Source organism: Hyaena hyaena, unplaced genomic scaffold (genome assembly GCF_003009895.1).
Source record: "Hyaena hyaena isolate Hyena2069 unplaced genomic scaffold, ASM300989v1 scaffold_698, whole genome shotgun sequence".
Lineage (NCBI taxonomy): Eukaryota > Metazoa > Chordata > Mammalia > Carnivora > Hyaenidae > Hyaena > Hyaena hyaena.
The window spans coordinates 521497-665675 of NW_024081330.1; the positions used below are offsets into that span (position 1 = coordinate 521497).

Genomic DNA, 144179 nt, shown 5'->3' on the forward strand with positions numbered 1-144179 from the left:
AGAAATTCTTTGTAAATATAGATGAGACCTTTTATCAGATAAAACTAATGTGGATATATTTTTCTAGACTTGCTGTTTCACCTACTTGTATTTTTTGAGAAGGAGAAGAAATGGAATTTTGATAGATTCTATTGAATAATTTTTTTCTTTTGTGGTTAGTACTTTTTGTGTCTTGTCTAAAAAATCTTTTCCAACCTCAGGATTCAGTGATACTCTTCTGTTTTCTCCTAGAAACCTGACATTTTAGCCATTATATTAGGTCTAGAAGCCATTTAAAATCAGTTTTGTGTATAGTGAGAGGTAGAGGTCACAGTTTTGTTTTGCTTTGTTTTTTACCAATAAGGATATCCAGCACCACTTACTGAAAAGATTTCCTTTCCCCATTGAACTGCTCTCACTCCTTTGTTGAAAATCAGTTGACTTAGTATGTGTCTATTTCTGGACCTGTTATATTCTCGTGACCCATTTGTCTGTCTTGACACCAATCCCACACTATTGATTACTGTTCTTCCAAAGTAAGTTTTTAAAACGGGTAATACAATGACTCCCATTATCAAAATTATTTTGGCTATTCTGAACCTTTACATTTTCCCTATATATATATTTTAAATGATCCTGTCAATTTTCACAAATAAAAGTCAATTGAGATTTTGATTGAGAATGTGTAGAATCTTTAGATCTGTTTGGAGAGAATTAATATCTTAACAATGATAAATTTTCCAAACCACAAACTTGATACAATTCTCTAGCTTGAGGGTTTTTTATTTATTTTCTCATAGATGTAGATCTTGCATATCTTTTATTAGATTTATTCTTAGCAATTCGACTTTTTGATGTTATTTTAAATATTTTAAAATTTCATTTGTCAATTGTTTGTTGGTAGTATATAGAAATACACTTAACATATTTTACATAGATAATCATGTGAATATGTGAATAAACTTCATTTTACTTTTTCTTTTCCAGTCTTTAAGCTCTTTATTTCTTTTTCTTGCCTTAAGACTTCCCGTGCAATCTGAATGGAAGTGGTGGAATTTGTATGCTCCCAATGATGGACTAGGTCCATTGATTCACCTTTGAACATGATCTTAGCTTTAGGCTTTTATAGGTGAAGATATAGATCAGGTTAAGAGGAGTTCACTTATATTTTCAGTTTATATGAAAGTTTTTTATCACAAGTAAGTGTTGAATTATTATGTTCTGCCTCTATTAAAATGATCATATAGTTACTCTTTTTATTGCCCGTTAATATGGTGAATTATACTGAATGATTTTAAATCTTAAACCAGCCTTGCTGTTCACTTGGTCATAATGTATTATTCTTTTTATATTTCACTTAATTCAATTTTCTAATAGTTTATTTAGGATCTCTGCATTCATGCTCACAAGAGATCCTGGTCTGTAATTGTCCTTACCTGTTATGTATTTTTCAGGTTTTCACATCGGGAATGGCATTAAATATACTGGCATTAAAAAATGAGTTGAGGGGTCATTTATTCCTCTCCAGTGCTCTCCATTGCCTTAAAAAAACACATCTTTATGGTTTGCTTTTTGTTTTTCTGAGGCAGTGATTCTCAAACCACCTACAGGTTGAAGCAAAACAAAAATCGATGGCCCCCTTTCAGAGTTCCTGATTGACTAAGTCTGCATAGAGACTAATAATTTGCATTTTTAACAAATTCCTGGGCACATGGGCGGTTCAGTCCTTAAGCATCTGACTTCGGTTCAGGTCATGATTTCACCATTTGGGAGTTTGAGTCCCACATCAGGTGAGCCCCACTTCTCTCTCTCTCTCTCTCTCTCTGTCTCTCTCTTTCTCTGCCCTTCCTGGGATTTCTCTTTCTCTGCCCCTTGCTTACTTGTGCCCTCTGTAAATAGATAGATAGATAGATAGATAGATAGATAGATAGATAGATAGATGATAGATAGATAGATAACTATTTTTCTAGGCATTGCTGACATGGTTAGTCTGCAAACCAAACTTTGAGGACCACTTTTCTAGGGTTAAAATATGCATCTTTAATTTACTATAATTTATTTACCATTAATATTACACTACTTCACATAAAATGTATGAGTTTCAACAATAAAATTCTATTTAATCACTATCTTTTGTGCTATTGTGGTCATATGTTTTATATGTACCTAAGTAATAAAGCAAAATACATTTTTATCATTTTTGATTTAAAGAGTGATTTCCCACATAGACCTCCACAACACCATCTTCCGGAGTTACCTTCTTTCTGGTACTCTATCCTGAAACTTCCAGATATTTCTGCATTCTGGAATTCTGATCCCTGCCTTTTCAACTCAGCTAGGTGGCCATTCTATTTTAGCTCAAATTTTCCACATTGTGACAAGAAAATGCCTCCCAGAAGAAAGCAATGGAGGTTCCCCTTATGTAAGTCTCTTCTTTCAAGGATTGCTTGAAGCACTGTCTGTTGCTTAAGGCTTAAAAATAGATACATCATATCCTTTGATCATCTTTATACTTGTTTATGGTGGTAGGGCAAATCTGGTACCAGTTAGTCCTGCATGGTTGGGCAAAACTTTGAAAGCTGTAATCTTAAGATTCTATGACTAAGTACAAATGTGTTTGGTGAAAACAATACAGTAGAAACTGAAATTTCTGACTGCCATCCCTTCACCCAATCCCCCCCGCAACAAACACACACACACACACACACACACACACAAACACACACACACCAATTATCTGCAAATTCTGAACTTTGATTACTGTTGGGTGTTACAATGGGCTAAGACTATATGGCTAGGACTTTGACTCCAATGGTGTTTTACATTTTATTTTATGAGTTGCCATCAGTTAAGGATTTGGAAACTTTGATGTAGAAGTCCAGAGTTTCTGGGGTACCTGGATGGCTCAGTCAGTTAAGCGTCTGACTTCAGCTCAGGTCATGATCTCATGGTTCATAGGTTTGAGCCCTGTGTTGGATTCTGTGCTGACAGCTCAGAGCCTGGAACCTACTTCAGATTCTGCGTCTCCCTCTGTCTCTACCCCTCCCCCATTTGTGCTCTGTCTCTCTCTCAAGTGAATAAACATTAAAAAAAATTTTTTTTAATAAAAAAATTTAAAAAAGAAGTCCAGAGGCTCTACTTCTTTAAAATGGAAATATGTGGTGGCATTCAATGAACATGACAACAGCAAGCTGGAGTAGAGTAGTGGTTGCCTTCTTTAGAGAGGATATGTGTTTTCTGATTTTCCTCAGTCCCAAGCCAGTCCATTTTGGAAAGTTATGTTGTCTCTCTGATCCCTGTAGTGTTTGTACATGTCCCCCCAGCATGAGGGCAGATTATCTTACACATAAATAGCATGCCCACCATATTCAGCGTCATCCACCCCATCAGTGCCACGTTCCGCATGATAGTTTTATCCTGTGAATGCACCTAGTTTTTCCACACTCCTTATGGGGATATTCTCACTAAGGAAAAGAAATAAAGGAGCAGGGAGCAAAGACATAGAATAGAGTTAAACTTGGCTGGCATAGCCCTGGTCTTCATGCAGGTGGAAGTTTATCAATAAGTAGTCGGGGGCCAGCCACACTGTCTGCTCCCGTTCTGATTCTAAGGTTAAGATGTGTTTATGCCTTTCAGCCAACAAACCTCTCTTGTTAAAAGCTTCTCAGATATTACTTTCCTGGAAAGTCAATCTGGCCCTGCTCTGAATTTTATACCCATAGTTTTACTTGAAAACTCAAAGAAATGAAAAGTCATATTGCTTTGCTTATACAATAGAGATATGGTCTTTGTAAACACAAATATAATCAAAATTCAGCTTTTTGTTGAATTTGGTGTGTGTGTGTGTGCGTGCATGTGTTTTGAGTGATAATAATATTAACTAAGATGCTTTGACTACTTGCTATGTACTAGGCACTCTGCAAGCATTTTATGTGAAAGGTGAAATTTTATCTTCAACAATAATCTGTGAAGTAGGAATAAATGCTCTCTTAGTATAGATGACAAATGAGGCACAGAGAACATAAATATCTTGCCAGAGACCTAGTGGCAAGTAAGTGGTGAAGCTGGAATTTGAAATCTCTGAATTGAAAATGAAATATCTGAACCATGTACTGGCCAGTGTGTGCCCTTTGACTCCCTGTAATGGTTATGAGCAAGCATATCAAAGTCACACGCAGACACCCCACTTACCCCACGCTAGCAAGTCCCTGGGTTGCACAATCCAGAGGGATCTTTCATACCTAGAGTTATGTTCCAAGTTGGCCCTGAGGACTCAATCATTCACTGTTGTAAAGAACCCACCCATTAAGTTTATGGTTCTTTAGAGTACCAGTCAACAAAACATGTGAAACAAACCACAAAATGTCGCAATAAAATAACATAGAAAGGGAGCATCACTCTCTATGCTCTACATGGATGTTGCAGCTTGTCCCTATGTATTGACTTGAGAAAGCATGAAAGACAGAGGCTTGAAGAAAATCCTGTTTAGTGTTCCCAGAGCTAAAAGCCCTGGAAAGACTTAGCTGAGGAGACCAGGTAAACCTTGAGGAGTGTTCTCTTTTCTTAGTCAGAGTCATGGAACATGAAAGTTGGAAGAAGCTCAGGAAGATATCTTTCTCCAGCCACCTTGCTTTACATAGATGAGGCAACTGAAGGCCAGAGGTGGGGTCTCACTCCCCAGGTGCTAGGTCAATGAAGGCAGAGTTGAGTGCAGAACCCAGGTCTCATTGCTCTCTGATACCATGCTTTTTTGTGCACAGTGCATTATGGTGCTTCTTCTGGGCAGGACGTAAGGCCCCCCCTCCATGTTCAGGTGACAGGAGCAGAGGAAGAGCAGCAGTGATGGCAGAGTTGACAGTGGCATAACAGTGATGATTCAGTCAGTAGCCAAAATATCAAGTTTTTAAAATAAAAGTATCTCCCATCCATTGCCACCAAAACTTTTTCACTGAAATTTTCAAGCTGTCTTCTAGGACATTCGAAGCAAAGGGAAACAGAAGCTACTCTTTTTACTTTATTGGTTAATTCTCTGATAATTCTCAGGAAGCAGAAAAATTAGAATTGTGAGGGCCCCGAGGACACACTGACTGGTCTACAGAACTCCTAGTTTGTTTCCGTCCTTTGACATGGTGCCTGCAGCTTGAGTTCTTTCATGGGTGAGGCCCCAATGTCGTAAATAAAGAAAACGGGCTTGCAGAGCTGAACTGAATTTCCTAAGGCTACATATTTTCTCAGTTCAGAGGACCTAGAACCCCTGCATTTTCAGTCATTCCTTCTGGGGATGTGTAGCCATCAACTCAAATATATCTAAACTTAAGGGAGACATCAGTATGGGGAGGCAAATTTTGAGTAGTATTTTGAATGGGAATAGTCTATCCACAGACAAATATAGCTCTTTAGCCTATGACCATGGCCAGCCACTCAATTTCCCTAAGCTTTAGTCTTTCCCATCTACGATATAACAACAATAAAGCTGCTTTGTATGACTAATATAAGGACGACATGGCTATCCTTACATTACATAAAATGGTTTTCATGTAGTAAACATTCAAGGAATGTTAGAGCTTGTTCTTTCCAATATCCTCTGTCAATAGTCAAAATGTTCAAAGGGACAAGAACAAAAAATCTATAACTGGTTAGATATAATCAAGATATTAACAGAAATACTTACCTATGACTTCAACAAAGCTTCTGATCAGACTTCTCCATGGCAGAGTCATTTTTCCCCAGGTATGGAGTCCACACGTGTGGAGTTTTTAAAAGTTTTTATTGTAATTCAATTTAGTTAACACACAGTGTTATATTAGTTTCAGGTGTACAATACAGTGATTCAACAATTCCACACATCACCCATAGCTCATCATGACAAGTGCATTCCTTAATCTCCATGACCTATTTCACTCATCTCCCCACTCGCCTCCCCTCTGGTAGCTATCCATTTGTTCTCTATAGTTAAGAGTCCATTTCTTGGTTTCAATCTACCCCCCCCCCCCATTTATTCCCTTTGCTTGTTTGCTTTGTTTCTTAAATTTCACATAGGAGTGAAATCATACTGTATTTGTCTTTTACTGACTTGTTTCTCTTAGCATTATACTCTCTAGCTCCATCCATTCATTACAAATGACAATATTTCATTTTTATGGCTCAGTAATATTCCATTATGGGTGTGTGTGTGTGTGTGTGTGTGTGTGTGTGTATCACTTCTTCTTTATCCACTCATCAATCAGTTGATGGACATTTGGGCTGCTTTCAGATCTTGGCTATTGTAAATAGTGCTGCCATAAACATACAGCTGTATGTGTCCCTTTGAATTAGTGTTTTGTATTCTTTGGGTAAAGACCCAGTAGTACACTTGCTATATCATAGGGTAGTTCTATTTTGAACTTTTTGAGGACCCTGTATACTATTTTCCACAGTGGCTGCACCAGATTGCAACCCTACTGACAGTTCACAAATGTTCTTTTTTGTCCACATCCTCACCAACACCTGGTTTCTTATGTTTTTTATTTTAGCACTCTGACAGGTTTGAGGGGATATCTCATTATAGTTTTGATGTGCATTTCCCTAATGATAAGTGATGATAAGCAGCTTTTCATGTCTTTGTTGGCAATTTGTGCATGGGTTTAAAAGGGAGACTAGCTGAATAAAGACCATGGATGGGTCCCTCTTCAAAGGCGATAAATCTGATACATCCAGATGACATTCCTGTTCTCAGGTATTGGAAAAGGCAAAGAGAGTTCTAGGAGGTTGAAGTACATATGTCAATGATAAGTCATAAACTCAAGCTAACATAAAGATTTCTTTTATGGGCTTATAAACACAGAACTGACCACATGTGAAAGTACTTAGTAAACTGCCAGGAATTAATATAATAAACTATCACCAGATTTGTGTCTTCCCACTCTCCATTTCACTTTCCTAAGAACTATCTGTCCATCCAAATGGGTGGCCTTTTGTAGCTATATTTGTATTGACTGACATGTCTTTCACTGACCATAGCTGATTGGATTAGAGATAAACAGTATGATGTTCACCACGTGCAAAAGGAGCTGATGGGAAGAGAGGAAAAAAATTAAGTGGGTGCTGAGAGAAAAGTGGAGGCAAATGACACCACAGTCATAGGAAGGTTGGAAACAGCCCCTTGGTGCTACAGATTGTCCAGTCCCTATTTCCTTTTCTCCTGAATCCCAAGGTTGTTGAGTTCTCTGAGACAAACATGCATTTTTCTAACAAATTCTCATTTTCACATACTTGAGTTAGTTTGTTACTTGTACTAAAAATCTCTTTATGGAGGCAGTGTCTATGATGATTAACTGGTGAAGGTTATTCAGCCTCCTTGTACTGGAAGTGTGTTGTTGGGAAGGATGAGTTTCTCATGAGGTGATCCAAGGGAGGAGGGCCTCTGTCAGGACACAGCTATAGCAATCTACCCCCCATCTCATTTATTCTACCCCCCCCTCCCGTGTTCAAGTTCACCTGCCATGTCATTCTATTTCCCCTTTCATGTACCTATATTCTCCCCAACTCAACTGAAAGCTTCTTTAGGGAGATGCCTCTCCTTATTCAGCTTTTCATCCTCTGTGGCACCTGAACTGTAATGCTATTGAATTTGCTGATGGTATTTATGTAAAAAGGAAAGAAAAAAAATAATAAAGAAACTTTCTACTTCAATAATTTTGCATTTGGGCAAAACTTCTTTTGCCTCGATTTAGGAAATAATCACATTTCTTTCCTTTTTTGTTGTTGTAACCAATCTCTCTCCTCAGCTTTGTGTCAATGAGGAGATAGGTTTATTTAGCCAGTAATTTCCACTGCAGAAAATCTTGGGCCCAGATTGCCCTGCAAAAGCAATATGTTCTGTTTTATTTTTATATTACATTATATTTATTTTAATTGCATTCTCCATCTGGTCAAAGATAGCATTAGGCACCATAGATGGAGAAAAGAAACAAAGAGATATCTAACCATGATAATAACTGGGATTATTTTTTTTAAAAATCATCCAGGGGGTACTATAACCTGCAGACAATAGCCCTCATGTTAAAGCGCTCTAGGAAGATTCTGGAGAGAAAGAGCAATGAAGAGAAATGGACCAGATCAGGACTCCTGGTGTACCTTGGATGGCCCAGAGTGGACTCTTGCACCCACCCCACATCTGGACCTAGTTCTAGGACAGTGTGGGCCCCAGTGAGAAATGATGCATATACCCCCTGAGCTATCTTGAGCATTCCTACTATTTCCAAAGTAGTTTCAGCAGTTCATTAATGCACAGTTCTAGTCACATGTTTTATTAATAAACTTTAGAAGAGACTTCCATGAGAGAGGTCATTTTTTTCTCATTTCTGGGGATGTTTCTATAAAATTCTGCTAGCACTTGGAGGTCCTCCAAATGAAGCTGATGTTATGTTAATGGTTTAGCATGTCAGAAACCAAATCCTAAAATTGGATGCCTGCAGTGGACAGCCAGGCACTTGGCTTCCAGGTTAAGATGCTTTATGAGAGGTTGTCAGAGATACTGAATCAATGGTTCCTGCTTTTAAATCTGAACAAATGAGGGGGCTTAAGGGAAGGGTTTACACGTGAACATTTGCCAAAAACGAGTAGGTGGTGACATTCCCAACTATGATCCATCTCTCCTCCCACCCTCTGCAGTCTATCACTTAGGATCATTTATGTTTCAAAAAACAAAAATCTGCTTGAAACTGGCATCAGCAACTAATGGAATTTGTTGGTTCACATACTGATGGATTTAGGGGTATATGGCTTCAGACGCAGAGGTTCACCATATCATCAGGGCTCTGTTGACTTGAAAGCCTTTTGTCCACTTTTCATGTCAGATCTTTTCTTCAGGTTGGTCCCAGGCTCAAATTCCAGAAATGTTTTCACAGCTTCGAACATCACATCCTTTTCCCATGTCAGTCAGAAGACAAGACTACATCTTTGCCAGACTTTAATAAGACAAAAGAAGCATTTTCACCCAGAACTCCAAGAAAAAGTCTCCTTGCATTTTATTGGCCCAAACTAGGTCATGTGCTCACTGCTAAGGCAATTTTTGTGCTTGGGAAAGGATGAGTTGGCTCTGCAGATTGGCTTAAGTTTGTCAGAGCTCATCTCTGGAACAGAATAAGGTCATTCCCATTGAAAGTGGGGCTTTTCACCGCAGGAAATCTGGGATGCTATCATTATGAAAGGGGGGAAATGGTTACAGGCAGCAAAATCACAGGTACCTACTACAATGTTCAGAGCCATGACAAGTACCACTGTCCAAACCTTTTCCTAGCTGGGTCCCTTTCAGTTACAGTTACTACTCTGATGCTAATTTCCGCCTATTTTGCAGAATAATTAAAGAATCAGTATAACAAAAGGCAGAAAAGGACAGCCATTATTCATCAGGTGAGGGAACTTTGTGTCCTGAGAGGTCTAATAGGAAATGTCCTCAAAACAGCAAGCACGAACAGGAAGCTGGATTTAATCATTAGAATCCAAGAAGACTGTCCTAGACACAACTGGTGCCCCACCTATATCCCTTTCATCAGGTTACAGGCACCTTTCCCCAGCAGCTAAGAATGTGGGCCGCTAACAACTTAAAGTTGCCCAATTCTTTGGGAATCAACTGTGATTGGCTGATGGTTGTTAACCCTACCTTCCTCCCTGACCCCCAGCCAATCACCGACTGATGAGATACAAAGCCCCACCCTCTTTCCTCAAGCTGACACCCATCTGTGGTGTGTTTTATCTCCTGAATGCCCTGTGCTTCAGGGTGAAGTTAGACTCTATTATTCTTGCTCAGCTCTTTCTCCTTCCTTTGATTCCCTTACAACTTCTTCCTGAAGAGGAGCCTCTGCATAAATACACTACCTGAATTTCTACCTCAGACTCTGGTTCTAGAGAACCTGACTTAAAACAGAGGCCACTTGGTATAGAGGAGGAAAAATCAAAATACAAACTAACAAATGAGAGCCAGGAGCCTTCGTTCAAGATAGGTTCCAAGAGCTAATGCATTACAAGAATTAGAAGGTATGCAAACGAATTAGGACTTTACTGTTTTCCAAGGAACAGGAGCCCCCACTCCCAAAGTGACTTAAATGTAAAAGGCAGGGGGTATTAGAAAGGACTGGGTGCCACAGAGGACCTAAGGGCTGCAGGGAAGCCTCAGTAAAAGGTTGTTCACAGAATGGGCAGCCTCAGCTGTTGCTTCTTTCCTGCTCTCTCTCACTCTATACTGGCTTCATTGCTTTCTTCTCTACTCCCCGGGACATGGAGGTGGAGGCGGGGACAGAGTCATATCAGAGCTGTGAATAGTTCTCTTATATGCAGGAGATTGGACTGGACTCCATTGTTTCAATGTTTGGTTCCAAGAGACGGAAGTTTGGCTGACTTATATCAAGGAAATCCCAGACCAATCAGTCGTAGACGGGGAGCAAAGTTATTTAGCAAAGACGACCGCTTACTAGTCATTGACACTACAAACAGAGAGACTTTTTTTAAGTTTACTTATTTATTTTGAGAAAGAGAGAGAAGAGGAGAGGAGAGGAGAGGAGAGGAGAGGAGAGGAGAGGAGAGGAGAGGAGAGGAGAGGAGAAAGAGAAGAGAAGAGAAGAGAAGAGAAGAGAAGAGAAGAGAAGAGAAGAGAAGAGAAGAGAAGAGAAGAAAATCCCAAGCAAACTCAGCACTATCAGCACAGAACCCGCTTTGGGGCTTGAACTCAAAAACTGAGATCATGACCTGAGCCAAACCAAGAGTGAGATGCTTACTCAACTGAGCTGCCTGGGCACCCCAGTCAGAGAGATTTTAAAACCCAGTTCCCAGGTTAGATGGGTTATCTGGAAATACAATCTTATGAAAAAAGGAACCAAGAATGATTTGACCAGAGGAGAGAAGACCTGTAGACGTACCAAGATAACTGTATTCAGATACTCAATAGGTTGTCATGCAGAAAAAGAAATAAAGCTGGTCTCAGCTGCTCAAGAGCATAAAAAAAAGTACATGAAGTGTCAAATAGAGAGAGGCAGAGGCAGATTTATGCAGAATAAAAAGGAGCTTGCTAACAATTAAGGATATCCCATATGAGGGGAATGGGCTTTATTTCCAAGTCTACATAGTCCCTGCAAGTGTCCAGGAAAAGACTGAAGGTTAACAGTGATAATACTAACTGCCATTTATTGAATACCCCCTACATGCCAGGCTCCATGGTAAGTGTTTTGTATACACTATCTCAAATCTTCACAATAATCCTGCAAGGCAGAAAATCTATGACTCCGTTTTAGAAATGAAGAACCTGAGGTCTAGAGGGTTAAGTGACTTGTTGAAGATTGTATTGCTTCTAAGGGGCAGAACCCAGGTCTGTTTAATTCCAAAGTAGAGATGTTGCAGAGTAGATTCCTGCCTGAGAGGGTGGTTAGATTAGACAACTATTAAGGATTAGCACAGTAATTTTGCAAATGTACAGGACCTCAGTTTCTGCCCAGTAAAGTCCATGACCCCTGAAGTCTTTACCAAAGAAAGCATATCATGATTCTAAGTACGACCTTTTTTGGGAGAAGAGACCAGATATTCTACCTCAGTGAGGTCAGAATAAAAGAAAATCGATCTATCAGTAAGAATAGGCTGCAATAATACACAATTCCAAAACCTCAGTGGCTTATCCCAAAACCTCCAGCAGAGATGAGGTGGGGAACTCTCCCCACGACAGTCAGGGACCCAGGCTGAAGGCCCATGCTTGCATTAGCCAGCAGCAGCAGCAGGCAAAAAGCACAACAAGTTGTACACGGGCTCTTGAAGCTTCTGCCTAGAAGTGACACACATCCTTTCCAGCGACATATCTTTGGCCAACTCCTGGTCACAGGTAACTTCAAAAGAGGTGACGAAGTATAATCATATCATGGGGCCAGTGATGGAAAGACATAGACTTGGGATTGAATTAATGAGTTCCACAAAAGGAGTTTGACAACAACAAGTAGTTAGAGTTCATATTACGTAATCATGAAAATTGAGAATTCCAAGAGGAAATTGTAAAGATATTGTGTGAAATTCATTCTCTGAAAATTGGGGGGACCATAAATTGGCTCACCATACCAAATTGCCAAAAGATGAACCTAGCTGGGTCATTTTCCTTCTGTGCCACGGAATGCCTCAGACACCAAAGAGGTTTGGGATGAGGTTCTGGGTTCCCCTCCTTTTCTCCACAACTATTTTCATCTGTTTCATTTGGGGTGTGTGTGTGTGTGTGTGTGTGTGTGTGTGTGTGTGTGTGTATTTATGTGTTTGATGGATTTGATGGATTTTGCTTCTCAACATCCATTCCTTCTTTCAACCAACATCTCAATTTTCATTTGAAGAATTACTTTTTCCATATTGAATGCAACCTTAAGATGTCCTATCCACCAGCCAGAGACTACTGGCTCCTTTTTCTTACAGCTCTCATCATCCAGGTACAGTCAAGCATGTGATCAAAGCGTAATCAGATTCTCCTCAGATTTTGACCAATAGACCCTTTGACTACAATGGTAAAAGAAAAGGTCAAAATTCATTCAAGACCACTTTAGTTCCTGCTACCTTGTATATTCCCAGTCTTACGCTTCCATCCTTCCTTCAGTCATATGAAAACACAAATATATTTCCAGTAAATTCCCTTATGCTTAAGTTAGCTCTACAACCAAATAATCCTAAGTGGATAAAGTTTCATTAAGATTGCTTTTTATTTTTTGCTTGTTTGTTTTTTACACAGAGTTCCACTGCTAAAATATTAGAATTTGTACCAGATGATTTTCGATGTTGTTCCTAGTCCTATGTGTTTAAGTTTAAAAAACAATAACAGAAGAAAACGCTTGTTGTAGATCAGGCAGCTGACTCAATACAAACATTACCACCAACGGGGAACCACAAAGAAACCTCGGTCGGTAATATGCTTGCATAAAAAATGTCTCAATATCTTTCCCACCAATCTTCCTGCGCTTGCTTGTGAAATGTAGTTCTTTCTAATGTCCAAACATTCAAAAGCTGCAGGCTTGCACATTCTGGAGCTGTGTGATCTGAGTTTCCTTTGTGAACCTCACCCTATACTTTGCTCTGTAATGGAGGAGAAATATCATTGTCCCATGCACTTGCTGACTTTGAATGAAGCACTTTTTAGGTTTACACCATTTCTGTACAACGGAGACACCATTTTGGTGAATAATTTGTGATCCTGGCACTACCTCCTCAATCTTCCTGGCTGATATTTACGAGTTTAAATATGGCTAATGATATAACAATCCTGCCAGATGGCCAATAGGAACGACATGGATTTAGATATCTGAGCATCAGGCGAAAGCTTGATTCTTTTGACTGAGACTCAAACATAAAGCAACTTCTGGAAAATAATTTAATTGTGAGGAGTCATAAACCCTGTAAGAAGTAAACAGAAGTAACCAACTCAGATGAATGAAAAAAGGATGAGTTTAGCATAGACCACACATTCTTGTCAGCAGGATTGGTAATCGGTGTCTCTTCAGGGCCGGCCTCTGTTTTAGGACTCTTGTGCTCTGTCTGGACTACCAGTTATCATAGGGGCTGCAGAGAGGTAACGCGTCTCCTCTGTGATCTTCCCAATATTCACTTATTTTAGTTGGAGGACCTGCCTGCCTCACTGTAATTGTGCATAGATTTTCCTGATCATTTTCATCACCTTCATGGTCTCCGCTGCATTTCTCTTGTGAAGTATTCTTTTATGGTAGTCTGAACATCCATTCTGTCCTGCGCTGTCTAGCGGGGTCTTCAGACTCCTGTTCTCTGCTAAGTCTCTATGCTGAATGCCTGCCCATTTTGTAGTCCCCTCGGCCTCCCTCTGCCTCCCTCGCTTGATTATTGATCACGTCCTTTGAATGGCAAACACTCATGCTGAACAGCCCAGTTCTGAACTCGGAATTTTTTCTTACTCTGTGTAAAATGGATACTTCGTCCTACTTGCCCAGAAAACAGCTTGGCTGCTGAGGAAAGGCTGGCCTCTTGAATGAACACCATCCCAGCACTCAAACCTGAATTTTATCTGTGAATTTCCATTTGTTTGTTTGCTTCGTTTTCTAACTTTTAAAGTATCACTTGGCTGTAGCAAAGGCAGGCCTATAACAAGTGCTGTCAGCAAAGCATGGAAACACTACTTCCGAGCATTTATTGTCTACACTTTAAACACTCTGAATGAGGATTAGAATTAGGTAAGAGGGTGGATAAAGAAAGAGTCTCAATGGAAGAAAGGATTTGTGGAGAATATAGAACAGAGTTCCACTGGAAGAGGGTTAAGGAAGACAGAAAACCACTAGTTCTCTACAAAATATGGAAAGGAAATTACATACAGACCGTGGAAGAGTTCAAAGACATGTAAAAGTCTGGCTGCCACTTCTTTAAATATCATTTTCCTACAGATTTCCTACAGATTTCCCAAGCAATCCACCTGGCTGACCTTACTGCTCATCCATATGGAGGTCTCTGGCCAAGTCCAAGGAGCTGTAAACAACCACAAAAAATACAAATAAGAGCCCTGGAAATAGAGATTCAGGTCCCAAGCTATGAACACAGCTCGTAAATTATGACATTACTGAAGAGTCACTGCAGTCCTCCTGACCCTGACCTTATAGGGCTCCTTCATTCCTATAAATGCGCCTGTGTAAACCAGCACCTCAGCCAACAGCCTCTTTCAGGAGAGAGATATTTGCCTATCCTCTACGCCATCCTCCACCCTGAGGTCTGTCCTGAGATGTCGTTGTCAGGGCTCAGGGATGACAGCATCAGTCTGCCTCACCAGTAATGCAGTCGGCATGGACACATTTCTTCCGTGTGCATCACACGCGGTGATTCCGTCCATGGCCGCTCTTCTCCGTTCTCCCCACTCATCCCCATCGCCCCCACATCGGCGTTCCCCTAGCCATGTGGAACGTGGCGCCAGCCTTGAGAACAGCTCTGCCTCTCGGGGGAGAGACTGATTGGCTATGCTCTTCACCCTGAACAAGGAGACCTTTCATTTAAAAAGGAAAGATGTTTTACTTCCCTCTGAATTAGAATAATGAAATATTTCTTGTAAACCTGGAAATTAAAATGCAGACAATACGTGTCCTTCAGTTTCCTTTTACTGGTCTTCAGAGGTGAACCCAGGAAGAGCTGTAAATATGTATCAGGGTTGCGCCTGGCCTGGAGGTATTGAAGCACCGCTGACAGCCATGCCAATTGTTGCTGTCTGGTGTCTCCAAGAGCCCCCTCCCCCTTCCCCCTCCCCTCCGTCTCACTTCCATCTCTCTACCCTGTTTACAGTGACTTTGAGACTGGTAAGAAGCATTTTGAGGTGACACTCCAGCAGCTGTGTGGTCTGGAATGCATTATAATGCTATGTCTCAATTACAATGTTCTTTGGTTGATGCAGAAGGCAGGAGCCAGGAGCCAGCCTTAGAGCGCACTGCCATCTCCTGGAAAACTTTCTTTACATGAGGCCTGCTGTCATTGCTCCTCTAACGCCAGGAATCGGAAAACAGGCCTTGGTCATGGCCCGCTGTCTTTAGCACCAAAGATCTGGGTGCACAGGGCCTTCTTCTACCCCTTCAAATGGGAACACACCAATTCCTGAAGGAAATGAAAAGGTGTTGTATTGTCATCTTAATTAAAAACAAGTAACTAGGTTGGGGAGGCCACTGGTGCCGAGACTGTGATTACTGCGCCTGCCTTCTGCTCCCGATGCTGGTAACAGACGCTGCTTCCTGTAAATGAGTGCCTGGCACGGGTACAATCCTGCCCTCAGGATCCTGAGACAAAGCAGCAACCTTATTGACACTATTAAGGACGGTACTGAGGACTCTGCGAAGAAGTCACCTGCCCAGGCCAAGAGTCAGAGAGGAGAAAGCCCTGAGTTCTTCAGCCATTGGCTCTGTGGCAATTGTTTATTGAGATTCTACCTTATAGACATATTGGGATAACTAATGAGATATTTTCAGAAAGCACCAAAGACTCAGAAAAGCACCTCTAAGTTTCCATTTACGCTCACAGCATATGAAGACCACGCAACAGGGTGTAGAGGTGCGGTGGGTTTCCTTAGACACAGCTCTAGTGATTAGAGCTGGTTAGTTGTCAGATTTGGGTTAGAACAAAATGCATTTGGGAAGATATCAGACTTTTCATCATGAATAAGAATAGGGTAACGGATTTCTCTGCTAACAGCTTTCTTTTGAAATAAATGATTATCTGCATAAAGACAAATACAAAATATTCTCATTAGCTAAATTAATTGATTTCAGTTAATTAGCTGAATTGCTTAAATTTAACTAGCCACCCTCTGAATGAGTAGTTCTTATCTTTTGGAAGACCCTTTGAAAAATCTGAAAATGTGTGTATCCTTTCTGCAGGAAAAATGCATCATGTTCTGCATATGATTTAATCAAGTTCATCACCATCCTCATCAAAGCCGATTAAAATGCAGCTAGAGTTCTTCTGCAAGCCTGGTTTTAAGGTTTGGGTCTCCTGGGGGAAAAGAAGGGCCACAGGACTTCCTTTCCATTCCCTGGCCTCATATTGAAAGTAGGGTTGAATGCTCATCCTTGGAGGATCCTGGATTTGCAGACACACATGCCTGATAACACCTTGCTTTAGACTGCCTCCAGGAACACGAAGTGGAAGCAAGTGCTCGACTATTCACCTGGTTGGACTCATCCTTTGTTTTAACCCCTAGAGAGCAACCCTAATGCATGTAATTTGAGAACACAGGCTTCCACGTGACAGGAAGATGAGACGCCACCTCTTCTGACAAGGTCATGATAGTAACCCCACAACCCTTTCAGGGGACTCTAGCATATGAAAAAAAAGGAGCAAATCTCATGACATAAAGGATGAGATGGAGTGTAAAGCCTACATTAAAATAGTGATAAAACATTGACATACAGGGTTTATCCCAAGGTTTGGGCTTCTAACCAAAGACTCGTGTCTTTGGATCTGTGTTTTCATCTTTGTCATCAGTTCATAGCAGGGAGCCTTTTGTCTTCCCTTCCTAATCTGTTGGCAGAGGCTATATGGTCACATGAGTTCATTCTAATTTGAGCCTTCGAAGAAGTTTCTACCCTCTGTGTTGGCTTCTTCCTGGACCACTTCAGCAGGTTACTGGAAGCTCACTCTTGTCTCTCCATCTGAAGGTGATGGAAATGGTGGAGTTTCACATTATATGGTACTTTTAACTTTTTGAAATTTCTCCTACTTAAGCCCCATTTCTTTCCACTTAGCAGATGGGAAAACTGAAGCACACGTAGTTGGAGAGAAGGAACATAAACTCCCGGCACAAGAAAGCACTAATTGGTTCCTGTGTGTCAGGCAGTGTGTTTAGCACATCACATGTATTGTCTCGTTTATTCTCCCCAACAGCCCTATAAAAAGCTACAATTGTGATCCCTTCTTTTCAAGTTAGGAAACTGAGAGGAGATTCAGTTAGCTGTTGTCACAATAATGCTGTGTAACAAACAGCTACATGTTACCAGTAGCATGCGGCAGTAAGCAGCTACTGATGTCCTGGGGCTTTGGGGTGTGGGCTGCGCTAAGCAGGGTTCAGCTGGGATGGTTCTGCTCCCTGTGTCTTTCCTCCTCTTGGGTGAAAGTCAGTGGACCAGCTGGGGCATAGTCCTCCTGCGGTGCTGGTAGAGATGAAAGTCACAAAGTGGAAACACATGAGGCTAGGAAGCCGTAGGCTCAGGACTAGTGTGGGGCTAATTTCTCTTAACATAAAATTAACCAAAGCGAGTCACATGTATGAACCCAAACTCAGAGAATGGGGAAGTACACTCTGCCCAAGATGAAACCATGGCAAAAGTAGACATAGGGAAACATGAAGAAGTGGAACCCAAGCTAACTAAGGTGCAGGGTTAGAATTTGAACAAGACTTTAAACCCAAGTTCTAACTACTATGTTACATCACAGGGACTTAACAAAAGGCCACAACTGTTATTTTAAAAATGCAATTTGTCCCTTTATAGATGGAATGGATTACTATAAACAAACAAATGAGAGTAGGAGAGAAAAGCTATTAGTAAGAAGCAATAGTGGAAGAATAAGAGATGAGACAGAGAAAGAATTTGTAACAATAAATCAATTACCCAGTGTTCACTATTTACAGAATACTCCTATTTTACATCACTATTTCATAATAAATGAGGAGAACATCTCATTTTGTCTTCTGTCTATAATGGCACGGATCAAATGTTTTGAGATTCAAAGTCGCTTTTAAGTAGTGATTTGGGATATGTGCCCCATTGTAGTGGCATGCTTAACTTTAGATAAGTCAGGGACACTGTACTCTCCTGGAAAGGGTGCAGGGCCAGAAACATCAGGCTCTGACCTCAAGAGGAGCAGCAGAAAAGCAAGCCAACATCAATGAACCAGATGAAGACCAATAGAAAAGAATGGGACAATGGCTTAAAATGACCTATGATGACTAATGAGACTTTATTGGACTAAAATAAAGGCCTGCATAAAGAGTAGATGAATGACACATAAGAAACCTCTGCCTCCCAGGAAACTAAGAGGGCCTAGTTTCTGTAACTTTGTAACCTCAATTTGGAGGTAGATTGCTGGTGTCAACCACAGATAATCTCATGGGAGATCAACCCTTCTCACAGCCAGTCATCGAAATGTCACCCTCCAGCAAGAAGCCAGTGAAGGCTGGAGAAAAGGTCATTACAAAGAGAGCTGACAGACCCCTCAGCCATCTAGTACCTTCTCACTGGATTTCCTCTCTTTTTTTTTTTTTTTTTTTTTTTGGAGGTGATCTGTTTGGATTACATCAGACAACAATTCTACTTTCCATCTCCTATTCCCCTAATCCAAAAAGATATTTAAGAAACTACTGATAACCTGCTCTTTGCTGGACATGTATATGCCTCATTGCTGTGATACAGAAACTTGTCTTCTAGAAGGAACAGGGAAGAGAGCCCACAGAGGACCAGAAACAGCTCTGGGGTCAGCCAAGGAAAAGGCAATAAGAGGAAGAGGGATTTACAGAGAAGGAAGACAAGCTCCTCCTTCCTGGTGACATCAGTGAGGTGTGAGTCTCAGAGCTGATGCTGAGGCCCAGCAGGCAGCCAAGATGTGGGGGACCCCTGTGGTGCATTCTGGGGCCATTCACTTAATACTTTGCCTCCCTTCTTCACCCCATCCCTCCACCCCATCCTTCCATGCCAGGTGTCCTTGAAGGGCAAAATCCTCTTCAGCGATGCCACTGAGACATCTTACTGAGTCCAGAATAACAGAACGCTGGCAAACCAGGAGACAAAAGAGAGAATATTGGGAATATTTCGTCTTGAAAATCACATCAGACATATCCTAGGCAAAGCAGGTCATCAGGGGGGAGGACAGTTAACACTTCAATATACCCCAAAATGCTTTCCTTTTTATTGTTACTTTATGGTCAGAGTTCTCTTCCTGTACCTTGGAATTTCCCATGAGAGCTGGGAATTGGGGTAGTAGAAATCATAGTTAGTCTCAACACTTTATGTTTAGTGAGCACTTACTCTATGACTAGTGAAGTGGCCTAGGGTGGACAAGTGACTGTTGTGGAAAATCAGCACCTTTCCAAGTGTTTTACAAATATTATCTTACTGAATCTTCTCAACAACTGTTTAAGGTAGATTGTCTTACTATTCCCGTCTTATCAATAAGGCAGTTGAAACATAGGTTTTAGTAACTTCCCCCAGATATACAGCCATGAAGTAACTGAGCTCAACTTTTCACCTGGGTGACAAGGCTTCAGAATTTTTGCCATTAAAACTGTCCTGTATTTTCTCCTATACACAAAACCTGGGACTAGTCCATGAAGGCAGTTACCTGTAGAACTTGTTTGGAGGCCTAGAGACATGTTATGATTAGAATGGACTTTGGCTTTGGTTTGGGGGAACTTGAACCTAGTTTTTTTTTTTTTATTCATATTGAAATATACTTTATTAGTAGATCCTTGAACCTAGTTTTGAATGTATGCCCAGCACATAGTTCAAGAAATAGTTTGACTTGCTTCTTGGGAATATAATATTCTGAATCTATTGGGACAAATTCTGAGATGGTACAAAGCCCTGCCCTCTCCCTGGTAGCATGGTCAGCTTTGATTTTTGACTGATCAGTGTCTACCCATTCTTCTTCCTCTACAAGTGCCTGACTTCACTCCTTGTCTCTGTCTACATGTTTTGGGAGAGCTGATTTATGAGTAGACATGTGGCCCAGGCCTAGACATCAGTATATTCCCATTTCTTGACCCAAGGAAGCCCATTCTTGGGTCTTACTGGAACTATTGGGGAAAAAAAGCACTTTTCCTAGTGGCAGAGAGGCTAGGATACACTCCCAGAGCTGTTAGGGGCCTCTTACCCCCAAATGGGAAGAGTCTGCTTCAGTAAAACCAACAGAAAAAAAGCTGATGCAAAATTAAAATATGAAAAATCACCAACCCTGAAAACATATTTGGAATTCCCAGATCCTTCTGTTCATGAACTCCCCAGTCTAGACATTTCTGTTGCACAAACCAATAGATTCCCTTTTTAAAGTTTAAAGCCAGATTGTTTGAGGCTCCAGTCCCTTGTGTTAAAAAAAAAAAAAATGGCTAGGACACCTGTGGACCCTTGGAAGAAGGCACACCCTTAGTCCTAGGGCTTAAGAACTTCATTCCTTTAGATGCAGGGTCCTGGGAATTTCCTTCTGTTATCAGGGCCAGCAGCTGACATCAGAAGCTTGAGGCAAAGATCCAGAAACAACCAGATGTTTCTTGACTGAGAGTTAATTCCAGCCTCTTCGTCCCTGCTTGGGAAAGGGTTTGTTCAGGCTTATCCCCACGGCCACTGCTCCCTGCGAGCTTCCGGGCGCCCCGTCCTACTCCTCCACCCCATCCCATCCAACCCCATTCTGCCTCATAAAAGACTTTGAGAATATTTTTAATTACAAAAGCATAATTGAATGGAAAATCCATAGCTGTTATCAGAATCTCAAATTAAAGAATGTGTCTTGCATGGACTACAGGTCATTTAAACAAACTGACCATTTCCAAGTTCTGCTCGAGATTTACGGCAACCAGGTGAGGGGCACCTTGGTGACTCAGTCAGTTAAGTGTCTGACTCTTGATTTGAGCTCAGGTCATGATCTCGCAGGTTTGGGGGATCGAGCCCCGGGTCTGGCTCCACATTGATAAGGTGGAGACTGCTAGGGATTCTCTGCCTCCCTCTGTCTCTGCCTTTCCCTCACTCATGCACACACATTCTCTCTCTCTCTCTCTCTCAAAATAAATAAATAAATAAATAAATAAATAAATAAATAAATAAATAAATAAAGTTAAAAAAAAAAAAAAAGATAATCAGGTGAAATCTTCCCTGGCCCTCACCCAACCCACACAGAGGCTGAGTTAATGGCTCTTTTATTCTTAGCTAGTTCCATGTATATGGTCTCTATTTCAGTTCCTTAAGTGAGTGTTTACTTTTCTGTATTCTGAACTAGATTCAAAGATCTTTGAGGGAAGAGACTTGTCTTTCACATTTTACTTCCTGTCACTCAAAAAATAAATCAAGGTACTCTCTGCTTATCTAGTGGCAGTTTTATCCTGATTATCAGCCCACGGCTCTAATTAAGTGTTTCCCAAAGGGTGTTCCCTGGAGCAGCAGTATCAACATCACCAGGGAATCTTTCAAAAATGCAAATTCTCAGGCCCCGCTTGCAGAGTCAGAACCTGAGATAGGGCCCTCAGTCCATGTTTAACAAGCCTTCCAGATGATTCTGATACATGCTAATGTTGGAGAACTGCTGCCCTAGCCTCTGGCTTCTCAATGTGTAGTAAAGTACCAGTAACGTCAGCATCACTGGAGAGCCTGTTACACATGAACATTTTACCCACTGCCAAAGATCTTTTGGACCGCACTTGGGGTAGTAAGGGCCTAGAGTGAAAACAGGAGGCGTTTCGGGACTTTGGGGAAATTGGGGGAGGGGGCTGAGGGGTGTCTGCACACCCACTACTATCCTTCTCCCTAGATCAACAGAGCAATTCTGTTTTTGTCTGACGGATACATCATGCTTTAAGGTACATTTTTATTTGAAATAAGAATTCTGCAAAACAAATCTTTGAAGCAACTGCGTTAGAGAAAATAGTCAACCTTTAAAGTGATAGACTTGCAAACCTAATTATAAAATAAATGTCATAGGGTACATTAGCGTATGTGCAGGAAGAAGCTGGTGGATATTACGGTTTTTTTTAACTTTTTAAAAAAGCTTTTACCAAGTTTCTGTATTGAAGGAAATTTTGAAACATGAGATTGAAATGAAGATTGCCTGTGTCTAGAGACCTGATTTAAAGTTGGAAAATAAACCTAAGTTTCAGCTGACACATCACCATGATAATTTCGTATTTCCTACTTCCTGTCTGAAACTCAGAGGTTTCCTCATTTTTCAACACTGCTTCCCTTTTGGCTTCCATAAACTTGTAAGTCCATTTTCAGCATTGGCCTATTGTACCTTTCTAGGTAGGAATGGAGGAAACAAATTTGACTTCAGACAAGTTCTCATGATCTTATAGTTCCACAATTATTCTAATCATCCACTCACAATGATTGCAATGCTCCTTTTTCACATTTCCGTGTTTGAATAGACCCCACATTGAATCTTTCTGAATAGCACCTCTGATTTCTGTCCCTTGTTTCCATTTTTACAGCCACCAACTCACTTGAGTCTTATTTAGTTTATATGTGCATGGTATATTTTCTGAACTGTTTGCCTCAGACTTCTCCACTCCAACTGTCTCCTAATTCATCCTCTCAGACTTATTTTGACACAGCACATGTTAATTTATGCCCCTGTGTGGAAGCATTGGTTTTCCCAGCAGCCTAGAGGGGTACTATCTGAACCGTTTGACATTCAGGATCTTCAACCCCTGATTCCACCTTGACTCTCTACCTCACTTTCTCTGAATCCTCTATCTAGTTAACTGGGTTTTTAGGGAGTTCATACCTATGAATACATATCCCTTTGCCTCCTCTGTGTTTCTGTGGTTGCTTTTGCATCATCTGTATAAAAAGAAAAGGCTGTTTGCCTTTATTTGCACAATTATTTTCAAGCTGACTTTCTCAATTCTTTTCTTTTTTTTTCTTTAAAGAACAAATTCTTAGGAAAAAAAACCTAATAAGGGCTCCATGAGAAAGGCACGTGCAGCTTGAAAAGGAGTTAATACACTCACCATATAAACTCTTTGGAGCTTTACTTTTTATTATTATTATTTTAAATGAATGACTCCTTAGAAAGAAATAAAATTCCTTTTTCGGGGTAGCTAAGAAAAGACTATGCAGTCTTGATTACAGCAGAGTGGAAAACTGTTGTAAGTGGCCATTATTTTCTCATAAAGTTTTATCATAACGCCAAATACTTCAAAATTTACAAGTCCATAAAGGCTAATCTTTTTTTTACTTTGCTTTCAATGAAGACAAAGCTGGAAATGCATTTGCTTTCCTGAAATAAAAGCCTTATCTGAAACAAGATTCCTCACATTCTAGAATGCTAACATCTTCAAATTAAGAATATTTCTGTTCATGCAACATTGATAATCCCCAGGAATATTCTGATTATTAAATCCTAGTACTACTTTTAATAAAGGTCATTTTAGGAAATTAAGAATATATTGTGTTTGGATAATAATTCCCCGGGGCGGGGGGTGTCTTATGCTAGGTTCCCTAGATGTAGACCTCCCACTGAGGGTTCACGTACAAATGGTTTACTCAGGAAGTGCTCCCAAGAGAAGCTGGTAAGGGAGTGGGAGAGCAGGACAGGACAGGGGACGAAGCCATGCACTGTTGTAACTTCAGAGAAAGTTCTTTGGAGGGTAACTTCAACCTCATCCCACAAAATCTCTGCAACATGAGTTACACTTTGGAGTTTTTCCCCCAACCCACTGCAGGGGGACAGAACTTTATACTCAGGAATTTAACAGTTCCCATCCAGGCAGCTGCTGGGGGTTTCTGGTGGTAGGTACAAATCCCATACATGTTTCGTTCTCTGTGGCTTCAGGAAACCTATGTGCAGTAGCCAAAGGGTGGTCATCAGAAGAAGCGTCACACACACGTATGAGCTGTCGGAGGCAAAAAAAAATACCTCCCGGGCAGAGAGAGATATAGGAGAAGGGACCTGAATGGATATGCATGAAGTCCTGGTGGTGGCCATGAGATTGTGCTCCTGATATCCTGGAGCCAGAAAGTTCCTACGAATATGGAATTCTCAATAATTATTTGATCAATCAACACTCACTGAGAACAGTGTGACCACAGTCATGCTACTTCTCTTTGTCTCGATTTCTTCATCAAATAAATAAAAGTACCTAACTCAGGAATCTTAGGAGTATTGCACAAGGTAATATACATCAGGTATTTCAATCACTTCATAGTGAAACAGAAATGTATAATTATTCATTTTAATGTTTTAACTTCTTTATAATTAGTATTGTAATTTCCTATATTTAGGCAGTGGTCTTCTCTTAGTGTCATGATACATTTATGCCAGATTAAAATACAGGCATGAGGTAAGAATAACACTGGGGTGATACGAAGGATACATTTTCAGCAGCATATCAAAAGATGCTTAAACTGCGTAAGAAAAGAAAGGGAAACGGGAGCTTGGTCAAACATAGCGAAAACAAAAATATAACTCATTTTGACACTGATGTAGAAAAAAATAGGAGCTGGAGGCTTGGCCACCATCTGAATTTATCATTTTGCATCATTTTAAACTCTAAATTTACCTATAAGTCAAGAAGATTTAGGTCCTTTGTAGGAACAGTTATGGAAAAAAAAAAAAACACCAACAGAGTTTGGTGGAAGGAAAGAAATAGTAACAGAAAATGTAGTACATTCAAACTTTCTTAAAAATTAAAGAAAAGGCACCATGGAGACACCTTTATTAGCACGGAGAGATTATGTTGGACCACATAAAATCAACAATATGTGGACTTTTTGACCTATGAAAACAGCAATTTCCCACGATTCAACCTAATATAATACCTGTTGGGAGACAGTCATCTATGGGCTTCTCTTGCTCCTACACACCTTGCTGGCTATGTCAAGGATGCAAGGCTCTGACCACTTTTCACCTGGCCCATTTCTCAGACTTGTGTTTGCAGCAAGCAAGCAACTGTGAGTAATAAGGAAGTGTCTCTTTCTGGGATAAAGAGCAGGCTCGCTTACTGCTTGCTATAAAAGCAGTAAAGTCCTCAAGCTCAGAGTTTCTCTCCTATAGCATCACTCACTACAATAGAAGGTGTCATCTGGGCTCTTTTGAAACTCAAGAACAAGAGGAACCAATGTAAGTATGTTGATGCTCAAGCTGCTTATTGTGCTATGAGTAATGTCGTCCTTTGTCTCTGATTCAGGAGTCTCATGTCTTTCGACATGCGTGAAATGGTAACAAGCTAACTTCTTAGCTTTAAAGTAGGGTAATATCAAATCCCAGACCCAACAACATCACAGTACAAAATAGTCTCAAGATTGCATTAATTACATCAGTTGTGAAGTTTTCCCAACCTATTGCCATTTAAGATGAGGAAGTTAAAAGCTTCGTTAAGAAAGATCTATCTGTGGGGTGCCTGGGTGGCTCAGTAGGGTGAACATCTGACTTTGGCTCAGGTCATGATTTTGAAGTTGGTGAGTTCAAGCCCCACATCATGCTTGATGCTTTCAGTGCCTTAACTGTCAACTCAGAGCCCACTTGGGGTCCTTTGTCCCCCTCTCTCTGACCCTCCCCCCCTTGCGTGCATGCACTCTCTCTCTTTCTCTCTCTAATAAATAAAACTTTTGGGGTTTTTTGTTTTTGCTTTTTAAAGAAAGACCTATATGGTTGTTTGTCACCTTTCCATCATTGCTCTTAGGATCCTCTCATAAGAAGTAAAAAACTTCCAGAAAAAGTAAAATACATGTCTTGGCCCTCAAATCTCCCCATGCTCTCAAAGCCATGGGAAGCCCCTGAGGAAAGCTGATTGTGTCCTAGACTCTTGGGAGAATCCATGTAGGAGGTTTCAGGCGAGCTAATAGCTTGCATTTCCATCTGCTCCTTTCTAATTTTATTTGTCCATAGACTCAATCTTTAGACATAAATTAAGCTTTCTAGGTCATAGTTTCTATAGTACTTAGAGGTTCAAATTGTTAAAAGACAGCCCTAGAAACTAAAACATAGGCTAGATTAAAGCTGATACCCTGTGTCCCAAGGCACAGCTCCTTCTCTTTCATCTTGAACATGGCATTGGTGGTCACACTAGGTTTCTTCCCTCCTGGGCTGACTACTGAGGAGACCCTACCATTTTCTCCTGACAATGCCACAATTGTGGAGTTGGCATTTTCATGTAAACAGCTGCTCTCTGATTCATTAAGCCCTATTGCCCTTGACATTTTTCTTTCTGACCCTTATTAGCCACTCACTGGCAAAACAGAAAGAAAGAAAGAGGGCAAAGACAGGCAATAAAAGGATTACAACCAAAAAGTGTATTGTGACTGTGACCAACAAGGAAATTTGGCAATGGGTGGCTGAACACCCAAGGATGCTCTGTCAGCTGGTTACAGCTACAACATCTGTTCAAAGCCTGACAAGTGCTTAGCACCATTTCAAGGTGTCATGTAGAGATACATAAGAAATGACAGTCATAGACACTACCTTACAAGCACTTACCATTTAATAGACAAGATAGTACAATCAAATGCCTGTACTCCCATATATGTGCAATCTCACTCTTGCTTACCTTCTACTTATTCTTTATTTCTCTCATAGTATCTGTCACAAGCTGCAATACTCAGTTTATTTATTTGTGTTCTTAATTATTACGGCTCCCCTGAGCTGAGATTTGCCTTGTATGCAACAGTGTGTCCGTTCCAATTATTTATGGCTACCATCCTCAGTCTCACCCGCCGAAATGGAAATTCCCAGAGGACAGGGACCATGTCTACCTTATTAACCACTGTAACCCCAGAGCTTAACAAAATGTACCTAGCAGATTCTCAAAAATGTTTTTAAATAAATAAAATATTAAATAAATAAAACCAGTCACAGCTATATAGAGAGATTATGTAACATCTTCTGAGTGCTGCTAGTAATTTGATAATACAAAATTAAGTATGAACCTGGTTCAAAACCACAAGCAAATTTCTGAAAATATTTAGATGAGAAAAAAAAAAAAAAACATCTCTAGGCCCCGGGGTTGCTGCCCTGAAACTGACCACAGATGCATAAGTGAGCATGGCCAAGATCAGCAGAACTTCCTAGCTAACCTATAGATTTTTGAGCCACTGAACTTTGGTTTGGTTGTACCATTATTACGGCAACAACTAATATTATACTCTTTTAAAGTAGTAAAAGTTAATTACCAGCAAAATACACATTAAAATGCAAACATGATTCATTTTTATTGAAATGGAAAGTATCTTTGGTTAAATTATCTGATTCCTCCTTAACTCCTGCCAAACACCTTCCCTGCAACTACATTCTCGTCACTGGGGCTGAGCTGGTCTGGGTAGGATGTACTCAGAGACTAGACAGGAAGGAGACTAGCAGGCCCAGCACCACAGCGGAAGAGGCTGCCTTTCCAGCACTGTCCAGATCCCAGTATTTCTCATATACGTCATCCAGGACTGAGAGCACAGCCTCCATGCTCTCCTCGCAGGTGGCCTGAATCTGATTTTCTGGCAGAACAAATCCATATGTACCATTGTCCCTCAGCTCAAACGTGTATGAGAAGGGGATCCCAATGTCCCGAGCCCAGTCTCTTGAAGACCCTGATGTGGCATCTGCAAACAAAAGCATGAAGGCGGAGGTAGAAGTTATACTATGAAAGCACACATCTCCATGGCAGAGAAGGAAGGTTCAAAGCAGCAAAATGAGTAAACTTTTTCATATTAAGGATTCATGGATAGTCGTCGTCTCCCTCTCGTTGATATGAAGCCCCTGTAGGGTAGGAGTTAGCTCTCGTTTAACTTTTCTGTTTCCTCTTGCCCATTCCCCAGAGTACGTAGCATCATGTCTGGCACATAGCAGAGGATTAGTTAAAGTTTCTCAGCGGTATCAAAAACTAGGTGACCTAGTATTACACGCAAGTTAACTGAGATGTAAAGGGACTGAAGCAAAATGAGCAACAGGGAAAATATTATGCCAGTACTATCCAGGTGGTCCTCGGGTGGGTGGAGCATGTGGTGGCTGAGGATGGGGGAAAGCAGTGCACTGTCCTTTTAACTAAATTCTTTTGTGTGTTGGATCCTTTCTCTGAGCCCCACCTGCTCTGCTTTCTCAGCCTGATAGGCCCCCTGAGAACTGAATCGACTGACCAAGGGTCACTGGAAAACGTCCTTCCTGTTAACTCCTGTACCTCCTCCCTTGCCAGCTCTTTTTAACCGAAGCCAGAGCGAGTTCTGGTGTGAGCCAGTGCGTTAATTTTTTTCTTTTAGCTCACACCTTATCCCTAGAGAGCATAGTGCTAGATGTGTACAGACTCCTTTTTATCCTCAGTCATTTTGATTCGTATAACTTCCTGTTGACCTCTGGAGCTCTTCCGTCCTTCTCCTGCCCATCCCACTCCCCAAAGTCCACTGGCTTCTTTTGTGCCTTAGATACTATTGAAGAGGCAAAAAAAAAAAGCTACTTACATAAAATATCTGCACTCGATCCAACTCTATAATTGGTTCCATGCTTTTCTTTCAATGCATTTGCTGCCTTCTGTCCAACTTGGATCTGTAGGTGGGAAATGCAGAGACAGATATCTGGTGTTAAAAATAAATCCAACAATCCAGAGGGTTTCGTATTTTGTCCAAGTCCTTCTCCAGAGTTCCAGACCATCTTCCTAACTTCCAATTGGACAGTTATACCTAGGTAGCCCACTGGTACTTTTGACTCAAAGCACTCGCACCCAGTTTCATCATTTCCCCACTAATAAAGCTATTCTGGCTTCCATATTTCTTCCATATTTCTGATCACGTGTCATGATCCTGCAAACACATGTAAAATCCTGCAGTCACCTTTGGCTCTCCTTCTTTCGAATGATTACCAAGTTGCATCTCCAACCCCATCACCCTATTTCAGACTCATTACCTCTGAAATGGACTGTTGTCATCTTCTAGTAAGTTTCCCTTCCTTTCACCAATCCTTATCCCCATAGATCTCCTCTGGCTTCCAGGTGAACTTCTATAGAGTAGAACTATGATCATGATCCTGCTCAACAGCCCTACTCTTAGCTGCCCACTGGATTAGGCACAAGCTTCTCAGTTTCATATTTGAGACTACAGGCTGAGAGAATCTCAGAGCCGGAAGTTACACCTTTCCTCACACCTACCACCTTGTTACCTGACTAAATGGGAAATCCCTCAGAACTTGATGATTTCTAATGTTCCAACCTTGCTCTCTGCAGACACTTTTCTGAGATCAGAGCCCCAGCAATACTGAGAGATCAAGTGTATTGGCTATGCTTATGAACCTTCTGATAAATCTTCTGACCTACCCTTTCAACAGTCTTCTCTAAGTATTCCCCACCCCTGACTCCCTAATGTTTCCCCTTAGATTCTACACAAACACCACCCAAACCCCTTGCCCACTCCCTGCCTAGACTGGGATCTACCTTGGTTTTATTTACCTCTTAGGGCAGCCTGACTGCTCTTGTAGGTGTATCAGCTCCCCTGACTTCTAACTAGTGATGAGTCTAACTTTAAATCTTGTCTTTTCCTTCCCGGTCCTGCATTGTCTAGCTGAATCCTAAGGTCTGACAGTGGTGCTTGGGTAGAGTAGGGATAGGCATTGTGAAATTCAAAAGGAAGAGTAGAAAAGGTAGTAAGTGGTAGTGGGTCATATGCAGCAGTCATGAACAGCATCCTTAGGGTATTTGGGACTTTCTGTGTGTGGCAAAGATAAAAGAAAAAACATTCGACTGAACATAGATATTTAAGATTTTTGCCTCTTTATTCACTATTGTGAATTCTGTCTTGGGCCATTCTCCTTCTCTCTCTCTTCCTGAAGAGAGATTCTAAGTCTGGCTTAGTTCCTGGTCTCACGCTATCCAGAATTGACATGATGGGTAGGAAGGGCTAAAGAAGTATGAGAAATAAAGCTGGTTTTAATTATTAACACTGCTAATGGGTATAAGAGCTGTTTGTAGAAAGAAGAGAAAGTCATAAGAAGAAGAAAATCAGAAAGGAATTTCTGGAGACAGAAATTCTTCTAAGGAAATAAAAATGAAGAGTGAAGGGAAAGGATCAGGGTAGTTGCTACCTGTAAGTGAACTGAAGAGCCAGGGGAAACGATTGCTGTGATTTACCAACTACAGTTCTTTTTGAAGTTCTTTCAAAGTCTGGTAGAGATATGAATCGCTCTTAATTATTTGTAATTCTTACATGTTTCTGCATTTCTTTGAGTGAAACTACATGTTAACTGGTCCGTGAGGGCCTTAACTTTTATTTGGGTTATATATGCACTACTTCCAGGCTACATTTTCCTTCCAAATGGCACTTGCAGTTTTTTTTCTTCTGCAATACACCCCAGATGATTATTTCTTTCTTCTGATTGCCAGCCATTACATATTTTATCTTATGTAATTCCTTTCCTTAAAATCGTGCTCTGAACTTCTGAGTTTTCTTTTTTTTTTTCAATGATACCATGAGCAATTACAATGGGGAAGACAATAGGAATAGAAGAATAACATATATGAGAAGTATACAATGGTGGCCCTAGCGTATAGACTTGGCCCTTTCCAAGAAGATAAAGTAAAATCCAAAGATTCTGACTTCTATCCTTAGGGGTGGACCTCCTGATTATTGTTCCGTCTCCTTTTGACACTATACCACAGGTCATAGAGAGTCAATTTCTCGGCTGCCTTCCTCTCAGCCTAAAGGAACTTTGGTCAAAATAATAAAAATCTCTTTGCCAGTAGTACATAGTCTACATTTCGAAAGACCTCAAGCCTCCTTAATAACTCCTTCACTGAGCCCAGAGAATTTCCTATATGTACAGGCAGACACACAAAAAGGTTGACGAAGGCCCTGGATGTGTGTGGGAGGATGGAGCTTGGGATGGAGTCTACAAGTTGATAAGGAAAGGGTTCAAATGAAAGAATGTCAACAGTTAAAACATTAGAATTTTTATAGCTATTCTAATTTCCAGAGCAATTTAGAACAGGGCTATATATAGTTATGTTTCCCCTACATAGTGATTGCTAAGTTGTCTATCACACAGTATAATATTTATCATGATTTCTACAAATTTCTGGTTTTGTAAATATATAGAGATTAATTGCTAGTCTCTGGTAGTTGTAAACAGTACCAAAAATAGAAATCTCCTTAAACACTTGGCTTGATTCTGTGTCTTTGTGCACTCTGTGACAGCTTACCCTTAGCTTCTTAACCCAAAACCACTGCTAGCTACAAGGTTGACACCAGGTGGCAAAAATTTCACTTTCTTTTCACTGAAAAGTCTTGGAGATGACTCTTTATGTTGACTCTTTAGATCCTGAGACTATGAGAAATACAGAACCGAAGCAACCTTTCTCAATTCATTGTCCCAGTTTCTGCATGTAGAACCAAAGCGTTCTCAGTAATTCCCAGCTTGGGGTTACCGTGCAGTAGTGATGATGTCCATGCGATAGGTCTCTCCTGCCTCTTGCCTCTTCTAGCCTGTGACCAGAGGGCTCCAACCAGAGAGCCAGCCACACAAGAACCTCTCGTCTTAAAATACACACATTGCAAAATGGTCATGTAATACCTGTTTACCTGAGCAAAGAAAGCAATAAAATTTCCTAAAATTATGCCAGGGGTTACAAGCTGCTCTTTTATTTATTTATTTATTTATTTTTTGCTGGTGGAAGGCCTGTCCCATTAAAGATTGATAATGGCCTGTCTTTTGATGGTTCACCACCATTTGGTGGTGTCTTTGGTGGATCTATGTGTTTGTCATAGATCCCTTTGACCAGAAAGTAGACATCTATGACAAATGCCACCAAAGCTGGGAGAAAAAAGGGTTCTGGGCTTCTCATCTGAAAGCCCTGTTTCTATATTTTCCTTTAGAGAAGAAATGAGATTTCTGGAGCTCTGGAATAGGAAGAAATAGGACACTGCAGTCTGAGCGTCTAAGCTGAGAGGAGCTCCTAGAAGTTGCAAGCCCTTTCAGAACAGACAGGTGGTATGAAGTGACTAAATGAATATAGCCTCTGGAATCTGAAGACATGAGTTCCAGTCTGGACTCTACCAATCACTGCTTGGGTCCCCAGGCCTCTGTAATCTCAATGACAGGTGCTGATAAGCACGGGGGGAAATTGGAACCCTTGTGCACTGTTGGCCAGAATAGAAAATGGTACAGTCGCTATGGAAAACTGTTATGATTGTTCCTCATAAAGTTAAAAACAGAACTACCACTCGATTCATCAATTCCACGTCTGGATATACCTCCAAAATTGAAAGTGGGATCTCAAAGAGATCTCTGTATACCTATGGTCATAGAAGCAATAGCCCAAAGGTAGCAACAATTAGAATATGCACTGATGTATAAAGAAAATGTGATACATACCTGTAATGGAATATTATGAAGCCTTAAAAAGGAAGGAAATGCTGACATATGACACAACATGGATGAACCTTGAGGGCATTGTGCTAAGTGAAATAAGTTAGTCACAAAAGGCAGATATTACAGGATTTTACCTGTTTGAAGTTATCTAGAACAGTCAAACTCCTAGAAAATGAAAGTAGAATGGTGGTCTACTGGGAGCTATTTTTAATGGGTGGAGAGTGCCAATTATGGAAGACAAAGTGTTTGGAGATTAGTTGCACAATAATGTGAATATACTTAACCCTACTGAGCTGCCCGCTTAAAAATGGTGAGCTTTAGGTCACTCCAATTTTACTGTAATTAAACATTGAAAAAAATAATGCTTTAAAAAAGATAGCAAATATTATGACAATTCTAAATTTGCTCTCCCTTTCTTTTGTGTCTCTTGTCCTCAGATTCATGAAAGGGCAAAAAGACCTGTCCTTTTCAGCAGTTTTGCCTGGGGCTTGGGTAAAGGGAGCTTCAGAAAAGCCAGGTGAGACAAAGTGCATTTTCCCTGCCCGGGCCTGGGCCTCGCGGGCGCTCCGCCTTACAAACATTCCTCGGCAAATACTAGAAGCAGAGTTTAGAAGAAAATAAAGCATTGTGTTTAGCAGAGAAGAGAGCAGATATTATTTAGCCATGTTATTTTAGATATGCCATATTCCACTAACAGCTGGCAAGTTCTTTAAAGCACGGTTCAAAAGCTATAATTGCTGAACGGAGCTGCAAGAGAATTTACAGAAATGAAAGCACATTCCTGCAGATTATTAACATAATCGTCTCATTTATATTATAGACGAATACCTAAGATGTCTCCCAACTTGACACTTTACGAAACAGGTAGTTAATTAATGTAGGTAAAGCAGCAGTTAACCTGAAGCCTTCCCAGCAGGCGTCTGGCAAGGTGTAAAAAGCAGAAGACAGAAAATAAGGAAGAGCACGGAGAGCAAAAGCAGGGCTAGAGCCAAAATCTTGAAAATGGAAACCAAGGAAAGGAAGGCAGGGGTCCCACGGAGTCTTTTGGAAAGACTGTTGCTGTGGTCTTACCAGCTCCTCGTAGTTACTGGGCTTATTTTTAGTGTAGCCATAAGGAGTGAGAATGAGCTGCCCATAAGAGTGCATGGTCAGGAAGCACACGATGTTCCCCTTCTCGCTCTCTATAAAGCTGGAAACTGCTTTTGTCTCTGGTTCTGATACTGGTCCTGTCCCACAGAATGTCATATCCTGGCAGTTTTTAGACGCACCGATACCTGGAATGTACAGGAAACCACGAAAAGGTCAACAGGACACCCGTTGAGAACTGACAGAGGACAAAGAGTCGCCCTTGCTCGGGGCAACCTGCAGGTGGCGTCAGAGCCTGTCCTGGCTTGTCTAAGTTAGTTCTGGTTACATTAGTGAATGAGGACGGTCACTCGAGGAGGAGCTCAGGAAGGCCAGAGGGCTGACTTTTGGACTCAGAGACAAACTCCACGCTTACGTGGCCAGCAAAGGGAGATGCAAAATGAAATGGCATTTCAATAAGCTTTTACTTAAACCTGCGCTGGGCCCTGAAACAGATGTTCGGGAGCCAGTTCCGCGGGTTCCTAGATCAGGCTCTGACATGGCCTTGTGACCTATGTCTCTTCTACTCACTTACTGGTCTCCCTCTCATGAGAGCTATTTTGCAAGGACACAGCAGTCTGTTCTCACCGATAAGGACCACCAGCTGAGCACTCTGTGCACCCTGGGCAGTGGGATCAGCCCCTCCCATGTGGAAATTCATCAAATCCCCACAACAGCCTACTGACTGGATGGTATGACACAGGCCACATTTCAGTTTAGTCTATTTATTATTTATTTATTTATTTATTTATTTTGAGAGAGAGCAGGGGAGGGGCAGAGAGACAGACAGAGAGAGAGAGAGAGAAGGAGATTGAGAGAATCCTAAGCAGGCTCCACGCTGTCAGCGCAGAGCTCATCTTGGGGGTTTTGGATCTCAGGAACCACAAGATCATGACCTGAGCCAAAACCAAGAGTTGTATGCTTAACTAACTGAGCCACCCAGGTGCCTCCAGGACACATTTTAAGTAGGAGAAAACTAAAGCAGAAAGATGAAGCAATTTTTCCAAGACCACACCACTGTCAAGTCTGAATGTAACCCTTACAATCTGGTTTTTAACCAGACTGCTCTTATCTCTTTCTACCTCTTTATTTGTTTCTGATTCCTTGGGCATGCTGAGATTCAGGAACATAAAAATGCCCTAAGAAGAAGGAAATGTGTGCCTTACTTACTTCTGCCTCCCTGCTATAAAAATAATCTGCATGGATAATTCTCTGATTCTTCTTTTCTTTATGACAATTCATATATTTAAAAAGAAGGTGTGAGACACCTGGGCGGCTCAGTTGGTTAAGTGTCCAACTCTTAATGTCAGCTCAGATCATGATCTCGTGGTTCATGGGATCGAGCCCAGCATTGGGCTCTGTGCTAACAGTGCATAGCCTATTTGAGATTCTCTCTCTCTCTTTCTCTCTCTCTCTCTCTCTCTCTCTCTCCCTCTCTCAAAATAAATAAATAAACTTAAAACAAATGAATTAAAGTTTTAAAAAAATAAGTAAAAATAAGGTGATAGATTTCAAACATATTCACTTTGATCTAAGTCTTCCTTGCCCTTATTTAGCCAGTCTCACTTGATGAGAGCCCTGCACTTGAGTGTTGCTGCTTCTTACTGTACAGATCTTCCTTAGAGCAAAAACCCTGGTCAAGAAGTCCCAGGGAGCTGTGCCAAATTAGATGTTTATTTTTGCAAATTATATCTCTAGTAATTCACCTCAGTCCTAGCTTCTCTTCTGTGTTTTGTTCATCAAGTCATCTACAAAACATGTACTTACTACACCAGGATACATTGAAATTTCGATTGAGATCTGTCCCGAAACATGTGCCATTGTTGTGTGATGAACGGGATTTCCTCCAAAGCCGATCCTGTAACAGAGAACATAGAAAGGCTGCTGTCCTAAGGTATTATAAATCACAGTGTTGGTGATGATTGGGTGGCCCTTGAACATAAAAAACATCCTCTTGGATTGTCTGGAAGAATTTGCCTTTAACATAATGAAGCTTGTGCATGTAATTTTTAGTCTCACAGATGGGCCAGCAACCTCCAATAACAGGAACATCTGTACAATCCAAGCGTACCTACATGTAAACCATCAAGTTGGAGGGAGTGTGGCCTTTTCCTCAAGAGCAGATTAGCAGTGCCTGGTGGACGTGAACTGCTTAATCAGGGAAAGCTTCAGAGAGTCATTTTTTATGTCCAAGTGATACAGGATGAAAGGTGAATAGCTTGGCAGATGGAAAAAGGCTGTTCCAGGTGTATCAGTGATGGTCTCTGCACATTTCTGGAAGCAAAAGATGGATGAGTGGAGATGAAGATAAAGACAAGCTTCTCCAGACAAGCTCAGAGGAAAGAATTTGATTTGCACCCAGGTCAAAAGGCTGTTGCAGAGAAAGGGGTCCCAGGAACAGCTTTTGGGAGAGCCAAAGGAGAAAGGGAGGAATGGATATTCTTTAGAAGGAGGGCTTCTTGTTTGTGGAGTGATATGTTTTAGTAAAATTTTAAAAAGGAAGCTTTCTACTCACTAAAAACTTCATGAGATATTTGTGCTCTGTGTGAATGATCACAATGAAAGATGAAAGTTGGGTTAGAATTTATATATCATTTATGCTCCTCGTGCTACACAACTGGGTGGATACAAGGTAGCATATGAATTTTATACCAATCTGGCAGGCAATCCCCAAACTTTAAGGAGGTGGAGTTGGAGGAAAGTGGGAATATGTTAAAAACAAACAAACATAAAACTGTGTGTTGGATTTCAACTCTAAAAAGGCCTCAGCTCTCTCAGTCCTAAACTTGATGTAGATTGTTGGCTTAACAATATTGAGTTGATTCTTACCCCAAATGGGGTTTCTTTCTTTTCATGGCCACAAAACATTTCAGTTGCTACAATGACTAAGGTCAGAAAAATAAACCCGAGTCAAGATCTAGTTCATGGATGCATTCCAGAACCAAACTCCACATACTCACAGTTGTCCAAGTGTAGATATAACCATCTATGTTCAGAACGGGAAGCACATAAAAGTCCAGGTTTCTCAGGAACTTTTTTATCCTTGGGTTGTCTTTGTAGTTTTGTAGAATCTGGAAATTTAAGAGAGAAACTTTTGGAATGCGCCTGGGAAGAGATATTTTCTTTCAATTTTCCAACAATTTCAACTTAATTACAAGAGGTGATTGCACAGGAAACCTCAACCCTTCTATCCTCCACCCTGCCTCAGTTGTCCTATTTGTTATTATAGTGGTTCTCAAGCTTTATTGTGCATCAGAATCACCTGGAGGGCTTGTTAAAATATAGACTTCTTGGCTCTCCTCCTTCACTTCCACCCCCTCCCCTTGATTCCCTAGGTCTGAGGCCTTAAGGTGAAGCCCAAGAATCTGCAATTCTATTAAGTTCCCAGTTATGTTGATGCTGTTGATCTAGAAACCACACTTTAAGAATTACTCTTTGTGGGTTTCTTTCTGTTGGTTTCTGAAGACTTATAGGGTACAGCTAATATGTAACAATTCACTGAGCAAGGTATTTTCCACACGTTAAATCTCTCCATCCACACAACAGAACCCCAAAGAGGCCACTCCACGCTCTTTCTGCAGGTGAAATAGGGGCCCTAGTGTTAGAAAATTTGCCAGAGATTATTTGAAAAAGGTAGCACCAGGGGCGCCTGGGTGGCTTAGTCGGTTAAGCGTCCGGCTTTCGCTTAGGTCATGATCTCGCGGTTCGTGGGTTCAGGCCCCGCGTCGGGCTGGGTGCTGACTGCCAGCTCAGAGCTTGGAGCCTGTTTCAGTCTGTGACTCCCTCTCTCTCTGACCCTCCCCTGTTCACGCTGTCTCTCTCTCTCCTGAAATAAAAAAATTAAAAAAAAAAAAAAAAGGCAGCACCAGGCTTTACTCATCTCTGACTTCCAAGATGCACTGTCATCTACATTAGGTTTGTTCACCTTCCAGTAAAAATTATTTTGGATCCACTAAAAAGAGATCAGAATACCTAACTCAGTTTTCAGTAAAGCTACTTATACATTCCATTTCCCTTGGAGTGAAGGAGTAACTCATGCCTACATGTGAAAGAAGCATGCTTTTGAAATAGCTAAGTTGTGGCAGGTGTTTTGTTGGGTGGTTAACCATTATAAGAAACGTAAAGAGGGGTGCCTGGGTAGTTCAGTCAGTTGAACGTCCTACTACAGCTCAGGTCATGATCTCAGTTTGTGAGTTCAAGCCCTGCATTGGGCCCTGTGCTGACAGCTCAGAGCCTGGAGCCTGCTTCAGCTTCTGTGTCTCCCTCTCTCTTTGCCCCTCCCACACTCACAGTCTCTCTCTCTCTCTCTCAAAAATAAATAAACATTGAGGGGAAAAAAAGAAAAACGAAAGCTAAAGACACTTACTTCTTTCACAAACCATTGGCAAAAAGCTGGGGCAATCCATTCCCTGGCATGAATTCCACAATCCATCCAAATGATCTTCTTGGGGTTATTGGATGGTTGACTGATCTGGAGGGACATTCATGCTCTGTTACCAAACAATTGCTTATTATCATAAGCCACTGTGCACAGTTACCAGGCTTTTCTGGGTTTTTTTGGTGTGTGTGTGTGTTTTTAAATTTCCCTACAGATCCCTTTCTTCCTCAGCTCTGTGGTTCCAAGCATGAGACAGGGACAATGGCAGAGACATTTACCAATATGACCCTTTCCATGGCTGCTCTTGCTCTCCTGCCAGACACCTTGGCTGCTATTCTTAGGAACATATGCTGCCTCCTCATGCCTCCCACCCAAAGCCTGCTCTTCCCTTCACCCCTATCCCCTAATTATAAATAAAAGCAGAAACCCCCAAGCTACAAGCCAGGAGAACAAATCTCTATAAACCTTATAAAACCTTACCACATAGGATTCACTCAGAGTAATAAAATACCTACAAGAGGTAAGTTTCAAGTAGTTAAAAATGAATCCGGGTCTTCATTTAAACTTTTTGAAACTGTGAATGGATACAAATACATAATCTCCTGCAATATCTACTAAATTCCTTAAGTTCCCCTATTCCTTAGAGACTCTTCCACTCCCAGTCAATCAAATCTTCTTTCTTATCTCCCTGTGCCTTTCTTGTACATCATTTCAGGCTTACGCCACCAAGAAAGGTCCCCTCCTCTTTCAGAGGGGTGGGGTGGGTAGGAATTAACCTGGAAACTGTGGATTCTCTTTGATGGAGAAGAGGTTGTGAACACTCCCAAGTGTGTAAAGGTCACATCTGTTTTGAATGTAAACGGCCTAGACTCTACTCATTGAAAGCCTTTGGAAAAGGTTGATGAAGACTCTCCCTCTTTATCAATGAGAAATTTAAAACTTGAGATAAATACAAGACTGGATTCATTACATTCAAGGAACTTTTTCCCTCTAACCTCACCTGTTTTCAAAACTACCAGCATATTTCCTAATAAGCCATTTACCTTAATTCTCTTTTATAATTACCCCTTTTATGAGTACATGTATTTGATGATGTGTTTCTCTTTATTGCTTCTTTAAGGCAGAAGATTTTTAGCTATCTTTTTTGGCTGATTTAGCTCAAAGTTTGATGGCCTATTGAAAATCAGGTAATAGGTGCCCCATGTTTAACGTATCAACCAATCATTCACTCAACTCCTGAGTAAATTCTATTTCAGAGCCAATACACTTTTTTTTTTTTTTGTAGTTATAGATAACTTTTAAATTTGGGAATGTGCTTTGTAAATGAGTATGTCTACAGTAAGTGGTAATAGGGTAGTGAGGCAGTAATTAAGGTAATTCTCAGCCTTCTCACTCACCTTCAAATAATACATGGGCCGGGTCTCATAGGTCATTCCCAAGAAATGCTGTGTCACGACTTCTGGGTACTTCTCACTTATCTGTATCATCCACTGGTAGATCTGAAACAGCCAGAAAGGACTGTGGATCTCAATGAGAAAATCATTTGCTTGCTTCTAATTAAGATAACTGCTTCTCTCATTAAGAAACTGAACTCTGGACTATTTGCTCTACATTACAACAACTGTGTGCTAAACAAAGTACAAGACGAAACCAATAAACTATCACTGGCCACCTCCCATTTTCTTTAAAGATCCACTCTGCCATCCAATCTTAGAACACCTTATTGAACTTTACAAATAAACTATTGAGAATTCATAGTTTCAATAATCCACTGATAACACTTCAGAAAATTGTACAGGGGTGCTTGGGTGGCTCAGTCAGTTGAATATCCAACTTCAGCTCAGGTCATGATCCCGGAGTTCATGAATTTGAGTCCTGCTTCGGGCTCTGTGCTAGCAGCTCAGAGCCTGGAGCATGCTTCAGATTCTGTGTCTCCCTCTCTCTGCCCCTCTCCTGCTCACACTCTGTCTTTCTCTCTCTCTCAAAGATGAATTAGTATTTTCGAAAAAGGATTTAAAGAAACATCATACAACAACACATCCTTCAAATGGCATACCCATACTTCCATGTGGCAGCCAATCACGCCAGAAGTTCAGGTCAGGCTTTTTGGATCCCCAAAATATCCTTTGCTAATGTCCATGGATCCCAGATTAGAGAGGAGCTGGATATGCCCTTTACAGAACATGCCAATAGAAGTTCCTGATTCAATCCCAAACAAATCATTTTGATTCATTTGAGGAGACCTGAATGGATATTGATTTAATTAAAAATCTTATACCATGTTAGGAAAAGCAGAGTCTTATACCTTCACCTCTAAGTCAATAATATGGGATTCTATAATTGTGAATGGAATAAGGGAATTCATAAACATAAAATATATTAGGATAGTCATCATCCCATTGAGTGTGGGACAGTCCCACACTCAATAACTGTATAGTTGAAACATCTCTACCATAATAGTTATGGTAAATAACCATAATTAATTTGGGATAACAGATATTTGAAAATTTTTGTAGCTCGATTGACATTCATCTTAGCATGAAATATCTGTAGAAAAAAGGCATCATTATAACAGTAATAATAGGCCAGTGGACTTTTTTCAATTCAGTTATGCTAACTGAAGAGAACAACAGCTTATCACATGGGTATCTTGCAAACTTCCTAATGGCACTGAGTCAGATGAAGGTGTCTTAAGCCGTGGGAGGGCTACAAATAACAATACAGCAGCAGCAATTATTTCTTTATTGTTTAATCAGAAGTAATGCAGTGTATTCCATTTACTCTCACAGAAAAGCTGCAGGGTAAATTCTGATTTCTTGGTTTGCAGATGAGGAAATTGAGAAGCAAAAAGGTTAAGTGTTTTGGTCAAGATCACCGAGCAAGTGGTCAAGCCAGGTGTGACCTCTCCTGACACCAGAGCATAATCTTTCCATGGGTCTTACTGGACCTTGTTCACATTTTTAGAATCTTTAGTACTTGAGGGTGATTGTTACAGAAGAATGTGTAAATTTGTTCCTGCGTTCTTTGAAAAAAATTCTGGAAAATATTAGCATACCCTCAAATGTGGAGAGAATTAATGATAAAGCCTATTTGGAAAGCAACTTGTGCATTTATATAAAAATATAGATGTGCTTTATCCTTTAACCCAGAGATTCTATTTCTAGAAATTTACACTTCAAAAAAGTTTTGCATAAAGTCACATACAAATATGTATATATAATAGCTAATTTTTTCCTGTATCCAGTTTCAAAAACAACGTCTTAGCAGCAATACAAATATTTCTTTAAGAAAACTTTCCCCTCTCAAGAACACTGACTGCACTCCTTGCATCAGACAAGAAATACCACATTTTCAGCTAAATATAATTCAATCAGGAGGCTTCTCCACTCCATGTCCCACACCCATATGCACACTGGCCTTTCCCTGCTTAAACTGGCTAAGCACTCGACAAACAAGAGTGAGAGCTGTCCATGTTCACAGGAGCAAAAGTGGCTAGAAGGTTCTTTCCTTCCTTTTCCTTTCTGTTGTTGATTTGCCTTTTTATTTCATGCGACAGGATTTATAGCTTTCATGGTGGTGATCAAAAGGTGATTTTCTTCAAACCCTTGAACTCGGTGCACAGTCACATCTCAACCTCACATGTTAAGCCTCTCTAGTCTATGGAAAGTAACAGCGAACCATCCCCCACCCATCCTAAGTAGGCGGTGGCCACCACCAAACTCCCTGTGTCTTTGCTCACCTCTCCCATGGGGTGATATGTGGTATAGGAATAGGCGACCAGGTCCCTCCTCTGGCTCACCGTCTCGTCCACAACCTCTCGTCTGTGTTGTGCTAGGGATCTACAGAAGAAAGGCCAGGCTGAAAGCAGGGAAGAAACTACATGATATCATGAGGACTAGAAAGCTGATTAAAAAAAGGTGGTCAGAATCAATGTCAACAGGTGTCGGAGGCCACGCCGGCTCCGACAGGTCCAGGGGTCCCTGAAGGATGGACGGTGTCGGCGAAAGAGAGTGAGAGAGCCCCGAGATCCTTTCTGATCACCAGGCAGTCATCTCTGTCCTGTCGGTTTTGGTGTCTTTATTTATAGGTCAAATGTTAACATGGCATCAGGAAATGGAATGTTTACAATGGATAGCTCTTTGTGATAAGGTGTTTTTGGAAAATGTACAGAAACAGGTTTTACAGAAGTCTTCTTGCAGAACTGCCCCAATTATAGTGAGGTTGAGTACTAAGAAAATAACGAGGTGTTCACATTTTAATAACGCTAAGATTAAGTCACAGGTTTGTAGATACTCTTATCCATCCTCATCACAACGGCCAGGGTAAGGGAAGGTGTTTGTGGAAAGTAGGCCTTAGGAAAGGGGCTGCTAAACACCATCAGTTAGCAAAGGTGTATGTACTAACTTATCTTCTGCCCTTATCTGTTCCTTCTCTCTAAGTTAGGCTCTTTGTCGCTGGGCAAGACTTGATTTTCCAGTTATATGCTTTATGGCACCAGAGAGCCAACCATACCTTTAAAGAGTTTAGCTTATTTCCCATACATAGAATAGCCTCTTTGAGTGCATTTACCTTTGTGTCTACTTTTATGATTTCTTGAATAGCTAGGGCATGAGAGACATTTTTGGTTAGTTGATTTACATGTTGAGCTGTATGAACATCCCGGACTAATGCAACGGTAGAAACAGAATTGTACGTGTAAAGGTCAATCTTTTATGACTAGGGGTCATTAGCCTGTTCATAGCTCAAGGGAAAGTATGGAGGGAAACAGGACCTTCTGGAGACACCATGTCTGTTCCCATAATCAAAAGAAGAAGTTCCCACAATAAGTTCCTTCACAAGGTGCAATCATCATACCAGGGCCAGAATAAGGGGACAAGTCACTCCTGATATTGATCAACAAGGTACCCTAGGGGTCAGTGCTCAAGCAGAAATAATTGAGTGGGGGTGGATATCGGTCATCATCTGATTGGCAAGAGACCGTGCAAACTTGCTTTAACCTCACCAGGAGTTTTCTCGACTAGTGGGCTCAGAATGGCTCCCAACAAACAGGATTTGGAGGAGAAAAGTCAGTGTTAGAGTCTTCGCGCTGAGACTCATTGACTGTGAGACCTTGGGCAACAACGAGTCCCTCCACACTGTAGTTTCTTCATCAGTTGAGTGAGGGGAAGACAGCCGCTCCCATCTTGCAGGGAGGCTGAGATAATTTAGTAAGATGTTGTAGATGAACATACTTTTAAATTTGTAAAAGAAATAAAAGCTAAGATTTATTGAACTGAATCTTATTATGAGACACTCAAGCAACTTAAGGTTTTTTTTAATGTTAATTTATTTTTGAGAGAGAAACAGAGCATAAGCAGGGGAAAGGCAGAGAGAGAGGGAGACACTGAATTCAAAGTAGACTCCAGGCTCTGAGCTGTCAGCACAGAGCCCCACGCGGGGCTCAAACCCAGGAGCAGTGAGATCATGACCTGAGCCGAAGTCAGACACTCCACTGACTGAGCCACCCAGGCGCCCCATGATCAATTTAAATCTCATTCACTTCTCTTGAAAACTCTAAGATAAGTACTCTTAGTATCCCCATTTCAGAGATGAAAAAAATTTAGTCACAGGGTAAGTGTTATTGGGATTGATTATAACCAACAGCCTGATTGAAGAGCCTGCAATATTTCTAAAATTATTTTTAAAATGTTTTTGAAGTATGACTAACATACAGTGTTATGTTAGTTTCAGTTATAGAATATAGTGATTCAACAATTCTATACATTTCTCAGTACTCATCATGATAAGTGCACTCTCAATCCTCTTATCTATTTCACCCATATCCCCATTCACCTCCCCTCGGGCAACCATCAGTTTGTTCTTTGAATTTAATAGTCTGGTCTTTTTGTTTGTTTGTTTGTCTCTTTTTTTCTTTGTTCATTTGATTTGTTTCTTAAATGCTACATATGAGTGAAATCGTGTGATATTTGTCTTTCTCTGTCTGATTTATTTCATTTAGCATTATGCCCTCTAGGTCCATCCATGTTGTTGCAAATGGTAAGATCTCATTCTTTTTGTTACGGCTGAGGAATATTCAATAAGTATATTATAACAGGAAAAGATAGGATAAACTAGGCAGCGAGGAAAGGATTGGGACCTGAGGTCCCTGGGTGGGGAAAACCACGAATTTTGGAACAATGCCAGCCGGGAGTGTCTGACCACAGTAAACCCTCTCAGGCTTAAGGTTCCTCTTAAGAATGTAACAGACCCCATCCACCCTCAGGTTTCCCTCAGGAATTTGAGGAAAGAGAATTTATTAATTCCAGGAAGGTTTTTTGTCAGTTCTTTCAGATTTTCTACTTAGATGATCACATCATTTGTGCACACAGTTTTATTTCTTCCTTCCCAATGTGTATACCTTCTATCTCCATTACTTGTCTGAGGGTATTAGCTAAAACTTCCAGTGCAAAGTTCAAAAAGTAGTTGTGAGAGTGGACACCCTTGCCTTGTTTCTAATCTTAACAGGAATGTTTCTAGTTTTTCACCATTAAGTATGATGTTAGCTGTAGATTTTTTGTAGCTACTCTTTATGATGTAAAGGAAGTCCCCTCTCTTCCTAATTTACTGAGTTTTTATCATGAATGGGTGGTGGTGGTTGTCAGATCTTTTTTCTGTACCTGTTGATTTTGTACCATGTGATTTTTTTATTGTTTGCTTATTGATGTGATGGATTACATTAATTGATTATCAAGTGTTAAACCGGCTCTACACACTTAGGATATATTTCAGTTGGTGGTTGTGGTGTATAATTATTTGTATATATTGTTGGATTCAATTTGCTGGTATTTTGTTGTGGATTTTTATATCTATGTTTATGTGAGATAGTGGTCTGTAGGTTTGTTTCATTTTTTTCATTATTTTTTTTCTGATTTTACTATCAGGGTAATGTGGATCTCATAGAATAAGTCAGGAAGTATTCCCTCTGTTTACATCTTGTGATAGAGATTGTACAGAATTGGTAAAATTACTTCTTTAAGTGTTTGGTAGAATTCATCAAAAGCCCCATTTGGGCCTGAGGCTTCCTGTTTTGGTAGGTTATTAATTATTAATTCTATTTCTTTAATAAATATAGGCCTGTTCAGATTGTGTATACTTTATCTTTTGATAAACAGTTTAATAAAACTATTCAGTTTCTCTACTCTATGCCAGACATTGGGCCAGCATTTAAGAGAACACATTCATGCATGTTATATCATTTGTTCTCATTACAACCTTGTGAAATGTTATCATCCATGTTTTATAAATAAAAAAAAACTGAGGCCAAGAGAAATTAAGTAACTTGAGAACAGTCACAGAGTTAGTAAGTTGTACAGCTAGCACCTTATCTCTAAGCCACACAATTGCTTGATGAACATTTTGGTTTCCTGGCTAAAAGGCTTTATTTAAGCAAGAAATAGGACTATATTTTCATTATGAGGACATACTAACTGATAATTCACTTACCCAACAAATATGTATCCAGTGATTACTATGTTAACAGCACTAGGATGTGAACCTTTGGAGAAGCTGGGGTGTGAACTTTTGGATAGTGATCTTGCATTGAAAGGATATGTGTCAGAGATTGAATTAGTTAATGTTTCAATGACTTTTATCTATTTTCTCATTTTTTCCCCTCTGAACATTTATGGTATTATATCTGCCCTTTCCCTAAATCTTCATTTCCTTGTCTGTAGAGTGGGAATAACCATACCTTCCCAAAGGATTCTTATGAAGACTAATTAATCAGTGAGCATAATTCTGACAACTAGTTAATGTTTAATTGGTGTTAGGACATACTCGTAGTTCAAAACAAAGCAAAGCAAAATGCTAGTTAGCTGCAATAACTTTAAAAATAAAAATTGTACGGACAATAATTTAGCCATCTAACTGGTATTGTCTTCACACAATACTGAACAACAAAATATTTGGATAGAATTCATTAAAACTCAAGTTCCATTCATAGCTACAGAACTCCCGTAACTGAATTGACTAAACTTTAATTTTTCAATCTGGTTCATTTAACACCATGTACCACAATTACCCACTGTAATAGAAATCAATCTCTCTAACACAATTCCATGGCTTTAAACTTGGGACTACATTTATTATTTTTAATTGTTACTAACATTTATAAGAATAGCTAATATGAGTAAGAATTATTATTCTTAATTTAATCAGAGTAAGTTCTTTACCCTCAAAATTATAAATGTTTTATTATATTATTGAATAAATTTTACCTTATTTACTCTGTCCAAATGAAAATCTCATGAGATAGGATTGTCTAAATAATCAGTTGAAATAATGAAAATGAATTTTAGGAGATTAAAAGAAATGTTTTTAAAATTATAATAATAGAGAAGCAATATGTTTCTACATGTTATTCAGGGATTTGTTTCTAATATTTATCATTCATTTGATTTTTTTTTTTTTTTTTTAGTCCGCAAGAGTGCTTCATTCAGGGTGAAGAATTCTAATATAAACTACATATACTGGTGCAAGCAGTATGTTGAGGCAGATTGACAAAACATATGATCATCTTATAAAGAAAACATGTACAACCCCTGGTGTGTTTAATAAAAATTGAATCTACACATAAATGTTCAAAAGCACATTTCATGTCTTTATCAAATAATCAGAAAATATCTATATATTATGATACAAGCTAACCTTTATTGAGCACTATATGCTAGACACTGATAAAAGCATTTATTTAATTCATTCAACAACCTAAGGGGTGGGTGCTCTTGGTACTGTATGCAAGTTAGTAATAATAATAAAAGTCGGTTTCTTTTTTAGAGATCTTAAAATCTACTTAAGAGAATAGAGATAAATACTCAGCCATTAAATAATAAGGCATAAAGTGTGAAAAGGAAAGCACTTAATTGACTACCAGTTAAATGGTACACTAAGTGTATTGGAGACTAAGGAGGGAGAATTCTTAACCCAGGCATAGCCAGTAATAACAACCAACTTTGTGCTAGCAATTATGCATGCCAGCACTGCTCAAAGAACTTGATATATATAGACTTATATAATCCTGACAGAAATCTTTAAGGTAAATACTATTATCCCAGGTTGTTGTTTTATTCCAAAGACATTGTTACATAGGTAAATTATGCATTTATTATACCCCAGAGAATCAGCATAAAATATTTATTAGTCCATTTAAAACTTTGTCTAGCTCTGATTTGGACTATGAAGAAAGCAAAATAAGTACCAGCATTATAAAGTCACTAGAAAACAATCTTAGTTCTTTTCATGGAAGGAGGGAGAGAAGAAATGAAGCAAATTAGGATATCTTTTCAGCCTTCCCTTCAGCCTTCCTCTCACTGGCTGCCCTGCCTGTCCAGTCTGGCCTAGAAATGAGATCGTCAGAGAGACTTTCACAACACTGTTTGGGACAGAGATGCTGGCTATTCAGAGCAACCCTGTTCCAGCCTTCATATAGTTCAGCAAATAGCTGGGTGTTTATTGGTCATAGTTATCTACTCAGGGGGGTAGGAAAGTGAGTATGCAAAAAGCAGAGCTGTTCCTGGTGAATTCTTGTTTCAGGTGGGTGGGTATTCCCTGGCAATGCCACACTAGAGAAGGGAAGAAATTAAAGGTGACTGGACACTCTCACCTGGCTTTCCCCCAGCTAATGTCTGCCAAATGTGTGAGAACCTTGCCTACTAAGCCCAACGTTGAATGACTGAGTTCGTGCAATAGGCAAAAAAAAAAAAAAAAAAAAAAAGGAAAAAAAAGAACCGTATGGAATCTGAGTGAAAGCATCTGATATTGAGGGTTTATCATTTTTACATGAGATTAAACACAATACCTAAATCTCAGAAACCCAAATACTTAGTTCGAGCAATGTTTAAACCATATACTTAGAAAAGGCAATTCCTTGTTTCTAGGCAATTTCTTGGGTGATGCATAATGCATGCAGAGAGGGAAGAAAAGCTGGCTAATCCCCCAAATTATCACCAGTCTCATCTCACCAATCAAATGAAAAGATTACTGTACTTTGTGTATTCTTTTTGAATAGGAATTCATAATATGTTTAACAGAGAAAATGATCCTTTGGGGTACATTATTAATAAATACTGTGGATCAAAGATTGTCTAGTGGAATTTTGACTGGAATGTATAAAGAGGCAAAAATCTAATGTATAAAGAGGCAAATTTTGTATTTTCAATACTTAGTAAGGATATAGTTACATGAATATTTCACGACAGTAATGGATTTTCAAACTTTTTTTTGCTTCTTATAAAATTAGCATACACTTACCATGGAAAATTTAGAAAGCATGGAGAGGAGAAAAATAGAAAATAGAAAGAAGAAATAAGCCTTAGTAATCCCACCTCCCTAGGTCCACTGTTGATATTCTGGCATATTTCTTTTTTAATTTTTTTAATCTTTTTTTTATTTTTGAGAGAGAGAGAGTGATGGAATGTGAGCAGGGGAAAGAACAGAGAGAGAGGGAGACACAGAATCCGAGGCAGGTTCTAGGCTCCAAGCTGTCAGCACAGAGCCTGAAGCAGGGCTCGAACTCATGAACTGCAAGATCATGACGTGGGCCAAAGTCAGATGCTTAACCAAGTGAGCCACCCAGGTGCCCCAATATTTTGGCATATTTCTTATCTGTATTTTATCCGTGCACATTTTTTTCTTAAACACATTGCAGATTATATCTACATAAAATTTTATTTTTACTTCTTTGTATTGCATATTCTACCAGAATCATTTCCTCAAACCCATGAAAACTTTTAATAAATTTTATTTTTAATGACTGCATAATAGTTGACAATAGGTATATATTATCTAACATCACTTATTTAAACATTATCATCATGCTGGATATTAAAATCTATTTCTCCTTTTGGTCTTTTGCTATTGTAAATAATTCTGGAGTTAATAACTTTTTGCATAAATCTTTGTGCTCATTTCTGATTATTTCCTTGAGCTACATCCCAGGAAGAAAATTAACAGGTCAAAGAGGATGAGTATTTTCAAGCATGTAGTTCACATAGCTAAATCCCAAATGATTGTATAGATTGACACATTTATTGGGAGTATGCAGTGTATAGGAGTTCACTTCCCTAAGTGCTCAAAAGAAGAATTATATACAAAGCTTGTAATCTTTGTTAATTGTAGGTTTTCTAGGTTTTCAAAAATGGTAGGTAACCTATGTTTTGAGTTGGTAAGAGCCATATAAAAGTGGACATTATTTTATATTAGTAAATAATAATGAAGATGCAACAAGCCAATAAGCACCAAGACTAGCAAGTTTAAAATGTTCTCAAGTGTAGACATAGCTGCACTTGAGTTATCCTATGGAAACTGTCTCATCTGAGTCCCATTGCTTGAGTCAAAGCATTTCCCTAATTGAACCTGGGCTTTAAAAATACTTTTTTCAATAAAAGTTTTATGCATCTTCATTGAAGAACATTCACAAAATAAACAGTCAAAGGTAAAGGGGGGAAAAATCACCAAAGATAACAATGACCATTTTGGTACATATTTTTTCTTTTATTTTCTAAGTATTTTATTACATTTCCTATTCCACACCTTGCTTTTGTCATAAAACATGCCTTTCCTCATTCAGTTAAAATTTTGTCATAATCATTATTCTAATGGATATTCCATTGTCATAGATCATATATCAACATTCATATAACCTAATATGGGACATTGGGTTGTTTCCAAACATTATAATATTTTATACAATATCTATATTATTAATAAAGCTACATCTCAGTGCATAAAACTCTTTCTGTACTTGGCTTATTTTCTCAATATAAGGTTCCAGAGACAGAGCTACTACTTCAAAGAATGTGTAAGTTTTAAGGCTTTTAATATATTTAAGCAAGTTGATTTTTTTCCCAATCAAAGCCCCATGATATATGTAAGTCATTGTCCCTAATTTATGAAGGAAGAATCTCAGATGGAAAGATAAATGCAGTATATATATGAATCCAAGTAAACTGATGGAAAACTTGAGATGGCAATGTTCAAAGAGGTTTTGGCACTGGAGAGATCCTGGACTCTATATATCTGAAATAAGACTGTCTATCAAGCTAAGAGATAAACTGAGATTGCACTGTTCATCTGGGGAAAAATCAGAGTGGATTTCCCTGTTCTATGAGAGTGAGTTTGTTGCAAGATTCTTTTAACCATCAAGCAAAAGGAAAAAATATTATCTATAACCACACATACTTGATGAGATATGCCAAAATGAGCAGGGTGAACCATGTGAACAAAGGAAAATATACACTTTATGTGAAAACTGTAACACACACACACACAGTTTGATATACATTATATATTTTTAAGGTTATGATTCATTATGAAGAGGGAAAGAACACAAACATAAGCAAACGATATGAACAAGCAATTTATAAACTAAAAAAAATGAGTAACAATCAAGACAAAATATTTAACTTTACTAGAAATCAACAAAATACAAAGTAAGTCACCTGTATATTTTCATATGGGTGGGGAATACGTTTAGGAATTTCCTGAGCCTGCACTGATGGGTTAACAAGGCATAAAGAATTAGAAAGCCATAGGATGAACACACCCAAGTTTGGGTAAACAAGATTAGGTAAATAAGGTTAGGAAAAGGCCCCCAGTATAGGACAAAGGTATAGGACAATAGCAGAAAGCTGCTTTCACAGGAAGGAAGGACCAAATTAAGTAAACAAGTAAACAGGGCTATAGACAGGAGCAGTGGAAGTTGCCCAGAGGGGAGCTAATAAGCAAAAGAAAGATGCCTTGTTGACCCTACAGTAGCATCCCAGTCTGTCTTTCTTGGCCTTTAGGCCAGTTTAGGTAAACAAAGGCAGGGTCTCATGTTTGCTGTAAATAACCTTCCACCCAGTATCAGAGTCTTATTTTGTATTGACCCAAACCCCTGACACCACATATCTCCAAAAACTCCTTTTCCCCACACTCATGAGTTAATGTTCATGGTTTCATTGTCTCTCTGTGCACGCCCATCATGCTTGTAAGCCTTCTGATCTTAATAAAAATGAAGCAAGGGCTCTTGTCTCCTCTCAGACATTAGCCTCTCTTGCATTTTCAGTCCTGCATCCTGCTCTCTTCCTGGGCAAGAGAGAACTCTAGACCCAGAGTCTTTGATACACATGTAAACTGATGCAAGTTTTCTAGAGGGCAATTTGGCAATAAGCAGTATGATTCTTACATTTTCCTCAGTTTCCAAATGAGGAATTCCAGTGCTAACTTATATTAAGAAATAATCAAATATTTGCAAAAATATTTTCTGTGACTGGGTGTTCACCATGGCATTATTTGTAAAAATGACAAAGTAGAAATCAGTCATATGACCCATAGGGTACCAATGATGGAATATTAATGATTGCAATGTTTTAAATATGAATGTCATAGGAAATTTTCAATAATACAATTTAACTGAAAATTCTGGCAATAGTACTGAATACACAATTATCTTTTATCCGAAAACATTACTGGTAACTATATCTTGGTGAAATTTTAAACAATTTTAAACATTTTCTCAAATAATTAGAATATTACTTACCAATTATGAAACTGTAAATAAAGGATACAGAATTTTCATTATAACTTCATTTTTTCAGTCACACATGACATATCAATTGGTATTTAACATATGTTATGTTGGAAAATGTTAGCTATTTATCTTTTTATTCAAAGATTATTAGACTAACACTGAAAGAGAAAACTTCCACAATCTTTATTATTCTTATTTCATGGTGGTGCATATGCGTTGGAAGATGGGAGAATCCAGCTATACTGATCTTGAAAAAAGCTTTCCATTTAGACAATCTAAATCAAGGTAGCCCCTCTTCCCACTTCCCACTCACCCATCATATCCCAGCACCTCAGGAACCAGGATCCCCAAGAGGTAAAGGGTCCCAAGCAGAGGCTTCATTCTTCTGCAGAAAGAACTAGATACTCTTGGGCTTCTGCAGGTCAATGGACCAAGTACCTCTGAGAATGCATAAAGACAGAGGCTCTGACAATCAACATAAGATAAGGCAGTTAATGGATGTCTCAGCAGAATTCTATGTGAACAGTTGCTTTATTAACTCTATCATGTCCTCAAATAGCTTTTTTCCTTAAATAGTGAAAAATACTACCATTTGACTTTTCATTTCTCCTTGAAAACCAAATTTACACAAGCTCTTGACTCCACTAGATCTGGAAAGAAGTTTCTTCTCTTTGTGAAGTCCTCATTGCTAGTGGTCCCCATCACCTGTACTTACTTACAAGCTGATTATTCCTGCTGTTCTCTCCACACAAGTCACTGGGCATAATGGGTTGTATGTCTTCTGCCCTCCATGGTTATTATCAGGACTTCCACTCCCCTTTTAGAGTTTTATTTTGGGTCAAATTTCTTCTCTTGTTCTGAGAGATCACACCATCAGCTTCTTAAACAAATCCAGGTCTCTCTGAATCTGAGCAGTGAAAACATTTTAAATCCTCTCCCAAGTGGATTTTCCCACACACCCCTCTCACATAAAGAACTCTGTCAAGACACCCCACCATGTTTTCAGACAAACCCAGGATATGCCTGAATCTCAGTGATCACTAAAAAGTAAAAGTTCATGGGATGCCTGGGTGGCTCAGTCAGTTAAGCGTCCGACTTTGGCTCCGGTCATGATCTCACGGTTCATGGGTTCGAGCCCCGTGTCAGGCTCTGTGCTGACAGCTTCAGATTCTGTATCTCCCTCTCTCTCTGACCCTCCCCTGCTCACGCTGCCTCTCTCTCATGCTCAAAAATAAATAAAACATTTAAAAAATAATAACAAATAAAATGTAAAAATTCAAGTTAAAGTTGTTGCTAAAATGTCTAGTTGAGCAAGGCAAGCTTTAGTGGAGAGAAGTAGAGGATTCAGAGTCCTTGGCATTTGGGGGCTCAGCCTAAATCCTTTGCTCTGCATTCATTCATTCATTCTACAAAATCTAACAAATACCAACTATATACTAGGCTTAGTACAAAGATGAAAACATACAAAGATGAATGAGGCAGACCATGACTCTACTTTATGGAACTCACAATAGAGTGGAAAGAACAACAATAAACAATTGTACAAACAAATAATACAATTTCAAGTAAAGGGAATCGAATTTAGAAGATAGGGAGTGATCATGGGCCAAGACTATACTGAGACTGAGAGGCCTGTCCTGATTTAAGATAATGTATTTTTAATATTTATTTATTTATTTATTTTGAGAGAGAGAGAAAGTGTGAAAAGGGGAGGAGTAGAGAGAGAAGGAGAGAGAGAATCCCAAGCAGGCTCTGAGCTGTCAGTGCAGAGCCCAATGTGGGGTTTGAACCCACAAATCACAAGGTCATGACCTGGGCTGAAATCTAGAGTTGGATATTTAACCTACTGAACCATCCAGGTGCCGCTTATTTAAGATGATTTTTGAGTTAAGTTCTAAGTAGGAAAAGTATGCTAGGTAAAGCATGTGCAGGGAAGAAATAAGCTTGGTGCCATTGAGGAACTGGAAGAAAGCCAGTGTTTGAGTGCAGTGGGACTGAGGGAGGCATGGAAGATGGGGTCAAGGAGATAGGCAAGGGGTAGGTCTTCTAGAGACCATGGGCCATAGTACAGACTTTGAACATTATTCTAAGAAATCATTGAAAGGATTTTGCTTTTGTATTTTAAATAGTTTGTCTGGCTGCAGTGTAGACAGTAGGCAAGAATGGAAACACAAAGGCCAGCTGGGAAAAGACCATAGCAGTCCAAGGGAGAGATGATGGGGCCTCGGGTTAGCCAGTCACGGTGATCTGGTGTGACACAGTCACACTGGGAATTTATTTTAGAAGCAGACTTAACAAATTCACTCATGGAATAATTATGACGTATGAGGGAATTAGGAAACTCAAGAACAACTCCTAGACTTTGGGACTCTGAAATGGAGTGACTAGTGGTGACTTCTTATGAGATGGGGAAAATTGAAGGAGGATGAGATTTGAAGAAAGGAACACTCAAGAATTTTGTTTGGCTCTGATAAGCTGAAGGTACTTATTAGATAAGGGGGTTGTGAAGTGGGGAGCAATGATGGCGGGCTGGGCCTGAGGAAAGCTGGAGTGAGGTGCACAAATCTGTGACTCTTCAGCTTGCAAAAGACGATGTCGGAAGCCACATGAGGAGCTCATCTAGGGTGTGCAGGAAGGCAAGAACAAAAACTGAGCCTTGGGCTGGTCTAACATTTAGAGGTCTTGGTAGAAGAGAGGAATCCAGCAGCGGAAATTGAGAAAGAACAGCCAGTGAAGTAGGTGGAAAACTGAGAGACTGTTGTATACCAGAAGCCAAGTGAGAAAAGCATTTTAAGAAAGTGGGAGTTACCAGCTGGGCCAAGTGTTGTTCAGAAGTGGAGTCAGATGAGGACTGAGAACTAGCAATCTCATCCAGCAGGATAGAGGCTCCTGGAGACCTAGAAAAGAGCAATTTCAGTCAACATGTGGTAGGGACAAAAGCCTGACTGGAGTTGGTTAAAGAAGGAAAGCGAAGTGAGAAAGTGGAGGCAGTGAGTGTAGAAAACTCCATCGGCATAGCTCGTCTAATGGAGACTTCATTGTTACGATCTTCCATCATCTCTTGGGATATTGTCAATTCAGAAATCTCGAATTTGTTGTTTTTTTTTTAATTTAAATTCAAGTTAGTTAACATACGATGTAATCTCGGCTTCAGGAGTAGAACCCAATGATTTATCTCTTACATAGGACACCTGGTGCTCATCCTGAAAAGCGCCCACCTTAATGCCTATCACCCATTTAGCCCATCTCCTTCCCACCTCCCCTCCATCAACCCTCATTTTGTTCTCTATATTTCAGAGTCTATTATGGTAGAATAAGATAAAAACAGAGAGGAAGGCAAACCATTGAATTCAAATGTTATGATCTTCAGAATGAGAGGTAAAATGCAACACCTGACACTCTTCCCCTCACCCAAGTGCAGGGACAGAGCAGTCTCCTCAGTGTCTTACCTCTGAGACAAAGGTACTAATGGAGCTGTGAGGTCGACAGACTGAGAATGGAAGAGAGAAGTTGAGGGTGTTTTTTTTTTTCCATTCTCCTCTCTGCCTCAGGGTGAGGAATATGGGTAGTCCAGAGAGGAGTCTATGGGTAGTCCAAATAAAATGTGAGATTAGAATAGGCTTCCCCTTTCACCAGATATATGCAATTCTTCTGAAGCTGAAGAACACAAATAAAAATAAGAAATACATGAAAATGCATAAATAATATATACACATTGGTTTTAGAAACCTACAAATAATTTTTTAAAATATGCTGTGAGACTTGGGTGGCTCAGTCAGTTAAGCATCCAACTCTCGATTGCAACTCAAGTCATGATCTTGTGGTTCATGAGATAGAGCCCCATGCAGGGCTCTGAGCTGATAGCATGGAGCCTGCTTCGGATTCTCCCTCCCTTGCTCTGCCCCTCCCTAACTCTCTCTTTCATGCACTTGCATTTTTCTCTCTGTCTCTCTCAAAATAAATAAATAACATAAACTTTAGAAATATGTTGTGAGCACATTTGGCATTGCTACACAGGGTTTTCCTAACGGTCACTGATAATTGTATTTTCCTCAATCTTCGTGTCCAAATGCACTGTAATATGTGGTTTCCTGCCAATTCACTGGCCAAAGATTATGTTTCTGCAAACTTATGGGATGACACCAGTAACCTAGAGCACCCAGACCCAATGAACTGGAACCATGGACTCCTCCCTAACAAGGGTGAATTATTATCACATCTCATCTTTCCTGATGATTAGATTATTCCTTATCGTTGTGTTTTATAGCTTTCTAGTTAGTCATCTCAATTTATTCACAATAATAGTGTTTTTTATTATTGCTGTTTTATAGTTCCTATAACAGTAAAATTTATCCTCGGCTCTATTACTACAATATTCAACAACTAATGGAATTCTTGTTTTTATTTGATTGTGTTTTAAAGCCATAACAATAAAATTTACTCCCAAAAATATTACCGCAAGTATTATGTTCTTTAAACTACTTGATAGCATGCTTATAAACATGTGTGGCTCTTTAAGCCCACATGAGAGAAGACCTGCCAACCCATAAACATTGTTTTATGAAAAAAATGGGAATCTATTGCTATTATGGTGAGACCCATATTCTTTGAAAGAATAAGTAATACGATAAAAGAAATGAAAGAAACTTAGAGACTCTAATTTGGAGAAAGATTACATTGCAATCGGCAGAAATATTTGTTTAAGAAACCAACTTCTTTTGATTACAGCCAAACCCTAGATATTTCCACCATCTTCATCCTCCAAAATAATGTGGTTTCAAAATGAAGCCCATGATTTCTCCTGGCTGATTGCCATATTTGTTGCAAAGAAGCTCTACGAAATATTAAAAACAAAGGCCAGGGTCATTGTCAAGGGAAACAACTTGAGTGGCCTAAAAATTGAAAGTTGCCCAGCCAAGCCGGCTCACCCATCTCTGCTGCTCTTTAACTTTCCCACTGACTTTGAACCCATGGACATTGCAGTGAAACTCATCACTTGCCATGCACCTTTTATGCCTGGTGATGTGACTTTTATGACTGGGACAAAGGGCTAGAATATGGATTATTGTCTACCCAGTGGAATAAAATACCGGTAGAAACCAAGAAAAAGGTGTGTCAGACAGGCAAAAATTAGGGTGTGTTTAAGGGCTTGGTCTCAGGTGGATAATAGGTTGACTTATGGTCACAAGCAGGGAGGCAGGCAGATTGCGTGGAGACACAAGCTAGTTGTCACTCAGAGATTATGACCTTAGTAGCAGAAGAGGCAAAATCTAGATTTGTTTTGTGTGGCAACACCAAGGATACATTCGTGTTCCAACAGAAGCTTCAGAGAATACTGCTATCGTCTAAGACAATAAATGAGTGAATGGTGGGGGGGGGGGGTGTATGTGTGGATGCATGTGTGAGTAGATGGATGGATGCCTAAATCTATAGGCATATTGACAGATGGCATCAATCCATTGGCTAGATCTAGCCACTCACCTTTATGCCTAGGCCCTTAATTTTCTGTGACCATCTGCTTCCCTTCTCCCAGATGTGGTAGCTGTGATTATGTCCCATTGAGATCTACTTTCAAGAGAAAAACTGCTGCCAATCTCTGCTGTGAGTACTTTCAGAATCTGGCTCACCATTCAAGCTGAGACTAAGTGCTACCTAAGAGTCATTCTCTAACCGATGACTGAGCACAGAAGTGGCACAAGGGTTGTACCCTATTGTACCTGTGCAGGATTCCTCTATTAACAATCTTTTTGGAGTTGCACTACAGTCTGAGGCTTTTCTTACTCAATTCCTCTTTCTAGCCCTTCATTTTTCACAGTTGTCAGATCTGCATCATGCTATGAAGGCTCTGCTTGCCTTTTCCTGTTCCCTCTCCCTTTTTATCTTTCAGAAGGACTACCCCCTGTAAATCTCTTCCACTTCTAAGTTCATCTTGGCACTTGCTTCTCAGATGATTCAGCCAACACATCAACCAGACTCCAAGACAAATGAAAATAAATGAATACAATTGTCCTTGAATCATAGGGATCTTTCTGGACTTTGCAGATAATTAGATGGAGAAACAAACAAAACCAAAGTTCAGAAGGCAGGGACAGTCTCACACAGCCAATCCTTACCAGGCTTCCAGAACATAGCCAGCGAACTACAATAAATCAAATACTGGCTAGAAAGCACATCATAGTAGTTGGCTTAGAAAACAAGTGTTTTCTAGCTCATCGTTGGCTTGCCCTGCCTCATGTGTTCACAATATTGTATGGCAGGGTCCTCAACCTTTTCATGGAGATGATAAACTTTGCTCTTTCCCTCGTGTTAAAGTATCTTTCATTTAGATCATCATGAGAAAGAAGAGGAACAGAGGGAAGAAATACATGCTCTCAAGTGTCAACAGGAGAGGTGGATGGGCAAGGAGATGGGAGGGGTCCCAGAGAGGAGCGCTGATTTCCTCCAGAAACCTCTACCACCTGTCTGGATGAAGGGTGGGCATAGAACCAGGGTGTGGTAAGGGCAATTGCCTTGGGAATTAGCCTTTTGGATATGTTTCCATGTCTTTCTCAGTTGGATAGTATCTCATTCAGCACTAACCATCAACTAATTTTCAAAACATCACCACCACCACCACCACCACCGCCACCACAGAACACTTGACTCATCACCTTGGATCATCACTCTGGAAAACTTGGTGAAGAGGATTATCACTTTGTAATCTGTTTCCACTGATTTCTCAGTCATAAATAAAAGGCAAAAGATATGAAAACAACTTAAGCATTCATCACTAAATGAATGAATAAAATATAATATATATGTATTTATCTTTATCGATATCTGTGTGTATATATATACTGTATATATGCACTATATATATACACAAATATGTGTATACATATATATATATACACAATAATATTATACAATATTATTCAGCTATGAGGAAGAAGGAAATCTTGCTACTTGAATAGCATAGATGGACCATTAAGGAAATAAGTCAGAGAAAGATAAATACTGTGTGATACGATGTCACTTACATATGAAATCTTTAAAAAGCAAACTCATAGACCAGAGTCTATGAGTAGAAGGGTGGTTACCAAAGGATGGGAGATGGGAAGAAGGGGGAGATATTGGTCAAAGGGTACAAACTTCCAATCAGAAGATGAATAAATTCTGGGGTTCTCATGCACAGCATGTTCATTACAGTTAAGAATATTGCTTTATATACTTGAAAGTTGCTAAGAGAGTAAATCTTAAATGCTCTCACCACAAAAAAAGAAATAGTAATTATGTGACATGATGAAGGTGTTACCCCATTCTATGGGGGGTAATCGGTTTACAATATAGAAGTATATCAAGTCAATATGTCATACATCTTAAACTTACACAATGTTATATGTCAATTATATCTCAGTCAAGCTGTAAATATATATGTAAATATATACACACATATATGTATGTATGTATGTGTGTACATGTATGTGTAAAAGAAAGGCAACACAATTAGAGCAGGCTTTCTTTTCTTCTCTGGGGTTTCCCCTAGGTTCATCGCCCTAACCTTTCATTTCTGGTGACTATATTTAGTAAAATCATTACAGAGTATTAGAGATTATTACATCCATTGTCAGAATCTCAGTGCAATACTAGACAGACCATGTACTGAGCACTGGGTTAAAAGTCAGAAGGCTTGGGCTTCAATTTTTGTTCCCCCATTTATTAGCCAGTGAATTGGGCCAAACCTCACCTGTCTTCCTTCATAAACAATTGTAACTGTATTCCCTCCCACTCAGAGTTGTGGAGCATATGAAATGAAATAATCTATGTGAAAGCCCTGTGAAGACTGTAAAATCTGTCAAAAATATATGGTGTAATTATCATTGACACTAATAGCAAGGATCTGTAACCAGATTATAGTTCTGCACAAGATTATTCCTGTATGATAACCGCACTCTATAGAAGAGAAAAATTAAACTCCCAAACAGTAAAATGTAGAACAGTTTTCTCCTTTATCATGAGATTTCTTAATAATACAAACTTCTCTAGAGAAATTTCCTCAAGGTGGGGCAGAGGATGGAGGGTTTTCTCGGCTTTACATCCATTAGAAAAACAGATTTTTGAAAGTGAGCATCTGCCGAAAATGAGCTGTATATTAGGTACTAAAATCAGCTGGATATAATCTATATAGTCCTAGCTTTCTGTTTATGATTTAAGAACATATTAATATGAAAATAGCCCTAATTTAATTCCTATATTCCTATTCCCATGAATTTCCTATATATCTAAAATAAAAACATAAGAGTAAGATTCCTCCTTTATTTCATATATCGAGATTCATTTTATACAGAAAAGTAGCTACTAGAATTATTATGGGGGTTCATAAACCCAAATAAATACATTTTGGAAAGTTCAGTTCCACACTTGTACTCTGAGACCACCAAATTTCACAAGACTCATACTTGTTATTTCCATATATGGAAATAATGTCAGCAAAGCATGCACCTCCTTTACCCTTACTGTCCTGTGTCCTGATTGCTTCTAGTAGCATTTCCTTAACCCCCCAGAAGGATGCCATGTTGCTCTGATGAGAAGTCTTTGAAAAGCCAAAGCAAATTATAAAGTTATAAGGAAAATTTTTAAGTGATTGCTATATTCCCAGACCCAAGCAAGGTCAGAAAGGACATATCTCCATCCCAGACACTCCATTTTAATAAGGCTCCCAGAAGGGTGCCTATGTGGCTCAGTTGGTTAGGCATTCTGTTCACCCCATAATCTTGAGGTTCGTGACTTCAAGCCCCGAGACAGGCTCTGTGCTGACAGCTCAGCCTGTTCTGCATTCTGCATACTGCCCATCCCCCTCGGACTCTGTCTCTCTCTGGAAAATAAACATTTTTTTAAAAAGCATTTTTTTAAGAAGCCCCAAATGAGTCATATTTTGTTACTTTTGTATTCGTTTGTTTATTGTGGGTCTTATTTCTTCTATCAGCATTTCCTTAATACTCTAGAGGAATATTATGTCACCACTGTGCTTGCTTTTCTCTCCACCTGAAGCAATCTTCACAAAACCACCCAACACTAACCAGGATTTCCCTCATTCTCTTAGCTGCAGGCCCCAATCTCCACCCCCCCCATCCCCCTTCCCCACTTCCCTGCTGAGGCAAGTCACCAAGTCTCTCTGAGCCTTTGTTTCCTCCTCTATAATATAAACAAGGATGAAAATACCCTTCTTAGGGGGTTACCAGGAGGGTTAAAATGAAATGGAAGATCAAAGAGCACTTGTAAATTGCCTAGCACTGTAGTTTGCTGACTTTGTTACCTTTTAGAATCATCTGGAGAGTTGTCCTGGGCACCTCCCTTTCCAGGGCAATTACATTAGAATTTCTGACAAGTGGGCCCAGGGCAGCAGCATTTCCACATTCCCATAGGTAATTTGAATGGGCAGTCAGGTTTGAGACTCTCTGGCACCCATTGCCTTGTACATTGTAGATGCTGAATAAAATTTATCCTGGATTATTATTTTTTTCTATCTGGTCCTTGTCAAAGAGCAAATCTCTCTGAACAGGCCAGGCTGATTTCCTCCATCTCGTATTTACAGCAAGATCTCTCTTCCACCTCTTCTGGGCTTTCTGAAGTATCAGCCCTGAAATCATACCTTTTCTCTGAAGTCTCTTTTGGTTACTCCAGCCGTAACTTCCTTCTTTTCTCAAATCCAATGGCAACCTTAAGTCTCTATTGTAAAATCTACTCACTTGCCCACCTCTGTTAAGTGTAGTTTGTAACTGTTTCACGTGTGTCAAATCCTGGGTTTCCCAGGCCTCCAGCTCAATGCTAAGGGCACCCAAACTAGACACTGAAAAAGGATACATTTTTTTAAACGTAAAACCAAGACTTTCATATAAAATGAACGCAGGTCAAAAATTTTATTTATTGGAGCCTGTGGATGGCTCAGTTGGCTAAGCATACAACTCTTGATCTCGGCTCAGTTCACGATCTCACTGTTACTGAGTTTCCAGCCCCACATAAGGAATCTGCACTGACAGCAGGGAGCCCGCTTGGGATTCTCTATCTCCCTCACTCTGCCCCTCCCCCGCCCCCAAAATGAGTAAATAAACATTTTAAAAACAAATTCTATTTACTGCATTAATTAACGAAAGAGCAAATAGGAAGTTAGAACCAGTTCAAAGGAGAAGCCAAAGAAACACAGATATATAGGTAACAAAAAATGCTAAATCAAATGTACAAAACGATGCAAAATTAGTCATTTCTTTCCACTGAACACTTTTCAATGGTATTTCTTTAAAAAAATATTTTTTAAAGTTTATTCATTTTTGAGAAATACAGAACATGAGTGGGGGAGGGACAGAGAGAGAGGCAGACACAGAATCTGAAGCAGGCTGGAGGCTCTGAGCTGTCAGCACAGAGTCTGACACAGGACGCAGACTCACAGACCACAAGACCATGACCTGAGCTGAAGTCAGACACTTAACTGACTGAGCCACCCAGGCGCCCCTCGATGGTATTTCTATGGACAGGAATCATCTGGATTATTATTTATTTTTCACAATGTACAAACTTATAAAATATATCAAAAACAATGAAAACCAGAGAGCCATAAACAGTGCCCTAGACAGTGTCTAGTTTTACCATTGTAGATGCCCCATAATCTTTGTGGTCCATTACATAGTTTTTCACAATTTTTCCTGACAACACTCTGCCTTGTTATGGTCTACTCAGTTTGGGGGCAGTTAGAAAGGGTATTTGAAAATCAGGTAAAAAGCTTCACTTATGTAGGAATTTGTGTGAGATTAATTCAGCTATTGGTATCTTCAAATAACTGCAGCCAAGGTAAAGCCAAAATCCAAACTTTATCTGGAGTGACCAAGACTTTTGAGATGTCTGTGCAAATTTTACTAATAAGGAGGTCATACTTCCAACCTCCAACCTTGCTTGGAAAGTTGTTAACATCAAGCTGGCCCAGCTGGGAAAGAAAGGTGACTTTTAAAATTGATAATGACAAAACAGTTATGACTATTAAAAATACATATGGATTTTAACACTGACTTGGCTGTCCAAAACCCATTTATTCAACTTTATTCATTCTGAAATGTATGTTATTAGTCTAATGTTAGTCACTGATCACTTCTGATGAACATACAAGTATCTGGGGTGTATTTCCTCAGGACTTACCCTAGTAGAATGAATAGGTCTACAATTACTCTGTGGGAAATTGAGCTACATTATAAATTACAGGACCCCTGCAATAGTCTCCTAATTCATCTGCTTGAAGCCACTCTTTCTCTCCTCCAATCTGTTCTCTACTCTGATTCCAAAAATAGCTTTTCAAATCCCAAATTTGTTTATGTCTTTTCCTGACTTCACATTGCTTTGGGGGTTAAGACCATTTACTTGTCATTTCCTAGGACAGTGTGGTTTGACCCTTTCCGATAACCCTACCCTGGTGTAGATAACAACCATCACTGCCCCCTTTATACCACATCCCATTCATTTCTCAAGGAAGTCTTTCCTGGCCCCCTCCCACTAATTGGGTTACCTTTTCCTCTTATATGCTCTTTTATTAACACTAATCAAGAGTCCTTTATACTACTAATTAAGGTCACAATTTCATACTTACTGATGTGATGATTCGATTATTGTCTGTCTCTGCCATTAGACTACCTATGAGGGCATGGATATATTTCCGTTGTCTAGCATGGGGCCAGGCCCAGAAACATATCCAATAATTCTTGAAATTAATAACTATATAAACAGTCACCAGTTACATACAAATGTAACAGTTCTTCTTGGTCCCGATAGCTTTATCGATTTATTTGCTGGTGTGTTTTGCTTGAGCTTTTCTTGTTTTGTTTCCCTTTGTTGCTGGTTTTATAAGATTGCATCATAGAAAACGGAAGGAGGAGGCATGAATTGAGCAGGTACCGGCCCTTCACAGCATATTTTCACATGATCTCATTTGACCCTCATAATCTATGTGGCAGGTATTATTTTTCCAATTGTATAAAGATGAAACTGAGGCTTAGAGATATTATACAAGTTATGCCACCAAGAAGTGGTGGAGCTGAGTTTGAACCCAGATTTGCCCTCTACTGCTAGACTTGGCATCAAAGACCTAGTTGGGTCATCGGGCTGGGAGGTCGTCTTCTGTACTGTCATAGCAAAGCTGTGGGTCTGTTTCTTCCTCTACAAAATAAAGACTAAAAGCCAACGTTAATGTGCATTTCTTTAATCACCAGTACCAAGATCAAATTTCCATGTGATGATCTATTCCATGTGAGAGCTGCCTGTCTCCTTTGCCAATTACCGATGTGGGGTAGATTACAATAATGGCCACCCATCTGCCTCTTCCCTGATTCTACATACTTTGGCAGTGCCCTCCCACATGGCTCTGGGACTGATCACATGATTCTTTTGGCTCATGGAACAGTAGCCAGTGTGATGCAAGCAGAGACATGTAAAGCACTTGTGCACTGGGGTTTGACCCCAGCTGCACTTGGAACCCATCTGCCACACATGAACAAACCTCAACAAGACTTTCAAATGATGGGATCAGGTGTCCCATTGCATCAGCCAACAGCTGGCCTTAGAGACCAAACCACCTAACTGACCCCAGATGCCTGAGTAAGCCAGTAGAGACCAGCAGAGAGGCAGTCAGTCCAAATTACCAACCCACGGACTCAGGCGCTATATAAATGGTTATCATTTTAAACCACTACATTATGGGTTCTGACTGTGTATATATACATATATATATATATATATAACACACATATATAATTTTGTTTTTAATAGTAAGTTTATATTATATGGTGATCTTATAATTTTCTCACTCCAAGAGAAATGTGTCATATTTCCTAGATTTATTCTATTAAATGATAGAAAATGTATAACCTAATAGGCACTTATCTCTTCTTCATAGGTGGGAGAAATAGACTTATTTCCTTCTGATTGTAATACAATTTAACCCACTAATTCATTTGGAACTTAACGAAATTTTAGGGATGAGGCATGGATTTAAATTATTTTCTTCCACATTAATATTCAATGGTGACATCTTTTACCATTTAATAACTCCTTTCTCAACTGCTGTATTGTTTCTTGATCCTCAAGTATTAATTTCATATAATGTATTAGCTATGGTCTCTGGAATTGCTATGGCATCCCACCAAGTAACTTTTCTTTTTATAATTTAATACCATAATTTTATTACAAATTTACTCTTCATCAATATAAAATATATTAGTAATATGCAACTTATAAAAGTTGTTTGTTTATAATAGTGTAATTAATGAAGGCCCTTTATGCACCACGGGGTGCAGTTTCTTTCTCTCTGCTAATTTCCATGATCTTTTGTCTTCCCTCTGGCCCCCCCACAATTCTGTTTCTCTGGTAGTTATTTCTGTCATTCACAGCATTCTCCAACTGACTGTAAACTTCTTGAGAGCAGGAAGGGTGCATATTTTCCTTTTGTTCAGTGTTTTCCACAGAGTAGATGTCCAGTACCCATGTGCTAGAGTGATGTAAAACGTCGTAACCCCGCAGACATTCATTCTTAATGCAGTCTTCCTGAGCCTGTGCGTGCTCCTTGCTCATAAAGTTCTGAAGTACAAGTACAAGATTGTTTTGTTGCCCTGCCTAGTGTTACTGAGACAGAGTATCTGCAAGCTAGAAAAGGAAACTCTTGGGTAGCTCAAAAAGACAGGCATGTAAATTTAACTGATTGGGACATCAGTGGAAATAATTTCTAATTATTAGTACAGTAAGTGAATGCAAGACATGGGGACAGGTTTTAGATCAATTCCAGCTTACTGGGCAATACTCCCCTGTGCTGGGCCCAAGGCCTACAAGGAAGACTGGGCATGGTCTGTGCTTTCAAAACCAGTATAATCATGCTGACCAAGGCTATGAGAGTTGCAAAGTTTAATGACATGATTTTGCCAATCTCATTTCAACTACGTGAAAGAAATATTCTCTGTGAGAACTGAAATGTCAAGACTGTCATTTAAAAATCTAGTTCTAAAGTCTGTTTTCTTCTCCCACTCACAAATCTGTTTTTCAAGTAGGGTCTATTTGTTGTTTAAACTTTTTTCTCCTCCTTATTCTTGGTGGTGGGAGGTTCCCACTAGGTTGTGAGGAATGTACTGAGAAGTAGAATGTCAAGGCCAGGAGCACATCTGGACCTGCCAAGGTCATATCCCAGCCCTGTTCCAGCTCTAATGATTCCCATAAACACTCCACTCCCAAGGCCTCTCCCCAGACCTTCCCCTCACCTTGGCATGCTCCATCTCCCAAATCTTGTCCAACCCAATCCTCATGGAGCATGAGTCCACAAGGCTCTTGCCAGCACCCTTAGCATCTTCACCCCCAGCTCCTCCCACCTGAAAATCTTCTAATCATTCTGGACCTTTTTACCCCATCTGCCTCTTTTGCTTCTCTACACCAGCATTTTATAGTGAACGGAGAAATTTCACACCTGCCATATTGCTGATGCTTATTCAGCCAGTTTTGTTGAGTACCTGCTATGCACTAAAAACAACAGAGAAAAGTATACTAGACTCAGAAAAGAATACAACAGAGATAAGAGAGAGATTCTCCTCCTTCTCAGAGCAGGGAAGTTCTACAACTACACCATAGTGTGGTAAGTATTATCATATGGAAAAACAGAGTACCAGGGAAACCCACAGGAAGGCATCCAACCTAGAGACTTAGGGGCCGAGGAAGGCTATGTCACTTCAAATTCATGGTCTTCAACTCCAGTGAGGCCCTTGGCACCACTCAGCAATTATTTTATTATTGTCTAGTCAAGTACAAATTCCCAAAAGGAGTCGCTAAGCCTTCATAGCTCTCCTAAAGGCCTCCAGTCCATCTGTCTTCCTCATCTGTCAGCAGATGAGAGAGCCCCTGACTACACTGAGGAAGTCCAGTCCATGTATTAATCCATTTCTACTGCAACCCTTGACCTCCTGCCTTCGTAGGAAAGGTGCCCTTTTTTAAAAATCCTATTTCTCCACCATTATTGCCAATTCTGGGACCAGGACCTTGACAAAGTGGTCCATTTTACTCCTTCACATATATTCCTTTATGTTCAATCTCTTCCTCTTAATTACTCAAACACGGCTAATAAATACAAGTCTCTACAACATAAAAAGTAAATTATAAAAAAATAAAAATAGGGGCGCCTGGGTGGCTCAGTCAGTTACACGTCCGGCTTCGGCTCAGGTCATGATCTCAGGGTTGGTGGGTTCGAGCCCCGCATCGGGTTCTGAGCTGACAGCCAGCTCAGGGCCTGGAGCCTGTTTCAGATTCTGTGTCTCCCTCTCTCTCTGACCCTCCCCTGCTCACACACACACACTCTCTCTCTCTCTTTCTCTCTCTCTCTCAGAAATAAATAAAAAAAGTAAAAATACAATGCAACTCAAGTGCTCTCAGGTTTCATGAGCTTTCAGATTAAACCCGAATTGTACCAGGTTAAAAAAATAGTTTACAAATGTTTTCCTGCACCTTGCCAAGTATTCTAACCCCAACCTCCACCTGCCTCTGCCTCCAGCCTGCGTGAGATCGCCAGAAGGAAGGGGGTTCTAAAATACATTCATGAAAATACTGTGTTCGTTGCTGCTGCCTTGCTAGACACTGACCTCTCCCAGCTCACATCCAGCCCATGCCGGGGTTCTGTCATCCACTGCTGGGAAGCTATTGTCACTCTTGTCCCCAACTCAGCAGCTGAAGATTCCGGCTGAATCTGCAGTGTGCCTGACTGCCGGCCTCACGGCCGCTGAGCTGGGGCTCCACGCCGGGGTGCAGGGTCCTGCTGATGGCTCCGCCCGCCAGCGTTCTCGGCGTGGACGCCGGCATCAGTACCATGCGCGGTACTGCACACTGAAGAGAAGGGAATGGATCCCACGTGTCTGCCCTCATTTCTTTTAAGAAGCAAGATGGCAAGCGTGTCCCTGCCAGACCTGATGCCTTGTACAAGTCCAGAGGGCTCCTTGCACGCTATTTGCTATGTGAATGGAAACTCAGAACGTGACTCCTTAGAGTCCTCTCCTCGGCAATCCTGTTAAATATTCCAGTCTCTGCTTCTCCACCTCCATCCGGGAGACATGTTGGTATCTCCTGAATCCCCATTGTGGATGTGACTCAAGTTTCCCAGGACGATCTCAAGCCTCCTGTAAATCACTGGGTGTCAATAAATACCTGGGTGGGAGAAGGATATCACAACGCAATATAATAGCTATTGGGAATGTAGAAGGTTTCCTTGACCCTCGTAAGGTCCCTGGCTGGATCTGAATATTAAACGGACACAAAGACAGGTTAACAAAAGAAAAGCATACACGTTTTTTAAATACAAGTTTTATGTGACCTGAGAGCCTTCACAAGGTAATGAGGACCTGAAGAAACAGTTGGACTTGAGTATTTTTATGCTGAGGGTGAAGAGTAGGCAGTCGTGTAGAAATGTGATAGGTCAGAGAGTTTGAAGGAAGCGTAATAAACTGGAGAAAATGAGCAAGACTTGTCTGTTAGGATTCTTCTCAGTATCTCTTTGTTTTTGCAGATAAGGATGTTTCTTCCCTCCAGGTAGAGAGAGGGCACCTCTCCCATGAGGGTCTTATGATCTCTTGCAGGGGAGACTGGTGGGGGGAAAGTCAGAGTGACCTTCCTGCTTCTGCCATTTTCTCAAACCCCTTTAGCTTAAAATACTCAATATGCCAAGGAGACGTAATTTAGAGTAGTATTTCCCAAACCCCACCATCATTTTATGCAAATCCTGGAATAGCCATGACTCTGCTACAAGAAAACAAAACCTCAGTCCTCAACCCTGCACCCAGTCCTGGCTCCTACTCTTTTCTTTCCTTCACGGCCAAGCTCTGAAAAGAATCAGTTGTAGTCTTTACTTTCTCACTGTGCATGCATTTTTTTCAATTTAATATTATCTTCTTTTTAAACATAATTATATATTCCCTTGGTTTAAATTCAAAAAGTACAAAAAGCTATCCCTGGCTACCAAATATCCCTCCCTAGAGGCAACCAGTTTCCTGTGAATCCCATCAGAGATATTTTATTAAACACAAGCAAAAACAGATCTATTTCCACTTTTTTAAAAATAGCAATTGCATCCTGTATCTACACAATGTTCCTTTATTTTTTTTTTTTTTTTTTTGCTTAACATTATAGAGATCATTTCAAATCAACAAATAAAGAGTGTCCTCATCATTTTGGGGGAGGTGGGGTACTATAGACTATGACCTGGAATAGTTGTGCCCCAATTTTATTTAGCTATCCCATATTGCTGGATTGTGGGTCATTTTCAATTGTTCATGACTTCAAGTAGAACAGAATTTTTTTAAATGCAAGTTTCCACTGAGGCACCAAGATGTTACATTTTCTTAAAAACCAAAATCCAATGGAATAAATTTTAAAGATCTTATTGGCTTTACTTAATGATTCATGAATCATGTAGCCTCTAATCTAGCAGATAGAAAGAAGCTCCAAAAAGCTGTACAAAATGGATGACTTTCATAGGCAGAAGGACACAGGAATAAGGAAGTTATACTAGACAAAAATAGACTGGTTATCACAAGGTTCCTTTCCTTTAGGAGATAGCCAGGCTCTACTGGGCAGATTACCTGACTACTCTAGACTTTGCAGTTCCCGACTGCCTGGTTTAATATTCCATTTGTGGCAGAGCTAAAACTGTAATTAAGTAAAGTTTTGCTTTGGTGACATAAGGCTTAGCATAAGCCACTCAATTTCGGACCTGTTGTCTAGTTTTAAACAATCCCAAAACGAGGTAAAAATCATATGATTTCTGAAAGAGGTAAAAAAACAGTTTTGTGACTCTTAAGCTTCTGACCCACAGAAAGGATACAAAGAGGTTGAGATTTGGGGATGAGCAAGTGTTTCGGAGACCGCAGTCTTGGGTTTTGAATCCTGGTTCCCCATAGAGGAACACTGGGGATCCTTACTCTCCATTTCATGACAAAGAAAGATGCTTCAAGATGGCTGCCCCGAGAGTTTAATACATGGCCACACGTTTAGAAAACCTAAGGGTAAGGATTGTGAGGCTAGCTGCTTAGAAGATAAACAAAGAGATGGTAAAGGGGAGCTTGTACTCCTAAAGTTGGGCAAAGAATGTGTGTTTCTTCAGGACTGGATGAGGACCCCGAGCAAGGACAGTGTGGGGTGTCTCAGGTTCTGTTAAACAGAAATGCCTGGAAGAAAAATTCACAGTTGAACTGAAGCCAGAGTGCTAAGAACTGAGGAAAACATAAAAGACTTGTTGCAGGAACACCTGGGAGGCTTAGTCGGTTGGGTGTCCAACTTTGGCTCAGGTCATGATCTCACGGCTCGTAAGACTGAGCCCCGTGTCAGGCTCTGTGCTGACAGCTCAGAGCCTGGAGCCTGCTTCGGATTCTGTGTCTCATTCTTTCTCTGCCCCTCCCCCTCTTATGTTCTGTCTCTCTCTGTCCCTCAAAAATAAATAAATGTAAAAATATAAATTTTTTTAAAAAAGGACCTGTTGCAATAAAAATGGATCTACCTTAATGGAGGGTAAGTCAGATGAGAGATTCAGATTCCCCGATAATGAGGGAGACAGACGCAGGTCTCCAAAAATCCATGAAAGATCTCAAGGAAGAGCTGAGTTAAAAAAAAAAAAAAAATCCATCACAGCCAGAAATTGGTGTTGGTCAAGTGAGGCATTTCCGCTTCCTCACTCTTCGCTCTCCCCAAAGTTTCCACCTTGCGGGGGTCTGAAGGGAGATTCGAAAGACAGGAGGAAAGGCAAAAGCACGGGGTGGGGAAGAAAAAAACCAATGATGCCTCCTCTCCCATTGCTCGTGTCCAGACTGCAGGAAGCTGAACCCGAGAAAAGGGGACTTACGTGAAATTTTAAGTATTTATCATTATAGTGGACTAAACGTCTGAATTGCTGACTATAAGATCTTTTTATTAACTGAAAGTGATCACAGAAGTCATAAGGCTTATAACAATTTTTACTGAGGGACTGAGTTCTACAAATAAATCTAAAGTGACATCGGGTGACTGCCATTTCCTGTAAGAATGTAAAAAGTCATGAGAAACTGTTGCTTTTATCCTAGCAACAAGAACACTCCAGAGAAGTTACTAAATCATTGCTGTGGGCGTTTTTTTCTTCATCTGTCAGAGAGATAAGGACACAAAGAAATCTAAATGAACTACGTTCCAGAAAGTGACCGGTCCTTCGTAGGGGAAAAGAGACCCATGGCCATATTCATCCCCTGATAAGGGTAAGGAAAAAAACAAGCAAAATCTAAATGAAGTTTTAATGGCCTACAAGGGGTGTTGTGAGACCAATGTCCAATGTGTGTGGGGTTCCTCCCCATTCATCCAATGCTTCTCTACACACTGTCTGGGTGCCCTACAATTCAACTCAATTCCAATACTTTCCACCTGGAGATAGAATCAGATTCCACAGATTAAAGGCTCAGTCTTACAAGACTGCCTCCCCTGCCACTTCAGATACTAGTTGCAGGCCCAGGTGACCGCCTCTGCTTCTGACCCATAGGCTATAGATTGGAGATCTTGTTACCCATGGGACAGTCTGAGCTGTGTGAACGGAGTTCTCTGTCTTTGGATTCCCACGAGAAGATTTATGTGAGGATCCTTGCTCAGAATAAATACAGCCAGAAGGAAAGTAGCAGGCACAAAGCAGTTTAGTAAAGGAAAAGGACACTGTCAAGGTGGGAGAGGGGTAGGTTCTGAGGTGATACGAGCACTGGGTTATTTTGGGATTAGAGATTTGTTGGCTCTCTCTGGGCTGGGGAGGTGATGTGACATGCCGTGGGGTGGTCTCCGACTGAGTCTGCTTCTAATCTTTTGCGGAACTCCTCCCACAGGTTAGGAAGGGGAGTTTTTGACCCTACGTACCTGAAGGGCCCTGGCAGCCTTTCTCCATGGTGGTGGTGGTGGGGTAATACCTGCAATGCCAATGTACTATAATGATTCTGGAAGTTATCCTTGGGCAGAGGTGGAAGAGGAGAGTGCATGCTCCACACCCGTGTCTCTTGATCTGTCAGCCCCAAGGTTTTGGAAGCCCCACTGTTGGGGGGTGGTGACCCCAGGCTTTTAATGTGTAACCTAGTTATCCCTGCTTTCAGCTCCGGTCTCTATTGTTCCCCTTCAAGGACTTGGGACTCTGCCTTGGGGTGTTCCTTCCACTGCTCAAGTCTAGCTCCCACTCTGTAAGACCATTAGCAGTCTCAGTAACCCCCTCCTTGGGTTCAATCAATTTGCTAGAGTTGCTCCTGGAACTCAGAGGAGTTACTTACTAGACTGCCGTAAGGATAGAAAAGGATATAACTCAGGAACAGCCAGGTGGAAGCGATGTCTAGGGCAAGGTGTGGGGGAAGGGCACAGACCATACCTGCCTTCTCTCAGATGTGCCTCCTTTCCACATCTTCATGTGTTCACCAGTCCAGAAGTTCTCGGAACACTGTCCTTTTGGGTCTTTGTGGAGGCTTCATTACATAGACATGGTTGATTGAGTCCATGGCTATTGGTGATGGTCTTAAACTCCAGCCTCTCTACTCTCCTCAGAAATCAGAGGGTGGAGCTGAAAGTCTCAACCTTCTATTCATGGTTGATGCCCCCGGCCACCGGCCCCCACCTTTAGGAGCTTTCCAAAAGTCACCTCATTAACATAAACCCGTTGTGGTGGAAAGGGGCCTGTTATGAATAACAAGACACCCATTTCACCTTTTTGGTCCTGAAACAATTTCTGGAACTGAGAGTAAGAGGCCAAATGTAACGAAAGATGCTCCCATTGCTCTCATCTCTGGAAATCCTAAGGGTTGTGGGAGCTATAAACTAGGAACTTATTTTGTGGAGAAGGACCAAATGTATTTCTTATAAATACATAGCACAAAGCCACATAGTACAAAGCTATACCCTGGAATAGTGGGTTTGAACTCCAAAGTTCCCCAGTCACAGAGCAAGTATGCATTCAACAACTCTTTCACACAGTCCTTCACTGTTTATGGGGTTAGTATTCAGAAGGCTGGGGGCATGGCAAGACAATTAAGAGAAATCACCTCTAGGTGTCTGTTAGAAAAAATGAGGATCAGGTAAAATGGTAAATATGTTTATATATGTATATATATATAATTATTGATTGTCTAAAACAAAAATAACAGCAATGTATTTGTTTAAGTAAAACTTGTAACTACAAGAACACAAAGGATTGGAGGAGGGGATAAACTTCTTTATACCATTGCAGGGTTCTTTACACTGTGTGATATAATTAAATATTATTTGGGGGCACCTGGATGGTTCAGTCATTAAGAGTCAGACTTTGGCTCAGGTCATGATCTCACGGCTCCTGAGATCAAACCCTGTCTTGGGCTCTGGGCTGACAGCTCAGAGCCTGGAGCCTGCTCCAATTCTGTGTTCCCTCTCTCTTTGTGCCTCCCTTGCTCACACTCTGTCTCTCTTTCAAAAATAAACACATTTTAATAAAAAATATTGTTTGAAGATAAACTATGTTAAGTTAAAGAAGCATGTTGTAATATCTAGGGCAAACACTGAAAAAGTAAGTACAGCTACAAAGTCAATGGAGGAGATACAATAAGTAAAAAAACCACATTCAATTCACCTGATAGAACTCATCAAAAATGAACAGAGAGACAAAGAGTAGATGGAACTATCAGAAACATATAGCAATATGGTAGACTCAGACCCAACCATACCAATAATTACATTAATTTTAAATTTAACTAAACATTCCCACTAAAAAACAAAGATTGTCAGACTGGATTAAAAATACAAGACACAACTCTATGTCATTTGCAAGAAACTCACTTTAATAAGTTTAAAAAAAATTTTCCTTAAGTAATCTCTGCACCCAACATGCGGCTCAGACTCACAACCCAGAGATCAACAGTTGCATGCTTTGCCAACGGAACCAGTCAGCCACCACGCAAGAAATCCACTTTAAATATAAACACATAGATAGGTGAAAAGTAAAAGTGTACTAGATAAAACATGCAAACACCAAGATGGGTTGTGTGACTATAACATCAGACAATGTCAATTTCAAGATCAAGGGTATTACCAGGGTTTAAGAGGGACATTAATTGATGATTTAAAAAGGTTGAGTCATGAAGAAAGCATAATAATCCTCTAAATATTTCAAAACACATGGACAAAAATCCAAGAGAATGAAAGGGGGGTAATATGTAAATCTACCTTTTTCAAAAAGGTAGAAATAAGAAATTTTTACATCCCTCTGTCGGTAATTGATAAAACAAATAGACCAAATCAGTAGTGATATAGAAAGTGTGAAAACTGCTGTCAGTCCCAAAACTAATTGATATTTTAGAACAATACCCAATCGGCTGCAATACTGAAAAGATATAGTCTTTTCAAATGCACGTGGAGCATTCACCAAGGTAGACATACGGACTATGCTCTCTGACCTCTATGATATTAAATTGGAGACTGATAATAATAAGACATCTAGAAAATCTTTACATATTTGGAAATTTATATGCACTTTATATGCATCTAAATAACCCATGGGTCAAAGAAGAAATCACAAAGGAAATTAGAAAATATTTAAAAATAAATAGTAACAAAAAAAACACACCTTAAAATTTGCAAGGTACATTAAAGTAATCTTGGAAGGTGATTTATTATATTAAATACTTATTTTAGAAAATAAAATAATATAAAAACATTGATCATCTAAGTTTCCTCTTAGGAAACTAGCAAAATAAGAGAAAATTAAACCCAAAGTAAGCATAATAAAGGAAATAATATATATGACAGCAGAAATTAATGATATAAAAAGACAAAATTGAGAAAATCAATGAAGTCAAAGTTGTCATTAAAAAATTAGTAACATTGATAAACCCCCAGCAAGATTAATGAAAACACACACGTGCGCGCACACACAATAAAGTGAATGAAAGAGGCAAAATTTTTTACTAAACTGCATTCAAATGATAATAAGGGATGTTATGGCAATTTATGCCAATAGTTAAGAAATGCAAGGGCCTTAAATTCAAGAGCTGTGAAGACATCACTGTGTTTGTAAGCTAATCAGTTAGCCTGTCAATTTTGTGTATGCTGGCAGAAGACACAAGATTCCTAGGTCAGAGACAAATGATGACCTTCCTCACAGTAAGTATATGAGCTTCATGTTTGAGCAGGTTCTCCGTTGGTCCCTAAGTTCTATCAGGTGACACAGTAGTTTAGGTGGATGCTGCATGTCAGTTGGTTTATGTCATAACTGAAGAATCCCAAGGTTGAGAAACTCCAATCTTTGAAAAGGAACAGCAAGCAAACCTGTTTGACATTTGCCCCAGAGGAAGACATCTTTATTATACTGGACGACAAACAAACCTGCCCTCTACTTTAGAAAGAGACACGACTTCTATCTTCCAAGGCTACTTGCCATATAATATCTTCAAAAGACAGTCTGAGACAAAAGCTGTCCGTGTTTCATTCAGCTCACAAAACATGCAAAATTTGACAAATCCACGGACAATTATCTCCCAACACCAGCTATCAACTTGGACAAATTCCTTGAAAAACACAACTTACAAAAATTTGCAAAAACACATACAATGTTAAATAACTCTGTATCTAATAAATAGAAGTTATAATCAAAACATTCCCACAAAGAAATTCCAGCCTTTATCAGTTTATTCTATCAAAGATTTTAAGAAGGAAATTCCTTCAGAAAATAGAAGTGAACACTTATTGTTTTTATGATGCTAACATAATCCCAACAGTAATATTTGACAAAAGAATATTTTTTAAAGTTACAGGCCAATATCCCACATGAATATAGATTTGAATAAACTTAAGAAAATACTAGCAGAATCAATCCAGCAATGCATAAAAAGCATGCCGAAGTGGATTTTATTCCAGGAAAATAAAGTTAGTTTATTATTTGAAAAATCAATGATAGACACCAACAGAAAAAAAGACCAAAAACTTAATTATCTCAATAAATGGAAAAAAGCATTTGACAAAATTCATTGCCTATTCATAATGGAAGTTCTCAACAAATGAGGAATAGAAGTGAATTTTTTCAGTGTGATAATTTTTCAAAGATTATATATGGAAAACCTATAGGTAATATTGTATATCATGAAACCACAAACACCTTTTTTCTATGATCCAGAGCAAGGCAAGTATGTAAAAGGATATCACTTCCATTCAACACTGTATTGAAGTCTAGTCCAGAGCAATTAGAAAACAAAAGAAATAAAAAGCATAAAGATTAGAGAGGAAAAAGTAAACCTGTCAATTTTTGCAGGCATGATTTACATTTACAACACTCTGAAAATTTGCCAAAAACAACTAGAACTAAAGTTAGTATGGCACACAATGTGCAAATCCATCACATTTCTACCTACTAGCCATAAACAATTGGAAAAAGAAGTTAAGCTTAAAATGCTATATATAATAACATCTAAAAAGTCAAGTACCTGAAAATTAAGCTAATGAAAGACATACAGGACCTATACATTGTAAATTACAAAAGATTGCTGAGAGAAATTAAGGAAAACGCAAATAAAGGGGGAGAAACATATGGTATTCATTATTTTTTTTATTAAGTTTTTTATTTTAATTCCAGTATAGTTAACATACAGTGTTACAGTAGTTTCAGGTGTACAATATAGTGAGTCAGCAATTCTACACATTACTCAGCGCTCATCATGATAAGTGTACTCTTTAATCCCCAACACCGACTTCACCCATTTTTCACTACCTCCCGATAACCATCAGTTTGTTCCATATAGTGAAGAGTCTGTTTCTTGGGGCTTATTTTTTTCTATTATTTTCTCTCATTTTCCTCTGTTTGTTTTGTTTCTTAAATTCCACATATGATTTAAATCATATAGTATTTTTCTTTCTCTGAATGACTTATTTCGCTTAGCATTATACTTTTTAGCTCCATCCATGTTGCTGCAAATGCCAAGATTTCTATACCACTTCTTTATCCATTCATCTACCAATGGACACTTGGGCTCCTTCCATAATTTGGCTATTGTAAATAATGCTGCTATAGGCATAGAGTAAATGTATCCTTTGAATTAGCTTTTTGTAGTTTTGGGGTAGACACCCAGTAATGTGATTGCTGTATCGTGGGGTAATTCTAACTTTTTTTGAAGAAACTCCATACTGTTTTTCACAGTGGCTGCACCAGTTTGCATTCCCACCAATAATGTACAAGTTCCTTTTTCTCCACATTCTCACCAACACTTGTTTCTTGTGTTTTTGATTTTAGCCGTTCTGACAGGTGTGAAGTGACATTTCACTGTGGTTTTCATTTGAATTTCCCTGGTGATGAGTGATGCTGAGCATCTTTTCATGTGACCATTGGCCATCTGTGTATCTTCTTTGGAGAAATGTCTGCTCATGTCTTTTGCCCATTTTTAATTAGATTGTTTGTTTTTGGGTGTTGAGTTGTATCAATTCTTTGTATATTTTGGATTCTAACTCTTTATCAGACATGACACTTGCAAATATCTTCTTCCATTCAGTATGTTGCCTTTTGGTTTTGTTGATTGTTTCCTTTGCTGTGCAGAAGTTTTTTATTTTGATGTAGTCCCAATAGTTCATTTTTGCTTTTATTTCCCTTGCCTCAGCAGACAGATCTAGAAAAATGTTGTTACAGTGGATGTCAAAGAAACTACTGCCTGTGCTCTCTTCTAGAATTTTTATGGTTTCACATCTCACATTTAGGTCTTTAATTATAGTGCTCATTATTGAAAAATTCAATGTTGTTAAGATATCCATTCTCCACAAATTTATCTATAGATTCAATACTTCCTCACACAAATTCAGCATTTTTTTTTTAAGAAATTCAAGCTGATTCTGGGGCGCTTGGGTGGCTCAGTTGATTAAGCATCTGACTTCAACCCAGGTCATGATATTGCAGTTTTTGAGTCTGAGCCCCAAGTCTGGTTCTGTGCTGACAGCTCAGAGCCTGGAGCCTGCTTCAGATTCTATGTCTCCCTCCCTCTCTCTCTGCCCATCCCCTGCTTGCATTCAGTCTCTCTCAAACATAAATAAACATTAAAACAAACTTTTCAGGGGCTCCTAGGTGGCTCAGTCGGCTTGGCATCCAACTTCTGCTCAGGTCATGATCTCACGGTTTGTGGGTTCAAGCCCCGGGTTGGGCTCTGTGCTGAAAGCTCAAAGCCTGGAGCCTGTTTTGGATTCTGTGTCTCCCTCTCTCTCTCTGCTCCTTCCTCCCTCATGCTCTGTCTCTTTCTGTCTCAAAAGTAAATAAAACACTAAAAATTTTTAAAGAAGAAAGTCAAGCTCATCCTAAGTTTTTTCTGAAAATGCTAATTATCAGCAAGAGCCAAAATGATTTTGGAAATGAACAAATTTGACAGTATGGAAGACTTAAACTACCCAATATCAGCAATTACTATAAAACTATAATCATCAAGACAGTTTAATATTACCATAAGGACAAATAGGTCAATAAAAGAGAATATAGAATTGAGACATTGACCCATACAACTGATTTTTGACCAAAGCACCAAGTCAATTTAATGGGGGACAGAAAAGTCTTTTTAACAAATAATGAGAGGAAATTGAAAATAAAACAAAAATAACCTTGCAATGGCTGTTATGGTACACAATCCAGATTCCCTCTTCAGACTCATCTCTCTGTCACTGGAGTGTTGGCTGCTGATGGCTCAAAGCTGAGTCCCTTCTCCAGAAACTGTTCTCATCAACCAATGTTATAGCCTCTCCTTAGAAAAGCTGGAATCTAATAACTGGCTAATGTAGAGGTACAAAGGGCTGGGCCTCTTGTATCACTTGAAACAATGCTGGAGAATCATCTAAATCCTGAGCTCCTCATAGCGTTGCCTGATGCCTCTTTTGTGTCATACTTTAATTTCTCCCTCTGCCCAATCCTGCTTCCTTCACCACTCACAAGTATTTTTCCTGTGAATGCTCCTCAATAAACCTTCTGTATGCAACTTGTTTCACAGAGAATTCTGTATATGGCAAACTTGACCCTACTAACTCCATACCAGAAGGAATCATTTGAGATGGATTACAGAGCCAAGTATAAAAGCCAAAACTACAAAACTTCTAGAATAACTCATGGGAGAATTTCCTCATGGCTTTGGGGTAATTGAAGATTTCTTAGGACACAAAAGTACTACACAGGAAAGGGAAACATTGCTAAACTGGACTTCATAAAAATTAAAAATGCTTACTACTCAAAAGATACAGAACGCAAGTAACAGACTGGGGAAAAAATACAATACCTAAAAAAATACCTCGTATCCATAAATATAAAACAGTCTTTATAAATCAGCAATATAAGGACAAATGTCCAATAAAAATGGACAAACGACTTAAAAAGAGATTTATGAATAGTATATGTAAAGATGTTTAACATCATCGGTTATCAGGGAAATGAAAATTAAAGCCAAAAGTGCTATACTGTTTACAACCACTTACAATGGCTAAAATTTTAAGACTGACCACAGAAGGCAAGGATGCAAGTAGCTGGAACTCTCTTACATTGTCAGTGGAGTGTAAAATTCTGTAAAAACTTTGGAAAAATGTTTTTTAGTTTCTTATAAAGTTAAATATACATCTACTCCGTGACTCAACACTTTCACTTCTAGATAAGAAATGAAACCTTATATCCCCAAAAGGATTTGTCAGTAGTGTTCCAAGCAGCTTTACTCATGACGGCTAAAACCTGCAAACAGCCACATGTCTGTCAATGGAAGAATAGATAAATAAATTGTGTTATGTCCACTCATTGGAAAAAAAAAAAGAACTCCACCAAAAAAAAAAACAAAAAAAACCCAACCAAACAAAAAAGAACTACTGATACACATATCAATATGGATGAGTCTCAAAAAGATGTTGAATGAGAAATGCCAGACACAAAATAATCATAGTGACTGATTCTATTTATATGAAGTCCAAGAAGAGAAATACAAATCTACGGTGATAGAAAGCAGAAAATAATTGATTCTAATTGTAAAGGAGCATGATAAAACTTCAGCTGTGGTTAAAATATTCTAAAGTATTTTTACATGAAGAGCTTTAAAAAGAGTTCAGAAAGATTGGGATCTCCAAATAAAAGACACTACAGTTTTGGAGAAAAACCTCACAAGTTTACCAAGATTAAATTTAGTCTTTTTAGGGTGAGATAAATAGCAATTTCTTCACACAATTATTCTATCTTCAAAGTACCACGTATCTGCCAAATTCAGTACTGCAAAAATTGGGGATAACTTTTTCCTAAAGTGACAGCAACTTAATAGAAAGGACTCGAGGCTTCATTTATTTTGGAGATTAGTGCTAAGCAGTGTACTTACTATTCTCTCTTGTTTTGGTTTTATTTATCTCAAGGCAAAGAGCTTGGGGTCTTTTCTTAGTTTTTTCACTCTTCTAATGATGTGTTTTTCATTCTGGTAACAAGACATGGAATCACTTTTGCTTTTTCAGAATCAGAGACCCCACCCTCAAACTAGTAAGACCCCATAGATTCTTGGGAAGAATATTAAGAGTGTTCTTTGTTATATCTCATTGTCTTACTCTTGATAAGCAAAAGCTCTCCCCTACAACTGCTAACAGATCAGGAAGAAGTATGATGAATCCTATTTTAATTATAGTAGTCTTCTTGATTGCTTCCTTTTGTGGTTTCCTACCAGAAACATTACAATCTCCCACTAAGGGGTATTTGGAGTGGTGTCGGAGAACTTTTCGGTTGCCACGGTGACAGAGTAGTACTACCACTATTTCAACGTTGGGGACCAGAGTTACTAACTATCCTGCAATGTACACGACAGCCCTGTATGGTATAGGATTGTTCCAACCGATGTTGGTAGTACCTGTCTTAGTCTGCTTGGGCTGCCATAACAAAATATCAGAGACAGAGAAGCTTAAACAACAGGGATTTATTTTCTTATAGTTATAAAAGTTGGAAGTCTGAGACCAGGGTGCCAGCATGATTGGGTTCCAATGAGGGCCCTCTTCCTTGTTTGCAGATGGCTGCCTTCTTGTAGTGTCCTCACATGATGGAGAGAGAGAGAGAGAGAGAGAGAGAGAGATGGGGTTGGGGGCTGAGAAAGAGAGAGAAAGGGGTGGTGGCGAGAGAGAAAAAACTCTCTGTGTCTAATCTTACAAGGACACTAATTCTATCAGATTAGGACCCACCCTATGATCTCATTTAACCTTAATTACTTCCTTATACAGATACAGTCACATTGGTGATTGCCTTAACTAGGGCTTCACCATATAACTTGGGAGGGATATAACTCAGAAGATAGCACACCCTACTGAGAGCCGTAAACATGAGTCTGTTCCAGCTTCAGGTTATACCAAGACATTAAAATTAACATTGTTGCTTCAAGTTAAAGTGAAAATTATGCCTTCAAGATAAATCTAAACTCCTAATCATGACGTCTAGGCTCTTTATATCCTAGCCCTAAACTATTTTTCCAGTCTCACTTCTGTCCATTTCCCCTCATTCCCAAAACGCATTTTTATTTTCACACCTCTGCCCTTGCCCCGTTATTCCCTCACCCTGGAATGTTCTTCTCTTTTCAGTCTGTCTAGGAAGTGCTTACTCATCTTTAAAAAGCCTAATTCACATGACTTCCTCTTTGCAGCTTTTTCTCACCACATCACTACTGTCAGAATTAATTTCTTCTTCGGATTGTACTGAAATTATTTACGGCCTGCCTCTTCTGACAATTTAATCTTTATATCTCCAGCAACTTAAGGGTCCACCTTGCATACGTGCTCCACAAATAGTTCTTGAATTGCATTAAAATTTAATTGATGTAATTGTGACCTCATTTTATCTACTTTCAACTCTGCCATGTATCTCCTTTTCCCCTTGGCTTCCTGCTATAGGAAATTACGACTTAGCGCCAAAACCACCCTCAAGACTTCATTTCTTCTCTCCCCATTCTCTTGATTCTTATATCACAACGTTTTTGTAAGGTGAATAGTCATTGTTTTTAATAACGATGCCTGTATGGTGATGAATAATGATTATATTTCATTCCTTTTTTTTTCTTGTAGATTTTGATTACCAAATAAATCTTCTATCTGATTCACAGTTAGTCTTTGTCTTGGATAAGACACATCATGTCTTGTCCTTACCACAAAAGTTTCAGTAATGCCAAGCAAATCATCCATCAATATAGTAGTGAGTTTCACTCTCCACCATTTCACTCTCCACCAGTTTCACTCCAGTTTCACTCTCCACCATTTCAGTTACCCACAGTCAACTGCATTGTGTACGCAGATGATTCTCCTTTTGACGTATCATCAGATGATCAATAGTAGCCTAACACTGCATCACAATGCCTGTGTCATGCACTTTACTTCATCTCCTCACATAGGCATTTTATCACAAGAAAGGTGAGTAAGTACAAAAAGATATTTTGAGAGAGACTACATTCACATAACTTTTATTGTAATGTACTGGTATAATTGTTTTCTTTTATTATAAGTTATATTTATTAATCTCTTCCTGTGCTAATTTATAAATTAATTTTTGCCATAGTCATGTATGTAAGTATAGAAAAAACCATAGTAAATGTAGGGCTTGTACTATAAACAGTTTCAGACATCCCCTAAGGGTCTTGGAATGTATCTCCCAAGGATAAGGGGGAACTATCGTATACATTTTGACTTTCTCAATATCGCCAATAATTTTTGTCATTGATGAATGAAATTCTCAATCACATATATCTAAAACAAAGAAGCTAAGTTTATTGCATACTAAACAATGGAGAGCTATTCTTATAAATCTTATTCTCTCTGTACAAAGCAAAACTTGATATCATAAAGGGTTTGAGGAATCGTGGTGTTCAAGGATTGGCAGACTCTCTAAAGTGGGAGTGTTTAGAGATTGGCTGACTTTCAGCTGTGAAGTTTAGGGATTAGCTGACTTTCAGAAGCAGTTCTTGGAGTGATGCTGTTGCTGATTGGCTGACCTTCAAAAGCATGTGGCTATCACTAATTGATTAGTATGGGTTTAATACTTGTTCTGTGGTTACTTGTCTACTACTCTGGACTCAGACCAAATAACAGTCTTTTAATCTTCATTTTCAAATTAGGAAGCAGGATCTTTCCAGTTAGGGCATGCATCAGAATCACCTGGAGTGCCTGTAAAAACACAGATTGCTGGGCACCACCCCAAAACTTATTATGTCTTCAGTCTGGAATTGCACCTTAGAATGCACATTTCTAACGAGTTCTCAGGTGATGTTGCTGCCAGGGCAGAGACCACACTTTGAGAACCACTGAGTTAGAGATGAAAAAGTCACAAAAGTAAAGAGTAATTAGAGTTGGCCAGTTTTAGGAACTGTTTGGTGGTGGTAACCTAGAAGGTCAAGCCGGTTACAGTTGAATAGAGGAGTTAAGGCGATGGGCAGAGGCATGGGCAAAGCTAGCCCTGGGCGCTTTCTCAGGGGCCCATGGATGGCAGGGTTTAAGAACTATTGGTGTGAAATATCTGCTGGAAAGGCATAAAAAAGACAGCTTTTGCTCTCCTCCTTCCACACAATGCATGACTGCCTTCTGTTTCTAAATTGTCAGTTAGACAAAGGAAGTCACTTTACCATAATTTGTTTTCCTTTTTGTAAACACAAAATACCTAAATAAAACAGGATTTTAATCTCCTCTTTCTTCTCAGTGTATGTACATAAATTTTGCCTTTGCTAATTAGCACATTCATTCAAGGTAGTGGATACTTTATACATCTGAACAGGCAATTTAATTCTTAAGGAAAAGAAGATCCCCAAGGGGGGAAAATGTGCATCATCAGTTCCTAACACATGGAAGATATATGTTGAAAAATCAAGGTCCATGCCCAAATGTGCAATATATTTTTTGTCTTAAATTCATTCCAGCACAAGAAATATGATTCCAACTAGATTGAAGATTTTTCTTCTCCTAAGAAATGTGATAGTTGCCAACGAGTGATGAAGTTTCCAGAATTCTTCTCCCAATACTTAACAGATGAATTTATTGGATGGAAAAGTATGAGCAAAATCTGAGCTTCTTTGGAAGCATGCCCAAACTCAGCAACGGTGATATCAATAAGTGTCACGTGGAGGCATGTATAAAAGACAGGAAAAGAGCGAAGCAAACACAAAACCACTAAAAAGGCAGCAAAGTAGAGCATATCTAACCTTGATGGAGTACCAGCGTCAGGGTATGAGCCTTACCAATCCATCAACATTGCTTGGTGCTCGTCAGGGTAACCATAAGGAATGGCTGTGTCCTCACTGAAGGAATGGAATGCTCAGGAACATGGAAGGTTGTGCTTCCTATTCTCTATAATGGCCATGACAGCTCTTATCCTCCACAATGGAGGTCTTCTCTACAGAATGTTACTGACCATCCATATTTGCAAGTACCAAGAGATTCAGAAGAAGTCTCCAAGAATCAGAAACTGTAACTCTCTATATTTTGAAATGCTAGACTCTTTCTTAATGGTGGGAGAATACAAAGAACTGGGCCCAGACATTCATACATCTCCCTACTTTTAATTCTAAGCATCCCAGAGTTGATGGCTCTTCTCAAGTGGATTTTCTGTGCCTATTTCTGCCTCCCTAATAGAGTGAATCATTTACCAAATGTGCAAATTTTCAGCCAGATCAACATCTATTTTAACAATATTTTATTTTCAGAGTTTTTTTCATGGAGGGTGAGCAAGCACTCTGTAGGTAGGATGTGTGGGGTTTTTTTTTAATGAGTCTCATGGACAGCTCCAGAAGGCCCCCAATGGCACAGATTCTCTGTGTGTGCACAATTTGTATACTTTTTTTTCTTTTCACTGAGGGATATGCTAGACTGATCTGACTTTATTGATTCAACAAACATGTCTGTGCACCTACCCTGTCCCAGGTGCTGTTCTCAGGGCTGCACTTCTTAAGCGAGTCAAGTCTCTGGTCACCTAAGAGTGTGGTCTCCTGTTTCCTTAATAGCTTTCTTAAACCTGACATCATGCAATTAGAGTTCTAGTCCCTTGTTTCAAAATAAACGGGGGCTTTGTTCCTTGGTTTAAAATATAAACATTAAACAGGTCCCATGGTTATTCACAATTTTCTGCCACTTAACTCAGGACTGTGTATGTTTTCCAAGAAAGAGATTTGGGCTAAGGAAAGATGATGATGCCAGGATGTAAAGGGTGAGAAGAAAAGCAGGCATATCTGGGAGAATGGAGACATGTGAGTCTTATTTACTTCTTTCCTACTCAGGGTCTTAGTGACAGGGCTCCATTTTGGATATATTTTCCATAGCTTTGCTTCACAAAGCGTAGCCCCTTAGCAAATGCTACCAAAATCAGCTGGGAGCACTGATCTAGTACACAGAATGTATAGTATAATAGATAACTTGCAAATCTGTGTGTGAGTGACTGCCACTAACCCCTGTTCCCCATAAACCTAGCACTTTGTTAGTCCCTCCATTAAACATTTTTGGAATGGCTACAATGTGCCCATCACTTTCCAGGGACCAGAGGCACAGTAGAAGAAAACACATACATCTCTTTACCTAAGTCTACATTTTAATGGTGAGGATAAATGTAGAAAGTGGTCGTTTCAGTATTTTGTGATGAATGCTATACAAATATAAGAACATGCCAATATGGCAGGTTATAACTGGGGCACCTAACCCTAGTCTAGGGAGGGCTGTGAGGGAAGACAAAGACAAATTAGCCAGGAGGAAAGGATTTAAGGTTAAGAATGGGAACATTATTTGAGGCAGAGGGGATTTTATATATATATATATATATATATATATATATATATATATATATATATATAAATTTAAATATATATATCTACAGTGAGAATGGGTGTGCAATAATAAGAATATTTTGGTTCCTGTCCATATTTAGTCTTTGATCCTGGCTTCTGACACAGAGATTTTAAAACCTTAGCCATTTCCTGAGTAATGGGGTGATAGAAGCATTTATACAAGGCTCCCAAATCCCTTAGAATTTCCTGGGTGATAGGAGCATCTTTGGTTCTATTAAAGCAACTCTTAGTGGGCTCCTGGATGGGGGTTGGTCACTAGAAGGACCAGTCAAAACCAGAAACTTGGAACTTTCATCCCCATCTGCCATTCTTGGGGGATGGAAAGGGGGCTAAAGATTGAGTTAGTAATGGATCATGTTTCCCCAATGAAGATTCCATAAAAATCCCTAAAGTCCAGAATGGGCCATGCCTCAACCAATTCAGAATGCAAGTATTGTATGCACAGAGAGATGCTTAGAATTTGATAATCATAATAAACCCACTTTGCAAAAAATCTGCTTACTTTATCGTGTTGAGGCCTCAAAGAAGAAATTAAAAGCTATTCTATGTTGAAGAGAAGGCTGTTACGTCTTTGCTCTTTTGCCCACACTACTTTCCAGTCTCCTTGGTCATCTAAAAGGTCTTTAGCTTTTCTAATGGAAATAAATTCATATTCCTGGGAAACTTCAGTAAAAATCCAGGTGAGTTCTGCCAGACTGGACAGGCCCCAACCATGGACTGTTCTTCCCTCCTACATTTCTTCTTCTCCTTCTCCATCTCCTTCTCCTTCTCCTTCTCCTTCTTCCTCTTCCTCCTCCTCCCTCCTCCTCCTTAGGCAATGTATGTTTTCCCTAAAGATGAAGCTGAATCTTATTAGGTAAAAGTAGAATATCTCCTGGTAGGAGACAGTAATTTCACCTGTTACCTTAAAAGAAGGAATTTTTTTAGTGTTTATTTTATTTTTGAGAGAAAGAGAGAGACAGAGAGACAGAGTGTGAGCAGGGGAGGAGCAGAGAGAGATGAAGACAGAGAATCCAAAGCAGGCTCTAGGCTCTGAGGTGTCAGCTCAGAGCCCATGTTGGAACTCAAATCCACAAACTGTGAGATCATGACCTAAGCCTGATCTGAAGTCAAATGCTTAATTGACTGAGCCACCCAGGCACCCCAAAAGAAGGGATTTAATATTAATAATTCTTCATTAGATACAAAGACTTGCTATCTGAAAAAGAGAAAGCTAAGGTAAGATGAAGTAGCAACTGCTGGAAGCAGCTCTCACTCCTAAAAATAAAGAGAAATAGCAAAGAGAGCTTGGAAATATTAAAACTTAATGGCCGTTGGAAGAGGGGCCTCTTTGCAGTGAGGGTGCTGTGGGCATTAGGGACACTGCAAAGTGGATTCAACTGCAGCCACTGGAATGAACTGCTGTTGCTGAGATTAAAAAGTTTTGCTGTTATACTCACTGGAGAGAGAGCTGAAAGGAAGCCCATAGGAAGCAAACAAAAAGGGCAAAGTCCATACTTCCTCCTCTAGCCTGGCAGTTCCCTCCAGCACCTCCTGCTGGCAAGCCAAGCAGGGAATCATCTGGTGAAGCAGGTGATTCCCAGCCTCACCAGCAGAGAGAATTAGGTAGATCGGTGAGTTTAATTTAAAAGCTAATAAATGATACTCTTCTATTTTTTGTAAAAAAGAGGTCCTAGTAAAAAAAAAAGGGAGGGGAGTGGGGGGGCTATAATTCTGAATTGGAAATCAACATCAGTGTCCAGACACGGAAAAAATAAAACATCAACTGTAAGTACAACATATTTTATGAGTTAACTGCCACTTGTACAAGGTATAATAAATGATAATACAGCTCAGTTTCCTCAAAGGTGATGAATTTTACTTTAAGCCAAATGTGGTAGATGTAATTAGTGGTTCCAACTTGTTTTCTTTCCTCATAATAGAATCATATAGCCACACCCCTGCCTGGCTTTATGGTGGGCAGAGTGTACTCTCCTAGCTCTTGATTTTGTGCTCGGACATGTGATTTGCTTCAAACAATGAGGCATTAACTAACGTGACCAGAGCAGAAATAAACTTGCACAACTGAGCTCTTGTCCTTTGATGGTCTACTATGAGATTAACATGCTCCCCATGTAGCTGCTGCCCTTTCAACCTTGGCTCCAGAAGAAGATACCTGGATCATACCAAATGCTCTGGGTAACCACTGGCCCAAGAAAGAGCAGAGACATATGGGACAAAACTTGATCTCAGCTGGGAGCCTGGAGTCTAGCCTAGCCCAGCCAAGTAACATTCAATCTACAGATCCATCAGTCTAAGAGAAAATTTGTTATGTTAAGCCTTTGAGTTTTGGAGTTTGTTATGCAGCATTATTGTGGCAATAGCTGACTAACACATTAGGTTTCTCAGGCTTCATTGACACATTGGTAGATCTAATCAGGAAGCAGAAAACACTCATTATTTAATAAAGAGACATTTAATGCAGAGAATTGATTATTGAGGTGAAAGAAAAGGCTAAGAAGCCAACCAAAGGACATTGAATCAAGCCAGAGATTGGTAATAATAAGAAAATGCTTCTAGCCCTAGACTGGAGGGGAAATGAGAAGAAGGCGGAAGGATCACTCAGTGGAGACTAAAACCTTGACAAGTCTTTTGGATGGCGACTGGAGTCACTGAAGATACATAATCACTGCCGGAGATGCCACCTAAAGCCAGACAATGGGGAGAAATACCCTTGTTTCTCCCTTATTTCCACCCTCCAGTCCCCTGCCTGTGCCTGTCATTGGCTGAAACCCCCAGAAACCAAGTTTAGGATGCCTGAGAAACACAGCTTGAGACCACGTGTCATCCAGAGCTGAGCCCAAGGGAAGGGCAATGAATGGATTTACAAGAGATTCTCTCATCAACAAGAATGCTTATATTATTGCCTGACCACAAGAAAGTCAGTCTTGTAGAGTCTCTTTCTTCAGGAAACTTCTAGAATGTCCCCCCGGGGTGCTTACAAGCACTAATTAATCAGCCTTGATCATTGTCACTGTGGTGACAAGTTAGAGGACTCAGGCCCCAGCAGTTCATGGCAGTTTCACTTCAAGCTATAACTCTGCTTCAGAGGCCATGCCTGTTCTGTGGCCATGTCTCTGGAGCTGGAAGTCTGCAAAGCCCTCTTGCTGATGAAATAAGAATGCAGAGGAGCTGATATAATACCACCATTCTTTACAGAGGTCCACATTATTGATTTCAAGAAATGAAAAAGAACAGCTTCCTTTGCTTTTAACTGAAAGAAGAAGAGGTCCCAGAGCTAGACTATGTGAATCCTAAAGCATTATTGCATCGTGGTAAAGCTTGGTCCATTCCCATATGTCATTTTCTCCCAGAGCATACAACTCATGCTAAGGCTGGCTAGTGTCAAATGAACTTTCCTACCACTCACCAAACCATTGATGGAAATATGACCCTCCTTTAATGGTTAGGGCTTTTGTGTGCTTCACATTTTTTTCACTTATGGTGAATTCCCTTGGAGGTCCCTAATGACCTTTTCTATGATATGGCCTTAGTCAGAGCTCCCTCGCCCCCAACTTAGACATGCTTGTACATGAGTGAAACTCCAAAAGTAAAACCTTGGGTAGAGTTTAAATATTTTCCCAGGAGGCTGCTTAACCCCATTGTAAGTTGGTAGAAGCAATCGTTAATGGAGTGCGGATGACCACATCCACTAGCCAGAGTGCCTGGGCCTCTCAGCTCCTTCCCAAATGAGTTACCTTACTCTGTTCATGGGTTCACACTAGAGGGAATCTAGAGATTTCATTTCATGGTGTCAATTTAAATTTGAGAAAACCGAAGTTCAGAAACACAAAATTATTGCTTGTGGCACACTGTTAGCTAGTGATTTCTGAAAAAGCATCCAAATAAGCCAGATAAGATGCAAACTAAGGGAGAGTCAGCAGCAGGCAAAAGCAGATGAGTAGAATGCTAGAAAAGAAAATAAGATCAGGGAGAAGAAAGTAGCTTAATTTAAAGAAATAAAATAAGAAAAATCAAAAGATTACATATGTATGTATGTATGTATCTACTCACCTACCTACCTACCTAACTACCTTCCTGCCTACTTACTTACCTTCTTATATTTAGATTATGATGAAGGAGCTCTGTTCTCTTCAAGAACCATGCCATGTCTCCTCTTAATTCTTCTCTTCTTGAGCTGTAGAATTTCTCAATTCATATTTTCCCAAACTAAATAAAAGACTCACAATGTATGCTGAGATAATAATATTGACTGAGAGTCTACTGCGTTTAGGAGAGTAGAACACAAAGCGAGAGGCAGGCTGGCCTCCTACATTTAGGAATGAGATAAAGTCATCATGGTGGCTTCCCTACTACCCACAGAAGTGGTCTCCCCTGGAGTGAGTCACCTCGCCTTGCTGTGTCTGTTTCCCCATCTCTAGAATGTGATTAAGTCCATGAGACCCTGTCCGTCTCATGGAAATGCTGCTAGAATCATGTTGATCTTGAGATGGTTTTTAATCATTAGGATTGATGTGAGAATACCAAAGGAAAAATAAATGAGTTGTGGAAACACAGATGATTATTGTTTTGTGTATATATAATTTTAATAATCAGAAAATAAAAAGATATAGAAAACCTGGTCTTATTGGAGTTTGAGATAATAATCAGCCCCCTGTCTTTCTTGAGCCCAAATTCAATTATAGATAAAGGGGTTAAAAAATTTGATTCATACTAGTAAAACTGTATTGAAGAACAAAGCTTGGACTTGAGGCCAGTGTAGGCCTCTGAATACTCCTCCCTCACCCTTCATATTCAAAGACCTCAGACCTGAAGAACAGACACTTGCCCCAGTAGGTGCTAAAGAATCCTGGCCTGTCTTACCCCTTTGAATGCAGAGGATCCTACTAACAGAGACAAAGCAAGGAGGCCACCAACTTTTCACATTTTAACTTCACCTAACAGCAGACTGCTAGATGCCCAAACTTACCATCACACCAAACAGATAATACCACCCCTCCTGTAATGGGAATGGCCCACAAAAAGAAAACACACACACACACACACACACACACACACACACACACATAGTTCCTCTTACCCCACACGGGCTGAGAATGTCTATTTTATTGGCCAGGAAGAATGGGAATCAAGAGAGAGGATGCTTCCTCTACAGGCCCTCACTGCCCCAGTGACCCTGGCAAAGAGGGAAAAGGTTGCAGGTGTGCAGCATGCTACTGACATGCTACTGACATGCTACTGACCATGTCCCTGCAGCTGCCTGGACAGCACAGCAGGGTGAATAGCTGAGTGAAGCAATGGAAATAATGTTTGTGGCTGCCTGGGCCCAGGCTGACTCAACTGGATGAAGATGGGCTATAAAAATCAAGTGAAAAAAAACCCAAACCAGTTGACCAAGTAGTACATGTAAGAGACTATTCATTTCCTATATGGTTAACTGGAACTCGGGGTTTAGAAATAAAGTCTTTTTTCCCCTTTTGATAGATAAGAGGGTGGATCTTTACAATATTCAAGAGGAAGCAGCTGCATGTTTTGGCAACCATTTAGAGGAAAAGAGTGAATACATGAAATATTACTGCAAAAGTATAAGGGAGAAATTTGAGTAGACAGCCAAGAAAAAAAGAGTAAGGAGTGGAGAACAGTAAATTTAGGAGATCTCCATATGATGTGGTTTCTCAAAGATAGTGTATTTAAAAAAAAAAAAAAAAGCAAAGAGAGAGGGCTAGAAGCAACGGCTTGGAACAGTGAGCACCAAATTGAGGAAAAACTTTCCTGAGAGACACTTAAAAAGTAATCAGAGAAACAAGTTCAAGACCCAGAAAGGGCAGTTTGTCTGGAGCTTGAAATGGAAAGAATCACAACGAGATTCCCCTCCTATATCAAACTCTCACTGGACCGAGAAATCTGCTGTGCTAATAGCTCCGAACCAATTGCTTTGCATGAGATCTGGGCTAGTCTAAATGACTTTGTCAAACTTCAATTTCCCATTTTAAACGCAGAACAAATAATGACTTCGAGGTGTATATAGCATTAGTGCTATCCAGTTAACTCCTTGCAAAGAAGCCAAGTTAAGTTTATACACTTGGGAGGTTTCTCATAAGATTGATTCTGAGAGAGGCTGGATTAGCCACTTTGTGTAACACAGCTTTCTCACTCTGCCCTTCTCACCTTCACCGTGTGCTTTGCTTCATCTCATAGCTCATTCCTGGAGAACACGGTGTCACCATTCTGTTCTTCTCCCTTATCTGGCATATCTACCGATGGACCCGACATGGCTACAGAAAACTCATTGTTGATATAAATTTAAAGTTTATGCGACTTTAGATGACTCTCTATTTTACACTTAACCTGACTGCTTATCATGCTTGGATAAAAGGTGTGTCATTCTTATGTAATCAACTTGATTACATGGTATATTTTGCTGAAAGCTACCCTGAAAACTGTCATAGGGAACTAACATTTAGATCAAATAAAATCCCAGCTGATAAAAGCGACAATCATTAAAGGATATTAACATTGAACATTATGACCAAGTAAAGGATCATTTAATCAAGACTTAAATATCTGAATTTCTAAGTGACACCACCTGAAATAGATCTTTCTCTGCTAATCAGCCAAGTGGAGGGATGGAGAGAAGAGTTGGTCAAAATATTGTGGACTGTCTTCTGGAATCAATGAAAAGAAGCTCAAATTTAAATGAGAGCTTCTAAATTCCACAAACTTTGCCAGCTGATTTTATAAACTTTATTCCATGGTGGCATTGGTATCTGTACTTTCATTTTAAAGGTGCATAAACTTAAAATCAAAGAGATTATGTCACTCACTCGGGTTCATACCACTGTTACATGACAAATCCAGACTCCATGCCCCGGGCTATTTAACTCTGAGTTCACTCCTATTCCATTCTTCAGAAGTGAGTTCTTAGAGTTGTCCTCTGGGTTTTGTTTTGTTTTTTAATTTTTTAAAATGTTTTATTCATTTCTGAGAGACAGAGAGAGACAGTGTGAGCAGGGGAGGGTCAGAGAGAGGTAGACACAGAATCGAAGGCAGGCTCCAGGCTCTGAGCTGTCAGCACAGAGCCCTATGTGGGGCTCAAACCCACGAGAGATGAGATCATGACCTGAGCCGAAGTCAGACACTCAACTGACTGAGCCACCTAGGCGCCCCTGTCCTCTGGGTTTTTTGTTTTTGTTTTTCCCTCTTCATGCCACAGCTCTGGGTCTCATCTAAGGAGGACTCCCAGAGAGAAGTTAACACCCACTGAGAGAACAGATTCCTCTGTGGACCTGGAAAAACTCAATTCGGTCCAGTGGAGAACATGTCTAAGACACTATGATAGGAGTTGAGACAGGGAGGAGAGAACCTGGAATAGAAATACAAACAGAATTATGACATGTCTTCAATGCTTTGTAACAGTTTTTCTTGCTATGAAGTCTTTTCTGCATCTCCCTTCCTGGACTGACTTCTCCCTCTTGAGGCCCTCACTCTACCAGAGACCTCCTCCACCACTGCACCTTTCGTGTTTCATTCCACTTGGAGCCTGTTTCACAAAGGAGAATTCAGCAGTTGGTCCTGAAAGGGCTGGAGGAGAGGAGAAATTTGCAAATAAATCTAACACTTATTTTTCTCCCTGCATTTGACTGTCTGTTCCTTGAGGGCAGGAAATGCATCTGTACCAAGTGTTAAGCGCAGGGCCTGGGGCATAATAAAGTTCAGAATGAATCAGTACATGCACAAATTGGGTAACGCAATCTACTAGTAGAGAGAAATACTTAAACGTCTCAGTGAGAAACAGGACAGGTCAAACTAAGTGCCAACTCAACTGATAAGATTTTCCCAAACAGAGGTTTGCAGCTGAAAAAAAAAAAAGAATTATCCTAAAACCAACCAACCAACATTGAAACATCAAAGAGAAGAATCCATAAAATCCATAAAATTATCTTTTCACCGGTTTCAAGGTATCTTTTTTTTTTTTTTTTTTTCTGAGAGAGAGAGAGAGAGAGAGGCAGCATGAGCAGGGGAGGGTCAGAGAGAGAGGGAGACAGAATCTGAAGCAGGCTCCAGGCTCTGAGCTGAGATGTCAGCACAAAGCCCGACGTGGGGCTCGAACCCACAAACCGTGAGATCATGACCTGAGCCGAAGCTGGATGCTTAGCCGACTGAGCCATCCAGGCGCCCCTCAAGGTATCTTCTAAACGCATCTGTAGACACCATAATTTATTCTGCCCAACATTCTCCAACCGCAACTACAGGGAAGGTGTGCAAAGTTCAATGTAACAATTTGTTTTCTGATCTGTTCCCCTCAGCTCATCTCCCATTATCTGCTTTACATACTATGAGGCCACATATCGGACGTGCCTCATAAAAGGGCATAAACACCTTTTATTCACAGTAACGTGAATGTCGTCTATTTATCGAGTACCTACAATGGCTGAGGCACCCACCAGATTCCTGACAGACTGATTTTATTTAATCCACACAAATATCCTGATGAAGTGACTCTCAGATTCCCACATTTCACGGATGAGATTTCTGGGACCAGGTTAAGTAATTTACCCCCAAACTCCATGGTAACAGGAGGCAGAGTAAAAATGTGAATTTTGATTTGTCTGACTTCAGAGTCAGAACCCTTAAATGCCCATCAAAGCTCAGCAGCCTTAGACTTCCTTTGTGGGAAACAAGGATATCAAACACCACTCAACTTCTTCCTTTCCAGAGAAGAAGGACATTCCTCATAACAGGTCCTATTGTTCTGAGCTGCCGTTAGAGGGTAAAGTTGCAGCTCTGATATGCCGTTCCAGTCCAGCGCCACTGCCTTCAGGAACAGCTATTGCCCATGATACACCTGAGGAGAAAATTGGGGCTGAAATGAAGTCACACTTTATTTTGTGGGGTCGTTTTCTGCATCAGAGAAAGGAGTCTTAACACATTCTGTACCAGTAACAGAACAGAGCAACATCACACAGTCCCCAGTAATCTCAGGAGGAATCATTTCCCTTTCTCACGGTTGCAGATTCTCTGCTCAAATGCAGGCATGTAAATAATTAGAATAACTCTAGTCAAACTTGGAGCCTCTAGAGAGGAAATTCATAAGCATTGTGCAAAGTGGTTTATAAATGTCATGTTATTATTTCTTAAAATGGGTTAGGCAGGGGTTTATCCACGCTTTTTTAGAGACCAAAATGATTTCACATTCTCAAATGTTTCTCCTGTGGACTAGAAATGGTTCCAGGCTATCTCTAAAGGAGAAACTGAATACATATGCGCACATGCGTGTTAGGGCCGGAGGAGCCCCAGAGCTCAGCTTGCCCAGCCGTCATCCAGCGGAGGCCAGGAGAGCCGGTGATGGCCCTCAGGACCCATCCTGGGCGCATCAGGAGACTAGCTCGGCCTGAAACCCACGTCTGCCTGCTCTCAGCATAGGATGACTTTGATCACACCCCAGGGGAAGCAATGGGAATTCAGGGAAACAAGAATCAGAATGTCATGTTGATGACTTGGAGGGCTCACACCAAGTCAGTCTGCACCAACATTTTTTTAAAGTAAACATAAGGCCTTTTACATAAAAAATACAGAATTGATTTTTTAATAGATGATTTTTAAAAAAGCATGGATGGGAAAAAATGAAACAATCATCCTATCACACAGAGAGAGTCACTCATTGAACCTCGGTATCAATGCCTCTGGATGTTTCTATGCTCACATGTGCTTATAAATTGATTCTTTTTACACATGGGACCACACCATAAATACTGTCCGATAATTAGCTTAGCAGCATATTTCAAACATCTTTCCAAGCGGATGTATCTTCACCTATGTTATTTTTATGGCTGACCAGCATTCCATGGCATGGCCGTTGCATAATTTATTAAGCCAGTTTCCTAATGTGAGACTTCGACTATTTTTTCACTAATAAAAGCAAGGGAAACATGGTGTAATAACTGGATGCGCTCAGACCCCTTCAGGGTGCTTCCTTAGAGCTGTGTCAGCACAGACCAACTACTACCCTCTCCAAACTTTTCCCTCCACCAGCAGTCACGCCTCTCACAGGGCTTGTTTGGTATCTTAAGGGAGGGAGTGTGCATAGGAAGTGCTTAGCACACGTTGGTTGCTTTCCTTGTTGCTGTTCAGTTGGATGGTGTTATCATCAACTCTTCCACAAAATGTTTTTTACTAAATTTTTGTGCCCACCCTAAATTATTTCCTGAGAATAAGTCTTATATATTGTATTCTTAAATCAAAAAATATTCACAGATATTTCACATTTAGTGCCAAGTTGCTCTCTGAAGACTGTGCCAGGTTACTGCCCCCTGAAAAGAAACCAGTGTGCACAGTACCTCATACATTCTCCACAACTGGCCTTATGATTCTTTTTAAATCATCGTTGCCAAATTGAGTATTGATAAAGATTAGTTTTTGAACGCTATTTCTTTGTGTGTCAAGGTCAACCATTTCCATCCATGTTTTGGCCATTTACGTCTTTTCCTCCTCCTCCTCCTCCTCCTCCTTTTTGGACTTGTCTCTGGCACAATCTTGTCTCTCTGAAATTGTTCATAAAGTCCATTTAGCAGCTGCTTTAGCCTTTTGGGTAAAAAGTATCCTCTAGATTACATAAGCACCATGAGGTCAGGGATGGAGACTGTCTTCTTTACTGTTCTCACTCTCTGTAGTGCCTGGATGTGAAATGGCCCCAGAAGACATTGATGGAATGACAGATTGACTGAATGGATGATGGATGGCGGGTGGAGACTGTAAAAATGGTTCCTTAGAGCCAGCCTGCAGCATTGCCATGACATGCATCCCCAGGTTTGCCAAGTCCTCTCTTCAATCCACTCAAAGAAAGATACCCAGACTTAAGCCACACCTCTAATGAGACCCTCACTATTACTAGAATCTCCTTCCCCTCTCGAGAATGTTCTTGTCACAAAGCTGTGCATGTCACCGAGCATGCAGGCAACTGGCATTCACTTTATCTGAAGAGAGCCTGAAGACGCAGGAAGCATTCATCAGACAGATAGATGGTATTACCTTTGATTTTCTTCAGTAAATCCATACTGTGTACCTACCAAGTGAAGGCACTGGGCTCTGGGAGAAACAAACAGGTGAGGAACGTAGAGGGAGGAACAGGGAGTGCTGTCCCCAATCCTCAGGAAAAGGAGTTCTTTCAGTCCTTGCCGACGTCACAGGAACCAGGTAGGTCAGTATTGTGGTGACACAGCCACCACCAAAGGTGAGGGAGCATGATCTTTTTTTTTTTTTAATGTTTATTTATTCCTGAGAGAGCGCGAGCATGAGTGGGGGAGGGGCAGAGCGAAAGAGGTCCACAGAACCTGAAGCAGGCTCCAGGCTCTGAGCTGAGTCGGGCATAGCACAGAGCCCCTTGCGGGTGTGACATAATGACCTGAGCCAAAGCTGAAAGCTTAACCTTAACTGACTGAGCCACCCAGGCGCTCCCGAGGGAGCTTGATCTTAAAGAGGGCAGTCACTTCTCAGCTCTAGTCAGGTGCTGCCAGAGCACAAACGTGGGTTTGGAGCTGCCGGAATCTATCTGGGATGGGATGGGAAATCTCCTGACTACATGTTGGTTTACTTTTCAAACATTATGTAGGTCCAACGAAAGGTTAGCGGGCCCATATGGGAGCAGTTCCTAGGAAACAAAACGGCCACACACGGCAAATGAGGGGCGCAGGTGGTAAAGTACAATGGCACGAGGGAGGGAGCAGTGCTTGCGGGCGGAGCAGCTGCAGACAGAGGTGAGGCATGAACCTCATTTTGCAGGGCGACGTTCAGACAGGCTGAAAGGGCCATTTGAATGAACACTGAATGCATTTCTCCATCTTTCAATTGCGAAGAACCGGTGTGCAGGGCATAAAGGCAGAGTCAGGGCGGAGCGCATTAAGTGAAGTGGAGACACCATCCATTGTGAATACAGGACCTGGCAGCTTCAGCAAGACATTAGGGAGCTATCTCGGGGACGATGGCAAGCCCAAGTCTCCACCAGAGTCTTCTCCAGCCTCCACGGCATTACAGATAGAGCTCTTACCCTGCATTGTCCCCACTGCAGTGACCCAGGACACCACTGGGTTTGGACCCCCACTAGCCAGTGTCCACGGCAGCCCTAACTGCCTTCACAAAACCCATAAGACTCGTGAGCCTGACATTGCAGAATTTATACTGGCAGACTCCTATTTTTCAAGCCGCTGCCCATCCTTTTTCTCTTTAAACAGCAGACTCATGTATGATGTTCTATTTTTCCATTTGAAAATGCTCCAGCTGAACACTTGCATGGTTGCCATGACAACTATCAGGTAGCATCGTCTTGGGCCTGAAGCGGAGACTGCCTGCAAGAAAGCCAATGCAGTCGTATATTGTTTCTTCCTGGACTAATCTTTTCAACTATAGCCTATACTGTTCCCATAATGTATTCGATCAGAAGCTTGAGTGGTTTATTGAATTTAATGTGCCATGGCCCTCCTTTGACTGAGCAATCCATTCAGTAGTGGGCCTTTATTTTGAATTTTCTACTTGGCAATAAAAAGTGCAGGGCCTAGTGCGGTGCGTGTTTTGTGGTTTCTAAGATCCCAAGAAAGAAAATGGATTTGCACACACAAACAGACTGTCTTTTTAATCTCTCACTCACTGAAGAATTATTCATCTTATTTTGACTGGACCCAAGTGGGCTATTTGCCAAACATCTGATTTCTAGATACTGTATATATCACCGGGGGAGAGCTAATACATTTCTGTGATTAGTGAACACTACGAGCAGGCATGAAGTAACAGCCAGCTGCCTCAGCCAGACAGTGGCTATCAATTCTAAACCCTCCAATGTGCCCCCCTCTACCTATGTCCTTATAGAGTGTCCATGCCTCCCCAGCCTCCCTGGGCCAGGGAGGTAAGGTCAGTATAAGATAGGGGTGCATTTACCGTGGAAAGGGGCAACGCAGTAGGATACTGTGAGTGGTAGTGTTCTTTGGGATCAATAAAATGAGAAGTTCGATTGTTGCACAAAGTTTCAGAGTAGGCTGGAGACCGCGAGAGAGGAGGGGTTATAAGGAGCTGTTGTACAACTGTGCACGCACCTTTAAATGTTTGAGAGAAGCATGGGTGAACACTGGAATCCTTTTTAGGGCTATGCTTCTTTGAATGTGAAACCACTGAGGATAGGGTTGGACTGCATAGATCACAGCTTAGTACACATGAACAATGTTTTAACTGGAACGTTAACATTTCCTAGTAATTTAACTAAGAGTCATATCACACCACTGACTAGTTATAAAATATTTAACGTTAGGCTTTTCATTCAGTGGATGTCATTTGGGCACCTCCCAGGTTTTGACTTTTTAAAATCAGACCTTAGGCACACGCTTATCATTGGTCCAAGGATGCCCTTCTTTGGCTTATGAATCTACACATTGGTTTACTTGTTAATAATGTCTTATGGACACCCATGAGCCCATCATCCTCTATCACAGTTTTCGGTGTTGTGGGAGGTACAAAGATGAGGAAAATGCGTCGCTCCCTTCAAAAAGCCTCTAATTTGGTGCGATAGGCTGATGATGGCTCCCAAAGTCATGTTGAAACTCTGCCTGTAGAACCAGTGAATATCACAGTGTTTTGAAACTGGGCCTTTGCAGGTGTGATTGAGTTAAGGATCTAGTAATGAGCAGAGTATCCTGGATCCTCTGCCTGGACCCTAAATGCCTTCAAAAGCATCCTTATAAGAGAGAGACGGAGAGCCTACCCACCCAGACAGAAGAGAAGACAATGTGAAGACAGAGGCAGAGTTACAAGTGATGTGGCCACAGGCCAATGAACATTCAGAAAATCCAGCAGGCATCAGAAGCTGAAAGAGGCATGGGATAGATTCTCTCCTAGAGCCACCAGTGGGAATGCAGCCCTGCTAACATTTAACTTCAGACTTCTGGTCTCCAGAACTGTGAGATAATAGATTTCTGTTGTCCGAAGCCACCAAGTTCATGGTAATTTGTTACAGCAGCCCTAGGAATCTGATACATTTGGGATGATAGTGAGGCACGCACGTGTGCAGCAGCAACTAGAAGAGCCAGCACTTACCAAACACCTTCTCCGTGCCAAGCATTCTACCTGCGTTCTCTCTTTTCATTCTCCAAACGATACTGTCAAGCCCATCTCCATTTTGTATATGAGCTCATTGAGCCTCATGTCTTAGAAAATTTTCCCAGAGTCCTAAATCTAATGAGTGGCATTCAGGGAATTCAAACACAGGATTCCCCACTGCTATCCGAAAGTAGAACATTCCCGTGAAAACTTTCATCTGACAAAATGGTGTAAACTGAAAAGTATCCTTTGCTTTCTGAAAGTTCCTGTTGGGCCACTTTGTTGAAAGAAATCCAAAGGGATTTTCGCTTTTACAAAAACAGCCTTAACTGTACTAATACAAGTTTTTTTAAAAGGGAAGTGGCAAATTGCAGACTCTTGCGGGCTGAGGGATGCTTGTACTAAGCACTGACAAGTGTACCCTCTAACTCAGAATTGAGACATATGCACACCCTGAACTCTGAAGTGCAGACCAGCCATATGTGCTGAAATTAACATAGTTTCCTTCTAGATTTTCTAGTAGAAAAATTCTAGATAGCTTAATCGAAGCTTCATTTTTCTCTGTACTCTGGGTCTTTACTTCACCAGTATTCTAAACCATACTTCATCTGTCCAATAAGAAAATTGCTGTCGGCCTCACACAAAAATGTGTAGAATGCCTTCAGGAAACATGGGGTAGACCAGTTTTGTGGAAGCAGAGCTGTTTGCATCAGAGAGTCACAAGGAAGGCAAACAGAATTTTGGTGCAAGCCAGGTTGTAAGAGGCCAAGGGAAGTCTGATCTAAGGGAACTGGACTTGATTCTGTCATCAGAAGTCAGTGGAGATGACTATGAAAAGACAATCAGTCTAGTAAGTAGGGGTTATTGGTGACTTTGTGTGGGGTGAGGATGATGGTAGATTGCAGGTACTTAAGGAAGACCAGGACATGTGGAAATGGAAGCAGATGGACAAACTCCTCATTGGAGGTATCGGGCAGTGGAAGAAAGGAGACAAACAGAATGAGAGAGGGGGTCAGTGGGTCTGGGCATCAGCAGGTCAAGTCTCTTCGCTGTAGGAGAGACTAATGGGTATGGCTCTGAAGGAGACTGTAAAGGAAGCCAGGCATTTTTCTTTTAAATTGAAGTATAGGTGACACAGTGTTCCATTCGTTTCAGGTATGGAACAGTGATTCTACAGGCTTATACTTTCTGCTTGTTCCCTACAAGTGTAGCTACCATCTGCCACTATACGACACTATTGTAGTACTGTTGTAGTCCCTATGCTGTATCTTTCATCCTCGTAATTTATTCATTTCCTAACTGGAAGCCTGTACCTCCCTCTCCCCTTCACTCATTTTGCCCTCCCCTCCACTCCCTCCCCTTGGAAGCCAGTGATTTTTGTAAAGCCCCAGGGTAAAAGTAGGGGCTCTTCCTAGATTCCAAAGCAAATGGATTAAACTCGGTTCAGTAATTCTCAGACTGCTCCAGGGAGGCACTGGAGTGTATGAAGTCCTTCGAGAGTCTAAAGTCAAATTTCAGACACACTAATGCTTTGATAATGTCTGTTCTTTAGTTTTTGTACGAATCAATACCTTCACTTAAAAATATTCTACTGATATTTAAAGTAGCTGAGAAAAGAAATTACGTTTCCTTCTCTCCCTGGCCCAGGTCTGGTCCTGTGATGCCCAGCACAGAGGCTTTGCTTAATAGGTATGAGCTGAAGGAGTGAAGGGTGTCTACAGCATGACTCTACCATATAAGTTCTATGACCTTGGGCAAGTTACCTCAGCTAGTTTCCTGATCTCTGACATGCAGGTAATAATAGCCAAGTCACAGAATCATTGTGAGCCCTAACGGAGATAATGAGCGTAAAGCATAGAGTGTGGTAGCAGACACATAATAGATAGAGAACCTACCAAAACGGTCGAACCCATGTTTTGAGAAGCCATGGATCAGAGTTGTCAAGACAGAAACTGTAAATCAAGCACATTTCACTTCCAATTCCACTCAGCTGCTTACTGTCTGGATGGCTGTGGACAGTTTACTTAACCTCTCTAAAGCTAGTCTTTCATTTATAAAATGTGGATAATAATATTTACTTTATTAAGGATGTATAGAGGAATGAATGAGGTAGTGTATGTAGAGCTGGCCTCTCCCTTCTTTTACATTAATATGCAAATTTTAAAATAATATTTCACTTTAAATGGAAGAAAGAAAATTGAAATCCCCAATAACAATCATTTGGATGTACTCTCTTCTTTTTCAAAATAAACCGTGCTGTGTGTTCTTCCCTATTTTCCCTAATTTAAAAGACAAGGAGTTACGCACTAATAAATTTTTTTTAATGTTTATTTTTGAGACAGAGTGCACACAAATGGGTGAGGGGCAAAGAGAGAGACAGAGGATCTGAAGCAGGCTCCATGCTGTCAGCACAAAACCTCACGTGGGGGTCGAACCCACAAACTGTGAGATCATGACCTGAGCCAAAGTTGGACACTCAACTGACTGAGCTACTCGGGCATCTCACACTGATAAACTTAATATCACCTCTTCCCTGGATTAAAAGTGTCCCCAACCTCTCTATTCTGAATGGGGTAGAATTTACAAATTTACATATAGACATAATAACATGATACTCCATAATGTTCCTTATCCTAGTCTCTCTCTGGTTGGTTTCAATACTTCAAGGTATATAAAACTAAAAAGGTTCACACTTTCTATCCCCCAGATGATGTGAGACAAATGGGAAGGATAGCAAGTAAGATTTGAGATTTTGGAATGTGGATTCTCACGGTTCACACAGCCTCTGAGTGCCAGCCCATAATATCACTTCTAGATGATTATTGAAGACATGAGCATGAAAATATAACAATTAGATATGACACTTCAGGGTCTAAAATCCCAGAAGGTTCTGCTTGATTAAAAATGGTCCATGTGGAAACTTTCAAAACCTGAAATTAGTTTCAATATATGAGGAACTCTTCTCACACGTACTAATAACGGACAGATGAACTTGATACCAGACCTTGGAAGTAGTCAGAGGAAGCACATTGAATCAATGCTCTAAGTAATAAACTCGAAAGAGCCATGTGTTCCAACTTTTACTCCGTAGAGTGCATAATGATTGAGTGTCCATGGGACCTGGAGATAATTAAACCAAGGTTCCTGACATATAGGGGTTCAAGTTCCAATGTGGGGGACAGACACGGAAGCATTCAATGTAAGTGCTATAATAGAGACGTGTGCAGTGGGTCATGAGGGTACAGTTTGTGGAGAAAAAGCCCTTAAGCTAGATTGACAGATTTAGCAAAACATTTAATTATTTGGCTCTTAATTCACTAGCTGCAAAATGAAAAAGACAGTTGGTAGAGCTCAATCTTCAGCTAAATATTAAGCTCTAATTTCACATTCTTCCTTTTTAAGATACCCATCTCTTCTGCCTCTGACAGGATATTGAGGTCTTGATGCTATAATGTATTGAAAAATAGGAAATACAGACAACCTATTGTCTATTAGACCTATGTTCTATCAAAATAGCGATTTGGGTAGGGAACGGTTGCTCCATTTCTTTCTCATTAACTTAGTAGGCAGGTACACCTACTAAGTTACAAACAAAGTGAATCCAGAAACAGCAAAAGGCCCCAAGAAAACAAATCTACCAAGAGTTATGAGAAGACAGATGTTACTAGAAGAGTCAGTTAAATGGAAATTTCAAAGCTATCTTTATTGTTACCTTAAAAAATCCAAGGTCTTGATGTAGTTTTAAAGTCTTTGAGTTGAGAAGCTCAGAAACTGGTTCCAGTCCTGCCTCTGACTTTTCCGAGTCTGGACAAGTCACCACCACCGTCGGTGTCAGTTCCCTAAGCCTCTACACAAACCCTGAGGGGGCTGTATAACCAGAACTCTTTTGGACATAAGTAAGAGAAATTCAATTTAAACTGGCTTCATTTTTTAAAAGAGAGGACTTCAGTGGTTTAGGCCACTGAAAAAGGTACACCAGCGTCAGGCATAGCTGCATCTAGGAGCTTAAAATTATGTCACCAGGACACTACACCTCTCCATCTATTAGCTCTAATTGGCTCTAATTTTTATTGTGCTGGCTTCATCTCATGCATGTTCCCTCTCTGTGATAACAAAACTGGTCCTCATATCCTCAGATTTTTTTCCCTAAACACTCAAAGCCCAGCAAAAATGAGTTTGTCCTTCATCATAATTCCAGGAAAAGTCCCAGAACTGAGTTTCATTGGATTTAATGGACTTCAGTCACATCCTTAAGCCACTCACCTTGTGAACGGGGAATGCAGTGTTTCGAACTGGTCAGACTGGGTAAAATGGAGCCACCGGTAGAGTCTGAGAGCAAGGGAAGACTGATTTCCAAAGGAAAGCTACAGAATAAAGGGGGAAATGGAATTTGGAAGGCCTCAAACAACAGATGTCCCCTTAAGATGAAATACATTGCCTGTAAGACCCCTTCCAACGCCTAAAAGTACCTCTTGAAACCTTTCCTTTATTCGATAAGGAAATTGTTACCAAGAAAGGTCCAGTGATTTGCCCAAGTCTCACAGCTAGTTAATGACAGAAACTGAACTCTGGTCTCTTAAGTTGCAATCATGTATTCCACATCTTTTCAAGGGTTCTAACTCCAGGATCACAATGGACAGAATCCCAGATGGTTCATAAACTGTGAACCCTACCACTTCAGGAGAGCATCGTATTGAAGGTCATTCCTCATCTTGCTTCTGAAGATGTCATTAGGAACTGCTGATAACTTACTGCAGGTGCAGCTACAAACCTCTGCATTGCCTAATTTGATTGGCTGACCCTACTCTGAACATGCTATACATCGCACCTGTTTCTAGGCCAGCGGAACATGCTTTGCGTTCTGATTTTTAACGTCTAAGAAGAAAAAGCTCGTGGTTACCATAGCAACTGTCTGGAGGCGACTTCTGCGTGGAGATGAGGATGCCAACAATAATACTGCTTCTTTTTCTTGATCTAGACTAGCCTTCCGGTGGACCCAGGCATGGGTGATTTTCTCTTTCAAGCTTCTCAGATGGTAATGTACAGCCACTCTGAGGAGATCCGATATAGCCCTTTAAATCCTTATTAAGACTGGTCTGGCCAAGGGTTCAGATAGTTCATTCAATCTCATACCTCCTGTTTCACTTCAGAACTTCCCATGAGTGCGTACCTGGCGACTTATTTAAAACCGCTTTTTTTTCCCCTCCTCTTCTCAAAGGAAAGGATCTGGTCCATTCTGGCACATTATGTGATTTCTGGCTTTCCAAGGTGCAAACTCATGAATATTCTTAATTAGATCTGTGGTTTCTCCATCTCTTTCAAATTGGGCTATGCTGGAACTTAATTGCAGCAAGGGACTAGGAACATCTGGCAGATCTAACAGCCATGATCTGTGGTTCTGAATATACCGTATGAATTACCAGCAGAGCGGTACGTCACTGCTATTGCTGATCCGCTGTGGAGATGTGGAGGAAGAAGGAAGGCGGGCAAATAATGACCTCTCAGGTAAGTTTTCCAAAAGGCTCAGATGATTAAGTGCCTACGGGCAAAGTTTACTCCTCCACTGAAAACATAAGCAACAACATAAAACGGGAATGCCTGCCATCCCAATAAGTTAGGGATGGTGAAAAGAAACATTCCATTTTTTTTAATTAGCAGGCTGCCCAACGTGTGGCAGCTCTTTTCCAAATGATTTTATTTTCCTTTCTTCATCGGTGTGAAGCTTGAAATAAGTTCTATTCGATTTCATATTATGGACTTGATTTACGTCAAAACATTGTACTGGTTATGACCTAGCCAGTGATAGATGTATTTGAGGGAATGTGATTTGATATTTAAAATGTGGCCCTTGGAAATTGAGTGAGAAATATTTAGTAGGGAAATTCTGCCTTAGTTTTGAGCTCTTAATGGAATAAATTTAAACTTTTTCATTGAAAATCATGCGGAACATTTTGGTAAATAATAATGGAGAATGTATTCAGTAGATATTTATGGAGCATATACTGTTTGCAAACTCTTTAGATGCAATAAGGGATATAAAGATGAGTGTTCTTGGTATGTTACAATCCATAAGAGGAAATGAGGGAGACATTAATCACTACAATGCAAGGCCATATGTGGTAAAGCATGATAGTATTTTGAACATGGCAGGGAGAGAAAGTCAAATAAAAGGACCCATAGGAGCAAAAATTCATAAGGGCCAGTGGAGACAGAGTGGGTGGGAGACGAGACTCACTGGATGTCTAAGTATGAGAAACAGGTTGCAGATTCGTTTCTACACATGTTATCACATTTAATTCTTGAAACAAATTATTCACAGATTATTCACAGATAATTTCCAGATAAGTAGACTGAAATTCTAAAATCCTAAATAATTTCTCCCAGATCACTCAAGCACTAACTGGGAGTACTGGAATTTAACATTCACTTTCCTGGAAAAAAGGAGTAGCTCAGTTTGACTACATCGAAAGAGGAAAAGAGGCTGGAATGTAGTCAACGAAGGCAAGATCACACAGGGCTGGAAAGTCAGATGGATGAGTTCAAAGTCAACTCCACAGGTAATGTGAATCATCCATAGCCTAACCTAAAACTCAGCCAGTTCGCCAGTGCCGGGAGAGCTTTGATAGGAGCCTGATGCCACCCTTGGGATGGTTCAAAGTGCTCCTACATTTTTCATGCTTCCTTACGTGCATTTCCTCTCCCTTCCCAAGAGCTCCATGTTCCTGTGCCGTGCACATTTATGTAGATTTGATGCCCGACTCCATCCTAGGTTTCCGCAAATCCATACCTCCAAATATTTCATAAGCTTGGTAACTTTCTAAAAATGAGTGGGGGTCGTGAAGAAAGACACACCAAGGAGAGAGGTATCTCCTGCAACCACCTGGGTCCATTCCTTCTATTTCTCAGCCCCTGCTCTTTGTCTTTCTGCTCATTTTCCTTGTGACACAGGAAAGATGTTTTTATTCACCCCTTGCAGGGAAGTTCCACCCACACCCTTGAGTGGGTCCTTGGTGCTTCCCCTTCACCCCCAGTACCTTGCAAGCGATTTCTTCTAAACAAATGCAGAGTTCTCCTTGGAAGGAGTTCTAGTGATAGATGGACGGGATCCTGAGGGCCTGGAAGCAGGGAGACATGTACTGAAGGCCCAAGTGCGACATGAACCCATACTGACTTTACCCGGATGTTGGTGGTGAGGGCGGAAGAATGAAGGACAAACATGAGACATGAGGGAGGAGAAACTCTATTTCAAATGACAGGCAGGAGAACTTTTCTATTTCATAGATTCATTTGCACCCTAAAAACTACCTAAGTTCTTAATGAGGTTTGTGGCATTTTTTTTCTTTCCCATCAAATGCTTTAGTTCTAAGTTTTGGACATAAGGCAGGATTCTCTCCAGTTATAAAATAGACTATCAGCAGGTGGTCTCAGAAAAGAATTTTCCTAACATGCTGTACACTTTGTCAGAAAAAAATTTTTATGCCACTAGACTTTTTTTTTAAATCATGATTTACTTTCCAGATATTTAAACCTTTATTTCCATCCCGTTTGCTTTGAAACACAGCAGATTAGCTAGAGCACAAGATTGTCTAGGATCGGCTGAGCAGCAGAGAACACTGACACAGTGAGAGAGCGGGATGTGAGTCATTTGTCTTCTCTGCAAGCACACACAAATGATCCTTTCCTGCCATATGTTCCAGAGAATTCTTTTATTTCCCGTCAGGTATTTGACCCCCTATTGAATAGAGGCATTGATCAAAGTTGAAGCTGTAGAGCAACTGATAGAATAGCTTTAGTTCTCAGTAAATCAAATGTTAAAAAAGAATCAAAAGTAGAATTCTTGATGTTTCATTCCTATTCCTGAGTCTGGCTTATGTGAACATGAGGATATTGCTTAACAGTCTTGTGCTTCTGGTTTCTTTTTCTTTCTTTCTTTCTTTTTCTTTTTCCTTTTTTTTTTCTTTTAGAATACACACAGCCAAGAAATTTTACAATGAGAAAGAAATTTTTTTGACTTGTACTGACCTTAGAGATGGGACTTCTTAAATAAAAGATGGTAATTTGAAAGAAAGCTCCTTGTGTCTGTTTCCAAAGAATTATGACTTGGAAGGTTCATGTGAGGTGAAGGAGAACAAGAAGAAATAGGCATCAAGTTGAGATGCTGTGCCAAACATCTGGAGGAGAGAATGAGAGCATTATGGGAAAACAGATGGAGGGAAGCTTGGCCAGATAAAATTAAAGGAAACGCCGCTCAACATCTGATTAGCTAAGAGAATTCTATTTAAAAAGAAAATATCTATAAAACATGTACTTTGAATTGTCTCTTGACATAAGAACACTTTTAAAAATTAGAGTTCTTATCAGGCTTAAGATTTACTTTGAAGGTTTTAATTTACTAATTACTCTGTGCCTTGTCTTGTTTTGGTTTTTAATTAGAAACAAGACCCCAACTGATAACCAAAAGGCTTATAGATAAAGACCTACACTAAAAATTATTTCTATACTATTTTTATTAACCCACTGAAATTCTGTTTGAAAAACCAGGGTCTAAATTAAGCATTTGTGAGTGTGAGTTAAATATTTATGTTTATCAAGAGGAGATGATAATGCCTCTTTGGAAATTGGCTTTACCTCGGTAAGAGAGAACTTACTGTCATGTATGAACATTTTATCCATTAGCTATATTGAGCACAGGGGCTGAAGGTTCACAGGCTTTGCAGAGGTCCATGAAAATGTTTAAGGTCTGATCTTAAAAATTCATTGGGCCCAAAATAAAACACTAACCTCTGAATGGAACTGAATAATTACATCAAGAATATATGCTATCAAAAGCAAAATTACAAAGATGGCTTCAGATTCTTACAACAGAATATTGTACCATATGTAATGTGACAGATGAGACATGAGGTCTCTGTTATAGGGACACCCAGGTCCTACAGAGGCCATGGGATAGCCTTGCTAGGGGGAGAAGCATCCTTCTGAGAGAGCACACACACCCTGATGTGAAACGTTTCTTTTGTAGACCAAGGAAAAAATCATCCTTTCCTTTAACAACCGGAGGAAATGGTTTGAGCCACTCATCCAGGCACTGGGAGATATAGAGCATCTCCGTCGTGACTCTGTAGTTTTCCCCTGGAGTCTGTTGCTACCCTAGTTAGCTCCTGCCCAGACTTCCTGCCTCTTCTGACTTCTTGATCTTTGCTTACTTGTCCCTTCTTCTGTGAGCACTCTCCTCTTTCCATGCTATGTGCAGCCACCTTTCTCCTCATTTCTTCCAAAACACACCACTAACAAAAAGCCATTGTTCACAACAGACTTTTTTGAATGTTTGGGTATAATGAAGAGGGACCAGCACCTCACGGAATAATAAACAACTCAAAATTGAATACAAGGGAATAGTGTTCTTATAGTTCCTCATCCTTCCCCCAAGGGGAAATTTCCTATCAGTACTTTCTTGCTTTGCACCCTGGCCCACCACCATACTGGCAGTTCCCCTCTCCTGAGCAAGATTCCCATTTTCCAACTCTCCTCTCCTGCCTCCCAGCACCCCCTACCTACCAATAAAAAATGAGCGTTCATGTCACAAACCATCTAGCTCATGTACTTTCTTTTGCATACCTAATGATGTCCATTATTGCACTTTCTTAGCAAATACATCTTTTGTCCTTAAATTCTGTTACATCCTTGAAATGTGGCAATGCTAAATAACTTCCTTCCTTCCTTCCTTTCTTCCTTCCTTCCTTTCTTTCTTGATAGTAATCTTTTCCTTTCTATATGACTTCTAAAGAAGACCCACATGCTCAAAATAACAAGTGGCATATGTTTCAGTAAGCCCTCTTTCTCCTGAATAATTTCTTTCTTTCTGCTTGCTTTCTTTCTTTCTTTCTTTCTTTCTTTCTTTCTTTCCTTCCTTCCTTCCTTCCTTCCTTCCTTCCTTCCTTCCTTCCTTCTTTCTTTTTGGAAAGCTTTGAAAAAGAGTCCTTGAGATTCGAATGCTTTGTTGATTAACAGAAGAGACAGTACAAAGAGCCATGAGACTGAGCTTTTGCTTCCATGGACCAACATACTTAATCCAAAATACAGATTAAGACCAGCATAGGAAATTTAGGAGTGGATTATGCAGTAGAAACAACCATCATTAGAAGAGTTAAAAAGAAAGAGACAAACATAGGAATGATAAGCCAACAAAGGCCCCAGGGAGAAGGTAATGTGTGAGTTAGGTCTTGAAGAAGTAAGATCATATCCTGGGAATGCTGGGGCACCATTTTCTTCAGTTTCATTTAACTCTGGACATCATGACTGAAAACGTGCCCTAAGAAGTCCATTTTGTCTTGATGACATAGTTTAAAGGACAAAACCACAGTGTTCATTTACTCCACAAATAAAGAAAACATTCACTTATTTTCACCAAGTTTGCTAAGCTATCAAGGGACTCGAGATACCCTTTGATTCTGACTTGGGCTCAGTGCACTATTTTTCCCCATTTAGCCAGCAATGATCATTTCAACCTGCTATGGACAAGCATGATGTTAGGAAACAGGAGCAGACATGGGTGAACACACAGTAAGACATTGCCTCTCTGATCACCAAGTGAGGAATAATACAGCTACAGAGAGAGAACTGCAACACAGTGTAGTAAGTGGTACCATAAAAATGGTCAGGGACAGCCATGGGCACTGACTCTCTCCAGAGATGTTGAGGATGGTTTGAAGAGGGGAGAACATCTGAGCTCCTTTTCAAAAGATGAGAGAAGAGCATCAGGCAGCAAGGGGGAGGAGAACATTCCAGGGAGTGGGGTAGATGGTGCAAAGATGGAGAGCACAGGGAGTGGCCCAGAGTTGAACCTGCATGGAAGGGAAGCTGAAGAAGAGCTGAAGAAGTTGTGTCATGTGCTTTGAAGGCTCATGATTAAAACAGGTCCAAAGGGATCCTGTGGATGCTGCTGAGAGGAGGAGGATGGCGGCTGGTCAAGGTCAAGGGGGCCAAAGATGTGGGGACATAGATTGAGTGAGTGGGGACTCTGCCCACACCCAACCCTCCCAATCCTACTTCTATAGAGCAGAGCTGTTTCAGTATTTTATATACTGGGATTCCATATTATGCTCCATTTGGGGAGAAAGGGGAAATTAAAGCTTAAAAAACAGGTGACAATGAAAACTATGGAAATGGCAATTGTAGATTTGTGATTTAGAAAGACAACTCCAGCATCATTTGCAAAGTAGATTAGAAGACATGGAGACCCATGAGAGGTTTATTGCAATGGTTCAGGAGAGATGATGAAGCTTTGAACAAAGGCATGACATAGTTTGAAAGCCAAAGATAACCACTTCAAGATTTTCAGATGTGCTTCAGGGCATTTTGTGAGGTCAGAAAATGTTCCAGAGATCTAAGATCATGCTGGGTAAAAAGGGAGAAATGAATAATACATACAACTACTTACTCATTTCACTTAGACCTGTGCCCCTTTACCGTAGCAGGACAGGTGATATGGCCTTACTGTCAACTGGTTAAACGGGTCCATTTAGGATTGTCTTCATGACTATCTTCCTTATGGATAGAATCCAGCTGACAGCTGGTGATGGGGAGGACGGTCAGAGCACCAAAAAGGTGTCAAACACAGACTGGGAATCCCTAAAAAGTACAGTCACTTCTCTGCCTTCTATGCAAAAAGTTTTTTATGCATCAACAAAGGAGAATGTACCTAGTCTATTTAAAGCATCCCTGAGTTCACAGGAGTAAGAACTTTCTGTTCCCCACTTGCCCATAGCCTCTCCCCCACACGTGCTCCCTTGACCTTATTAATTCCTGCTCCCCTCCCTTCCTGTCCTCAAGGTCCTCCCTCCTCTGTGCATTACCAACATCATCCCTCCTCACAGACTGTTAAAGACTCCAGAACCCAAGGATGGAGAAGAAAAAGGAGGGAGGACCATTATTGTGGCTGAGCTTAAGGTTAAAAATATAAGATATAATTGACACTAAGTAAACTACAAAGATTAAATTCTGCCAACCAGTCTTCTTATAGCTCATAATGCTAAGAGTGCTTCCAAAATTCTGTTGCATTTCGATATGGATAGATATTGCTAGAGACAGATATAGATGTTTAGATATAGGTATAGGTATAGATATAGAAATTGTGCGTATACATGTTTGTACACATAATAGTTCCACTATTTCCTTAACTTCAAGAGAAACATAATTCTCCCAAGGAAAACAGAGGTGGTACACCTTTCTTGCCACATTTATAAATATTGTCTCTAACTTAAAGTATTTACATAATTAGATGCTAAAATATTAGATTTTCTTTCCCAAAGTCACATGCAGATTAGCAAGTGAAACCTAAAATAGAGCAAAAGACACCAAGACCCAAAGAGGCCACTGTATGAGATTCATGGAGGGTTGGGGAGGATTTTTTGACCTTTGGAGCATCTTCAGTGGTGGGTATTTCAGCTGCTCTGTCTTCCTCACTGGAGAGAGGCTAAGTATGGCTTGCAGGAAAGAAAGGAAGCCCAGGGGCTGTGGGTGGTAAAGAGGGACATTTTGGTAACTCAAGAGATACTTCTACATCAAAGCCTACAGTCCCTATTTCTTTCTTTTTTTTTTTTTTAATGTTTTTTATTTATTTGTAGGAGAGAGAGAGAGAGAGAGACAGCGTGAGCAGGGGAGGGTCAGAGAGAGAGAGGGAGTCACAGACTGAAATAGGCTCCAGGCTCTCAGCTGGCAGTCAGCACAGAGCCCGACGCGGGGCTCGAACCCACGAACCGTGAGATCATGACCTAAGCGAAAGTCGGACCCTCAACTGACTAAGCCACCCAGGCGCCCCCCTATTTCTTTTCGACAAATTCTACTCCATCCTTCAAACCCTCTCATACTCTCTGTAAATCTTGCCCCTTCCACACCAATCCACAATGAGCTACTACTCTCTGAACTGCCATTGTGTGAAGTGGTTAGGTTCTGACAGCCTTGGGATGAGTCCGGTTTGCATTTGAATTCTCAGTGTGGTATATGTTTATTAGGTGAATGTTGGCAAATTACTTAACCTCTCTGAGCCTCAATGTCATAAAACCTAATACTCACAGTCCAATGACTTCACACTAGGCACGGTTTTAAGCACTATACTTAGATGGTATCATTTAATATTAACTCAATAAGGTTAAGTTCCATGATTATTCTTATTTCATATATGAGAAAATGGAAGCAAAGAGAAGGACATCAGTACTCAAAAGGTCACATGGCTGGTAGCAGAGGCCAGATGTACCAACTAAGTATCTGGGAAGGAGTGTTCTCTCTCTGCAGCAAGGAAGGGCCAGGCTACTCTTGGAACCAGTGACTTCTGATCTGATTCCAGAGCCTGACACTAACCAATGCACCCTTCTGCCTCCCCCTCCTGTGCACTGAGGTTGGGGGTTTTGGTGGAACTCAAGAGATAAGTATGTAAAATCCTTATCATGGTGCTGGCACATAGCAAAACTCCATAAAAAAAAAAACTATTGTTATAACAAGTGTCTCTTGAGATTTGATTATTACCCACTTAACAGATAGATGTTTCTTGTATTATTACCTCTGTGTCGGTCCTATTTCCCTACCATCTTGCAGTGTCCCTCAGAGAAGAAGCCAGGTCTCCTATCTTATTCCCCTTAGAGACAGACTGAGAACCTCTGTGCCAGTGTACATGAATTAGAGACAATTCTAGACTGAGGCAGTGCCTGTTGCTGTGGATTTTCCCCAGTTTAATCCAAAGGAATCAGCATTGTGGCAGAGTATGTGTTTATACACATTCTTGTCCTGTGTCTTCATAATATGCACTGACTTGAAAACAAATATGAGTCACTGACCCTGCCATAAGCCAGAGATTGCAAGAAACAGAGAAAGAAACAAAGACAGAGAACAAGAAAGTTGGGAGGGGAAGGAGAGAGGGAAGAAGGAGAGAGAAAATTCTATTTCCTTTCTGAGCATCCTTAAGCATCCTTAAGACAAGCTGTGACATTCCTCTATTTATCCCAAACCCCAGCTTCTAAGGGTGATTGCAGTTTGTATTAATCACCATTCCAGGAAAACTTTTATCCCTTCTAAAGTTAGGCAAAACCAAGAACGTGGCAGTCATAAAACTCCCATTCTGCTCTAACAGAGTCAGTATTGCCACCTCAGGAATCGGGGACGTAAGTCCTCTGCAAAGTTGTCAAGGAGGTTCTATTTTTGGCCCCCAGTCTGTTTCAGCAGTGATGAGAAAAAGCAGGCCAGAAAAACACGAAAAATAGTTGAGGGCATCTGTAATATCCATGAAAGGGACACGGAAGGAACTTGCATGTGTCAGATGGAGGAGAAAATTTGAAACAAAAGGAAAATCTGGAGGCAGATTATTTAACATTCATTTATGCATTCATTCAACAAATATTTGCTGAGTGCCTACTTGGTGCAAAGCACTGCATGGGGCGATCTTATGGAGGATATAAATATTAAACAGGCTCAGCTCCTGCCTTTATCTTACAGTCAAGTAGGAGAGATAAGGCATGCATGTATTTATTATTTAGTGGTGTCGTGTAAACGTTTGAGGTGGAAATCTGTGGGCTAAAAGCTGTATTAGTCACTCTACCCAGAGTGGAGAAACAAATCACCCTGGCCCACAGCACTGTCAGCCAGCCCATGGCAATGGCCTTCTGGCCTTTCCATAACCAACAGCACACAGGTCCTATGCCATGGACCCAGACTCTAAGGAAATGCAACTGAGTCCTCTCTCTTTCAGAGGTAGCAATAGCTACTGAATTACACAGAGAATCCTATATTCAGTGGCAGAGGATTTAAACAACTTAACAATAGAATTCATGGACATGGGGGTCTGTGGTGGCTTCACACAGAGACTTTGGATGCACAGCCATGGATTTGCTTCTCACTCCTGCCTTTGGGTTCCTTGACAATGAAACTCTCTGAATCTTTGTCTCCTCCTTTGTAAAATGTCATTTGAAAGGATACTCTGAAGTAATGTGCTCTGGAATAGAGTACTCAAAAAACAGAGACTGGCAATAAATAGAATGCTAAAAAAAACCCAGACATTAAAGTTGTCTTGGTCACTTTGTGTTCAAAGAGCCCTGTACTACTATGCTCGGTGGTAGCCCTGCAGCTTATTCCTGAATCTTCCTTTTGGCTTGTGGGGGTACTAGATTGACCATTTTCTCATTCTCTCATTCTTTTAAATTGTTGTGGTAAAATATACATAACATAAAATTTACCTAACCATTCTTAAGTGTGCAGCTCAGCAGCATTAAGTACATTTGTATTGTTACACTATCACGACCACTCATCTCCAGAACTTTTTCATCTTCCTAAACTGAAACACCATACCCATTCCATTTTCCCCTTTGTCTCAGCCCCTGGCAACCACTTTTCTTTTTCTTTTTTTTTTTTTAATGTTTATCTATTCTTCAGAGAGAGGGAGAGAGAAAGAAAAAGAGAGGCAGAGAACAAGTGGGAGAGGGGCAGAGAGAGGGAGACACAGAATCTAAAGCAAGCTCCAGCCTCTGAGCTGTCAGCACAGAGCCCAACACAGGGCTCAAACTCTTGAAATGCGAGATTATAACTTGAGCCAAAGTCGGATGGATGCCTAACTGACTGAGCCACCCAGGCGCCCCGACAACCACTATTCAATTTTCTGTCTCTTGAATGTGACCATTCTAGATATTTCATACAAAAAGAAGTGTACAAAATTAGTCCTTTTGTATCTGGCTTATTTCACTTAGCATAACGTCTTCAAGGTTCATCCATGTGGTAGCATTGTTGGAATTTCATTCCTGTTTAAGGCTGAATAATATTCCATTGAATTTATATATCACAGTTTGTTTATCTGTTCATCCTTTGATGGGCATTGGGTTATTTCCACCTTTTGGCTGTTATGACTAAATGCTGCTCTGAACATCACTATATAGATAGCTGTTTAACATTTTCTGATTTCTTAAAACAATGTCTTAAAAATATTAATGCTGTATTTTTAAAAAATACTCTTTTATTCCTCTAAGTGACAATGTAAAGATTGGTGAAGTAGTTTCTCTTTAACCTATTCTGTGATCATCGTGGGAGTATCAGGAAACTTATTTTATTGGGTCTTGTAGAGGGTCCTTTGATAAGTCTCTATAACCATAAAGCAAGTACCCTTATAACTTGCATAAGTTTTGTCAATACAGATAGGCTACATTTAAAAATAAATTACTAAGTGAAAAAACAGGGAAACATTCTATTGTTGAAAAGTATTACATCTGTCCTACAAATAAATCAGGTATAAAGAATAGGGATTGGCCAACAATGGACCATGGGCCAAAATCTAGCCCACTGCCTAGTTTTTATGTCTACAAACTAAGAATGGTTTCCACACTATTTCAATGGTTGAAAACATCATAAAAAGAATAATACCTTGTGACATATTAAAATTAAACACAATTCAAATTTCAATGTCTATTAGTAAAGTTTATTGGAATACAGCCAACATGCATTTAATTATATATTGTCTATAGCTCCTTTTAAGCTACAATGGCAAAGTTGAGTAATTGTGATAGAGATTATATAACTCTCAAATTCTAAACATGTATGCTCTATCCCTTTATAGAAAAAACTTATCAACCTCTACTTTAAATCATTGATATAATCAATCTCTCATTTACAGTTAAAGAAATCAAACCCCAGGTAAGTGTCCTGTCAGACCATAGATTTTAAAGCTTGAGTGGCGAAAAGGAATCCACGCCCCAACACCCGACCCTGAGTCCGTAACCATGTCTTAGTGTATTCCTAGGTTACAACACAGTAGCTTACCTTACAGATGTAGATCATAGATGAAGACATCACTGTTTCACATTAATAATGCAAGACAGTCAGTTTCTGCTCTTTATTTCCTCTGCAGAATGCTAAGAATAAAGGGAGACATGCTTAGTCGTTAACTTCTTGTGAGGGTCACATTGGTTCATATCTTTGTATGTTGACCTTTGTCTTTAATGTCTTAAGCACTATTTCATAGAATGCCAATGCTTCCCCATTGCTCTTGTCATGAAATCTTGTATGATTCAATGTGCCATGAGGCTCTTCTTGCCATGGCTTCAGCTTACCTTCCCAGTCATTTCCCCATCTTTGCTTTCCCCTCTTCTTTCCTTGTCCTGTGTGCTCATAGGACTTCCACAAACTCTCGGCACCCTCTGCAGACCTATCTCATCTCTGAGTCTTTGTTCACGCTATCCCTTACCAGGGAAACATTAATATCCTCACTCACCCAGCAAGATCCTCTTCATTCTCCAAGACCCAGCCCAAATGCCTCTCCCTGCGAGGGGCCTCCCCAGTTCCTAGCACAGGCTGAAGCAATAACTCTCTTTCCATGTGGATTGTGGCCAAAATCACTTCAGGAAGGCTGTATGGAACATCTGAATTTATTATGAGAATAGTCAAGAAGTTATTTCTATAGATTAGCAGGCAATATGACATCAAAGGCAAAGGTTCATAGATATTTCCCAAGCTTTTAATTCACAGAGATGTGAATCAATGTCCTGCTCATCAAAATTCAAAGAAGCTTGTACTATCATTAGGTGCTCTTATAGTAGTTTTTGTGCCAATGTGTAGATATTGTAACTACAGATTCCGAGTCATGGTACTTTACACTAATATGTACAAAGCATTTTGTTTTGAAAATGAAATATTTTCTAATGTTTATTCTGAAAGGGCACTCTGAAAACTAGAATAATGAACTCAGAGCCTCATTTTGATTGGTTCCCAACCAAAAATAAAGTCTTGACTGCACTGAATTTTATCTTTTCATTATTGTTTTTTTAATATTTATTTATTTATAAGACAGAGAGATACAGATGAGCAGCAGAGAGGAAGAGAGAGAGAAGGAGACATAGAATCTGAAGTAGGCTCCAGGCTCTGAGCTGTCAGCACAGAGCCCAATGCTGTACTCAAACCCACAAACTATGAGATCATGACCTGAGCTGAAGTCAGTCCCTTAACCGCCTGAGCCACCCAGGAGCCCCTACACTGAATTTTACATTTGAGTTTTCTTCACTCTTGTTGGACTGAAAAGAACTTAGTGTTGACAATTATCAATTCAGTTCATGAAATGATCCTGAATATGAAGATGGCATACAAAGGAGTTTATTTTTTGGTGTGCATTACAAGTCTAGATCTTGATGTTTTATAATCAATTAGGTTACAATAGAGACTTGAAGGAAAACATAAATGGCATGTTGAATACACCACTTGGATCATTTCCACCACAAATTTGTTACCTCCCTGTTGATTTTCCTTCTCTTCTGTAGCACCCACTGACCAGAGAGACAATCAAATTTCCACTTGGGTAAACTTTGGAACAGCCATCCATATTTCAGCACTTCTGAAATTTTCTCTAAAGATAATTGTATAGGGAAACACTGACTTGCTATCAGAAAATCAGGATCCAAGCCTTTATTATTCTCATTAACTTATTTTGATCAAGTCGATTTCTCTCTGAGCTATTCCTTCTTCAGTAAAATTGTAATAGTAATTCCTACCTTCCAGTTTGTCTTCTGAGAATTATATTATACGACTTCTTTCAAAATTATGGCCACCCATTAGGAATATGAGGGTAATTTATCCCAAACTCATCCTGACAAATGCTCACCAGATGCTGATGAAGTACCACACAGTGCTCTGTCTAGTGACAAGAATAGGACCATCTCTACTCTTGAGGAGTAAACACTCAGCTCTCAGACAGGCAGTAAGGAAATACATATGTGAGTAAAGATTGTGCTGGGTGCTATCAAGGAATGAACAAACTGCCCTGAGAGGGAAAAAACACCTCTGAGGGTGTGACACATAAGCTTTAGTTCCTACAGGCTGCGAAGGCATCAGCCACGGAAAGGGGATGGACACCATGTGAGTGATTAAAAAATAATTAAAGCCAGACGCCAGTGAGACCAGAAAGACACTGCTCCCTGTGACAGGAGAGACGTTTAATCCCCTCATCTATGCCAAGGATAGAGGAAGGGCTTGTACAACACACTTGCCCTTTCTAGGTGGGACCTAGGGAGAGGTGTCAGACATCCTGAACCTGCATGGAGCATGCCACCCATGCACAGCACTATGTAGGTATCCTGTGTGAATAAGGTTTCTATGCATTTTCCGTAGTATTAGTACTGAGAGTACGGAATCTGGCTTTCTGAAATCACTGCAAGTCATATCTCTATTTGAGATGACAGAGGGAGACTTTGAAGATTCATTCATTTGTTCAGTCAACACCTATGTGGGCCATGCCATCTGTATGCCTGGCACTGTGGTAGGCACTGGAAGAAGACAAAGGCACAGTCCCTGCCTTCTGGCAGCTCAGAGCCAAGCCCAGAACAGACGAGTAAACAAAAGAGCCCAGTGGGACCCATCACAATGTGAAGGAGGATGTGAGCTCTAGCGGGGTGGGACTCACTCAAACTCAAGGGGACACAGCTGGAGGAGGCTTCCCAGAGCAGAGCTATCCCCAGAGCTACTGAAGGGGTTCCAGTCAGAGTAGAAACTGTACATTTTAGAAGACACAGGAGAAGAAAAGATATCGTTTGTTCCAACCTAATTGATGATAGAGCAGTGCTAAAAATTACTCTAAGTTGTATATCTGAGGGATGTAAAGGAGCTCAATAAACACTCACCAAGCTTCAGTCATACCAGCCTCCCTTCTGTTACACAAACACCATAGCACTTTCCTCAGCTCAGAGTACTTGCACCTGCTCCACCCCCCCACTCCCTTTCTCAGCTCCCATTGGATTAGACTCCTTTGCATTCTTTAGATCCCAACTTAAATGTGACCTTCTTGAAGAGATCATTCCTGACTTACTGAGTCAGCAGCTCTGGGGTTGGGCACAGGACACACCAGCTAAGAGAGTATATGGAAAGAATTCTAGTATAAGCCAGGGAGATTCTGAGTTCTAAAGGCCTTAGGCACCATGATGAATGTATTCCAATAATAATAAAAAAAAAAACCTATGTATATACTTATGCATTGTTTATGTAGTAGGCACTATAAAAAAAAAAAAGAAGATAAGCAAAGACCAATGATGATAGTGGGCCATGAACCCCAAGGTTTACAAAAAAAAAAAATCCATTCATTTCTTCATTAATAGGGCAGTGGCAGTGGCCAAGTACAAGGGATAAGATGGTCACAGAAGGTATCTTGTGTTCCCGAATCAGCCTTGAGTTATGATGTGAATCAGGAGATATCTGAGGATCTGGGGAGAGTGCAGTCAGGAAAAGGTCTTGAAACAGAAAGAGGCTTGGTGTGCTTGAGGAACAGAAAGGAGACCAGCATGTTTACAGCACAGAGCACGGGTGGGGAGAGACAAATGGGTTGCAGAATGAGGTACAAGCAAATGTATATGGCCATGGTGAAGTTTGGATTTGACTCTTCCTGCAAGGAACAGTCTTAGAGTACTTTAAGCAGTCAGATGACACGAAGGGATTCTCCGTTTTAAAACTCCTTCTGGATGCCCGGTAAAAACATATCATAGGGCAGAGGTGGGCCGATGATATTATTGATACACACATGAGGCGTACAGCGTACTCAGCACTGCTTTAAGCAATTTACAAGCATTAACTAACTCACCAGTAGCTAGAACACCTGATGAGGTGGATACTATCACTCACCCCACTTTATGAATAAGACAGCTGAAGCACGGAGAGGTCAATAACTCTTCCGAGATTGGACAGCTGGTAAGTGGGAGAGGCAGGACTCAAATCCAGGCAGCATGAATTCAGAGTCTGCACTCATAACTACCATGCTAAAATAGGCATACTGCTTTTGCAGTATGATCCTGACAAAGGATGGCTTTGAGCTTAAAATAGAACACTCTAGTAAAGTGCTTTGAATATTAAGAAGGGTACTATGTGATTTTAACAATGCCGTTATATTGTATAAATATAACTCATTAAACAAAGTATAATGAATTGGCTCCTAATCTTCTGTATATTGTGGTTAAAAGCAGCACTAATATTTGCAGCAAGAAAAACAATTAGCACATTCATTAAGTAGAGTCCTGCTTACACTTCACTCATTAACTTTAATCATCTATGAAATGCTTGAACTAAACTAACCTGTCAGCCCCAGAGTCATTAGTGCCTGTCTGCAAAAGATGATGCTTTAATTTTTAGGGTATGTTTTAATTTTACAGACTAACAAAGAACCCAGCTCAGTCACTGTTTTCCCTTAATGGTACTTGTGATCAAGATATTGAATATTATTTAAGCTAAGAAATTATTATCCTTCACAATAGCACCATATTTTGGATCCTAATTAATGGTTGCATTCATTTCCCTTCACTTTCCCACATACTATAACTCCTATTTAGCCTTCTTTTATCAGCAATATGCATTCTTAAATGGAACAGATCAATACAGTTGACCCTTGAACATTGTGGCGGGTAGGGTGTCAATCCCCTGCCTAGTTGAAAATCCACATATAATTTCTGACTTCCCCAAAATGTAACTACTAATAGCCTACTGTTGACTGATAACATAAATAGTCAATTAACACATATTTTGTATGGTGTATTTTTTATGCTGTATTCTTACAGTAAATAAACAAGCTAGAGAAAAGAAAATGTTGGGGGATCTGGGTGGCTTACTCAGTTAAGCATCCAACTTCTGCCCAGGTCATGATCTCATGGTTCATGAGTTTGAGCCCCACATCAGGCTCTGTGCTGACAGCTCAGAGCCTGGAGCATGCTTTGGTTACTGTGTCCCCAACTCTCTCTGACCCTCCCCCACTTGCACTCTGTCTCTCTCTCTCTCTCTCTCTCTCAAAAATAAACATTAAAAAATAATTAAAATTTGAAAAGTTTAAAAATAAAAATAAAATTTAAAAATAAAAAATAAAATGTCATTTTAGAAAATCTTAAAGAAGATAAAATACATTTACAATACTGTGCTATAATAAAAAAACAAATCTAGGGGTGCCTGGGTGGCTCAGTTGGCTAAGTGTCTGACTTCAGCTCAGGTCATGATCTCACCATTTGTGGATTCGAACCCTGAGTCGGGCTCTGTGCTGACAGCTAGCTCAGAGCCTGGAGCCTGCTTCAGATTCTGTGTCTCCCTCTCTCTCTGACCCTCCCCTGCTCACCCTGTCTCTCTCTCTCTCTCAGAAATAAATAAAACATTAAAAAAATTTTAAAAAAGAAAATCCAAATGTAAGTGGACCCATGCAGTTCAAACCCATGTTGTTCAAAGTTCAACTGTATTTCTAAAGAGGTATAATCCTTAGGCCTCAATCAACACAGAGAACTCCATATGTGACACCAGATAACAAAAAAATTAAAAAGTTCAAAGTTCAACTGTATTTCTAAAGAGGTATAATCCTTAGGCCTCAATCAACACAGAGAACTCCATATGTGACACCAGATAACAAAAAAATTAAAAAGTCTTTTTTAAAATTTGGGGCTATGTCAGGCACCTTTGAGAGTCTGAATATATCATGGATCTTCTCCCAAGAAAAATTTCCATACATGTACTTCCAGGAAGTTCACCAAACTCCTGAAGTATATCCTCAAGTCACTAGGAATCCCAGGGTAAGAATCTGTGCTTTAGTTTAGCTTGGCTATTGAGAAGCAACTAAAGTTTGTCTCTAATTGATTATAAAAGCCCTTCTTTGAAGAAGTATCCTGACTAATAGGTATAGAAGGAAAAATAAAGTGGCAAACTCACCATTGGGAAAACTTGAATATGGAGTTGATATTAGATGTTTTTAGGATATTATTGTTTCATAAGTGATATAATAGCATTTGTTATGCAGGAACATGCTCCTATTTTTAGGAGATATAAAAGTCTTTAAAGGTAAAGGGTCATGGCTGAAATTTACATGGAAAAGGTTCAATAAGATTAGATAGATAGGTGGATACATAGATAGATAGATAGATAGATTAATGGATTGATGGACTGAATTGTGTTTCCTCCACCAAATTTTTATGTTGAATCCCTAATCCCCAATGATTATATTTGGATATGGCTCTTAAGTAATTAAGGTTAAATGGTATCATGAGAATGGGACCTTAATCAAATAGGACTAGTGTCCTTATCAGAAGAGGAAGAGACAGGAGTGTGCACAGAAGAGACTGGGTGAGAGTACACAGAAAGAGGGCTAGCCAAGAAAAGAGGCCTTAGGAGAAACTAAACCTACCAACTTTAATCTTGGACTTCAGGCTCCATAACTGTGAGTAAATACATTTTTATTGTTTAAGCCACCCAGTCTATTGTACTTTGTTATGACAGCCCTAGCAGACTAAGACAGATAAGGAGATTATAGATATAGATTAAGTGATAGATGAGAGAGAGAGATGAAAGATAGCTAGACAGAGAAATTAGATAGATGATAGATAGATAGATAGATAGATAGATAGATAGATAGATAGATAGACAGACACTATGTAGTGAGTATATAGTTTCTACTTTACTGTTCTGAAAAATTTTCTGACTTTGAAATTTTCATAATAAAAATCTGGAGGGAAACATCTTTGATTTCGAGCATTTGGAGTATGGGAAAAGAATGCATTAATGGACTTTGGAAGTCTAGTGGGGAAAGGTAGGATTTATATGGATATTCTAAAATAGAAGCTTCTATTAGAAAAGCCCAATAGAAAAGAAGTTTCAGAGTTGTTCTAGAAATAACATTAGGGAAGAGGTTAATAAAAAAAGAAATATCTCAGGTTAGGATCATAAGTTGTCTAAGCCCACCTTAATTTCAAGTAAACTGAAACTTCCTTGCAGATTTAGTTTATTTACTCATTTCTATGTATACCTATTACTATCAGCCTTGCTCACCAGTAGATTAATTTTAATCTGTTAAAAATATTGATCTGATGTATGTTTTATCAGAGTTCAAGGATATTACCAGTAAATAAAACAGGTAAAGCTGATGTGAGAAAATGCCCTCCCCTAGCAAGAAGAATCAATGGATAAAAGGAATTTTAATGCATTACTAAGATATGGAAGAAAAACTGGGTAGATGGAAAGATATACTACATTCTTAGGAAAACTATTGTAAAAATATCAATTCTCTCCAAATCTATACATAGATCCAATGTAATTCCAATAAAAATCTCAGCCAGATTTTTCATGTATCTTGAAAAGCTTATTCTAAAATTTGTGTTGAAGACCAACACTGACAATAATAGAAAAAGAAAAAAAACTTATCTGCATAAAAAGAAGAAAAAGATTTAGCAATTTGTCCTCACAGATACTAAGCTGTGGTTATGAGAACAGCATGATGGCATGCTACTGGTGTGGGGTTAAAAAAAAAACAAAAAACAAACAAAAACAAAAGTAGACTGTCCAGAAACTGATCCCCCATACATGGAAAACTGATGTATCAGAAAACACTTTGCATATTAGTGAGAAAAGGATGGATTTTTGAATAACTGGTGCTTGGACAATTGGTTATGTGTATTAAAAATATGAACTAAATCCCTCACATTATAACCAAAAAGTCCCTTTTAATTCAGGTTAAAGTGTGAAACAAAACTTTTCTTTATAGACTGTGGTTAGGAAAGAACTTACTTCCATAGGATCAAATAAACAAGCAAAAAAAAAAAAAAAAAAGGAAAATATTGTTATTTTCACTACCCCAAATTTAAAAACTTCCCCATTATTGAACAGTTAAAAATAACTCACACATTAGCAGAAGATAGTTACAATTCATACAGTAAACAGAGGATTAGCATGCAGAATACTTAGAACTCCTAAAAGTAAAGAAGACAAACAAGTGATGGGTAGAGTGATGAGCCACAGCATTTCACAGAAGAGCAACTAGAGAGTCAGTAAACATATGACATGATGTCCCCTTATTAGAAATTGAGGAGGGGCACCTGGGTGGCTCAGTCGGTTAAGCCTCCTGATCTCAGCTCAGGTCACGATCTCACGGTTTGTGAGTTCAAGCCCCACATGGAGTTCCACAATGACAGTGGGGAGACTGCTTGGGATTCTCTGTCTCCCTCTCTCTGCCCCTCCCCTGCTTGCTCTCTAACTCTCTCTCTCTCAAAATAAATAAATAAGCATTAAAAGAAGAAGGAGAAGAAATTGCGGGCACCTGGGTGGCTCAGTTGGTTAAGCACCCAACTTCACCTCAAGTAATGATCTCAGTTTGTGACTTCCAGCCTTGCACTGGGTTCTCTACTATCAGCTCAGAGCCTGGAGCCTGCTTTGGATTCTGTGTCTTCCTCCCCCGTTTGTGTTCTCTCTCGTTCTCTCTCTCTCAAAATACATAAATGTTAAAAAAAAATGAAATTGAGGAAATGCAGATTGAAACCACAAATAATATGACCCACATGTTGGCCAGGATGTGGAACATCAGTAACATCTATCCATAGCTGATGGTAATGTATGCCAGTGAGCCCACATTTCCCCATAAAATAAAAAAGTGCAGATACCCTGCAGTCCAGAACTTTAGTTTCAAGCACATACCACAAAGGAAAGCTTTCATGTTTGCACCAAAGGCACAGTGCATTTGGACATAACAGTGTTGTTCATGACAGCAGAAAACTGGAAAACAACATACATGATCATCATGACACTGAACAAATAATCTGTATCCATGTAGGTAAATAGATCGGTGGGTAAATAGATAGGCCCCTCAATATTTTACTTTGTATTTCCTATAAGGATATTCTCTTATTTAACTACTGTACAACCCAGTTATCAACATCAGGGAATTTAGCAAAAATATAATATTTGTATCTAATCTTCAGTTCTTAAGACTTTAATCTTCCAGCCACAGCCAACTTTTCTTATTGTTTCAATTACCTATCTGTCCCCTCCAGGATGGGATCCAACCCAGGATCACACACTACATTTAGCTATCAGATTGCTTTAGTATCCCTTAATCTGAATTTCTCAAACTTTTCTTTCTTTGTCTTTCATGGCATTGACATTTTTAAGAATTTTGGCTAACGACTAAGCAGAATATTCTGTTTTTTTCTTTACTATATGTGCTTTCAAGCCATAATTGCAAAGGCTCTTTCTACATCTGGAATATAGAGGAATTCATCCATGTCTCCTCGTCATTGTAGTTTTATTTTTTCATATATATGCCTTTTATTAATTTGGAGTTTATTCTTGTGTGTAGTGTGAGTTTTATCTTTTTCCAAGTGGCTCTCCAACTGTCCCAACACGATACAATAGAAAAGCCAATCTTTGATCCCATAAGTTAAGAGGCCACTTTTGTCATACACTAGATTTTTCCATGTGGGTGGTTTATTTGCAGATTTTCTATTCTGGTCTGGTGTTCTATGTATTCATGTGCCAGTACCAGACTGTTTTAATTGTAGAAGCTTTGCGGTGTGCTCTGATATCTGGGAGAGTTAGTCTTCTCTCATACTTCCTTCTTCTCAGCATTTTTCTAATGATTTCTGGGTGTTTATTTTTTCCTATTATGTTTAGAGTCAGTTTGCCCACCTGCAACAAGGATCTTGTCAGTACTGATATTTTTATTAGGACTGCATTAAATGTGTCAATTAACTTAGGAAGAAGTAGCATCTTGATTATGTTGAGATGTCCGAAGCAAAACAAGAGATGTCCTTCCATTTGCTCAAGACTACTTTTGTGTTTTGCACATTTTTGATCTACAGAAATAAAAATGGCATTTTAATATGGTTAAACCTAATAAATGGAGAAGGTTTATCATGCCTTTGGAGAGGAGACTCAATATAATGAAGATGTCATTTCTTCCCAACTTAAAGACCAAATTTAATAAAATTCTAATCATGGTCTCAACAGCAATTTCATTACCCTTAATAATGATTCCTAAATTCATTTGCAGAGGTAAGTTGTCAAAGAAGATAAGAAAGAGAAGGGGAATGCAGACTTGCCTTATTGGAAACCAAGACTTTCCCTAACACCAAAATAATTAAGACAGTGTGGTATTGGTGTTTGGACAGACAAATAAACCAATGGAAGAAAACATCCCAGAATCAGAACCATGGTATATTAATCAGGATAAGCTACAGGCAACAAATTAGCCTGAAAATCTCAGAGTCTGCTGCCGGTACAGATGACTATGAGGTGATTTAACAATGCAGGCAGCTCGATCTTGTGGGCCTGACACCTCAACACACATTCTTCAGGAAATCTGAAAGATTCATCAAAGGTTTTTCAGTCATTTCCAAAAGTTAACACACAATGGCTTCTGCTCACAGGTCATTGGCCATTACTAGTTACATGGCCTTGCCAAGCTGAGGAAGAGCAGGAGATAGTCTTGCTATATCCAGAAACAACAGGATAACCAGATATCGGTGAGTGCTAGTAACATCTGGCTTATACAAAAACGTACCAGATGAAAGAGATGACATTACAAATAGGATTTGTTGTTTTTTTTTTTATGGAAGATGCAAGAACTGGTAAAAGGTAAATTGGTTTTCATACAGAAAAAATATTAAGTTTGATCCCAATCTCACACTATGTCGAAACATTACAGATGGATTAAGGTTTTAAAGATGAAACATAAAACTCCAGTATTTTTAGTAGAAATTAGAAGTTACTCTCTTTGCTAAATCTAATAAGAAAGGATTTCTTTAATAAGACAAAAAGTACCACTCATAAAGGAAAGAACTGATAAATTTCACCAGGAACAAAAGAAAGCACATGCAATGTTTAAGAATAAACCATAGAGTTGAAGAAGATATTTGCGTTATATAACAACAACAGATTGTATTAAGAAATTTAAATAACTCCCTCAAATGAACAAGAAAAATAAAATAACACACACACAAAAATGAATTTTATGAATAGGTAATTCAACTTCTTGGTACAAAGATGTTTATTGGAATATTGTTGGTATTAAAGAAAAAATTAGAAATGACCAAAATGTTCAAGGACAGAGACCTGGGTGAATAAGATATGATATATCTCATACAATGGATTCTAAACCAGAGTTAAAAGGAAGATCTGGACCCACTTGTATTCGTATGGACAGGACCAAGAAAACATAATGTCGGAGAAAAAAGCAAGTTGTAGAATATGTATAGTAATAGTGCCATTTTTTTTAAAATTTTTATTTATTTCTAGGAGAGAGAGAGAGACAGCGCGAGCAGGGGAGGGTCAGAGAGAGAGGGAGTCACAGACTGAAACAGGCTCCAGGCTCTGAGCTGGCAGTCAGCACAGAGCCCGACGCGGGGCCCAAACCCACGAACCGCGAGATCATGACCTAAGCGAAAGTTGGACGCTTACCCGACTAAGCCACCCAGGCGCCCCAGTTTATTCTGTGTATTATTCTGTGTATTTTGAATAGGTATATGTCTCTGTCCTGATTATTCTTATGCATACACATGCACCTAGTCAAATAAAAAATCATGGAAGGGAACACATCACCTTTGAGACAAAGATTTCACTTGAGGAGGGAGAAGAATGAGCTTGGAAAAGTCTTTCTGTTTTTTTTTATTTTTTTATTTTTTGGTTTAAAATCAAGACATTTATTAATGTAGTTAATTACATTATCTGGATAAAAGAGATATGCCAATGCAAGAAATGCTGAAGTTTTAATGAAATTTAATACCATTCATAGCAACAATCTAAATGTTCTATGGTAAGGAAGAGGTTATAAATTATGCACTATTCACTCAATAAATATGAGAACTATTAATGTCACCATTTTGAAAACTATATAATAACCTAGAAAATGCTTCAGATATTTTCATTGGAAAAAACAGTGAATGAAACTGTACCTAAGATTGCAATTATGTAAGAAAACAAGCAGACAGGAAAAAATTGGAAACACACAAACCAAAATTCTAAAAATGATACATCGTGTAAGCATTGTAGGTGTTTTTTCTTCTTTTTAAGATTTTGGTTCTAATATTTCAAACTGAAGAATATAGGGGCACCTGGGTGGCTCAGTCACCCTGGTTCAGCTCAGGTTGTGATCTCATGGTCATGAGATCGAGCCCAGAGTTGGACTACATGCTAAGCATGGGGCCTGCCTAGGGTTCTCTCTTTTTCTCTCTCTCTCTCCTTCTGCTCCTCCCCCACTTGTGCACCCATGCTCTCTCTCACTCTCTCTCTCTCAAAATAAATAAACTTTAAAAACCAAAATGAAAAATATAACCTAATGTAAATAAAAGGCTTTTTGTCACAACTATTTAAAATGTGTTGAAGCCACTTTCATCTTTATTCTGACTACTTGTATTCATTTTCTCCCTCATCCTCAGGGCAATTTGGTTGATCAGGGATCTATGTTTTCCAAGAATTGCGACAATTTCATTCTGTACAATGCTTATTTTATATCTCATCAAGGGACTGTATGAGGTACAGGCACTATTTATGCATACTGGCTTTTAACTGGAAAAGTCTTTCTAAATTCTAGAATGTTCTGTTCTTCCCACAACTTTCACATAAAAGACCCAAAGCAATATGGCAAAATAGCAGCATTTATTAAATCTTAGTAGCTGGTAACTGTGTTTGTTACATTGCTGTCTACACATTTCGGTATGTTGGATACACTTCTTAATAATGAGGGGAAATAAAAGAAAACAGAAAACACTTAGAAGATGTGATTTGTTAAAAGGTACCTGTTTGATCAAATCAGAGCTTCCTAACTAGTCAGGAGAAGTGAACAGAATTGTATTCATCTATCAGAGACCAAACTAAATAGGGAGTTGAGAAGCCTGAGCTCATCTCTTAGACCAGTTCTCAGTCCTACAACTGGCTTCCTTTTAAGGATATAACAAACATTGCTGTGTTTGTAAGAACAGATCCTACCTGGGCACTGGAAGCCTTCAGAGGTGCATTTAAGTTTGCAAGTCACAGGGATACTATTTTATTCTGCAGAAGCATTCATTTAAATAAAGGTATCCCAACCACCTACACAGAGTAAGCAATCACATAACTAGCCCTATTTTATGGTTACTATTATACATGTGTCATGTTCCTGACATGATAAGATGCTTTGAATTTCTAAGGAAAAATGATGATAAAGTATTATTAACTCACTCTTTTTCTTCTATTTTTGGACATCAATGGCATTTTAATAGCTGCCATAATTTTGGCTACTCTGTAAAGTCGCCCATATATCATTTATGAGGCTCCCCGGGCATTTTTCTTGCATTAGGTAATTAGTTCAGCACAAGTAATGGTGAATGACATCTATTCAGTTGACCACCTGCCTCCATAATGCAGTTCACTTTCTGGAAATGGCTCTTGTTCTGTGTCACACCCTCAGAATTCACGGCGTAGGTGTATTGCCCAAAGTTCCACTTCTACTCTCTGATCATTTGTATCTTAGCTCTTTCCCAAAGGTTTACAGAGCAGACCCACAACTAACACAAGGGAGATTTAGTTTTAGAGAGATTTAGTAGATGCAGTCAAATCCCTTTAAAGACAGACTGGTCAAATGGTTATAAATGGATGTTTTTATATGAGATGTGGTTTTCCTAAATCAACAAATCTTATTATATGTTGTCCATCACCATTATAATGACAACCAAGACCGTTGCTCCAAAACAACTCTGAAGTGTCACAGCCAATGTCTGGCATCTCTTCCAGGGAAGAACAATCATTCTCAGGACAGTGCCGTGACACCAGCTTTGAAATCATCTTGAATTTCCTGTAATGTTCAAAACTGCCTCTTGTGTCCTGGTATAGCAGCAGCCTTTCTGGCTCCTTGTTCTATAAGCCTTGTAAAAGAGGATATTCCTGTTATTCACAAGTAAGTTAGTTTGTTGGAAAAGACCAATAAGGAAAGGTGAGAGGATTGTGGGAGGGAGACAGGGAGACTTACAATTTTCCAGAAGATTTGAGCTATAGAATGCAGTGTGTGTGCGTGTGTGTGTGTGTGTGTGTGTGTGTGTGTGTTTTAACCTGAGACTTGGTTTTCCATCATGACATTCAAAAGCCACTCCATGATGACGTTATTCCTGCCCTCCCAAGAATTAGAAGTCAATAATTCATCCCAATTTTCACTTGTCTGCATTTTCTACATTTTTTACAATGAGCACATGTTAATCGTATAAGTAGAAGGAACAGGCACTTTAATTCAAAAATGTTTTAGGGTTTGCCAAAATATTGTCATTTCATCATATAATAGTATTTTTTTTCTTATCTGGTTCCACAGGGAATTCCTTTATATCCATTGCTTTCCTGTATATTTGAGGTAACTATGTCATTTTAGCTACAAATTTATTATTTTGTCCCTGTTGTTACTAGATTATAACACTCAGCTGGCAAATGTTAACAAGTAGCAAAGCAAATGTAAACAACATTTGCTCTACTGATATTTTAATAGGCTTCCTTTGTTGCAAGGTCTCTTGATACCATAACATGATATATATGCAAATATCACTTAAATAGTTAAATAGTAATATAATGTGAGTGGATCAATAATGAGATCCCTGCAAATTTAATATATTATGAGATTCAGCTGAATGAAGAATGGAACAGTAAAGTGTGATTGTGTCTACTAGATTAGACCAGGGTGAATAGATAAATACACATGTTATAAAGGTCAGTAGCCATAGGATGACACACATTCTTAAGTGTGTCATTTTTTTTGCCTTCAAGGCCTTATTCAAATTTTACTCTCCCATGAGGCTTTTCCCGCTATTTCTGGAACATTTTTTCTTTCCTTGGCTTTTTTCATAATTTGTGTCTTTTGATCGTAACACTCACCACTGTCTCATATTGCATTGTCTCCTTACTGAGGCACATAATTATGCACATTTTAACATTTCTGAAATTAAGATGCATCCTATAATTTATATGCATATTTAATGTGGTGCTTTTTCCCTCTTCTCTCCCTCCTGTACCTGCCCCCCCCAACAGCTCCCATAAATCAGTGGAAGAATATACAATTGATCAAGCCTAAAAATAGCCTTGCTATCTGTATACTGGAGGATAGGTAGCACATCTTTGATTCTTGTATTTCCCAAGAATTTAGACTATGGTGCTTACAGGATAGAGACGTGGGAGCACAATAGTTAACAACACTCAGGCTCTCTCAGACTGCGAAGTAACAAAAATTTTAAAGGTGACCACCGTCAGGAGGAATTTTTGGATTTATATCATTGGAGTGCCATCCAATGACTTCCCCCTTCATTTCTCCAAATTCATATTAGTGTTCTAGGTCTCAATCTCAGAAGATTCTGTGATTTCATATTTGTCTATGTAGCAGCAAACAAATCAGATTTTACATATTTTATGTAAGTGACTTGAAGTTCAAAGCCCTAATTGCTTTCCTTTCTCTAATGGACACTCTCCTGGGCCATCCAGAGGCCTTGGCCCTCTCAGCACTAAGGCAGTCATTTCCCCAGCTGCTGGGAATGTTGGTGGCTGACAGCTCGTGATTGATTCCTGCTGGAGAGATTGTTCTTTGTTAAAGAGAACTGCCTAAGCTAAGCTCCCATCGCCTTTCTGGGAGAGTCCACATGCAGTGACTGGTCAGAGATGTAAAGCCTGGTCCCCTGCCCCCATTTGGGATGACAATGCAGAGCCTCCTTAGCTTCAGAGCAAATCATGGCTGGGATCTTGGTCATGAATGCATCACAGCCCCATTTCCCCAACTGCTCACTCCCGATTCCTTCCCTTTTCCACAAGAGTCTATCCAGAGATTATTACCTCCCAGGGTACGTGATTTGTGACAGCTGGCATGTTAGGAGTGGTCCACAAAATGATTCAACAATAAGATTTGGGAGCTGGATCATCCATGAGCCAGTTAATAATAACTCCTATCACTGGTGGTAGGTGGACCATGGATGGACCTTAGCGTGTGGCAAAACTTTCATTGGTGGTGAAATGGGATGGTAAAGTAGTGAAATAGAATATTTAGCAGATCTGATGTATGAAGCATTTGAGAAACAGAGGAAACAGTAATAATAAGGATAACCCATCACCAATTAAAGACTAGGCAGGTAAGCCAAAGCCTGCTTCGTGGCATATTGGAGGGCAACCAAATTTGAGAACCAAGCCCAAGACTTACAAAAACATGAATAGTATAATTCCCAACAATTCAACATCCCTGGTAGGTCTGATATGCCAAGGCCAAGATCCCAGCTTGGAAGGAATGGACCTTGAGACATGACTTAAAGATACCTAGGTTGGTGCACTTGGCCATCTTAAGTCCCCAGGTTCTCTTGAACCCTCTATAGAAGCGACCCACTCCTCCCTAGTAAAGGCCTGTTCCCCATCTTGATGGAAGACAAGACAGAGGGACTCTGTCCTTGCGAGCCAACATAGACTCTACTCAGGATCTGTTCTATCTTCTTCTTCTGACCACTCAAGTAATTAGATTAATTCACACCAAAATTTAGCCTGGGAAGTGCTGGACATGCTAGGGGAGGAAAGGGATCCTAAGCCAAAGGAGCTGTAGGACCTAAACAACAGTACTGACAGGGACAGGAGAAGATAGGACTAAATTCCAAGGAATAAGGAAGGGGTGGAACATAAAGGCAGATAAGGGAGAATTTATAGCTCTGAGAGTAACATAGAACTTACCACTTGGTAAGAACCCAGTTAGGTGGTGATAATAGGAGGGTTCTCAGGAGCTCAGAGAAAGAAGTGGCCACACTAAGTAATACTATGCCAAAACAAAAACCATCAGGAAAGTAGGTATTAATGGTTGTGCCAGTTAAAGTTGGAAAGCCTATGAGATGACCCTGATCTGTGAGAAGGCCCAGAAAGCACACTATGTAACCGAATAGTAAGGAATGCACCGCAGCAAAGGGCAGGAGTCTTGCCAGGAAGCTCAGTGGTGGCCGACATTGGTCGATCACCCCTGGAAGTGGGAGATGGTACAGAATTAAGTTCCTTGGTAGGGGGGAGGGAGTGGCATTTAGTCATCTGAAGAAAAGTGGGTGCAATTATTGTGGTGAACATCAGGACAAAGTAGCAGTTTCTAAATATATGTCTTTGGACTTGCTACAGCAGAAATATCTGGAGGAAAAAAAATATATATATATACATATATATACATTTTCCACCCCACACCTCCAAGACCACAATCTTTGTGGGTGGGCCCCAGGAATGTGTATTTTTTAAAGCTCCCTGGATAATTCTGGTATGCAACCTAATTTAGAAACTGCTGCTACATCAAGAACTTAGATTCCAATCAGCCTATGATGTGCATGCATCTTGCTCCATCTTCCTGTTCCAGCTTATTACAGAAGAGAGAAGTAAAACTGGTCAAAAGTTTGGTACTACTAAATAAAAAGTGGAGAGCTAATGTATCAAGTTCTCAGGAGGGACTGGCATGCTTTTGACTATTGGACACTAACTATTGCAACTCATCCCATTGCCTCTGTTACTGAAGAAGCTCAGAAAAAGGTTTGCAGTGAACCACTGACTTTCAAGAGGACTTTATCATTTGGGTTTCCAAACGCTAACTTCATCCTGGCTGTCTCTCATCTTTGCAATCCACTTTCCCTCTCACACCAATCTCCTCACCTATTTCTTGTTATATTTATATTCCACATATTAATGTAGGCAACCTCAAACTCATTTTTTGTTGTCGTTATCGTGAGGGACAAGTGAAAAATCAATTCAATGAAGGAGAAAAAAGATCTTGTTAGTGCTTAGAAATAGAGGCAGTCATGGATGTACAGGACCTGAATTATTCAGAATATAGATTATCACAAGCTGCTTCTGTTAGACCATTATTTTAGAATGAGAATTTACCACTGAGCATTTTTCTAAACATTGGGCAGTTAAATATGCAGTATATATACTAGGATGGAAGGGTGAGAAGGATGGAGGGTGAATTTGACTAGGGTTGGTCCGGGCCCTAACTGAAGGTTCAGGTTTCAGTGTTTTTCCTCAAGCATGACCAGATCCCTGTGCCGGACACTGGTCTTCAGACCAACATACTCACAATATCTGTACACAAGGCAGTTAGTCAGGTGGAGAAGGTGTGGAGGGCAGGGCTGAGGGTGTGAGTGCTGATGCTTAGTAATTATTCTTACCTTGTCCGCAGAGTGATATTTATTATAATTGTAGATCCTTAAATTCCCATCTGATCCTGTTCTTTTCCTACCCAGTAGCCCCTGTGTGTTTTATATTAAGATTCTGAGTCATGGGAGGGAAGTGAAAAGCTTTCTCTGGAACAAATCTGGAATGGAAACCTAATAATGTTTTGTTTTTTTTTTTCAGGCTGGATAAATGTCCTAAATGAAAGTGCCAGAAAGTCTGACATTATGTCCCTGATTATAAGCTTTTGCTCTCCTTCTGTAGTTGGCAATTCCTTGGAAGAATAGAGCTACAGTTTCCAAATGTATCAGAATCTTAGAAATACAGCTTGCACACGTTGAACTTTATTTTTTTCTCTCTGGAAAGTAAATGATCATGATTAATAGCAATTCCACTTGTGGGACCCCTAGGCAACTTGGCCCCCTAAGGAAAAATGAGAAAAGAAAATCAAGCTAAAACACATTTGTCTTTATTTCAAGAGTATGTTATTCACTTCTATTTATTTAATGGTGTGTTTTGTCCATCTTGGACTGGGTTTGCCTAATAATATTCTTGTGCCTCCTAGAGGATTTACAATGGCCCTGTTACATTCCAGAGCTGGCCTCTGAATAATCTTGTCCTCCAGTCTGTCTTCCCCACCCTCAGGTGTCTTCTGGTCCTTTAGAGGAATCTGCCTTATAAGGAGAGGCAAGTACGAGTTCCTCGGTCCACACCAAAGTATGAGATGACCCTCAGGGCTTTTCAGCCCACAGACGTGCTTGACTTTATGTAAGTGCTACCCTGGTCTTGCTTGGAAATCTATAAATGCTTATGAGAGCTAAGAAATCTGAAACCAGAGGAATGTTAGGACAAAATAGAAAAAGCTCCTCTTTTAAGCACAAGTGACTTTGGAGAAAATTAGCCAACATTTAACTGGCTTATCTGAAGAAAGAAATACAGCCTCACATTTCTATGGCATTTTATTGTTTGTCATGACATTTCACAATATTATCCATGGGGTCTAATGAAAAAACTGTGGAAGAAGCAGAATTGGCATCATCATTTTCTTCATACAACCAACTTTCCTACCTCACTGCCAGGCACTTATTCTTCTTGGTCCCCAATATTTATGGATTTATATTTATGATATGCAAAAGAATTAACTAGTTCAATTGGCCAGTCTGGTAGAGTTGCTAAAATATCATCATCATATCCTTTTGGACAGGATGCCCCCTTTCAGGCCTTAGCTTCCTCATCTTAAAAATAAAGGGTTGGTATTATAGGATTGTTTGGCATCTATGTAGCCCTGATACTCTATTGGCTAATAAAAAGTCCTAACCAGTTGATGGACATTTAGGCTCTTTCCATGTTTTGGCTATTGTTGAAAGTGCTGCTATGAACATTGGGTACATGTGTCCCTTTGCATCAGCACTCCTGTATCCCTTGGGTAAATTCTTAGCAGTGCTATTGTTGGGTCATAGGGGAGTTCTATTGTTAATTTTTTGAGGAACCTCCACAGTTTTCCAGAGCAGCTGCACCAGTTTACATCCCCACCAACAGTGTAGGACGGTGCCCATTTCTTCACATCCTTGCCAGCATCTATAGTCTCCTGATTTGTTCATTTTAGCCACTCTGACTGCTGTGAGGTGGTATATCAGTAGGGTTTTAATTTGTATTTCCTGATGATGAGTGATGTTGAGCATTGTTTCATGTGTCTGTTGTCCATCTGGAGAGCCTAAATGTCCATCACCCGATGAATGGATCAAGAAGATGTGGTTTTTCTATACATGGCAATGAGAAAGAATGAAATCTGGCCATTTGTAACGTGAATGGATCTCAAGGGTATTATGCTAAGTGAAATAAGTCAGGCAGAGAAAAACAGATATCATATGTTTTCACTCATATGTGCACAGGAGAAACTTAACAGAGGACCATAGGGGAGAGGAAGAGGAAAAAAATAGTCAAGGAGAGGGAGGGAGGCAAACCATAAGAGACTCTTAAATACTGAGAACAAACTGAGGGTTGATGTGGGGGTGGGAGAGAGGGGAAAATGAGTGATGGGCATGGAGTAAAGCACTTGTTGGGATGAACACTGGGTGTTATATGGAAACCAACTTGACAATAAACTATATTAAAAAAAAAAAAGTCCTAACCAGACCAAGTGTTTCTCCATGGACTTCCACAGTACAGCAGTGTAGGAAGACCCTGAACTCACTTCCCACAGATGCACCATCTATAGTTTATCTATGGATCATGTTCCTCTGAAAAAGCTCTGAAAACTGAGTGAAGTCTTTTCTCACCTCAACAGACAAAAATATCACATCAAGATGGGTAAGAGAGGCAGATACATGGTCTTGCCAAACACCCCACCCTAAGGGTGGGGACATACAGTAGAGAGGAATATCACACGGTTGGTGCTTCTCCTGGAGGAGTGAGGGGTTTGTGTCCCCACATCAGGCACCTTAATATATGGGATCTGCACAGATATAACATCTAAGCCCTATAACATCTGGCTTAGAAAACCAAGGGACCCACGGGCACCTGGGTGGCTCAGTCAGTTGAGTGTTTAACTCTTGATTTCAGCTCAGGTCATGATTCCAGGGTTGTGGGATTGAGTCCCAAGTTGAGTTCCATGCTGAGCTTGGAGCCTGCTTAAGATTCTCTGTCTCCCTCTGCCCCTCCCCTGCCCCCTGTTCATTCTCTCTCTCTCTCTCTTTCTCTTTCTCTCTAAAATAAAAAAAAGAAAGAAAGAAGAAAACCAAGGGATCCAAAGTACTATAGGAAATGGAGATTCCCTTTTGTAGAGCTCATGTGCAGCTTGTATATCCCAAGACCCAGAAAAAAACCAGCAGTTTGAAATGCTCCTAGACTCCGCCTGAAAAACAAACAACCCAGTGAAGAAATGGGCAGAAGATATGAACAGACACTTCTCCAAAGAGGACATCCAGATGGCCAACAGATACATGAAACGATGCTCAGCATCCCTCCTCATCAGGGAAATACAAATCAAAACCACACTGAGATACCACCTCACACCAGTCAGAGTGGCTAAAATGAGCAAATCAGAGAACTCTAGATGCTGGCAAGGATGTGGAGAAACGGGCACCCTCCTACACTGTTGGTGGGAATGGTAACTGGTGCAGCCCCTCTGGAAAACGGTGTGGAGATTTCTCAAAAAATCAACAATAGAACTCCCCTATGACCCAGCAATAGCACTGCTAGGAATTTACCCAAGGGATACAGAAATGCTGAGGCATAGGAGCACATGTACCCCAATGTTCATAGCAGCACTCTCCACAATAGCTAAAACATGGAAAGAGCCTAAGTGTCCATCAACAGATGAATGGATCAAGAAGATGTGGTTTATCTATACCATGGAATACTACATGGCAATGAGAAACAATGAAATCTGGCCATGTGTAGCAACATGGATGGACCTTGAGGGTGTTATGCTGAGCAAAATAAGTCAGGCAGAGAAGGACAAATATCCTATGTTTGCACGTATAGGAGGATTAGGAGGAACTTGACGGAGGAACAAGGGGGAGAAGAAGGGGGGAAATGGTGGGGGAAAGGGAGAGAGGCAAACCATGAGAGACTCTTGAATGCTGAGAAACAAACTGAGGACTGATGGATGTGGGGGGGAGGGGGGGAGGGCATGGAGGAGGACACTTGTGGGGATGAGCACTGAGTGTTATGTGGAAACTAATTTGACAATAAACTATTTGTAAAAAAAAAAAAAAAAAAAAACTCCTGGACTCTACATGGATGAGATTTATTTACTAATCTAAAAGTACCTGCCAGGGAGTCAAGGGATATTTGAAACTCTCCAGAGATGGAAGCACTGACAGACCCCATTTTGCACTCTCTCTCTACCCTGCTAGTGCAAGTGAGAGAGCTCAGAGGTAGTATCCGCCTTTAGACTAACATGGGGCAAGCGGTCAAGACATTATCCCACTGCTTGGGTGAAGCCAGAGAGCGTGGGTGGTCGTAGTACTGCCCAGCTCACTGGCTGTGGCTGCTGAGGGCAAGCCATTACAGCACCCTCCTGCTGCCAGCCCAGCACAGGTACATAGCCACAGACCAGGTGCTCTCCCATCGCATTCCTAAAGCCTGCAGTCACATGCAGCCAATATATTTTCCTGCTGCCTTCCTGAAGCCAGAGAGCATGCCCTAACCCCTACACTCAGCTAGCTAAATCAGCTAGCTGCCCAGCTAAAATCAGTGGGCATATGCAATCCACACATGGGTCGCCCCTTGATCGCCTGGCCCTGATGGTCAAGTGGGCTGCATTCCTGAACTTCACGTGGATGTTGCAATTGGAAAGACAGTGTTTGGCAAGCCACTGCCCCACAGCACTGCACACACAATAGATTGAAACACAAGCCCAGTCTGCCCATGAGAAAAGCCTATTGACTTAGCCTGGAGCTCCAGCTTGACACAAGGCTTCAGGTTTCCCCCACATCTAGAAGCTGAAGAGGCACTCTCAGGGAACGTAAATACAAAGACACCACCTTCAAACACCCCATGGCCTTACTGAAGCTTGATGAGATCTCCCAGAAAAGAGCTTATACACTTGTCTGGAGCCCTGATTTTTGTAACTGCCATGCAAGCAACACTTCCAGATCTCCTGGTCTGGCAGCCAGGATACAATAGAGGTATAATAGCAGTGTTCTTTTGTCTTTTGTTTCATGGGAAGAGTTTAAGGATAGGTATTAAATATTCTTTAAATGTTTGGTAGCATTCACCAGTGAAGCAAAGTTTATGCTGAGAGATCTGCTGATACTCTTATGGGAAATGCTTCCAAATCATTTTACGAGGTCAGCATTACCCTGATACCATACCCTGACAAGGACACCACAAAAAAAGAAACCACAGGTCAATATCCCTGATCAACATAGATGCAAAAATCCTCAACAAAATATTAGCAAACTGAATTCAACAATACATTAAAAAGATCATTTAGCACAATCAACTGGGGTTTATTCCTGGGATACAAAAATACTTTGATATATGCAAATCAACCAACATGATACACATTAACAAAATGAAAGAGAGAAATCATATGATCACCTCAATAGATGCAGAAAAAGCATTTGGCAAAATTCAACATCGATTTGTGATAAATACTGCCCAAAATGTAGGTATAGAGGGAAGGTACCTCAATGTAATAAAGGCCATATATGACAAATCCACAGCTAACACCATACTCAATAATGAAAAGCTGAAAGGAATAATACAAGAATGCCCACTCTCTTCACTTTTATTCAACATTGTATTGGCAATCCTCACTAGAGCAATTAGTCAAGAAAAATGAAAGCATGAAAATTGGAAAGGAAGAAGTAAAACTGTCACTATTTGCAGATGACATGATACTATATGAAGAAAATCCTAATGATGCCACCAGAAAACTGTTAGAATGAATAAATGAATTCAGGAAGATATATGCACCTTTATGTTCATATGTTCATTGCAGTGTTATTTACAATAGTCAAGATATGGAAATAATCTAAATATCCATTGATAAATGAATACACCCCCCCACACACACACACAGAACAGAATACTATTCAAGCATAAAAAAGAATGAAATCTTGCCATTTTCCACAACATGGATGTACTTTGAAGGTATTATGCAAAGCAAAATAAATCACACAGATAAAGACAAATACCACATGATTCACTTACATTTGGAATCTAAAACACCAAACAAACAAACAAAACAGAACATAATCCAGACTAATACCTACAAAGAATTTTGGTAGTTGCCAAAGAGAGGGGGGTGAAGACTTGATTGTGGGTGAAGGGGATTAAGAAATAGAAAGTTAAGCTATAAAATAAAGAAGTCATGGGGATGTAACGTACAGCATGGGGAATATGGTCAATAATAACGTATCAATTTTGTGTGATGACAGACGGTAACTAGATTTATTGTGGTAATCATTTTTGCAATGTACACAAATGTCAAATAACTATGTTGTGCTCATATTTATAGGTTATCTCATCTAGACTTATGACTTTAAATAGCATCTATATACTGAAGACTCAAATATACATCTTTAGATGTGACTACTCCACTGATGCCCAGTTTCATATCCAATGGCTGATTAAGCATCTCAAACTTATCATTAGCAAAGTAGACTCACGATCTCCTCTCTACACTCAGACTCCATCAACCCAAATCTCCTCCTCTCTCAGTTTTCAATCTCAGCAAATGGCACCACCTCCCATTAGTTGTTTAAACCCCAAATCTATGCATCATCCATAATTCCTTTCCCCTCACTTTTAACCACTTCATTCTGCAATCTTGTCAGTCTCCCTATCAACATATCCTAAGTCCATTCACTTTTCTCCACCTCCATTGCTTTCATAATACAAATTACCATTATTTCCCATCTTGAATACTGTAATAATTGTTATAGTGCCTCTGGTTGACAGATATAGTATCCAACCTGTAGGTATAGATATTTGTCCATAGCCAGGTCAATCAGATTTCCTCTCTCAGGAATATGAATCTTAATCAAAAGGACACAGAGAAGTCCCCTCAATCCTATCACTATTTTAGGATAGTTAGTTGTAGATAAGATGTAACAACTTTATTACCAAGAGGAATCAATCCAAGGATTACTGATGCTGAGATTCTAGAACATTTTTGGATCCTCTGAAGCCTCATCATTTAGCTTTTTTTTTTTTTTGACTTGTGAGCTACCCAGTATCCTTCCCTAAGGAAGAGTACAGTGAAAAGTTTCCCCTGGGCATCCCTAAAGAATCCACAAATGAGCTTTTGTTGGATTATTGTCATGACAGAAGACACAAAAGCTTGACTAGAACACCACCAGTCCTCATGTTAGTAAATGGGGACTATTTTTTTCCTTATTCACTAGCCTTATCCTTAATGCTTAGTGCAGTGTGTCACTATTACTATAATACACTAACCAAAGATTTGTTAAATGAACAAATGAATGAATGTTACCCAGGTAAAGGAGAGAATAAAGGGAGTTCCAGACAGAAAAAGTATCACATTGAGATGAAAGAAAACATGGTATGTTAAAGAAACTAAAAAGAAGTCAGGCTGCATGTGGTCTAGAGAGTTGGAGAGGGGATGGTTAAATATGAAGTGGGAATGGTCAAATCATTAAGGAGTACAAGCCTGGTAAAAATGCAAACTTCATGGAGAAGAAAAAGGCACATCTTTACACTTTAAGCAGGAGAGAAAATGATAAAATTTGTATTCAGACTTGTCACTCTGGTTGCAATATGGAGGTTTGGTTGGAGAGGCAATGGACTGGAAATAAGTGGCTAGCCTAGGGTATCAGTAACGTGTTGCTGTATTTTATGAGAGACTCTGAAGAGGTAAAATACAGTGATGGAGAGCTAGCAGTCAGGGATGATGTCTGATTTCTGGTTTGTCTGCCAAATGGGTGTAGATGCCATTGACTAATCTAGGGAACATGGTGGGAGGAGCAGATGTCAAGAGAATGGTGATGAATTGAGTTATAGATACATGAGTTGAGGTTTCTATAAGACATGCTAATGTAGAGGTCCAGGAGGCAACAGGATATATGAGTCCAGAGCCAAAGGGAAGGAAATATATAAGCTGAAAATATGGCGTAGGCAGTCATCAGGATAAAGACATACAGAAGATGTAGAAGCAAGTAAGATTGTACAGCAGGGCAACATAGCAAGAGGAGAATAAAAAGCCCAAGACAAAACCCTGAGGAAAGAAACCAGTTCTTAAGGACAGGCAGAAGAAGAGCCTGCAAAGAATATTGGAAAGGAACAATTAGAGAAATAGAAGACACAAATATTTTAAAAGCCAAGAAAAGGGAGTATTTCAAGAAGGAAGGAGCATCAAATGCTGCTCTGAAATCAAGTGAGAGAAGGGCCTCAAGTTTGGGTTCCATTTACCAACAAGGACATCACTAGGACTCAGTGGGAATGACTCCAACAAAGGAAGTTGAGAGGAGCCTGTGAGGGAGAGACAAAGGAAGGAGGGGAAGTAGAGAAGTGAGGTCAAAATTCTTCTTAGGAGTTTGTCCTTGAAAGGGGAGGTGAAAGAAGACAATGGTTGGAGAGGGGTTTGGGGTCATGGGAAGGTTTCGTGTGTTTAAGATGCAAGCATGTGAGGATCTTTAAACAGTGATGGGAAGGAAACAATAGAGGAGAAGAAGGTAATGAACCAGAAGTGAAAGAGATCTTAAATGCTGCCAGCTATTTCTCCATCAACTGTTTCATGTTTTCCAAGTAACCATTGTAAAGTTTTCTACTTTCTCAAAATTCTTGATCTTCCTGCCCCCACTCACTATCAGCTGAAGATAGCTCCTCATACCTCAAGAAAAAACAGAGGCATCAGATAGGAGCTCCCTGGACTTCCTGTATCCATGCCCATCTTTTCCTCCTTTCATCCTGATAAACTGAAAGGTGTTCCAACTCCTGCTTGGGGATATTGTCCCCCCTTTCTCCCTCCCTCATCCATTCATTCTACTTTTCAAATAGCCTCAACTTTGTGCCAGGTGTGCACTAGGCCCAGGAGACACAAAGTTGGAAAAGATATAATTCTTCCTGCAAGGAGGTCAGAGTCTATTGGAGAGAAAGATAGGTAACCATACTATAAATAAACAATATTGCTAATGCATAATAAAAGTGTGAAGAGAGGGGCACTTGGGTGGATGAGTTGGTTTAGCGTCCAACTCTTGATTTCAGCTCAGGTCACAATCCCAGTGTCGTGTTATCAAGCCCCACATCAAGTCCCACGTCAAGCCTTGCATCAGGCTCCACAAAGAGTGTGAAGCCTGCTTGGGATTCTCTCTCTCCCTTTGTCCCTCTCCCCTGCTTATGCTCTCTCTTTCTGTAAAATAAAAAAAAATTAAATTTAAATTTTTTAAAAAAGTGTGAAGAGAGTCCTGAATTATTTCAAATGATTCTTTTGGGCTCTCAGGAAATCCTGGTGTCTCCTAAACTTACAAAGACCAAGCCCTCTCAATCTACCAGTCCCAACCCATCAAGGAATATTATGGAAACCCTACAGAAAAATGCCATTTTAACATTGCAAAAGAAAACAAAAACCCACATTCTCTGAGGTGCATTTGACTCAATACAAACAAAACTGTTTCGAAATACAAATGTACTCTTAATATATTATCTTTAAGTGTTAAGTAAACAAAGCACCCCATAGAATTTCAAGTGGTAGCATTTATTTCTTAGTAGCAAATTTTAACTTCCATGTTCCAGAGACAAGTTTGTGGAACAATACAGGAAAATTCTCAACATATATTTTAGGTTTCCATTGGGTATAGTTGAGGGAGGATGGTAAATATATTAGACAATGTAATTACTACCATATTGAGTTTGCTACATTAAGATTGAAGTGTATTCATGTTTGAATAACTGAAGTGTATGAAATATTCAAATTGTATCCATTTAAACATGACACTTGAAATATGTAGTTTCCAATGGCTTCTCTCTCAGCAATGAACAGTCACCATCTGGGCATCATCAGTAAGATACAGGGACCTCTCCCCAAACACTTCATAAAATGAGTCTCATCTCAGAGAAAGACAGCAGTCACTAAAAAAAGATCAAAAGGACTGTGTGGCAGAGATTACCATATGCCCCCCAAATCACTATTTTCCCCATCTTCCTTTTAGTACTAGAAAACTCTGAATTTTCACTGGGTACTTAGCCACTCAACTCAGAGACTTTGTTTTCCAGATTTCCTTGAAGGTAGGTGTGGTCATGTGATGATATTTTGACCAATAGGATAAGCAACTTCTGCATTATATCTTTTAAAAGGAAGCTGGTTGCCCTGCATTCTTTCTTTACCTCTTCCCTTAAGTTGGAAAGACCA

At 39.9% G+C, this 144179-nt stretch overlaps 1 protein-coding gene across 1 annotated transcript; it reads right to left on the minus strand.

The window, feature by feature from the left end:
* Positions 1-27385: 27385 nt before the first annotated feature.
* On the minus strand, positions 27386-67406 carry CPO (carboxypeptidase O). Its single transcript, XM_039217485.1, has 9 exons — positions 67246-67406; positions 41742-41841; positions 39400-39501; positions 37991-38095; positions 36585-36695; positions 35392-35482; positions 33571-33773; positions 28605-28689; positions 27386-27752 (listed from the first exon to the last, which is right to left on the minus strand). The coding sequence occupies exons 1-9, from the start codon at positions 67404-67406 to the stop codon at positions 27490-27492; spliced, it is 1221 nt and encodes a 406-aa protein (XP_039073416.1). The 3' UTR covers positions 27386-27489.
* Between the last annotated feature and the right edge of the window lie 76773 nt (positions 67407-144179).

Bases quoted from the DNA above. Each gene is read 5' to 3' on its own strand.
- CPO (XM_039217485.1), bottom strand. From the start codon at position 67,406: ATGGTACTGATGCCGGCGTCCACGCCGAGAACGCTGGCGGGCGGAGCC. The intron at 41,842-67,245 runs GTGACAATAGCT...TTTCTTCTGTAG, and splicing joins CTGCTGAGTTGGGGACAAGA to ATCCCTAGCACAACACAGAC. The intron at 39,502-41,741 runs GTGAGCAAAGAC...TGGCTGTTTCAG, and splicing joins CATATCACCCCATGGGAGAG to ATCTACCAGTGGATGATACA.